The 120,767-nt window shown below is 32.8% G+C and overlaps 1 protein-coding gene across 5 annotated transcripts; it reads right to left on the reverse strand.

Annotated features, from left to right (window-relative positions):
- Positions 1-35,285: 35,285 nt before the first annotated feature.
- LOC127708082 (perlucin-like protein) lies at positions 35,286-100,282 on the reverse strand. Of its 5 annotated transcripts, none has more exons than XM_052212892.1 (6): positions 100,201-100,282; positions 99,031-99,177; positions 39,011-39,084; positions 38,009-38,093; positions 36,941-37,153; positions 35,286-35,371 (listed from the first exon to the last, which is right to left on the reverse strand). In XM_052212892.1, the coding sequence occupies exons 2-6, from the start codon at positions 99,167-99,169 to the stop codon at positions 35,364-35,366; spliced, it is 519 nt and encodes a 172-aa protein (XP_052068852.1). In that variant the 5' UTR covers positions 99,170-99,177; positions 100,201-100,282; the 3' UTR covers positions 35,286-35,363. The 5 variants fall into 5 exon arrangements, with proteins under 5 accessions (XP_052068852.1, XP_052068853.1, XP_052068851.1 ...); XM_052212893.1 differs by lacking the exons at positions 36,941-37,153; positions 38,009-38,093; positions 39,011-39,084 and adding exons at positions 93,598-93,810; positions 95,901-95,985; positions 96,646-96,719; XM_052212891.1 differs by lacking the exon at positions 99,031-99,177 and adding an exon at positions 40,671-40,817 and having other exon boundaries at positions 100,201-100,270.
- Positions 100,283-120,767: the final 20,485 nt, after the last annotated feature.

Genomic DNA, 120,767 nt, shown 5'->3' on the forward strand with positions numbered 1-120,767 from the left:
TTATTAACATTTCTGATTAAGAAAAGAAAAATGAAAAGATTTCTGATTAAATAAAAAAAAAAAATGAAAAGTTTCTGAACAAATAAAAATGAAAAAAAAACCTATCACAGAAGAAATTCTTTCCTGAAACTTTATACTGTTCCTAGACTGAATTTGCAAATCACCAATTACAGAAAAACAATGAAAATCTTTCCCTGCTTTAAGGACTGAATTAACAGTGTATTCAATTATATGTAAAGCACACTCCGTTTAACGTGAGACGTGGTGTGTAATTGATATAATATAGAATCGTCACTCTGCTATTACCTGATTACAATCAATTTACAACACGATAAATCAGAGCAATCGAAATTCTTGAATGGTATTATATTTAGACCATTGTACTTATGTTACATTTTCTAATTTTCATCCTTTTCTTGTAACACTTAACAAAAAACAAGTATTGAATGTAGTCTTCTCATATCTGAGTGGCGTCAGCCACGAAGATATGAAACGACTACATCTGATTTACACAGAAGTAATAAATAATTATTTTATCTTTCCTCTTGTTCTAAAAAGAGCTATTGGTTTTGATAAAACAGGAATAGTGTTATTATCTACAAATTTCCAGACGCAGTAATACTTTCAGAAGATGTTTTATATTATGGATTTGGAATGAAATATTAGTTGTGTCTATTTTTCTGTCATCAAATTTATACCTTATCATTGCTTTTGTATTTCAATATGAATCGGTGTACTATCTTGTCTATTTCTGGTTTAATTTTCAAAATCTAAACATTTTGCTGGTAAAAAACTATGTTAATTCTTCCAACTGTATTAAGCACGAGAACACCTACATTTTGTAAATCCTATACTTTAAAAGTTAAAATTGATCTCGTAGTTGCACTATCTTAGCTACGGCTGTTAAATTAAAGAAATCAATTTGCAGAACCCTTATGCCTCCAGGGTAAGGAAAGGGAACGCTTCACTTTGTAATGAGTGGTACGGATAAGTATCTGAAACTGAATTAGACGTTAGTATTTTTAAAAACTCAATTAAAACCAGTCATTTAAGCATCAGATAGTTGCGAACTCTAGTATTATTTTCCATGACATAGCGTTAATATGGGGCTGTTGTTTGTCAAAAAATATATGAAAGGGCATGTATTTTTAAATATTCAAAATATACGAAAAGGTGGACCTTTGCTTTAAAACCTTTTGGAATTTCGGGTTCTCAATGCTCACCAACTTTGTACTTTATTTGGCAATTCTGTTTTATTCGAGCGTCGCCGATGAGCCTTTAATAGACGAAACGCACTTCTAACGTACAAAATGTTAAGCCTGGTATCTATGATGAGTTTACTTACTGGATGTATCAGCTGCTTACTTTTACCACAAAAATGTCGAAGTGGACTCCGGAACCTGATGCAATTTCATTGTTCTTTACCTTCTTGACGGGTAAATTTAGAGCCGGCCAGTCGGTGTGAAGGCCGAAAAATGAAATTTTGTTAGACGTCTGTCTATCTTGGTTAATTTTGCTTTATCAGTCTTCCAGACCAGTAATAGACACCTTTTAGAATCTTTGAAGCCCTATAGCTTGTTCTTGGTTAATCTGTATTTGATCTCTCCAATGTTTGCCTCATAATATCATTAAGACGAAAATCATAATATTTTATACCTTAATAAAAGGGCATTTAAAAAAGTCAGAATGTGAATATATATGTTCACACTCCTTTAGGTCATTTTTTAGATTACTTTTCAATTCCTATTGTTAATTATCCTATTTTAGATGTTTATTGAAAACTGCTCAAAGTTAATCCACTTTGGTTATGAAATTTTACTAATGGGTGACTTTAACGGAAAATATATTGAAAAGTGTAACGTTACAAACTTTAATACCATGTGTGAATTAGCATGCTGTAATGTAAAAAGGCTTCGTCAGTTTATAGATGCGAGTGATTTACTTGGCGAATGCTGTAAATTGCCTCCCCGTTTGTGATGGTTTTTATACACGTATTCTTAATAACCGAAGGTCAGTAATCGACTACGCTCTTCTTTCTGAAGCCCTTTGCCGCAACGTTACACCTGTTATAATAAATGAAAATGGCTTTTTTGATCTACATAGTGATCATGTCATAATACGAACCGAAATAAACACAAACACGCGGAAAATAATAAACGAACCCAAAGAACCAGCTTTTATTTGGAAAATAAACGATAATACTGATTGGAATATTTTTCAAACAACATTACAAGATAACTATAAGGCATCTGAGCACACTATTAAAATGTCTTCAGGTATCAATTCAATTTGGGATTACTGGAAAAAGTCCGTCCTTGATGCTGCTGAATTTTCTATCGGAAAAGTTAATAAATCAAATCGGTATCGTAAATTTTGGGACAACGATTAAAAACAGAAGAGAAAGTAATTGCTTGAATATAATTCATGACAAAACCCACGACTGTAATAGCGAGACTGGTAAGATTTTATCCAATATTTATCAGGTGCGTAAAGCTAAGGTCCAAGAAGCTATCAAAAGAAAAGCAAGCACTCTGAAATTGAAACAATTTCATGATAAATGTGTTAACCATGTTAACTCTTCCAATAAGGTTAGAGGATTCTGGGATATTTTAAAAGGGAAACATAATAAATCAGGATCCTTTTTTGATATTGATAATTATAGAGGTATCACGCTTACTTCTAATGTATATTCACACATTTTGGAGGAATCTGTAATGTCCTACTGAGAAGAAAATAATATTTTAGGCGAGATCCAGGGAGCATTTAGAAAAAAATAGAAGAACCGAGGACCATATTTTTACACTACAATGCATTTGTTCTATACGTAAATATAAAAAACATAAAACGTTTCTCGCTTTCCTAGACCTGTCTAAAGCTTTTGATAGAGTCTGGCGAGATGTTCTTTTCTATCTATTTTGGAAAAACGGCATTCAAGGTAAGTGCTGGAAATTGCTCAAATCCTTTTATAGTAATGTATTAAATAAAGTATTGTTTGTGGCTAGTGAAACAGGTTTCTTCGATCAAGAATTTGGAATGAAGCAAGGCTGTGTTTTGTCAACGACACTTTTCTATGTTTTTATGAATGACCTCGAACATGTAGGGATGCTTGAAGCCAGTAATTTGGGCGTTGAACTCTCCTCACACATGTTGAACTTTTTAATGTTTGCTAATGATGTAGTCCTTATCAAGAACTCCGAGGAGGAACTACAGTGTCTGCTAGATAGAACAGCAAAATTTACTTCTAAGTGGAATTTAAAATTTAACCCAAACAAATCCAAGATTATGATAGTAGGTAAGCGCTTAGATAAAACTAAGAAAGAACACCTAGGAAATGAGCAAAAGACAAAAGAATATTAATATTTTGGAGTTTATTTTACCCGCTCTTTGACTTTTACTTACCATATCAATCCTTTCTTAAAAGATATTATCGAGCGCAAACTGAATTATATGACTAGGCTGCTAAATGAAGACGGATCTTTTAATCGCATATATTTTAAGGATGCTCTCTGGAACTCGGTTATCCGATCATCTCTAGTACACGGATGCGCCGTATGGCTACCGTCATCCGCTTCAAGTCACCAAATACTTGAAACATGGCAATATAAAACGGCTAAATTAATTTTTAATACTAAGATGAATATCCCAACATCTGCTCTTTTCCTTGACATGGAATGGGAGCCAATAAAAGATTTTCTCGATAGACAAAGGGTGTCTTATTTTGCTAGGATTCAAGGCTTAGATAAAAGTAAACTATGTCGAATTGTTTTTGAAGAGCTTAAGTCCTTAACGCTTCAAAGGGGATGTAATTAATATCCACATTATATGATCAATTTGTTTAATATGGTTGGTATGGACCACTTTTACAACTCGAATGTTAATCTGAATATATTTAAACAGTTTCTTGGAAGGTTTGTCCGTGGAAGGGAATATCAAGTAATAAATAATAAAAGCAGTCTAGATGTTTTCTCTAAATTTTTGCACACGAAAAGCAGCCGTATCTGTCGAACCTGCTGGACTGTAAGTCTGCAAGACTAAAATTGTTAACACGAACAAACTGATTATTTGTGACCCAAGCCTTATATAGGATGAATCTTAGCAAGAGTCCCAATTGCCAATTGTGTTCATGTAGCACTTCCTACTTGAATGTTATGGATATTCTTCTATCCGTAATAAATACTTTACTGATATGAATGATTACCTACGTTCTACCTTCCCAGGCCTCTGTTTCACAGAGTTATCGTCCTACGATAAAATACAAATACTGATTGGTGATTATTTTTATCAGGTTGATCCCTATATTAGTAAAAATATGGACAGTTTAGTAAAAAATGTTGAGCGAAATGTACTCTCACAGATCATTGGTATTGGAACCTAAAGTGTAAATGTGATTTGTCTGTGCAATATGATTTATGTAACTTATGTAGTTTAATTTCTGTTTTTATGTTGTACATAATGTTGTTATTTCTTTTATGTAACCTGTCTTATTTTATAATGTACCAATTTTTAACTCTGATAATGACATATGAATATCTTTTACTTGTTTGTATTTATTCATTATATATGATGTTAGACGCATTTGTGGATACCCCGTCCGCATGTGCCCCACTTGTAAATTGGTAGTTTCTAAAAAAATATATATATATATATAATTACTCTAAATATCAGCACAACAATATAAATATGTATAATTGATTTCAACGAAAGAAATCTCTGTATTACTGAAAAATTATTACAGCAGCTAAATTTTATTATCGGTTCAAGGACATCATTCGTAAATATAAATCAACGTGAAGACATCTTATTCGTTCAAGTATTTTATATTCCATCTTTTATGGTAATATTCTATACAAGATACAGTTATGAAATTGATGTCAAATCATTAAAGATGGCATTTTTTGGAATTAACATTGATTCACTCATATGGTCTTTGTAACGGAAATAAAGACATTTATTTTAAAACCAGTTATTGGCATGACACGGGTTATGTTCTTCTCGTACATTTTATGATGGTATGATAATTAACCCTTAACGGGAGGGATTGTGGTTCATTTTTAAATGATGAAGACACAATCTTTCGATCAGTTTAATGGAGGTCTCGAGCTGGTACCTTGTATGCCAGTAGCTGCGAGTAGTCCTCTGTTAATTTAATTTGATCTTTTTCGTTTTCAGTTTCTTCTGTTACCTATTCTAACATCGGACTCGGACTTCTATTAAACTGAGTTTTACTGTGCATATTGATGTGTGTCGACATTGGCTAGAGGTATTAAGAGGGGGGGGGGCAAAATTTTTGCACCGGTCCCAAGTCAGGAACCACTAGCCTTTTATAGTCTTGTGTGTGTTTTTAAATTTTGGTTCATTCGTATGTTTTGGAGTTAAGTGTGGCGTCTATTTCGCTGAACTAGTATACATTATTGTTTAGGGGTCAGCTGAAGCCCGCCTTCGGTGTGGGATTTTCTCGCTGCATTGAAGACCCATTGGTGGCCTTGGGCTGTTTTCTGCTCTTTGCTGGGATGTTGTCTCTTTGCCACACTCCCCGTTTCCATTCTCTATTCTATGAGAATGCTCGAAAAGGAGACAATATCCACCGAATGTTAAAATTATGACAAAACTTTAGACACTTTTTAGCTATAATCGCCCATAAGAATACCATTGGTGATTATAATTGAAGGACAGTTCATGAATAGCACAAGCACAGTAAAGAGATCCTCTGTCTGGTTTTTTTCTACATGTTTTGATATTATTACAGTAGATCACAATTTATTGTTTACTTAGAACAAAATTGTTTATTCTAAAAATGACCAGGGATGACAAGAGCTCTTTTTGGCTTCAGTTTTCAAAATTGTGAAGCGGGTGATTTAGTATATATTTATTGAACGTCCGTTCGTTCGTTCGATCATTTGAGCAATTATTCGGCGTTTCGCACTCCCTTAAGTAATAAAAGTTCACTTGATACGGATTTGGCTATTATTTTAGGTCCTTTTTATCATATAGCTCTTCGGCTGTTTAAGTTCTTATACATCTTTGGCTTTTAAATATTCGGCTTGATCGTTCCTGATGAAGGTAAATCTAGAAAAGTGCTTGGGACGCTTGAAAATTTATAAAGAGATGTTTTCATTTTTTGTATCCACATCTCCTCGTAATCTGTTACGTTGTTTCATATTTGAAACTGAACCTAGCTTTAGTTTAGACGTGTGCATTCGGCACACCTCAGCAGATATGACAATCTAACTAGATGTCGGGTAGCGGAATCTGCCGAGGTTTGCTGATTGAGACGTGTGCATATGATTGTTTTTGGTTTTTGTAAGGAACTGAAACTAGTAAAGAATATTGGACAACCGGATCAACAAGAGATGTGCATACGATAGGTTTAAACTCTATGTGTGTATTTGTGTTGACTCTGGAGTAGGAGGGTAAGAATTCTGTTTACTTTGATGGCCTAGTATTATTATTTATACGTGGTCTTCAGTTCAGACCATGGCTTATAGTAACATCTAAAATATTTACAGTGTATGTCAGATTCCAAAATACTATTATGTAGAAGATGATAAAAAGAACAAGGATTTAACTTTTTTGGAACGTGTATAACATAACAATTTCGGAATAACAACAGCATGCACTCACTTTTTTCTGATGTTAAATCTACTAAATTTACTGTTGAATAATAAAAGAATGCATGACAAGAAAGTAATCTTTTAAAACAGAGGTTAGCAATCACTTATCAAAGCAATTTAAAATATAAATAGCTTGTTTTTAATAAACAGGGCCTTTTCCCATAAAATCTAGTGAAATTGATAAAAATGACTGAAAGTCATTACATATGCTTGTGATTCAATTTTCTCTAACTTGCATGCTATTTTCACTAAATAAAAGAAGAGCTTATAAACCAAAATGGACAAAAAAGTATAGCCAAAGTCGGGCAAGGAATCAGAGCTTTGCATGAGGGAAATATATTACTTTATTTGATATAATTTCTTAAATTTTGTAACAGAAAATTTTAATAATGCAAAATCTGGTGATAAAACAACGTTCACGTTTATAGCTAATTTAACAGCCAAAATACCACCATCTGCAAAAAGACAGCTTTTAGCTCTTGTCTTGTGGAGGGATAAATCCTACTTTGTAAAGAATCACTCTGATTCAAACAAAAAATTCTCTGAAACTGACATTATCAAGATGCTTGATTTCTTGATTGACAACATATTTGTTACGTTTGGAGGACGTGTTTTTTAAACAGACTGTCGGAATTCCAATGGGAACCAATTGTGACCCTCTTCTTGCCGACTTGTTTCTTTATTATTATGAGGCTCACTTCATACAGGAACTTCTTAGGAAAAAAGATAAGAAGTTAGCAATATCCTTTAACTCTACGTTCCGCTATATAGATGATGTTCTCTCACTAAATAATACAAAATTTGGTGACTATGTTGAACGAATCTATCCCATCGAACTAGAGATAAAGGATACTACAGATACAGTTAAGTCTGCCCCATATCTTGGCTTGCATCTAGAAATTGACAATGAGGGTCGGTTGAAAACAAAACTTTACGACAAAAGAGATGATTTCAGCTTCCCAATTGTGAACTTTCCATTTCTATGTAGCAACATTCCAGCAGCGCCTGCATACGGAGTATATATCTCCCAATTGATACGATACTCCCGGGCTTGTGTTTCCTATCATGATTTCCTTGATAGAGGATTGCTGCTCACAAGGAAGCTATTAAACCAAGAGTTCCAAATGGTGAAGTTGAAATCATCCCTTCGTAAATTTTACGGACGCTATCACGAGTTGGTTAACCGTTATGGAATAACCGTTTCACAGATGATATCGGATATGTTCCTTATGTCGTAACTACAATACCCTTCCCTTTTCACGAATGTGACTTACCGAATTAGACTATTTACCGGATTTGTAATAACATAAGCAACACGACGGGTGCCACATGTGGAGCAGGATCTGCTTACCCTTCCGGAGCACCTGAGATCACCCCCAGTTTTTGGTGGGGTTCGTGTTGCTTAGTCTTTAGTTTTCTATGTTATGTCATCTGTACTATTTTTTGTCTGTTTGTCTTTTTATTTTTGGCCATGGCGTTGTCAGTTTGTTTTCTATCTATGAGTTTGACTGTCCCTGTGGTATCTTTCGTCCCTCTTTTAGCTCTTCTACTTTATAGAAAAAAAAATGTATTTAGTCAATATTAGCTTAGATAAGACAACAAAAAAGACAGTACAGATAATAAGCTTTCTATAATGATATATGATATATCCGTATGTAAGTTGGTGCATTAATGTCTCTTTAAGGATAATGTCAGTCGCCTTATATGTTACAGCTTATACATGAAAACATTAAACATCCTTGAGATATGTGGCCAAATAAGGGACTTATCATACTCGATGTCACTGCAAGGTTACACACGGAAAGATATTAAACAAACGGCTGAAGGAATCTTAGTTTTTTTTCCAATAGAATAACCGTATTTTGAAAATTTAGTGTTGTTCGAGCGGTAACTGCAGCAGACAAAAATTTATTTAAATTCTATTACATGAAGTAGAAGGAAAAATCGAACAGATTATATATACTGGCAAATTATCGTTTTCAGTTAAAAAATAACTTTTTTGTACAATTTTGAGTATTTGGGTATTGCACAAAATTACAAATGCCTACATTGTTTTTGACAATGCTGTACTTTTCATTTTTATCAGTTGATCTGAGTTTTGTTGGTCTTTTTACGAATTTGGTGTCCTGTTTTAATTAAGAATTTCTCGCTGCATTGAAGACCTGTTGGTGGCCTTCTGCTGTTGTCTGTTCTGTGGTCGGGTTGTTGTCTCTTTGACACATTCCCCATTTCCATTCTCAATTTTATTTACCCTACTTACATTTTAGACTCGGCACAACATAGTGCTTGGCATATGGTATAATGGAAACAGTATGCTGACCTCTAGTCTTTTGTAACTGTGTAGTTGGGTTGCTGTTTGTTTTTTGCATAATGTATGCCACATATTTTTTTTTTAAATTATGTTTAAACAACTTAGAAAAAAAGAATGGCTCCAATGGAGCATGATTCAACTTCATGAAAAATGTAACTATCAAAATATAAATGTAGCAGCAGATAGAAAAAAAGGAAAATTGACAAGAAATACTTTGTAAGAAAATACACATGCATTGTGAACCTATTATCCATACTTATATTATTTATTTACAGCTTTGCTTGCAAGAGAAAGTATTGACCCTCATAATAAAGATTATAGTTGTTTGGTACAAATAATAAAACACACGTTGAAGTCAATGTGAGAGAATAGACAATTGTGATTAGAAAGGAATTAGTGGTGTTATTGTGATAATAGTATCAGTAATTTTATAGATTATAAACAGAGGTGTTTATATGTAATATTATACTTAAAGGTTAAACTATCTGCTGTACAAAAAATTCCGTTAAAATCTAGAAAATTCTGTAAAATGAAAAATAATTACCACACAGGATAGTAAACCATATAAACAAGCAGTTTGAGAAGTGAACAAGTACACGCTATGTATTAAACAAATCAGCATTTGAATAGGATAATATAAAAATAAGAAGATGTGGTATGATTGCCATTTAGACAACTGTCCACCAGAGACCAAATGACGTAGACGTTAGCAGCAATTATAGGTCACCGTATGGCCTTCATCACAAGAAAGAGGAAAATCCTTACCGCATAGCAAGCTTCAAAAGGCCCCTTCATGACAAATGTAAAACAATTCCAATGAGAAAAAATAACGACCTGATTTACATACAAAACAATAAATGAAAAACAACAATGATATTCAGCAACAAAAGACAAACCTTTGAATTACAGGCGTCTGACTTGGGACAGGCACATACAAAATGTGACGGGGTTAAACATGTTAGCGGGTAACCAACCCGCCCATAACCTGGGACAGGAGTATTTAACAGCACAAAATACGAATAAACTATAAAACGTACATTTTATAAGCAATCACTTTTGGTATTAAGATAAGTCGGCGACAGATAAATTTTACTAAAATCAAAACTATTGCACCAAATTTATCATCATTCGGGTATCTAGTTTGGAAAATGTGTCCGATGACCCCGGCTGCCAAATAACATGGCCGACATGGCTAAAAATAGAACAGAGGGGTAAAATGCGCCATGCAAGTTTGGTCTATAATCTTGAAAACCGCTATCAATAGAGAAAATCTAACTAAATAGAAATGTTCAAAATGTTGAGATCTACCTATTGTCTAGTATTTAAATCAAAACTGTCAGACTTTTTTTGATGATTTGTACCATGGTTTTGCCAATTATCTTCTTGAAAACTGTAATAGATAGATAGAAAGTTTAAAAAGTATAAATGATCAGCATGACAAAATCTACAAATATGAGAACATGACTCAAAATTGTAAGTTAGCTCTTTATGGAATTATTGACCCTTTGATAATGAATTGTACCCAAAATGGCCATTGTTGAAGATGCAGGTGAGCGACACAGGCGATTTGGAGCCTCTAGTTAATAAATTATGCCGTTAGTTTTCTCAAATGAATTGTTTCATATTTTCATGCTGGGGCCTTTTATAGCGTACTTTACTGTATGGAATTTTCTCATTGTTGCATAAAGGCCGTACGGTTGCTAATAATCTCGTCTCACTATTTTTAATATGTACCACCTTTGATAAGTATTTAGTATGACGATAAATTTTCACTTCTGTTCTCGTACAAATTTATTTATTTTGTAAAATATATTTCAGTACTCCTAACTACAAAATTATTACATGTATATTCAAATTTACCTGTGTACGTTATTTAATTTAACGTCATTTTGTCCAAAGTTATAGTTGTCTTTTTGACATTATTTTACATCTCCCCCCTTTTTATTAATATTGTATTTATATTGTGTCATATATCAAATTTATTCGTTCAGTGTATGTTTATTTGTTTTTGTAAATATGTCTTTTTGATTGAGTTAAGCCATTTCAATTGATATTTTATAGTGTGTCTTTCTATGTTGTAATGTTACCCTACTGTACCAGGCTAGGGTGAAGGTTGGCGTGTGAAAAGTTAAGATTGTCTTATCTGATTTCTATTAATTTTTTTGCACAGTCATATCTATGAAACGAAGACCCTTGATGATTTTTGTAAATATTGGAGAGAGAAAAACATTGTCTAAAAAAACCGCAGGAAAACAACGATCATATTCCTGACTTGGCACATGCATTGTCCTAAGAAAATGGTGGGTTAAACCTGGTTTTTCTAGCTAGCTAAAACGCCCACTTGTATGACAGTTTTTTATGTTCCGTAATATTATCAAATTAGGTGAGCAATCCAAACAGACATAATTAGTTAACGCAGCCATAATTCGGATCCAGCAGCCAAAACTGTGTAAACATACATCACAGTCATTCAACACAACTGAATTAAACGTTTAAACACACTTAGAATTAAATCCAAGTTTTGTAGTTGATAAGGCAGCCAGTATAGCAAAGCATAATGAAATATACACTTTCCCGATAAAATAAAAATAGAGTAAAATATAAATACACCCCTTATTGTAAACAAAATGAAAACAATAAAAACCTCATGTGTCAGAATTGCATCTCTGGACCCACCCTCATATGGAACGAGAAAAACCAAAAAAAAAAACTTAAAAGCTGGATGCACATATACCAAACCACGTCAAGAGTCATACGACAAAATGGAACATATCAGTACAAAGACTAATAAATGTAAAACTGTAAAGTAGATAAAATTCTACACAGAGTCAGAACCTAGAATCTATAACTCAAGACCATGAATATTTATTTATTAGGTCTTGGTACTTTCAGATGAATTTTTTGAGAAAAGGAACAAGACGTTCTTTCACAAAATCCTGAATGATTATTTATTTGCTCAGACACTGATGACTTTTTACAAATTCTGAGTAGCAGCTGCAAGCTCCTGAATATCGTATGAGTTGAGAAATGTATAATCCATACGCGGATGAAGTTGGTCAATTGCTACTAAGGTGAGGAAAATTCATAATTTCAAAATTGAAATCATTTCGTTTGTCATAGACTTAGGTATTGAGATTACCGCTGTAGTCAAATTCGGGGTATACATGTCTACAAATGAGGCCGAGGAAGCTGTATATGTGATGTCTGTAATCTCTAGTTCGGGACTATCACTAGGACCCAAACTGAAAAGTTTGTAGTGTTAATGGAAAGAACATCTTCAATATACCTATATGTAAAATTAAATAATATAGCTCCTTTGAGCTTACCCTTACGAAAACAAAAACGTACACATTAAGATGTTTCCAGAGGAAGACCACCAGACCCCTTCTCGCTTAACTCATTCGTGGATGCATTTAGTATTATTAATATAAAGATATTTACTCTTCGACATTTAACGCTCTTGAAATTCTTATTATCTTGGGTGCCTAGCTAGCATTGCCTCTTAAATGAAAACAGGTCTAAATATGGGTCTGTATGTATATATATATATATATGTCACCAAATAAAAAAGAACGCCTAAAATTCTTTGTAAGTTTTCTGATCATTAAGCCTGGTCACGCCTTTTCTTTTACAGTCAAAATAATCTTTCACGATCAATTTTGATTAAAAATGAACAAAATTATACTTTTTTAAAAAAAATAATCACGAACCTTATTCAAGTAATAACATACTTTAATTTTTCTGGACTATCTGACAAACTAAAGATTAAGTTTCAAATATATCATGATATATTGGAATGAGACCATTATAGATACAAACATGGTTTTTTTGTAATGATTCTCATAGGATCGTGTGTCGCCTTTTGTGTTTTCTTAAAAAAGTACTGCATTTGTTCTTTAACGTAGTGCAAAGTATAATTAAGTAAGTTGAATCATTTTGACAGACATCTTTCTTTTTTCTGATTTGTTCCGTCTTTCGAAAATACAGCAGCTTTTTCACAGATTTTGAAGTAGAATAACACTTAGTGCATTCACGATCTGATCAAAATGCTTGATCACCGTTAGCTATTCTTTCACGATAATTTTTTTCGATATACCGAATGACACCTGTGAATATGATCATTAAATTAAAATACTTTGTGTTTAAGTATGAAAAATAACGCCGAAAAATCTTTTGCGATTCAGTAATTACCTTATTGGTAGAAGAACATCAATGTTTGTCATTTTTATGTCCTCCGTGATACTACTTTAAAATTTTAGCTTGAAATTGAACCTTTACAAAACCAGCGGAAGTGTCTTATGAATCGAATATTACTGGTAGTTATATTTGTATTCGCTATAATTAGTATACTGCAAATTAAAAACATGCGTTCAATTCAATGTGACTTGTGTTTATATTATAAATAATGACGATAGATTATTGGCTATTATTCATTAATTATATTATAAGGACTCAACATTTTATAAATTATGTGCAGATCGATTTTCAAGCTCTGGTTTATATTACTATACACATTTGGATGCATTACAATTAAATTATTCTATAAAAGCATCAAATTACCGAAAAGTGGTACAAGTGCTGCACGAGCAATATATCATCTTTGTTAAAGGTGTTTGATTCCATCATGTTTTTATTTCAATATATACTGTTCATAAACAAAAATTGTGAATGGAAAATAACTTTACGATTTCCCATTTTAATATAAATAATTCTTGTTAATTTGGAAAAAAAAAAGGGGGAGGGTACATAACTTTTATACACATTTATTAAAAGAGAATAAAATGAAGTTAAAAACTGAAAACTGAAAAAAAAATCTATACGGCACCTTAAGGTGATAGTCTTCTAGTTGGAATGTAGACTTTAAACCTATGACTTATTAATCTTATCTATTACATTTTCCTTATTTAGAACAACAAAATATGATTTTTTGCTTTAAATATATCATTGGTGATTTTATTCATAAAAAGATGATACAAATAATCTTCCTATTCTATTAACCCAAAAGTTTTTTTTTAACAGGGGACAGGTCCCATGTATGATAGATATAAGAAGATGTGGTATGAGTGCCAATGAGACAACTCTCCATCCAAGTCAAATTTATAAAAGTAAACCATTATAGGTCACATTACGGTCTTCAACACGGAGCCTTGGCTCACACAGAACAGTAAGCTATAAAGGGCCCCAAAAAATTACTAGTGTAAAACCATTCAAACGGTCTAATCTATATAAAAAACGAGAAACGAGAAACACTTATGAACCACATCAACAAACGACAACTACTGAACATCAGATTCCTGACTTAGGACAGGTGCAAACAAATGCAGCGGGTTTAAACGTTTTACTGGTACCAAACCTTCACCCTTTTTCTGAAACAATAGTGTAACATCACAACATAGATGAACCCATTTTCAAGCTAAGAATTAAAAGTACCTTTCCAAAATAATGACACTTTGAAGTCGCGAAAAATTACATTTTACGTTAGCGACGATTTCACATCCCCTGTAAATGTATCGTATGCACTTTTTTTTTGGGGGGGGGGGGGGGGGGGGGTCTTAATTAAAATACATAGAATTTTTCAATGATTTGCCAAAATGTAGTTTATATCATTCTTTTTTAAAAAAAGTAATAAAAAGTATGGGTCACGAGGCTTTTTTTCACGCTACCGATTGTGCAATATTGTCAGATTTTGAATAGATTATGCATGGACAACCCAATTTTGTGTGATAAAAAGAAAACTTAACCATTGAATTTTTAGATAAAATATGAGAAAATAGCTCTAATAACATGCTTTCAGAAAAGAAAAAGAAAAATTAGGGTGCTGCATGAAAAAAATAGGTAAATTCATAACTTTATCTGAGTTATCTCCCCTTATATAGTAAAATTGAAAAAAAAATTGAATCAAACAAAAAATATTCTGTTTTGGTAAATCTACAATCGAAAAATTTGATAATTTTCTGTACTAATATGAAAAGTCTTACAAATGAATTATATTCTACTCTCGAAATTAGCACATTTCATTAAAGATCTAGACCGATTGTGTTCTGCAAGATGGAGGAAAACACCCGAGCTACCTTAAAGAACAAATCGACGAACGAACGTTAAAAGAGTGTACCTTTTTTACTATTTGAGTAGAAATAATGTATTATGCATTCCAAAATGCGTCTATTACAAATTAGTGTTGACACATTTAAGAGATTTGTAAAATTGCATCAAATTGAAACGGAATTGCATGCAGTCTATTGAAATGATCAATTTTTTAAATTCTTAAATGGACTGAAATATACTGAAATAAATTTGAGTCAAATTCCCATTTTATACAACCCAAAATGATATTGTATGTGTAATGAGTAATTTAAATTGTTTTGAAAAATAAAAAAAGTAAAATAACAAAAATTCAAATCGGAAAGTCCCTTATCAAATGGCAAAGCGCAAACACATCAAACGAATAGAAAACTACTGTCATATTCCTGACTTGGAACAGACATTTCCTTATGTAGAAAATGGTGGAATAAACCTCTCACTTGTATGACAGTCGCATAAAATTCCATTACAAAATGTATATTGACAATTGATATTGATACTGAGAATTTGAACAAAACAAACAGACATAATAGGTAAAAATGTCAAAAATAGGGGTACAGCAGTCAACATTGTGTTATAATCTTAATCACTATGAAAACAAACAAATATGTCAACAAAGAAAGTAATTGCATATAGACAAAGCACATAAGGAAAAATGAAAGACAAGAATACAAAATTGAACATAGCACAATTACACAATGGCATAAGTACCGAGCCACGCTAAAAGGATATTACCAAAAATGGACTAAACAGTAAAGGTTAGTGATTTACAAAGAGAATTATAAGAACACTATAACACGTAATTAAGATGATAAACAACGACAGTACCTCCTATAATCTTTACTTCAAGACCATCATGTATTATTTGTGAAGTTAATACGCAATATTTATCAACAAGGTCTTGGTATCTTCCGATGAACTATTTTAGAAAAAGGACGAGACGTTCTTTGACATAACCCTGGTTCATCAACTTTCGGCTCACTGGTGACGTTTTATAAAGTCAAAGTAGCAGCATCAAGCTCTTGAATACCGAATAAGTTGGGAAATGTATGTATGGTATATTGCTACTTAGGTGGAAGAAGTTGATAATTTCAAAATTAAAATAAGAGATGTTGATTACATGTATTTACTTTAAATACTATAGTTTCAGACATGAACAACTTCTTCTTCTTCTTCATCTTTAGATATGCAGTTTCAGCTTCATATGATTGCAGATTACGAACTGTTTAATGCACGGAGTATGCGATTATAAAAATATTCAAATAATAATTACACAACAATTTTTTTCTTCAACTTTGTAGATTTACTTGATGTAGTAATATTTACATGAAAATAGACCACACGTGATTAAAACTATGTACATTGATATTTGTTCAGTTAATTTGTGTTGTGGAGAACAGTTCGTGTCAACTGTTCTCTAAAGGTTTCAATTGTTTGACATGCTACAACAACTTGTGGTAACATGTTTCATTGTATTATTGTTTGTGGAAAAAATGACCGTTTGTAACTTTCTTTTGAGGTAGATATTTGCCGAAATGTTTTGTTATGTGCTTTTCTTGGTCTAGTATCTGTTGGTATTAGGACTAGCGATGGAATTGCTATCAATCCATTGATGCCTTTATAGAACATTATCAGCCTGATTTTGAGACGGCGCTCAGCAAGTGATAGTAATGACAGATTGTTTATCATGGATGTAACACTACTGGTGTTATGATAGTTGTTATATACCTAGTGGACCTCTGTACCATTACTTTCTAGGTTTTTTTAATTATATTGTATGTGGATCCCACAAACTACATCTGTATTCAAGTTTTGGTCTCACTATGGATCATTGTTATGCACGGGATTTGATGTTAGTGTTTGATATTTTTAGGTTTCTCTTCAGGAAGCCAAGAGATTTGTTTGCACTTGATATGCAATTGTCGTAGGGAGTGTTCCATTTGAAATTTAACTGTAAGGTTACACCAAGATATTTTGCTGATGTTACTGGTTCTAAAGTATGGTTATGCAGGATGTAAAAGTGTTTGAAAAGTTTCTTTTTCTGTGTGATGATTAGAACAGTGAATTTGTCAGAATGGAAGGCCATGAGCTAATCAGCCTCCCATTTAGCAGCCGCAGTCAGTTCTGCTTGTAGTTTTGTGCTATCTTGTTGACATGTTATTTTACGGTATATAATGCTATCGTCAGCAAAGAGTCTCAACTTGCTGTAATTGAGATATTCTGGAAAATCATTAATGTATATTAAAAAGACTATAGGCACAAGGAGGTTAGTGGGGTACTTTATCAAATGCGTTTTAAATCAAAAGACCATAATAACGAGGTCTCTTGGAATGTTTTTGTTATTGTTGTTATGCAGTTCTTGCATACATTGAATAAGTTGTTATTCGCATGATCTTGATGTTCGAAAACCATGTTAGAGGTCGTAAAGGATGTTATTTGCCCCCAGGTAGTCCATGATGTTACTTGTCATAATGTGCTCCATTAATTTACAATAAATACACGTTAGCGAGATTGTTCTATCATTTTCAGCCTTGTATCGTTCGTCCTTTTGAAATGCTGCTGTGACGTTTCCATGTTTCTAGTCTTTTGTGGTGTTTTGTCTGTTACTTGTGATTTAGTTAACATGATGGTTAAGATTGGTGCAATCTGTACTTTAGTTCTTTTAATATTCGTCCACTGATGTTATCTGGACAACTAGATGTGTGGGGATTTAGTTTGTGTAGTAATTTTTCGACACCGAGTGATGTGATTTTCATTTCTCGCACTTTTGTGTATGGGTTTTGATCTTTATCAGGAATATTTGTCGATGGTTTTTTAGTAAATATTGACGAAAATTTTTGATTTAGGATGTCTGCTTTTCCAGTAGTAATACTGATATGTCATCTTTCAATTCCTGTATTATCATTTCTAGTGGTTTTAATGTATTGAAATAGCTTTTTTTTTGTTTTGTGTTTGTGGAATGGTGTTGGTTTGGTTCATTGATTAGGAAATCACAAATAATTTGTTCGATATAGCCCCATTATGCTTTCCTTTGCTTTTTTGTATTTTGATGGGTTGCTATTTCTATTTTCAAAACACTAAGTCTTGTTAATCTTGTTTATTAATTTCCTTAGATTTATGTTTACCCATTGAAGTCTGTGCTTGTGTGTGAGCATTTTGTGTGATATATTTGACTCTATTGATTTTAAAAGATCAATTTTGAAGGTTAATCTGCATCACTTGTGTCAGACATTGTATTGATGGTTTTAAGTGTTGTATTAACAAACAATAGTTATTAAGGTAGCGATAACGATTTTTTACACAAGGAAAGTAATTATAATATTTAATTAAACATTTTGTTTTTAAGTTTTAGTCAGAAGCGATGAAGATTTCAAACGCCAATTTGATTAATATATTTGATATTTGATAAATCACGTTTAAGGGGAGATAATTCTTTTTTTCTCAACCAAACAGTGCTTGAGTATTGTAAATTAAATTATGTATTTATAATATGAGACGCCAATGAAACAGCAACTTAACGACATAAATAAGTAAACTACATTGTCTAATCAAGAGATCATTATAATTCACTCTATAACAGTATACAGGTATCTATACAAGGTTAATATACTTATCATTGACTTAACATTTGCACAACATGGGATGTAGTTTTGATGTTTCATGTTTTTTTTCCTGTTGCTGTACTGAAAGTGTGAAGTGCTCATTGTGTAAATGATATGAATAGGCAGTGGTTGTTTTTTTGCACTGGTAGTTATTTGATGATATTTTCTTTTATAAAACTGTTTGTGTTTATTATTACAAGTGCAGCGAAGTATTCGAACGTAGAATAAATAAAGGCAACAGTAGCATACCGCTGTTCAATAGTCATTAATCGATTTATCTGAAACAAATCAAGGTCACAAACCAGAACCGAGGGAAACACATCAACTATAAGAGGAAAACAACGGAACAACATAAACACTGAACTGCTACAAAAACAAACGCCAACATACATAGAAACGGACTATTTGATAACAACTGCCATATTCCTGACTTGGGACATTTTAAGAAAAAATGGTGAGTTGAACCTGGTTTTATGGCTAGCCAAACCTCCCGCTTATATGACTATGTTAAAAATACCGCTAAAATGACAACATTACGTGACAGGAATACATTATAACTAAACGCAAAAACACTCAGGACAGAGACATACATAAATAAATAATATAATAGTACATTACAACATGTAAACCAAAGAATAACAACGGACACCTCCCATTTACACCACAATAGAATTATGAACTGTGCGTCACACGAATGTATCAACGCCACAAAAAGTGACGTCACAGGTAAGCGAATAAGTCTTTTGGTTCAAAATGTTGTAACCATGCAATACAGACAACTGGTATCGGATAGGCCTACATTACTTTGAAATGATATAATATTGTTTCATATGTCTTAAACAAAAATTCCCTTTAAAGTGCATAAGAAATTCCACCAACTTTTTTGTATGAGTGTAGACTTTTTAAAAGTAGTATTGTTATACTAATAACCATACCATGTAATAATTCGTTCCGTATCAAATTAAAGTGACAATGTGTATTAATTTTGTATTTCCGGTGAAAACATATTTGAACTAATATTCAACAAGGATAGTAATGTACAATGGTCATCATTGATTAAACTAGCCCTCTGCAAGGAAGCTGAGTTACCTGCTGCGTCTACAAGTAGAAACATTCACTAAGCTTCGACAATCTCCATTACAGGATTGAAGTTTATTACATCATGATGTTTATATGACAGTTTTAAAGGTCGTTGTTGTCTTTATGTGACTGAATCTAAAACATCAGTACTAGTAAGTTATAGGCTCTGGTTGAAGGAAAAACAACACAATATCAAATGTGTCGGAAAAAATCCGATTATTCAGTTACTATAAACATGATAAAAATTTTTGGATTGTAATCACCACTCTCGACAAAAGAGATGATCCAGCGTCCTAATTGTGAATTTTTTTTTCTATGTAGCACTATTCCTAAAGCGCTGCATATGGAGTATATATCTACCAGTTGATACGCTATTCAAGAGCTTGCATTTTTTATCATGATTTCCTTGGTGGAGGCTTGCTCCTTACACTAAAGCTATTAAAACAAGAGTTCCAAGTGGTGAAGTTGAAATCATCAATTAGAAAAATTAGAACGAATTGGTTGACCGTTATGGAATATCTGTTTCACAGATGAAGACGATATGTTCCCATTAATTGTCGTGTCCACAATTCTGTTTTGTTTTCAAGGAAAGTAACAACATCGAATTAGACTTATCATCGAGTTTGAACAAATATGATCAACATGATGGGTGCCACATGTGAAGTAGGATGTACTTTCCCTTACGGAGCACATGAGGTCAACTCCGGTTTTTAGTAGGGTCCGTGTTGCTGAGTCTATGTTGACAATGTGTTCTGTTTACTGTTGTTTGCTTTTTGTTGTTTTGTTGTTTTTCTTTTTGCAATGACGTTGTCAGCTAGTCTTCGGCTTATAATTTTAAATATCCTTTTTTTTATCTTCCACCACTCTTTTTAAGCAATTATTTACATTTAAAAATAATCATCCAAAATTAATTTTTTTAGTGAAAATAAACAGCTAAGCATTTACTTTATATCTGAACTCTCATTGCTACAATAACACACAATTTGTTAATTTGGTTGCAGAGATCCTGATACTTTGACTGGTACCAGCTAACTGTCAAGAGAATGATTCAACAAACGAATTAAGTAAAACATGAAATCATGAACATGCATGATCATCATTTCAAGGCTTAATTCAGGTTCTCACTACAGTTGATAATTTCACAGGAACTATCATTATAATTAATTCGAAAGAGAAAATATTATATTGGAAAAACGTGAATAAACAAACATCATAAAATACATGGGTGTTGAAGAAGATGTTCAATATGGCACATGAAGCGTTATATAACAGACTTAGAGTTCATGCTATTCACTTAGTTTTTTTTTTTGTTACTTTGATTTGTCTTCCAAGTCGATTTATGAGATTCGAACATCAGTAAACTACTGCTACCAAAATAGAGAAATGGAGGATGGCAATGTGCAAATGAAAACAGATGTAAAACTATAATATCGAGTAAACTTATGGTTATGCATTGAATAATATGCTTTTAAAAACATAATTTACAATTTGATGAAAAGGATTTACCATTTAACGAAGAACCGAGACTTATTTATTGTTTGTTTCTCAATCGAAAAAGCGGTTAACAGCACACACACAAAATCAGTAAATGAAGCAGTACTTTCTCTTGTTGACTTAGAAATTGAGAAGCTGACACGATTTCTTTCACCCAGTACCAAGAACAATTAAGTACACATTAAACCCTGTTGATGCACAAAGATACAACTAAAGATTGGACATAAGAAATATGCAGTTGAATACGGCAACGATCAAGGTCATACATAAAAAGCATGTTTACGCGAAGTCTGTGATGGTAAGGCTAAAACTTATTCAAGGAGTACGAACTAAATTTAAGGAGACATAACTCAAGACCCTATCTGTTTAGATACAGTCTTAAATAACATTTAACAACAAAATAGCGCGGAATAAAAATAGAAATAAACTGATTTATCGAAAAGTTAAAAACAGATCCTACACAATCTGAAACAAACATCTTTAAATGTGCAGTTTTTCTACTGAAAAAATATGAAAACCAAACTAAATAAGTCTGATCCAAAAAAATTTTACATTAGTGAATCCATCTCAATTTTTTTGTAACGATGGTTCCGGCTATCCTCTATAGGCATGAACCTTTCTGCTTGGACGAGGAATATCACCAGTTCCAATTATCAATATCAGAGACACCGGATATAATTTGCTTTTTCATAATGTAGCAGGTACATATTTTTGTATCCTTTTTAGATGGATTACATTATTAATAAAAGATCAATCAAAATGTTACACTCAATCATTAGTATATTTTTGACGCCTTTCGGAATGACCGTGTCCTGGAATATGGAAAGCGTTGGACATAATCAGTAAAATTCATTGAAGAACATACCATAACAGATTAGCAGATGAAACCACAACAACATTTTATGGGAAATTTATCATATTACAAAATAAATGATCATCACACATGAATAATATATTTTGTTTTGATCCGTTTCTTCAATTTCCCCAGTTTCGCAGTTTTTATTCAGACCGTGTCATTTAGATATACGTGGAAAACACATCATATTCAGCTTTAGTTTGTTCATCATTAAAATCAAAATTGAAAGCTTGTTTAAAGAGTTTTTAGATAGTTGAAGTACCATTAACCATCAGCTGCCTTGATCAAAATAACAAAATTATGCCTACTGAGTCATATCACTTTTGAGTGTGTAATGGTAAAAGTAGACAGTAAACTAAACCGATAGCACAAATAGCTAACTTGACTTCAGTTAAAAGTTGTGTGATGTTCCGAAATAACAAAACATCGGGTTGGTTGGAATACAATTTAAAACAAATGTGAAAAGAACTCAATTGAAGTAGCCTCTTGAAAGCAAAATATCAGAGTAAAGATGTCAAGAATTTATTTTGAAAGACCAACAAAACAGTATACAAAAGAGAGAATGCTATAAAAACTTGAAAGAAATGACAAGAAAAAGGATGACTCAGGAAAACTATAGCAAAAATTGATATTTGGGAGGATAAAGACGTCAAACCAAAATTAGATAATGTAAAATGGATATTGTTCTTAATTTGTAATTTATCACAAAAGTGTATACTATATATATACTGTTAGTTTTCTCGTTTGAATGGTTTTACACTAGTAATTTTTGGGGCCTACTATAGCTTACTGTTCGGTGTGAGCCAAGGCTCCGTGTTAAAGACCGTACTGTGACCTATAATGGTTTACTTTTATAAATTTTGACTTGGATGGAGAGTTGTCTCATTGGCACTCATACCACATCTTCTTATATCTATTATCTGAAAAAAATTAAAGTCGTGAAAAAGATTATAATATGAATAAGGAAATTCTAAAAATTGGTAATGATTATAAATATTTGATAACATTTTGATCAAAAGGGAAAACAATATTTACTGTACGAATTAGTACAAAATTCACGAAAAATTCACAATATTAAACATGAAAAGTTATACCAGGCAGCGACTATTTCTTAAAGCAGCTGTAAAGTAACCTATCGTCACAAGTGGGCAAATGCATTGAGCATACATATGGGAGATGAAACTAATGGTGAAATTCGGAATGGTTAATTAATGTCCTACAAATCCGGTGTTTTCACGTTATTATGATACCTTTGTACTGACTGTTCAGAACCTGGCTACTAACTAATTGGAATCGTATACACCACAACCACCTATGAGCTGGTACGGAATACTTTATTAACAGTATAATTGATACATTTTGGTTGACATAATGTAAAAAAAAGTATTTAGCAAAAATAACGAACTCCAAGGTAAATTAAAAAGATTAGAAGTCATAAAAACTAACAAAATCAAACGTTGGACTTTATCAAACAATGAGACAACTCTCTACAAGAGACCAAATGACAGAAATTAACAACTATAGGTCACCGACAGCTTTCAACAATGAGTAAAACCCATACTGCATAGTCAGCTATAAAAGGCCCCGAAATGACAAATGTAAAACAATTCAAACGAGAAAACTAACAGTATATATATAGCATACACTTTTGTGATAAAGTACAAATTAAGAACAATATAAATACAAGGGTAAACAAAATAAAAACAACACTGTAAAAACATCTTGCGCCCGAATCGTACCTCTGGGCCCACCTGCACCGGAAACTCCCAAGCCAAAAAACCGATAGCTTGGATGCATAAATACCGAGTCACATCAAAGGTGAAACGAACAAAATAGATTACCTTTAAAGTTAGCTTTTGTTTGGCAAAATCTTTCGCAATTTGGGTCTTCAATTATCTTTAACTACGTACTTCATTTGACTTTTTTGAACTTTTTTGATTCGAACGTCACTGATGAGTCTTTTGTAATCGAAACGCGCATCTTGCGTTCAAAATTTCAATCCTGGAGCCTGTTTATCGACGCGCTCTTAGGACTAGGACATGTCCTAAGATCATCTTAGGACGTATCTTTGTCCTAAGTGCGTTTATCAAACATGTCATAACTTAGGAAAGGTCATAGGAATCGTCCTAACTTTAGGACACCTAAGTAGGTGTCTTAAGATGGTCCTAAATCTAGGATATATTTTATGATGGTTAATTTGTAAATAAATACGACCTCCACCTATTTATGGACCCCCTTTTTCTAAATATTTTTCTATTTTCACTAATCTAATGTGTTCTTGCTTTTATCCAAAAGATATTAAACAAAACAGTAGTATATATAGGAAAACACCTATTCATATTTTCCACGTGGAAAATAAGAATATAGGGGCATCGTATATATATAAAACACATAAAATAAATGGACATAGGTTAAAATATTAAACAATATCTATTTTGAAAAAAAGTTCAGAAAAAAGGGGGGTACATTACCCAAGCGCATGTGATCCGTAAGGAGATAATTTATGTATTCCGTATTTTTATGAAAGATGCCTTTGAACTCTGTAAAGTATAAAACCGTGACACTTCGAATTAAATTCACTCAAAAATATATAATGATTGTTACCAATTTTCTTTTATTAGTTTTCACTGTTATTGCTGTTTACAAATAATTTGTTCAAATATTATATAAAACTTTGTCACATTTTTTGTGTTTTTGTTTTATAAAATTTGAATGTACCATTATAAGATAAATATTATTTATTTTCTTTATGATAATACTTATAATATTTCTAATTTTCAATCTTGTAATTATTTACTACTGGTGAAATTTAATGCATTCTTAAACATTTAAAATTCTTAAATTCCTATTTTTCTTTACGCTTACACTTAGGACAGCGGTTAGGACATCCTAGCTAAGATAGTCCTAAGATAGCTTCGATGTTCATGCTGAGACATGTCGTAAGTCGGTCCTAATATTATCCTAATTTATTCCTAAGAGAGGTCTTAGGACAAATCCTAGGACAGCTTCAATAAACAGTCCCCGGGTATCTATGATGAGGTTATTCATATATTATTTGTCAATTAACATGGTTATTTTTTTACTGCATCCCATTTTCATAATTTATATTTATTTGTTGTTTTGTAATATTTTACTGCTTTTCAAACATGAATTATTTGTAAGTAAGTTAACCATTGGGACTGAAGGGTCCCTTAATTGCTGTCTGTTTTCTCGCACCCTTTCAAAGAGGGCGCCTCTATGTTGCCTAATGTAATTCTTCTTGCACGCTGGCCATGCTGCGCTAAAAATTTGATTACGCGTTTTACAATTCGTTCTGGAATTTACTTTCAATGTCGCACAAGATTTAAATATTATCAAGTCCCGTGTTAATATATTTGTTTGTTCCACAGTGGCGATCTCCGCATCTTCGTATCACCTCACTTCCTCACTTAAATGAGAATCTATTTGTGGAATGCAGGCTTTTCGAATCCTTTTTTGACCATGGGGTGTTGCCTGTTTTTGTTCGAATTGTAAAGTTTGACCCTTGATATGATCTCTTTTTATAGTAATTGATATATGGCTATATATAATCCAGTTTAAGCTTATCTACAGAAATTCATTTTGAAAAAGTTCATTAATTTTCTTTATTTTATCCTTAATTTTTCGTTGCCTTATTTTCAAGAGGATTGACCGGATATTGAAGTGATATCTTTCCAATCAGAGACCAAAGCCATTTTGTGATTGTTAAAAAAATGTTGTCATAAGAGAACAACATCCTTATTATCCAGGCCAAACTAAATAATTGCTGAAATTCAAGTTATTTGAACTCTGGTGGATAGTTGTCTCATTGGCAACCATACCACATCTCCTTTTGTTCATAAGATGCTTGTGTCGACAGAAGTGAGAATGGATGAAGTTGATCAGAAAGTTCAGAAACAACATGATAATGGCCGATTACATGAAATTCAATTCAATTCTCTAGTAGCATTAAATTCAGAAATTTTTATAAAGATACGACCGGAGATAGTAAACTTTAGCTACAATTGAAGGTGATATACACTTTCAAATCTATGATGACCAGAACATTTCTCTTGCACCAAAAAGGAAACAACAAACAGAAGACCTGTTTTTTCCTACTGGTTTGAATTGGCTTTGAACTAGCTTTTACTATATGCGAGTTTTCATCCGACTTTTTGTTCGTTTTAATGTTGTGGTACTTCACCGCTTTCCCATGAAAGGCAAGGGCTGAGCACTCACAAACATGTTGAATCCCATTTTGTTGTGTGCATGTCCCAAGTGAGGAGATTGTTATTTAGTGGTTGTCGTTGGTTAATGCATGTCAGTTTTTTTTTCGGTTGTTGCTTTGCCATAAACCGGGATGTTGGTTTTTGTCGTTTGAATTGATTCACATTTTGTCATTTCGGTCCCTTTTATAGCTGACTTTACGTTATTGGTTTTGCTCATTGTTGAAGACCGTACAGTGTCCCTTAGCTTTCATATTCCTAGATTTGGTCTCTGTTGTATGACTGTCTCTATGAAAATCAAACAACATCTCCTTATTTATAATAAGAGATACGAATGATAGAGACAGGCATGTTGTCTGATAATAATTAACCTCTTAAATGCAGTATTAAAAAATTGAACGTTGCATTTATTAATGTATTTCTGTTTTCTTAATTGGAGTTGGACATTATAATGACAATGTCTAAAAATGGATAAGTGTAATGAACCCACGCATGTGACCTGTTAAGTTCTAATTTTCATCGTATATGCCTGAATTTTGTCACTTGGTCAAACCCAATTTGTGTCGTTAACATGTGGTTTGTGCACATGTTTTCTTATTGATTCCCGTTTTCGGTTTCACCAATAACAACGATCGTTTAGTATCTTTCACCTGTTAACGATTAAACAGAAACATATGTAGGTGGATTTTCTTGTTTAAAACATTCTGGTTATGGAATACTATTCATTAGGTACTCCATAAACACTAGGACAATGTTTAAAAGAATATAACCAGCAGGCACGTGGAGGACACACGTGTCCAAATCTGCTAACATTGAAGGGGATAATTTTTTTATACATTTATATTTTTTATCATTGATTTTCGGTAAGATTTATCGTGAACAGAAATCATATATGTTTTTTCCAAACAACCAACAAGAACAAACAAAAGATTGAAAGCACGATAGACTGAGAGGAATTTCTATATGAAGAAGAATTATATCATAGAAATTGAGAAAACAATCATAGTTAGGGATGGGAAACACAATGTTGAATACGCACACGACTAGCAAAACACAAACCGAAGTACGCTTTATTATGTGTGATAGGATTGTGAATAAATGGAATTGATGACTGTTTTCATATCTGATTTTGATGTGCTCGTCACAATTCGGTAATTTGATAATATCGTCATTTTTTTTTCTTTGGTGACACCTTTTTGTAATTTGATGTAGTTAGTAGATCTATGAAAGCTTGATTCTAATTTGTTGACTTTTTGAAGATTTAGAACTTATTGCGACCACTAGATATTTTTTATTACTTTAACAGTAAACTTTTATACTCCTAATTTCAGTATCATATGACAGGGGTATCGTGCGCTCCTGTCGCAGCTGTTTATCAAATATTTTCATAACCGTTTTAGTTTTTTTAATCTAAATATATTTATGTATCATTTATAATTAACTTATAACATTGTGTCGTGTACCCCGGCAAACATTTTTAAGTTCGATAGTATCTAATATCCGATACGGTAACGGACCACCTACATACAGAAAAATGTAAGACTTCCTTTTATTTATTTGTTATTTGTTTGAATTTGTAGAGTAATGAATTTATAAAATGTTTTTTTTGCATTTTTATAAATTAAACTATGACACATATCCATGTTGTTTACGTATTCAAATTAACTTTTATTCAAAAAGAATTCGAAAAATATTGAGATCATCATTACATGATTTAAGAAAGGCTGATGATATTATGTTAACTTGTTGTTTTCCATTAAACTTTAATTATGATCTTTCTTTATTTTACAGGCTTTCGCTTCAAATACATATTAGCTGGGTACAGAGAACTAATTAAAGATGCAACATTTTTGAAGAAACTTTAAAAAATAAAGAAATGTGACAATTTTAAAGAATCTGGAGTAATATAATTTATTGACAAAAGTCAGTTTTGATTAATCATAGTGACAAAAGACTGTTCTATTTTGTTTTTTTTAGAAGATAATTTATTCATTTATTTTTTTTTTAAATTAACTTTCTTATGTGTACTTGTGTCACCAGACAACTACCTTTTTGGTGGAAAAAAAATAATTGTACCCCCACTATAGGAGCAGGGGCCTTATACGATCTTCTTGTTTGTCTGTCTGTCCGTCCAACAGATGATTATCTCTCAGAACCTACAGAAAACAATGAACTCCTATTTGGATTGCAGCTCAACGTGTGATTGCTTTTAAGATCTGTTGGACACATATTTCCGACTTGCCCTTATTTTCAATTACGAGCTGATGGTATACTTAGCCCCAACAACTTGTGTTGTTTGACTTTGCCTCTGTTTTTTGTCATAGCTTTTAAAGTTTTGGTTTAGATGGTGTCACTGTCTTGTCTCGATAAACCAACAGGGTTGAGTACAGGTGCCTTGGAGAGTCCAAAATTAGTCTTTATAGTTTAGACCGTTGGTTTTCCCGTTTGAATGGTTTTACACTAGTAATTTTCGGGGCCCTTTAAAGCTTGCTGTTCGATGTGAGCCAAGGCTCCGTGTTGAAGACCGTACTTTGACCTATAATGGTTTACTTTTATAAATTTTGACTTGGATGGAGAGTTGTCTCATTGGCACTCATACCACATCTTCTTATATCTATTTAACACAGAGAAAAAACACCGCACCTGGAGGCGGGCTTCAGCTGGCCCCTAAACAATAATGTATACTAGTTCAGTGAAATGGACATTACACTAAACTCCGAAACATACAAATGAACCTAAATAAAAAAAAAAAAAAAACACACACAAGATTAACAAAGTCTAGAGGTTCCTGACTTAACATGATTTTTGAGATCTCAACCCTCCCCTTATACCTTAAGCAAATGAGGAATAAACAAACACACAGCAAAACACACGGGTAAAACTCAAATTAAAAGAAGTTCGAGCCCAATGTTCAAATAGGTAACAGAAGAAACTACGCACATGACAATGATAAACATCAACGAATAAAGGACTACTAGCAGTAACTGACATACAAGCTCCAGGCTTGGAGTACTATTATCGGGAATTTTGTATTATTGGTAGTTAAATTTGCATTTCTTGAACAATGAAATCTGAGGATATTTGGTCAAATAAAATAATACTTTTACTAAGTAACAGAACATATGAAAAGTATTGTCTTTTCTTACTAGGTATTGTTCTCAAATAGGATTTCTTTCTCCCATAGGATATTTCTTTCTCCCATAGGATTTTTTTCTCCCGTATGATCTTTTTCTCCCTTATGATTTGCTTTAATCTCCCAAAGGATTTTTATTCTTCCTTAGGATTTTTTTTATCCCACATGCTATTTTTCTGTACTGAAATCCATTGGGATTTTTATTTATCCTATCGGATATTTTTTATCCTACAGGATTATTTTATTAGAAAAATATCCTGTAGGATAGAAAATATCCTGAAAGAAATGCTTTTATTTCTTCTAAGGGAATTTTTAGTCCTAAGGGAGAAAATATATCCTGTAGGATATTTTATTCTCCAAATGGATTATAAATCCGATAGGATTTTAATATCCTGTGGGATATTAAAAATATCTTACGGGATTATGACTATCCTACAGGATTTCTTAAAATCCTATGGGAGAAAATAATATCCCACAGGATTTTGTCACTGTTTTCACTCCAGTTGCCGAACCAGGCGAGCTATACCAAAAACCTTTTTGGATTGTTTTACCCATCCCCAGAGGTACATTGTTGCCAAGTTTAATGATTCTACCGTTAAAAAAAATGTGGTTCACCCATGAGAAGTGCAAACTAATCCAAAAATCTGCGACTTGTATGTGTGATAGGATTGTGAATAAATGGAATTGGTGACTGTTTTCATATCTGATTTTGATGTGCTCGCAATTCGGTAATATCGTCAGTGGTTGTCTTTTGTGTCACTTTTTTGTAATTTGATGTAGTTAGTAGATCTCTGAAAGCTTCAATTTAATTTGTTGACTTTTTGAAGATTTAGAACTTATTGCGAACACTAGATATTTTTAGTACATTAACAGTAAACTTTTATTCTCCTAATTTCAGTATCATATAACAGGGGTATCGTGCGCTCCTGTCGCAGCTGTTTATCAAATATTTTCATAACCGTTTCAGCTTTTTTATTTAAATATATTTATGTATCATTTATCATTAACTTATAACACTGTGTCGTGTACCCCGGCATATATTTTTAAGTTCGATAGTATCTAATATCCGATACGGTGACGGACCACCTACATACAGAAACATGTAGGATTTCCTTTTATTTGTTTGTTATTTGTTTGAATTTGTAGAATAAAGAATATATAAAGTGTTGTTTTCATTTTTTTAAATTAAACTATGACACATATCCTTGTTTTATGCGTAGTAAAAGTGAAGTTGCAAAATATTTGTTTTTAATTTCTTTAACAAGGTGGTTAGACTGTTTTAGTTGTTAAAAACGTAGTTTATAAAATATATTGGAATGAAGTAAAACATAACAAAAGTTTATATTTCAATCCAGTTTCTGTTATTTTATAATACAGTTTGTTTATAGTCATACAAGGGAATACGTTTATTCCTAAAATGTACTTATTTCATGTTGTTCTAATACCAATTGTGTTCTCGGAGGAACAATGGTTGATCATCCACCCTCAGTTGCTATAGCCAAAGGTGGCTTATAAGTTTACTGATTATTTAAGAATTTCAAGAAAGTGGATCTACCAGAGCTTCGAACATCAAATGTAATTATGTTATGGAGAACAACAGCTTGCAGTTCTGTATTCTCGTATTATATTACCGTACATCATATAGCTCTTATAATCTGTCTTGTTATTGGTACTAACATTTCGAAATTGTTTATGTAAAATTTTCGTTTACGATTAGTATTCTTTTTTTGTAAGTTGATTAAATATGGTTGTTTATCAATATAATAATCGAGTAAAGGTTCTTCGTTGTTTTCTTTCTTCTTTAAATTTAATGTACCACTCTTTTTTTTTGTGTATTTTTAATGAAAAGTGTATTATATGTATTGTTTTCTTTCTATTCCCTGTAAATTTAACCAATTTCATAAACTGTTTCCGATTAATTGTGTTTTATTTTTTGAAAATTGAATGAGTGTTTACATGAAATATCTTGATATGTTCATTTTCTGTATATTTACTGTATATATAATGATGAATAATTCGAAACACTATTTTTTTTCTAGGTATAGATTGTCAACTTTTTGGAATTTCCTTCAAATTCGCGTTTGATGTGGCCTTCGAACTATTCTAATTTGAGCTCCACTGATGAGTCTCATGTAGAATAAACGCGCGTCTGGCGTAGCAATTTATAAGCCTGGTAACTTTGGTGAGTTCTTACAAACACTGGTTCGATACAACTGCCGGTTGATTATTCGGCAAAGGTGGTATCACCAGATCAGTAGTCAATGCTTTTGTATAGCTGAATTTGGAACAACTTTAGGAAATTTCGGATTATAATGCTCTTCAAATGAAAATAACACTTTATATACTGCGTGTGTCTTGTGTACCAAATGATAAGCCTTGTTGTGTATAAGTAGAAGATATTTTTTTTCAAATGACATATTTCCGTTTGCATAATAGTGATGTCGCCAATGTAAGAACTATGTGCAAATTTGTAATTTTGTATGCGAAAAATCAGCAAAAGGAAACGACGTATCAATTTATAACATAATCAATACCATCAAATTATAATAAAGCAAAAGCAAAACAGAGCTTCTACTGCTGTTCTTTATCTCAAAACATTATAAGGTATCAATAAACAGCCAGATGAAAATATTTTAATGGACCCTCATTAATTTTGCCATCCCCTTTTCCTTGCTATTTTACACTTTAGCTTACTGTTTGTGTCATATGAGTGCATATGTACGTAATAGTATCTTCCATAGATTTGATTTCCCGTAGTAAAAATGATGAAATATATATTTTTTTTATGTATCCGTAGCAACAATCTACATGTCACAAAATTCCCCAAAATATTTTACCAAAAGAAGAATTTCAAAAATAGTATGAGTTTGAATGTCCCTTTGGTATCTTTAGCCTCTCTTTTTCAATCCTTTGGAGTGATACCTTTTCTGAAACTATTTACATGTATGTATCAAGTAATAGAGATCAAATAAAAATCATGTCTTTCGTCTTATTTTTCGTAAAATTGTATCAAAAACTTTGAGTGAAAAAAAGCTTATAATTTGGTACGCTAGTAAAATAAATACGCTAATCGTTTCGAATACATCAATACGCTAATCGTTTCGAATACATCAACATTTTCGTCCCCCGCGCGAAGTGTTGCGGAGGATATAGAAAAACCAGGCGTTCGTTTGTTGGTCTCTCCGTCTGTCCGTCCGGTCTTGTTAGCGATCTCACGTGTACAGTTCATAGGTTTGTATCAGCAATAACTCGGACAAGTTCGAAAATCAGTGCCGATCAATATTTTTTAAAAGAGTTGTACCCCTTTGAAATATTAATCATATGGAAAATTTCATTGTTAGCGATCTCATGTGTACTATTCTTGCCAGATTTTTATGAAACTTATATCATAGGTTTATATCAGCAATGTCTCGGAGAAGTTCGAAAATCAATGCCGATCAATTATTTTTAAAAGAGTTTTGCCCTTTAAAATATCAATTATATGGAAAATTGCTTTGCAAGCGCTCTAATGTGTACAATTCTTGCCAGATTTTTATGAAACTTATACCAAAGGTTTATATAAGCTATGTCTCGGACAAGTTCGAAATTCAGTTCCGATCAAGTATTTTTAAAAGAGTTATGCCCCTTGAAAATATTAATTATATTGGAAATTGTATTGTATTTGCTCTCAAGCCTCCATTTCTCTTAAGATATTTATAAAATGTTTTTAAGAACAATTTTTTTTTCAGTTATTGCCCTTGTATAAATAAGTTATGTGCAACGCGGGGGACATTGGAACTCTGTTCTTTTATATAAAAAGTAAGTTTAAATAACATTAACATATCAATGATATTTCATGTAATGGTTAAAATGAAAAAAAAGAATAGTTTGTAGAAGGAAATTCTTAACCTGGTCCTTTAACACATGATAATTTCCTAGCCATTTTTGGTTTTCAGTCTGCTTGGTTAACGTCGTAGTAGAATTGCGTATTTCTGTGATTTGTAAAAGAAGTTTACAAGTCCGGCGATGTTGTCCAGTTTGCTGATTTGAGATATCTTAGGTGCTGAATGTTATTTGATGTAACATTTTTATCATTGATTTAAAAAGTCAAAAGAAACGATTTTGCATTGCAAATTTTATATTTAATGACAAATTAGAACCAATATTCATAAAAGTATAGTGTTTTTGATTTTTTTCCCTGTATTTTGATATAGTTCCTATGTCGAAAAAAAAGTTAAAATGGTACCAATAAATATAAAAGGAAAGCGATGAAAAGTTTTAACACAACTGATAACGTAAAATCAAAAAAAAGAAAGAAAGATCAAAGAAAAGAAGCACCGTGGAAAAGAAAAAAATGTGAAAGAAAACACTATAAATATACCACGAGAACTAACAATAAATCAGGTACAAATTACACGCAAATGCAGATAAAATACAGAGTGATGTCGTTTATATCCAAAATATAACATATAATTTCAAAAACAGAAAGGCAAAACGTAGGGCTATCAGTTCTTTAATAGAGAATCTACCGAAAAATTCTGAAAAACCACTGTCTGTATTAGAGGCATCCTACCTTTGCCACAGTTCATCGACCTCTAATAATATAAATGCATAAAAAGCAATAATGTCTCGCCTGCAGAAGCTCGGTCCCTTGATATTGTCTAACCATGTTCTTTGCAAAAAATTAGACACTATTATGGCGATCCAATGATTATAGAATCACTATGAACGTCATAACAGCCGCAGCCAGTGTTGAAACTGTAGTCAAAAAACAAAAAGGGTAAATTAGCCAGGTCATTAGGTACTTCCCCAAGGCGTAGCCTGTTTATAAGCATTTTAACGATGTTCAATAAACATTTTGCCCATGTGAAGTAGTCTACTGCGTCTTAAGTGCCAGTCTTTGTAAGAATCAGGCAATTTAGAAAAATTTCAAAACATGACCGAAAAAAACCCACCGACCTAACCATCCTATTTTGAAGTTACCCTCATCCTTAGTTATAAATGGTAGGTCTTTCGTTTCTGCTTGTTTGGTATTTCGAGATTTCTAGCTCTAGATAACTTTTGGTTAAAATGATAGCAAATTACGGAGTTAGCTCCCCTTTACTGTTAATTTCTAGGGCATTTCAACCAAATTATATCTTGAATTACCAGAACAGGAAAAGGAAACGAATGTTATATTCGTGCACCACTATACAGTGTGAACATAAATTAATGTCAACTTGGGTGGGTTTTTGTTTGTCATGTTTCCACCATTGCCTGATTCTTAGGCAGATTGGCACTTAACAGAACTTGTTTGAAATGCTGAATAATCCTATTTAATCTTCTTCATGGTCTATTGGCTGGGTCGGATGAAGCTCTGAGGGCTTCAAGGTCGAGGTACTTATATATTTCAGATTTTTTTTTTTTGATTTTTTTTTTAACTAATAAGAAATTCAGACCATGCATTTTGAGAAAACGAAGTGTCATCATATATCAATGTTCTATACAGAAATGCAGTATGATGGGATTGACATCACAATTAAAAATCCAAATATTATCATTTCCAATGAATAATTTTGTGTTACTAGTCCTGATCTAAACCATGACCACAACCTTACCCAAAACGTATAATTATTAATTTCACAGAACTAACGGAAAATTGGTCGTCACGTGTATGAATTAATAGATGGCTGCCAATGCCATTACAAAAGCGGACACTGTGCGGGTGGAATTTCCAAAACACCTCAGCATTTGGGCTACCTGATGGTCACGAGATTCTACGCATTGGTTGTATTAATCAACAAGCATATCTAGCTATAATGAAGGAACCCATGCTTTAGCAAAGGGACCGGAAATATAATTCGCCACAATTCTTTCAGTGGTTAGCTTTTCATGTGACAAACTGAATTCTTTTTGTTTGAATATCTAACAAGGTATCAATTAATAAAATAAATGCATTTTATTCAAGTGTTAATATCAATTTTAATCAAGCTCCAACGCCTGTAGTCGTCGACTTAGTTGCCTGTAAAAAAGAAAATATAGGAAATTTTACTCTTTTAAGTTTATCACATTATAATATCTTCAATCCTAATAAAATAAGTAATTTTAGTTATAGAGCATAACTAATACCATTGACTAACTCAGTCTAATTTAAAATGCATCCGATATTTTGTTTTATTGGTTTATTTTCATTGAGTGTTAATACAAGTATTAAATAGTAATAAAAAAATGAAGAGATTTGTACCATTTCATTCATCAAATATGTTCCTGGTTCCCGAAAATACTTTAAATATTCCTTGATAGAAGACATGGTTGTCAATTCCTTGTCTTACCCTTTTTATGCTAAGTATCGATTTGATGAGTCAACGATTAAAACTGTTACCCATTGAAAATGATTTTCACATTACTTTCCTTGTTGATACGATATTCTAGAACTTATGTTTCCCATCATGATTTCCTTAATAGAGAGTTGCTGCTTACAAAGATACCATCAAACCAAATCCTTTAAAAATTTTACGCCATCACAAATGGTTGAACTTTATAGAATATCTGTTTCACAAATGACGATGTGTATGTTCCAATTATCGTAACCACAACTCCGTCCTCTTTTGCACGATTGTGACATCACAGAGTGAGACTGATCAACGAATGTGTACTTACGTGAGCATTATGAAGGATGTCATTCTAGAGCAGTATCTGTTTTCTCTTCGAAGCACCTGAGACCACCCCGGTATTATGAAGGATGTCATTCTAGAGCAGTATCTGTTTACTCTTCGAAGCACATGAGACCACCCCGGGATTTTGGTGTGGTTCGTGTTGCTTAATTTTTAGCTTTCTATGTTAGTAGATTTTGTCGTATTTCGTGTTTTTGTCATGTCGTAGTTCAGTTTGAATTCGACGTATTCGTTTAAGTGTCTCTTGTTATGGGGCTGTAGGGGACTCAGAAACATGTTTACACCAGCTTGTTTGGTGAAGTGTCTTTCAAAAGCCATGGTCCTTTAATCTATTGTTATTCGATTGTTGCGGCTGCCATCCATAATTGAAGTATACAGCATGCCGTTGATTTTCCCTTTAAATTGTTTTCCCATTTGTTATAAATTCCTAATTTTATAGAGTTTTATTAGGTATCAGTTTTGCTTTTTTCTGAAAGCCATACGATTCTATTAGGTATCAGTTTTGCACATTTCTGAAAGCCATACGGTGACCTATAGTTAATTATGCACTTTAATCTGAATAGTTGTCTCATAGGCAATGAAACCTTATTTGTTATAATGGTTGTCAAATTCTATACCTGCGTGTTTTAGTCTTTGAAGTCTTTTTGTAACCGATCAAGGTTTAAATATATCTGTCCCAATTGTATAGAAACTTGATATTATGATTAAAATGTAAATAAAGCATCATAGCGACTCTCTCTTTCTTTTTCGAGGTTTGAAATTAGTACTTGTATGTTATATCATATCAATTCCAAATTTTCCGCTCAGCTCAGTGTGTGTGAGATTAATGAAATATCAACATACGCGACCCTCTTTTCGTTGCTCTGTATATTACAATGTACTATGTGTGTGGTAAACTAGAATTAAACAGTATTTACAGAAGTTTCTTTCACATATCCAGTTGTAGTTTTTATGACATGGTGCGTCAAACCAAGTATCTAAGTGATAGTGATGCCCTGCACAATCTTCGTTACCACCAGCATTGCCTGGTTCTCCGCTGTGCCATGCTGTAAATTTTGCCTTTTCTTGGTCATACGACCACCTGAAGTGTCCCTCCTGAAGATCGGTCAGCCCAATCCAGTAGTGGGTTCCTTGAAAGTTTAAATTCAAAGGTCAAGCTATGATTTATCATGAATTCTATCGTATGCAGTTTGAATAATAATTGAAAAAAAACAAATTCCATTGAATCGAGAGTTAAAATCGAACCGAACACAAATATCAATCGTTGCGAATATGTGAATAATTATTCGAACTTCTCTTATTTATGCGTGAAGAAAGGTAAGCTAGAAAATCGAAGATAAATCGTCACAAAGCCCGCTAGAGAATCACAGGCACTTGTTTCTATCCATGGGAAGGTCGACTAGCCAAACTAGTGCCTGTGAAGAGAATGCTATACTCGAAAAAATCCACACAAATAAATTATTTTACCGTATAAAGAAACTAAATCAGATTAAAATTCAAAAATGAAAATACACTGACATTTGACCGTAAATGTGTTTTACTAAGTTTTGTAAAACATAGAGTGCAGTTAATGGACAAGAGGATGAGTTGATACAACATGTATAAGTCAATGATACTCCAACGACACAAAAACAGACAGATCTTATGTAATGCTACCAAAACAGGACTATTTTTACATAACATAACCAGAACATTATGAAGTATGCTACTAGAGAAACAGAAGCTGCTTACCTTTACGGAGCACTCGAATCCGGCCCGGTTTTATTCTGATTCCTCTTACTCAACCTCTAGTATTCTGTGAAGTTTTTGTGACAAGTTTTTGAATTATGGCCATGGAATTTTTCTATAACTTATACTTGTATTGCCCCTTGATATTTTCTTCTTTAAATGTTAGTGCGCATTGGTTTGTTATACTTCTTATAACATGTTGCTTTACTATAGAACTTGCAATATTACTATCTAATTGTATTGATATGAAGACTCACCCTTACTAAACTGTGTTTTTAACCATACATTTTCTGATGAGTCGTCAATTTTGACAAGATACCCACCTATTTGACGACATTTTTTCTGCAATGTAAACAAAGAAGGTTAGCAAAAAATTAAGTCAACGCAGCATCGCGATCTCTGATTTATTGAAGAAGATAAAACACAAAATAAAACTAAATTATTCAAATATGAATGATAAATTTAATAAAAAAAAGAAGTAGAAATTTCAAATAGAATGTGTTTCTTACCGAGTAATGCTTAAAAATGACTAAAATGTATATGTAGTGTGAGTCTTCATTAAAAGTTCAGTGTATACGACCACAGATCAGCAAATTCGTACGTGCATGCAACAGATCAACATGTTTGGTTGAATTCGTACGCTCTTTACTACGTGCAGACAACAGATCAGCATGTTTGGTTGAATTCCTACGATCTTTACTACGCGCAGACAACAGATCAGCGTGTTTGGTTGAATTCTTACACTCTTTCCAACGTGCAGACAACAGATCTGCATTGTTGGTTGAATTCGTACGCTTTTTACTACGTGCAGACAACATATCAGCATATTTGGTTGAATTTTTACACTCTCTCCTTCATGCAGACAACAGATCAGTATGTTTGGTTGAATAATGCCTTTTGTTTCAACGAACAGATAACACATCACCACGTTCGGTTGCATTATTTTACTCTTTCCCACTTGAGATTACAGACCTAGCTGCAGCACGTTCGGTTGAATTCTGTCTCATTCGTTCACACGTGCACGCACGTAAAGATTAAATTTGCTTCCTTGTCCGTTAGTGATGGTCTGTTACGATGCAATTATCAAATCAAACACGATATATATGATAAACTAGCTTCCTCTTGCATTAAAGTCTAGCCTTCTTAAATGCAGGACACTACCGAGTAATTCAACGTTACCCTTTCCGATTACAGAATGAAAATGAAATGTTAGTGTACAACACTTATAAGTTATTACATGAGCTAAACAATTATCTTACCTCTGCGGTGAACCAAGTTTCAGGATCTCCTCCAAGATAATAACAATGATTTTTGTACGTTTTCCATTCTTTCTCTGTCAATTAATAAACTAAACAATATACTTATACTTTTTCTTGTTCTTGTACATCGACATGTCTGATTTGCAAGTCAAACGATATACTATTATCATAATACTTGAATTTAGTTAAAACTGGAAATAACCAGTTATATATAATCCCATTAGCATTTTTTTAATTTCTATCATCATTTAATGCGCTAAAAAAATAAAATATGACAGGGAAAAATAAACATCGATTGAGGGTAAAAAAAGAATGCATTTGGTTTTTCTTTGTTGACATAGTTGTTTGTTTTTATAGTGATTAAGATTTTAACACAATGTTGACTGCTGTACCCCTATTTTTGATATTTTTCCCTATTATTTCTGTTTGTTTTGTTCACACATTGTTGTCAATATAATGGAACTGTATGCGACTGTCATACAAGTGAGAGGTTAAGCTAGCGAAACCAGGCTTAACAACTATTTTCTACATAAGAAATGCCCTTACCAAGTCAGGAATATAACAGTTGTTTTTCATTCATTTGAAGAGCTCTTGATTTTGCCATTTGATAAGGAACTTTCCGTTTTGAATTTTCCTTGAGTTCGGTATTCATGTTATTCTATTCTTATTTTGTATCACATTCTCTTCATGTATCCAATTGTCACGAATTCATTTTAAAAATTCAAAGCAGCATAGACCAGCGAATGCAGTAAAAATTACAAAAAGATAAGAATTCACGGCCAATTCAAATTTGTTTATGAACATTTTAATGTTCTACATGCAACATGTACAACTGATTATAATTCGTGTAAAAAGTATAACAAAAATACCGAACTCCAAGGTAAATTAGATAAAGTTGAACTCCATAAAAACTGACAAAATCAAGCGTAATCAATTTGGCACAAACCATCTTTTTGGAGGCATGGGTTTGAAAGAAAAAATAATTGTTTGATTGTTAATATTAAAAATATGTTTCGTGGAGGAATTGAAAACATTAATTGTTTCTATTAAAAAACGATTTGCAAAAGTTGATAAAAGCAACAGAAAGATGAAAATATATATTTCGTTCTTGTTTGCTATTGAAAAAAAAAATTTGTCATTAAAGTCACAAAAGAGTAAACAAAAACCCATCTTCCACCATCCCTACCCCAAACAATATTTTAAAAGCGTATGTGAATTATATATTATGCAGAATTTAACATTTAACAAAAGTTAGCAAAACTACGAAAAAAAATTGATTCGGAATTTACATTGTTTAGCAAATAATTTCCACTCGCAATTCGAAGATTCAGAGGAGTAATGCCTGTAAAAGAAGTCTCTAAACTCAGACGACTTATAAGATTCCTGGTTTTAGACACCAACCATTCATCTCTGTGGGGAAGAGGTGGGACATGGACTTTTTTCTAGGTCCAAACATTTTTTGTTCAACTTTAATATAAAACAAACGTTTTTTTTCAATAGCATACACGAACACAAGTTTTAAAAATCATTTTGTTCTGAAACAAACCAGAAAGACTAATGATCCGTGTTTAATGCATTTATAATAGTATTTCTATCGGAAGGAAAATATATTTGATGAAAGACATGTTTTGAATTGTTCTAAATTTTTAGATGAACTTACTCTCTAGTTCCTTTTCCAGACCATCCAATGTCTTTTTTGTTTTCTCAAATATCTTCTTAGATTTGTCCGACAGACACGGCAAACAACAAACCTGAACTACCGTTAAGGTAAGTATTAACAACAAAGTAATTGCAGCCATTTTCTTTCCTTCAAAATAGAAATTAAAACTTCTACAGTTTCCAATGTTAATATCACCTGTCACAAATTTCTATTAAAATATTGCTTAGATAAGCTTAATAAACATAGATATTAAACCATGTTTTTTCCCAGTTGGTCAAGTAATTTTTAATTAAAGCCTAGGTTTTGAAAATGATTTACTCATTTGTATTCAAATAACCTAACTAAGCATTCATCTGACGATTTTACCTGATGTAAGCAATTTTGGTCCCATCATCAAGTATTTCAAAATCGCTCGTAATAACATTATATAAGCATGTACATCTACCAAGAAAATTACTGAAGAAATATCTTGTAACAAAACTTTTCACGCTTAAGTAGATACAATTGTAAATATTCACTTCGATTAACTAGAAATTTGACAAACCTTGGCAGATCCTCGTACCCTACATTGTATTATCGGCCGAAGTATGCCGAATGTTATAGAAGACATTTAGCGTAGACTTTTACATCCAAAACCATACACACATACACAAGCAAAACCATGTACTCTTTATAGTTAATATATTTTTCTCAATTACACGGAATAAAATATTTTATATAACAAAGGAATATATCTCTTGAAATATATACATTAACATACGGAAATCATATTAACATGTAAAAAAAAAAGAAGTAAAAACTATGGATGGCCAAAATTGGTTTTGATTACTATTGAAAATCGACGGGACCGGGCCTTGGAAATACCTCCTTCTTGGTCTTTCAGTCTTCATTATATTTGTCGTGGAGTTAGATAAAACATAGATACAAATGACATGATGCGGATTTTATAGAAAATTTTGTTTTCGACGTTCGACCATTAACACGAAATTAGTAACAAAATCTAAAAATCTATATAACTTAAGAATAGAAAGCTTTTTTAAACGCGATGTATTGTACCGTGAACTGTAGTTTCCAAATTTATAAAAACACGATTTACATTTTTAATACACAACTTACCTTTTAGTTTTACAATGTGCAATTACACTGTAAAACTGAATGAAAAAGTATTATAGTGAATTCTGGGCCCTGCAATGTCATTATAATGAAATAGAAAACAAAATCAATGTGACACAGTGTCACGTTTAGACAATTTCCACGAAATTCATAGACGTGAACAGAATTTGTTGTTAAAACATCTTTCTTGTTTTCATAGAAATTGCTATAAATTACCTAACATAAATATCCATGCCAAATGAAATATACTTATAAATATATAATATGCTATAGAATACCGCCAAACTGAATACGACATATTTCAATTTGTATTTTATTGTCGAAATGCGCATCTGGTGCAGAAGAATTGGTACCGTTAATGTCATTAATTATCATGATTATAACAGATCTATTCAATTACAAATTTTTAAATTTTATATTAATATATTATATTTTTTTTAAATTCATGTTCTTTTTAATTATAATAAAGAGGGCGACTTTAAATCTGAAATCAGAAAAAGGAAAATAAAGAAAGAATTCGAAAGTCTCACACGTTCGATATTGAATCTAAACAGAGTTACTTCGCTTTATGCATATAGAAATGAAAAATTAACTTTTTGTGTTTATCATTTTCAAAAAGGGAAAAATACACCATGAAGTATGTGTAAAAGGTGAATTTATTTGAAATTTGAATTCCTTATCTGAACCAATAATGGTCTGCATCAACAACAGACAGAAAAGTTGTGTGAAAATTTCTTCAAAAACAAAATTCTAAATTTATAGTTGAGGTCGTCAAAACAAATTTGATATTAAGAGATGTTTTTCTTTTTATCTGTGTATTTGAAACTGCCATTCGTTCTGATCAACTTATCTTTTATAACAAACACCAGCTTTAAAACAGAAGGCATTTAAAAAGTTCGCATATTTTACGTGAGTTTGCAAAATTTTTATTCGCTCTAGTTACCCCAAGGTTTGAGTTGCCTTTGATTGAGAGAAAACAAATCTGGTTTACAAACTAAAACCGAGGGAAACACATCAACTATAAGAGGAAAACAAAGGAACAACAGGAACACTGAAGTGCAACAAAAACAAACGCCAACATACATAGAAACGAACTATTTGATAACAACTGCCATATTCTTGACTTGGAACAGGACATTTTAAGAAAAAATGGTGGGTTGAGAACTTGGTTTTATGGCTAGCCAAACCTCCCGCTTGACAATGTTAAAAACTATCGCTAAAATGACAACACTACGTGACAGAAATATATCACAAACACACGCAAGAACACTCATCACAGAGAAACGTACAAACATATAATATAATAGTCGACAGAACATGCAAACCGCAGATCAACAACGAACATATTCCATCAACGACAAACACCACAGGACATCACAAACAGTGACGCACTTACGTAACGAACATGCAATCTCGAACTTTATACAATTATTTTCACAATACCGGTCCAAACAATTTTCATGACAATGATGGTATTGAAAGGCAATTTTATAATTATTTGGACTACAAACGATAAGACATAACACATTATCCAACCGAAACTATACCAGAAACATCAAAAATAAATACATGAATGTTGGCTATACGAAATACCGAGACACGTCGTATAGCAATGCAAATTCACACTCTGTATAACAGTCATATTAGGGAATAGGTCACGATCGGTACTTAGCAGACAGACGATATAGATTTCAAAACACATTCAACATTGGTGTCGGTGTCGGATTGTTGAATTAATGAACATTGGTATCGATGTCCGACTGTGAAAATTATACACAATAATCTAGTTTCAGGGTGAAAGCGAAATAGCCTGTTAAGTAAAGGTTTTCTCCTTTTCGTTTACATATATTCTTACAATGCTTGATTAAGATTGATGCCAATAGAAGAAGGTATATGTTTTTTTTATTAATACTTCAATGATGCATGTACAGAAATTAAAAGACACTTACGAATTCCAAAAAAGATCTACAAGTCAACTTAGGACCTTGGTACAATTATCAACAATTATAGATAAATGTCTTTACTATGAAACTGTCCTTAAAATCTAGTTCCAGAGTATACAAGTCATGAATACATATATCAAAGACTACTCAAATCTACCAACAACTGTGAAGAAGCCTATATAAGGTGAAACTATATTTGAATTCATATTGCTAAATACAATTATCTCTTTTTTTTTTATGACGATAGAGTACGAAATGTGTATTTTTTTAACGATTTGTTGTGATCTGACTCCGTTAGTTTAGTCGATTAGTGTCCGATAGAATGTAATTATTAAGATAATGATGTAATTATTAACTTCATAATTCATCTACATTTCATTGTTTCGCCACTGAATTCAAGTGGTAAATCTTGGAAACTACAGTCGAAAAATAAGCAGCGGTTTTCTATATGATAATGAATAGTTTCTATGTATGTTGGCGTTTGCTTTTGTTGTACTTCAGTGTTTTTGTTGTACTTCAGTGTTTTTGTTGTTTCGTTGTTTTCCTCTTATAGTTGATGTGTTTTCCTCGGTTTTAGTTTATTACCCGCATTTGTTTTTGCTCAATCGAATTATGACTGTTGAACAGGGTTTACTACTGTTGCCTTTATTAACCACTGCTCCACGCCTTGTGGGGGTGCGTGGGAAATTTCAGTACTTAAGAAGGGTGATTTTTACCCTCCTACATCCATCTTTGGTACCCAGATTTGAGTTTGAACTAGAATGGGTTCTTTTGGGCCTCGGTTGGTAAAAGTGCACCCGGCTTTGACATAGGTCTCATATGTTTGTCTGTTTCCACCGAGGAACACGGTGGTTCTACCCGAGTACCACAGTACTATTTTAGTCCTCAAAGGGTGCTTCACAAAACTGAGGAATTTACGTAAACTCATACATAGGCATACCATGATGCAAAATATTGAACTTATATATTTTTTATGTTACCAACAAATACATTTTTTCATGAACATATATTTTATTTTATGAACACATATTTTTCTTTTTTAAATACATATTTTATTTTTATGAATTCATATTATTTAGTTTGTATGTAAGTTAATGACACATCCCCATTTATCCTTATATGATAATAATTCAAAGAAGCGAAACTAAACAAATAATAATTTAAGTAAGGAAAAGTTTCAAACAATTTGCTTCTACAAATTAGAAAACATCTCTTCTTTGTTGCTTCAAAAAATGAAAACAACACGTTAAATAATTTCATGAGTCTGAAGCGATTTTCTGCATTTTTCATCAGGAACGCTCAGTAACTAAACCGCCAGTTCCTGCGTCAAATCCAAATCATTATCTTCCTTGAATAAGAAATTGTATTTTCAAATTTTATGATATCTATATATGTGATACATTTCATGAAAGGTTAAAACATGTGTATTTTTGTCAGACAATATGGGTGTAGATGAACGGAATGAGTAATATTTTTCATTTACTTACCAGGACAGAAATTGGCAAACATTTTATGATAAATTGTATTGGATATTATTGGAAGTATTTCCCTAATCATGAGTTTTATAATGTATTCTATAGAATATATATCTAACCTAGTACATGTAGTAAGGTTCCAAATGTACATGAATTTCAACATCCTTTTATATCCTAAGTAAAATATATAGAATTCATGTAGGAATTTAATAAGGCTTTCCACACATAAATCATATTTTGCATGATTCTTATACGGACTGGTAATTACATAAAACAAAATCCTAATACTACACTTTTACTATGAATGATGCAACAGTAGGACTTTTAGATTAGATAACTATAAGCAAGTTTCAATACCGGGTTTTTTTCTGTTGAAATCTTATTCGTTTAATTAAGAGTAATTCAAATAATGTAAGATTTACTACCAATAGATTAAGCTATTAAAACATAACAGGTAAAAGTTCGAAGTTAATATGAAAACAAGAAGATGTGGTATGATTGCCACTTAGACAACTCTCCACAAGAGACCAAATAACAGAAGTTACGACTATAGGTCACCGAACGGCCTTCAACAATGGGCAAATTCCATACCGCATTAAGTAGGCTATAAAAGGCCCAAAAATGACAAATGTAAAACAATTCAAACGAGAAAACTAACGGCCTGATTTTGGACAAATAACAAAAAACAAATATGATAGACAGCAACAAACGACAACCACCGAAATACAGGCTTCAGACTTGGGACAGTCACATACAGAATGTGACGGGGTTTAACTAGTGTGTTGGTGCCAAACCCTCCCCCTAACCGGGTATTTAAACATCCCCACAACAAAAAGACACCAAGTACAGATCTGAGAGTACTTGCAGATACCCACAGCTAGTTCAAAGCCAATAACAACTAATAAAAAAATCACGCATCTACGACTAAAATATGAATCAGTACACTTCCAACATCCAATAGATTTAGAAAAATATGAACTTGTGCAATGCCAAGATAAAGGTATCGACAGATTGTAGAGTCATGAATGTACATATGTATCTTAAAATTATATTTATTTTGCTTTTAATTTAATGATAACAAAAGCAATATTTATACCAATAAAAACAATATTCAAAGATCTAATTACAGTGTTAAGTTCGGATGCGGAGAAAGATTTAACTCGCAGTGTTCTAACCGTATCTGCCAAGCCATCATCAACACACGAACACCATACTAATCAAAGTGGCGGCTTTCCACATTCACCAATCTGAAAAAAAATTATGAACTCCACGACATGAAAACACACTATAAAGATGAACTTAACCAAATACCAACTATAACTGAATACGAATTTTTGAAACTCCGTGTCTTTAGATAAAATGATGATATATACCCCTGCTCAGTTGCTCCGTAATTATCGTATCGAGCAGGGATTATCCGCAACGTCACAATGTCTGTAAAGTAATATGCGACGTTACAACGTTTGAGGAGACGTTATCAAGCTTGCTTTCATCAAACGTAAAACTGTCTAATTGAGGGAGAAAAGACCAGAGTTAGAACAAGAAACAGATTATCCTGGTTTCTGTATATAGATATCGTAAAATATCAGCTGCTCGCTGCTCGCGGTTGATACGGTGCTTTTTGTCCGATAAATTTGCCTTTTGTCCGACACTTTTGCTTTTTGTCCGTTGCTTTTTGTCCGTTGCTTTTTGTCCGATTATTTTGCTTTTCGTCCGACACTTTTTGTTTTTTGTCCGATTATTTTGCTTTTCGTCCGACACGTTTGATTTTTGTCTGTCGCTTTCGGTCCGTTTTGCTTGCTTTTTTTTCCCGATGATTTTGCTTTATGTCCGATTAAAAAATGTGTATATGTGATATAGTGATAGAACCAACGACCTTCTGCAGCACAACTGGCAACTCTAGTAAACTAGAATTACAGTCGAGCACATCAGCATGAATTAACAACCTTAGTATTGACTCGCTAGTGATTACTAAAGGTGAAGTACTTCGATCACTCGGCCACCATGGCCCAAAAGTTTTAAACCAAATTAGTGAAGCGTTACACCAATGTTCCAGGTAAGGGGGAGGGTTTGGTGCCAGAAAACACGTTTAACCCTGACACATATTATATATGCCTGCCCAAAGTTAGGACCCTGCAATTCAATAGCTGTCGTTTGTCTATTTATCAAATTCGTTTTGAATTGTTTACACATATCATTTTTGGCCAATTATACACATGTAGTTTGATATGCAATGTGGGCGTTTGCTCCGTGTTAAAGGCCGTACAACACACTAGCCATGGTTGCTTCCGTCAACGCCATTTGGTCTGTTGTGGAAAGTTGTCTCATTGGCAATAATGCAACATCTTATTTTTATGGTTCATTCCTTCATTTTTGTCAACATAATTTTATAATACCTGGTTTGGGATATTTTTGATTTTCATTAAATGGTGTATTCATTTAGAGCTCGTTGAATCCTATACGTCCAAATTTCGAAAAAAAAACATGTACATGTACATAAATCATCTTATATATTGCCGTAAAACAAAAAGTTTCTGTTATCTCTCAAAGGTTAGTGTTATTTCGCAAACACAGAAAGAAATATATATAAAAAACTGATAGCTCTGAGGTGGAAGAAGATGCATAAAAGGATAACTTAAATTACCATGAAAGCAGACCACACCAACCCAGCCTGCTCTGTGCCATTATTGCTTTGGACGTATTTTTTTCTTCTAAAAATAATATACTTTAATCAATACTTATGACTCCACCAAAACAGACTAAACTAAACATAAAAATCTACAAAACTGTTGATTCAAATTAAATTATCTATAATTCCATACATTCGTCGCAGCGTGGTCAACTAGATGCAAGCAATTATACCAGGAATTGATTAGGATTCACTTGAAAGATTTTCTGTCAAAGGTAGAAAGTTCACTTTGGTTTTTCGCCTTCCTTCGTATAAAAAACTGGCCAACATGATTTTAGTCACGTGTGCTTAAAGTGGGGTTTATCACCAACATCAATCAGTCAATCATGAATTGTAATAGTTGTTTACAGTTACTTGTTTATTTTTCTTCATCATAAACATATTTTGAAAAATGCTAAATATACCCAATGCAGATTTTGAAAGTTGGCAGGTGTTAATAATAAAGTCTTCTTTGAAAACTCAAATTTGAGCAACACTAACCCAACAATCAATCTGGAAATGTTATTGTTGTTATCAGCTAAGTTCATTACATTGACATATTTGAAACTTTTCAAGTGGATCAAATCCCTCATTACCTGATTTTATTCTGATTATTTTAACGCTGTGCTGTTATTCAACTGTCCCTGGTCAGGGATTGGGTTTTGAGCACTTGTTATCATTTTAAACCTGGTCATTTTCTGTATGTTCTTAACCCAAATCGGGAACCACTAGTTTGCTGATGTTAATCATATTTGTTTTTCATCTAATATTTTTACACAAAAATGTATGCTTGACCCAAGTACGGAATCAGTAATTCGTTGCTGTCAATCATATAGGTTTTTCATCTTTTATTTTTCATGACACAAAAAAATTTAAATACCATTTTAAAAATCATTATAAATGTGTTGTCTCCGAAGTGTTTTCTTAATTTACCTTACAAAATTCAGTCCAATCCTATTATTCTTTTAAAAAGTTCATTCCCTTGATGATAATGATGGATGGATTGGTGCTTAACGTCCAGCGGCAAATTAATATGCATATTCAGGACGAGAACATCTCAATGTAATATAAGTATTAACCCCGCTTTGTACTAGACCAACTGGCTGAGCCGGATTTTTAAAGTGCTAGTTCACAAGGTAACAGTCCGCACACAATAATACCCTTCCCTTTTCACGAATGTGACTTACCGAATGAGACTATTTACCGGATTTGTAATAACATAAGCAACTCGACGGGTGCCACATGTGGAGCAGTATCTGCTTACCCTTCCGGAGCACCTGAGATCACCCCCAGTTTTTGGTGGGGTTCGTGTTGCTTAGTCTTTAGTTTTCTATGGTGTGTCATCTGTACTATTATTTGTCTGTTTGTCTTTTTATTTTTGGCCATGACGTTGTCAGTTTGTTTTCGATCTATGAGTTTGACTGTCCCTCTGGTATCTTTCGTCCCTCTTTTATTCCGACTCCGAGCCGACCAGTCTTTAGTTAGACAATGTCTTGTACTATGATATGCAGGTCAAATTTTGTTTTGACTTTTACCGTTCAAGAGTTATGCCCTTATTTTTCTAAAAAAATGTATTTCTTTGGTTTAAGGATGACATTTACATGTATATACATTTTGACTAAATGTGTTCATGTTTGAAAGCAATGTCTTGGCCTATAAAACATGATTGGTCCATTTCAATTTTTACTTTTACCGTTCAAGATAAACTTGAGAATGTTAATGGGGAATGTGTCAAAGAGACAACAACCCGACCAAAGACATACAAGACTAAAAAAGGCCAGAGGCTCCTGACTTGTGACAGGCGCAAAAATGCGTCGGGGTTAAACATGTTTTGTGAGATCTCAACCCTCCCCCTATACATGTAGAATAAACAAACACACAGAAATACGCACAGTAAAACTCAGTTTAAAAGAAGTCCGAGTCCGATGTCAGAATAGGTAACAAAAGAAACTAAGCAAAATGACAATGATACATAAATGAACAAAGGACTACTAGCAATTACTGACATGCCAGCTCCAGACCTCAATTAAACTGATTGAAAGATTATGTCTTCATCATATGAAAATCAAGCACAATCCCTCCCGTTAGGGGTTTAGTATTATACCATCATAAAATATATGAGAAGAATATAACCCGTATCATGCAAACAACTGGTTTTAGAATAAATGTGTTTATTTCCGATGCAAAGACCCTATGACTGAATCAATATTAATACCAAAATATGCCATCTTTAATGATCTGACAACAGTATCGTAACTATATCTCTTCTGAATAAGTCTGTTTAAAGGTTTGGTTAGCTTTTGAGGTGAATGTCGACATTTTTGTGCTTTGTATAGAATATTACCACGAAATATTGGATGTGAAATACCTGAACGTATAAGATAGATGTGGTATGAGTGCCAATGAGACAACTCTCCATCCAAGTCAAAATTTATAAAAGTAAACCATTATAGGTCAAGGTACGGTCTTCAACACGGAGCATTGGCTCACACCGAACAGCAAGCTATAAAGGGCCCAAAAAATTACTAGTGTAAAACCATTCAAACGGGAAAACCAACGGTCTAATCTATATAAAAAACGAGAAACGAGAAACGCTTATGAACCACATCAACAAACGACAACTACTGAACATCAGATTCCTGACTTAGGACAGGTGCAAACAATTGCAGCGGGTTTAAACGTTTTAATGGTACCAAACCTTCACCCTTATCTAAAACAGTAGTGTAACATCACAACATAGAAAGATGTCTGTTTTCTTAAACATTAAATACAGTTTACTGCAAGCGTGGGTATATGCTATCATTATATCATCTCATTCAAATACCCAGTCATGCAAATGGTCATTATAATTCCGTGATCACTCTGTCGACCAATCTGATGGTTTTTTTTGCAAGGTAGGTCAAAATACCTTGACTTTGGTAACCCGACTAGTCCAGTCGTTATATTCCTACTCACTATCGATCGCTACATTAACAATATTGGCAATATCATGCCCTGTATAATAAGCTATGGACTGACTCTGGCGACCATCTCTTCCTGCACGTCCACACTCCTGAGCAAACTGTTCAAGGCCACGTGGGGCTCCCCAGTGAACCACATAGTCTATATCTGGGATGTCAACTCCCATACCAAACGCCACAGTTGCAAAATACTGTTGTTTTTGGGAAATTCCTCTAAAACATGGTCTTTGTTCAATTTAGCAGTTGATCTGTGGTACATCGCAACAAGTCTTTCAGTTATATTATCACACTGATTAAGGTTCATGCTGAAATGTTCGTACACATTTGCACATGTGGCAATATTTCAGCAATACACAACGGTCTTCTTTGCATTAAACTTGTTCTTTACAATATCATCCAATAACCATTGTAGTTCAATGAAACTGTTCCTAGATTTCTTTACTGTGTACGTGATGTTTTGTCTATCTGGTAACTGATATACTGTGGTTACTTCTTTTTCAATCATGTCCAACTTTTTTAATATCTGTGTTCTGATGCTTTTGGTGGCTGTTGCTGTTAATGCACCAAATGTCGTATCATCTGGACAAATAGAGCGAAGTTCTCCTAATCTGCTGTACTCCTGACGAAATTCATCACGCCTACAAAATAAAGCATACATTAGCATACAGTTTAGTTTAGTATACTGCATGGTATACACGTAGAATAACAACAGCAATGACTAAGCTATTTGATTAACAATTATTCTTTTTCTTTAGAAAACTTAATCTTGGCATATTAAGTTTAAAAACACTTGTCTAATGTTAAGAGTTGTTGTTGTAATAATTAGTAGGGTGCCCAGTCAACGAATTTGATCGATTTGGGTTAACGGAATAACACACGGCTGTATTTGATATCATTGGAAAGACGAGAACAAGCCTCATAGAAATATTGATGTCGTCGTTATCTACAGTGGTCAAGATTTTCTTAAATTTCGGTCAAAGGTCAAAACTAAAATTTCAAGGAAAACGCAGAGTCACGTTTAGATTGCTGGCCGCCCCTACATATATGCCTTTATAAAAAAATAAATTAGAATAATTCAAAGGATTATAACTATTATTTCTATATTTTGGATTAATTTGATATTTAAGTTGCCAAATATGGTTCGAGATTGACATTTGTACTTTTAGGGTGCACATTTACAATTTTCATTCAGCTGTTAAATAACAGTGACCTTGACCTATTAAAATTTCCAAATTCGGAATTTTTACATAAGATTCGATACAAGTGATCTCTAGAGATGTTTTTTTTAGATATTAACATTTTAAAGTTACCCTCCCAAAATGTTATTTTTACGTCTTTTGATAGGTGTTCGTAATGATTTTCTCGGTAAATATCCAATTTTATTTTGGTGAGTGTGGAAGCACATAAAATTGTACTTAGTTCCAAAACTGGTGTAATATTAACGCAAAATGGATTGAATTAGCAGGTCTAAGTATATCTTTGCTTTATAGAAATAAGAAAGACTACAAACGGTGTAAAAGGGGGAGGGTTTCTGTTAAAGTATATATGAAAACAAAATGACAATTAGAAACAGGTTAATCACTACATCTTACACACTTATATGCCTTAATGAGCATAAATTAGCATACAAATGACATAAAGTAAAAGATTATCTACAAAAAGAGGGTTGTAAACAACATCAATCTAATTAAAATATAGATCTCTGATTTCGATATCCTCATATGAGCTTATATATACGAGCACGCGAGTTAACATGGAGCTGAATTTTAATCAGATTGAAACGACATAGAAAAATTTCCGAAGCTAGCAGTAGCTATTACGTTTCATTATCTACTGTTTAGTAGAAAGCATACAATCTGATGGTGGCGGCAGCAACACCGTAAACTATTTGTATATCTTTATATTTCGGAGGGTAGATGGATCGGATGATTCATACTTTGTATATAGATTCATTGTGATACAAAGTTTCCGTCTGTCATAAAATCATTGTCCTTGACCTCATTTTCATGGTTAAGTAACAGCTTAAAAACTGTATAGCTTTTTATCGTCATGTGAATGTCTCACTTGTGAATTTGAATGTCCCTTTGGTATCCTTTGCATCTAGGATAACTATATTTGGTTACTAATATATGGTATCCTCTCAAGGTCTCCATGTCGGTCATACATGGTTTACCTGACCTCGACCTCATTTCATGGATCAGTGAACAAAGTAAAGTTTCAGTGGTCAAGTCCTTATCTCAGATACTATAAGTAGTGGGTCAAATCTATTTAGTGTATTGAATGGTAGCAAAGTGTACATGTCTTTGTGGCAGAGTTCATCTGAACTTACCTCATTTACATGGAACATTGATAAATAAAGGTAAATTTTATGTAATACTTGTATAATATAAAAATAGGCAGATGTGGAAATAAGCAGTTATAGGCATTCGTACGGCCTTCAACAATGAAAAAAAAAAACACATACCGTATGGTCGGTTATAAAAGGCCCGGATATAAAAAATTAAAACAATTCATTTGAGAAAACCAACGGCCTAATTTATAACGAAACAATTTACCATAAAAAAAACCAGACATGAACCAACGACAACCACTCAAATACCGGCTCGATCGTGACTTGGGACAGGCATATAAAGAATGTATAATCCTTTTCTCTAAGAATTTCGACATAATTCAGTCAATAAGTAAAACATGCTGTACCAGTAGAATCCTAGTTATTACGGTAATTATGTTTATGATCATACTTTTCTCAGACTATTAATTGATGACGTCCTTTCATTAGCTTCCAGTAAGGGGACGACCATTTGATTTCGAAAGGAGGGAAGGGAGGATGATTTTGAAAATGAAAATCAATAATTTGGCCTGCTATGAACTGCAAACAAATGATTTTGCACAAGACCGGATGAAAATGAATACTCTGCAACATGAAATACAGGAAAGTTGAGGATATAAATGTGTACAAAAGTGAAAATAAATTTTCGTACAGCAAAGCCGCGGACAAAATAAGCATGCGTAGTAATAAATGAAAAAAAAACATATCGTTGTGAAGTCCCTGTCACACAAGCATTTGAAATTGGATATTTTGGTAGTATATAAAAACTCACATTACTTTCTTGATTATTTATTCCACCAGTAACATCGATACATATACAATAACATTATTTATTTTTTATTAAGCTCTTCTGGCTTTATATAGCAAATATAAAACAGTGAAAGGAGAGCATTTAACAATGACAGGATCATATTAAACAAAGGAAGGAGTTAAGTTAAACAATTAACGGATCTTTAAATACATTATAATACACCTTATCGCTATTTGTCCGCCATTACTGGACATCACACAGGTTCCCGTAAAATTTTGACGTCATAATACCAAATGTCTGACGCCACAATGGAAAAGTGATTGTTGTATGACGTCAAAAGTTCGAGCGGGACAGATTCTCGGGTCAAGCGGGATTAGCGATAAGGTGTATAAAAGGAGTAATCAGCGGAGTGCATTTTAAATACATGTTCACGCTTCGCGACACTCCCCACTCAAAGTTAAACAGTTATAAGTGTCACTAAATTAAGTGTTCATAAATGTCCTGTTCCATATTAAAGTCTGACACATATGTTTGTCCATCAATAGTTGTAAGAGTTCTTTGAAAAGTAAGAATCAATGTTTGCTGAATAGTTGAGTTGCCGATGGTCATCAGGGATCTCTCATCATTTATATCAGCGTCGTCATCATCACTGACTATAATTATATCATTTGTATTATTGTTAATGTCACTATTAGGCTGATCATCCGACTTGCAGCAATCAGAAATGTTATCATAAGAACTGTGTCGGCTCTCCGCATCACTCGTACCACGCGAATCAACATCTTTGCTTGTATTTTCACATTCTTCTTCATGCTTATCTGTAGCTGTACAGTCATTTATTTCATCATCACTGATATTATTCAAACTGTCTAGAAATTCTTCAACACTCATTGATGTTACTATTTTTTGTTTTTCCGTTTCTATAGCATCGTTAATCAGGTCTAGAATGATCATCCTCGCTAACATCATCATAATATTGTTCATTGTTGCTACTTGACCTTCTTTCTGCAGATAACGATTTACATCTAGCCAACTCTTCTTCGATGCCATGAAAGGTAGTTAAATGATTAAACTAGTAACCTCTTCTGATAAATGTTGAACTGCAGTTATCTTCTGTGCAGTCATACGACTCTAGGCCAGCATGGTTTTCTTTGATATGGCGTATAAGATTCTTCTCGTATTTATATTCCTTGTAGCAAATTAAGCAAGTACACATCGTGGCTACGGTAATTATGCGAATGAAGATTTAATTCAATAGATTAGTTTTTATACAACCACATAGACACTGAATGAGAAACTTGTGCAAAATCAAGCTCTGTTTAAATTGAATGAGAAAATCGTGCAAAATCAAGCTCCGTTTAAATTTCAGCTCCGTTTAAATTGAATGAGAAAATCATGCAAAATCAAGCTCCATTTAAATTTCAGCTCCGTTTAAATTTCAGAGATTGAAAGCTTCATTAAACACAATATAACATTTGGGCACACTCTATTCATTTGAATTATTTCTAAATATAACTTTATACAAATATTATTAACACAACAACACATATATATCGATCATAAGTTTAACTCTTGAATTTTCTTTTTGGCAATTTCTGCCGACGTCAGGATAGGTCTTTTTGGCATTTCTCTTTCTTTGGAAATAATTGCCAAGTCTTGTGATTTTGGATCATCGTTTGAAACTTCATCTATTTCTAATGGACAGAACTAAGGGGACGACCAATTATATTTCCATTGGCTAATCTCACTTTAATCGACCTCAACTGGCCATCATTACTTTGAATCAACTTTACAATCCTCCCCAATTTCCACATTCCTCTTGGTAAATCTTCTTTTATTATTACTACACTCCCAATACTTGGAGATATTGTAGACTTTATTTTACCCCATTTTAAGTCAATTTGTTTTCTTTCTCTTAAACTTAGAAGATATTCTTCTCTCTAAGTTTTCCAAAACGAGTTTAATATATTTTGTCCTTTTCGCCATAGCTTCTTCAGTTTTTCAGATGATGTTTTACACGTTTTGTAAGAAGGACCTTTCAGATCATAATCGACATCAGGAATTCCGTTTTGTGAATTAATCGTAAGGAAATGATTTGGGGTTAACGTTGTTCTCGATTTCAGTTCTTCATCGACATACACTAATGGTCTCGAATTTATCACAGCTTCTATTTCTTTCAACAGGGTCAATAACTGAACATCTGAAACGGAACATTTTCTCAATGTTTTCCTTAGACAACGCTTTACGAGCCCAACTAAACGCTCATAGAATCCACCCATCCAAGTTGCAAGTTCTGTTATAAATTTCCATTTAATTCTATAGCTGGACATGTAATTTTGTACTATTTCATTTTTGATAATTGTACTTTCCGACTTATAATACCAAAGAGAACTGCCACCAGTTCTAACTTAGGAATGGTCATACCCTTAATAGGGGCTAGCCTCGATTTTGAGAAATTCAAATCACATTTTGTTGCTTTCCGCTTGATTGATGAAGGTAAATCGCAGTTGAAAAGGCTCTTTTCGATGCATCACAGAAACATAATAACTTACATTTCACATTATTTTGGTTAGCTTCTAATCCTATGAATCTTGGAATAGAGACTTCTGAGATTTTCCTTAATTCGGCACTTATACTAATCCATTTCAATTTATCATATCCACATATCTCATCATCCCATTTAAAGTTTCTTTTCCATAAATCTTGAAGAAAGATTTTACCACTGACTATGACAGGCGAGATGAAACCAATTGGATCAAACACTTCTGCTAATTCACTCAATGTTTTTCTCTTTGTTGAAATTCCAGAACACATTGTATTTTTTTGCTGATTTCACATATATAACATCAATGTCAGTATTCCAGAGATTCCATGTATTCCATGTCAAGTACACATGTTTCAAACACATTCGTCCTGTCTTTGGTCGGCAATAATTCATTGAACATTTTACTACTGGAAATCTATTCTCTTAAATTCATTGAAGCATTTTGAAATATATATTTAGCTTCTGAATAAAACTCCAATGATTCAGCTACCGATGTACAAACAGAGATCAAATTATCAACATAAATGTTATCTTTTATTTTCCTGGCTATAGGCGACTGATATGTGTCTAAATGACTTTCGACTGTAGCTGCTAATAGAAATGGACTTGAGATTATTCCGAAGGGAACTCTGCAAAATCTATACTCCTGAAGGTTAGCATCGGAAGCATACCCATCTTTGTAATTCTTTAGCCAAAGAAATCGTGTAACATAACGATCACTTTTCTGTAATCCGACCTGGAGAAATGATTTTTCTATGTCAGCAACAGTTGCAACTTGATTCAAACGAAATCTCATAAATATTCCACACAGATTCTTTAAAAGGTCTGGTCCGCGATATAAGCACTCGTTTAGACTATTGGCTTCATTATTCGGTTTTGCCGACGCATCATAGACTATCCCTAACTTCGTCGTCGTTTTATTTGGTGTTATAATAGCATGATGTGGAATATAATGTTTCAATCCATCTGTACTATGTTCTTCCACTTTTTCAATTATACCTTTATCTAATTGATCTTGAATAACAGAATTATATTTTTTCAGTAATTCTGGTTTCTTTTTAATCTTTGCTAAACACGATTTTAGTCGAGACAAAGCTAAAACTCTATTCACTGGCAAGTAAACATTGTCATTCTTCCATGGCAATGTCACGTAGTACCTCCCATTTGAATATTCTAACGTTTCCTTGAACATTTCTAAGGCTCTAGAGTCTTCCGTCGAGTTGTCCAAATTCCACAGATCTGTAACGTAAGGGACAGACGTAGTACATGTATCAGTCTTCGGTACATTTGATCCTGTGTATGACATTATCAGAAAACTACTCTCAATATCCTCTCGTAAATAATCATTTTCTTTAGTTCTTCCGGTGATTATCCATTCCAACTTAGAAGCTAGTAGATACATGCCAGGTTGAATTTCAATCCTTTGTCAAAGAATGAAACCAAAATATTGGCTTCAGCAAGTTCAGTGGTTTGCTCAAGACAAACCTATTGTCAATTCAGCTTTGAAATTATTGCAGTTGTGTCTGCTGGTGTATAATTTAAAGCACGAACGGTGATACAGTTTTGTTGTCGTTCACACCGAGGGGGATTTAGGTCGAAAACATCATGCAGTTAATAGGTTTGGTGTGCCATATTCCGGATGTGAAACGAAACTGGCCGATTTGATTCTTATACTACAATGATAACAAATATATTTATTCAGTAAGTAGTTTAAAGTATTGAAAAACACTACTTAATCCACTAGAAGAATTATCATATTCCTCACTCAAATGGACATTTGGGGCATAAGCTCCGGTGATGACTGTTCAAAACACCACAATGTATACACAATTTTCCTTTCTTACAATCAGCTGATTTATGTGTCTTACGTAAACACTTGTAGCAACTACCTTTCAACTGAGCTTTCCTTTCATCAATGGTTTTGTATTTAGGACATTCATCACTCCAATGCTTTCCTTAACAAAATCTACACTTATCAAAATAAGATGAGTTCTGCGAAGTATCATTTCCGTTCACTACAAGTGCTTCGGCTGTACTTCTGTTTTGAAACTGACGTGATCCGTTTTGGAATTAAGAAATATTTCCTTGAAACTGATTTCGTTTTGACAAAGAATTTGCTCCGTTATTGTTTTGACTATTTTGACGATCCTTTTGAACATCACTTTTATCTGACCTTTCCTTTGCCACTACATAATCCATTAATCTATCACATAAAGATCGCACACACCATTTTTCTTTAGTTCCTATTTGAATTTCAAGTTGCTGCATCACTTCCTCTGGTAATTTTGAACGCACCATTGACACAAATATATCTTGGTCTACAATTTCTTTCAATACTTCAATATTTCTTAAATGACGGTTCACTTTATCTATGAATAACCTCAATGAATATGTTTTATTCGAAGGGCATTGTAAATTTATCATCTCACAGTAGTGCAAATCAATCACATCTTGGGCATTCCCAAACCTTTCTTTACGAATATTCACTGCCACAATATAGTTTTCATGCGACACATTTAATCCAGAAATCGCATATTTTGCGTCACCTACTAGTTTACTTTTCAGGTAATTAAATTTATCGATGTTTGAACATGTTGAAAGCCTTTTGTTTTGATCAATAGTACATTCAAAAGAATCCAAGAACTCATTCCATTTTGTCTTGTCTCCAGTAAAGGAAATTGTATCAATTTTTGGCAATTTCACATTTGTTTCTGTACTTTCACCCTTTTGTTGGCTCTTTATGAATTCTTCTTGTTATTTCAATTATGTTTGTATTATATCTTTCATTTCTTGCTGAAGTTGAATTAAATCTGACGGATTGATTTTCTCTACATTTTCTGTAGTTTCTAATTTAATAGTATCGACTAACCTTTCTTTGAAGTTCTCTGGTTCCAAATAACAGTCTGTTGCGTCTGAACATAACTTGCAATCTTCATCTGCCATATTATCTGCTGTTCCAGATTGATCTTCTTCTAATGAACTAGCAACTTTGATACTTTGAATTTCCAATTTGTTAATATAAACTTTAAATTTTTCAATACACTTGGCGGATTTGTGCACCATTTCCTGACGAATTAGAAATTTCCGCATGTAGAATTGAATTCCCTTCTTGAATTTCCGTGTATAACGTATTCCTATATCTGGTTCTAACACCTTTCATAAGTCGTCATCTTGTATTTGTTTGAAGTTAACAGAATTGTTCACTATTCCCGGGTTCCGGCACCATAAAATGTTGTGAAGTCCTTGTCACACAAGCATTTGAAATTGGATATTTTGGTAGTATAAAAAACTCACATTACTTTCTTGATTATTTATTCAATCAGTAACATCGATACAAATAGTATAACATTATTTATTTTTTATTAAGCTCTCCTGGCTTTATATAGCAAATATGAAACAATGAAAGGAGCGCATTTAACAATGACAGGATCATATTAAACAAAGGAAGGAGTTAAGTTAAACAATTAACGGATCTTTAAATACATTATAATAAAAGGAGTAATAAGCGGAGTGCAATTTTAAATACATGTTCACGCTTCGCGACAAATATGGTCAATCCGGAAAAAAAATTTCCTGCTGCCAGCTTCGCACATATAGGTCATTGGCTTCAGCATGTTCAGTGGTTTGCTCAAGACAAACCTATTGTCAATTCCGCTTTGAAATAATTGCAGTTGTGTCTGCTGGTGTATAATTTAAAGCACGAACGGTGATACATTTTTGTTGTCGTTCACACCGAGGGGGATTTAGGTCGAAAACATCATGCAGTTAATAGGTTTGGTGTGCCATACTCCGGATGTGAAACGAAACTGGCCGATTTGATTCTTATACTACAATTATAACAAATACATTTATTCAATAAAAAGTTTAAAGTATTGAAAAACAGACACAAAACATATTCCCCAGAAGAAAATAACAATTCACAAAGTTAGCTGGCTATTCAAAACAAATAAATCAAACACACAACAAGCAAAAATGAGAAATGTATTGAGTGACTACTGTCCTTGTTAATGACCTAATAGTGTAAGCAACAAAATGATGAATGTCACGGGATAATCCGTGTTTAATCAATGTCAAAATGTTGACTTAATTTGTGTTTTTAATTGCTAATTTCTTTAAAACTACTTTCATTTCACACATGAAATTTGGCACACACATGCACCGTGACTTGTTGCTTTAATCAGAGTAAAAAATATCGTGTTGATACACGTCATAATTTTGCTTTCGATGAAAATGTGGTAGATTTCGGGTAAAATTTTAGTCTTACTAAAATGCTGAAATAGTTATACTAAAATCACTTAAAATACTTTCCGCATTTGTTATATGATATTTTTAATGTATAAACTATATTATAAGTATTATTTAAACGACCAACAAAGAGCGTAATAATTTTATTTTTCATGTTAAAGATTACATGTACAATACGGTATCTGGGGGTACCCTGTAAAAACACGAAATTTAGAAAATCGTGACCGTGGGAACTTACGACGACAATCATGATTGTAAAATATAATAATTTTCTAATAATTTGCAAAAAAAATAGCCGTGTGTTATCCGTTAACTTAAACTCGTTTACTAGAGGACTTTTTAGACATTGGGCACCCTACTAAATTAATTATGTCAATCAATTGTAACTGATTTGGGAAATAAAAATATTCTATTCTTTATTCTATTCTGTTGTTTGGTTTTTCTGTGTTTATGTCTCACTGACTTGTACCCGAATGTCTCCTTTTATTCTAAATATGAATATAATTGACACATTTATTCCATTTTTTATATGTGAATGTCAAGTTAAATTTGTATGTTCCTAATAAAAAATCAATTACAAAAATACTCAAACCAACACACACAATCCATTTTGATATAAAGAGTAAAGTGGATGGAATAATATTAATAAAGTAAACAAGGTCAGGTCCAACTTTCAAATGATACCATTAATAAGTTAGTTTTTAAAAAGATGTAATAATTACTTATTTTTTAAACTGATATCATAACATACAAAACAATACATACCATTCAGAAATACAATGGGCTTCATCAATAACTACAGCTTTCAAGTTGTCACGGAATACACCACTTGTAAAGCACTTTCTCCACATACCAGGGGTCAGTGCAGCTTCAGGTGAGGAAAAAACAATTCAGAAGTCACCCTTCAGAATCTGGTCTGCAACACTTTTATCAGTCTGACACTCTCCGACAATCGTCGCATCAATTCCGATTGCTGACATCTTTGCAACCTGGTCTAACATCAAGGATTGCAATGGTGAATTCACTAAAATCGTTCCCATCATGTTGTTTAGAAGTCCGTATATCTCTGGCAAGTGAGTGTATATTTTGGTCTTTCCGTAGCCTGTCGGAAGAACAATAAAGGTGTCCTTTCCATTTACAATTGAATTTATAGCTTCAATCTGCTTTTCTTTGAATTCAAATGAGTATTTTGTCTCGATAACCTGAAGTGCGTTGTTTACATTCATCTTGTTTAAATCCAATTCCGGTAACCCAATTGCGCAGACTCAAATTGAAGCCTCCTGATTGGTCACCTGATTTACAGGGCAGATGAAGGATTTTTAGCGTATAGTGCGTTCAAGCCCTCGAGAGGACACTGACCGATAGAGGGCGCTGAATCATTCGAGTTATGACTTTGGATACTTTTTACTAGGTATTAAAAGTTTAAATGTTGTTATACAAAGAAGAGTTGAATATATATCGATACATTTAAGGAATGACTGTAATATTTTTTCTGTCTATTCGAAATAACATAAAAAAATGTTGTTCACACTGAATAACCCGCGTAGCGGGTTATTTTAAAGTGTGCACCACATTTTTTAGGTTATTTCAAATAGTCAGAAAAAATATAACAGTCATTTCTTATAATTTTAATTCTGAATTCCATTTTTAAGGAGTAAATTTTGAAAAAAACGTTGGTGACGTCACGGTCACATGACAAAATTATGTCTATGAGCTGAAAGACAAAACACTTTCAGCCAATCAGAAGACGTGTTACATCCAAAATTAAATTATTGTAAATTACTGTTTCAAGATAATGATAAAAAGAACTGTTTCAAAATGTTATTTGCATTTCACCCATCAGGATGTAGAATATGTTAATTGTAACCTATTAGTATATACCAAGTTATTGAAGGTTTCTTTTGAGGCAATTATCTTACATCTGTACGTTTGTGTTGAAAATAGAGTTTTAATTCATTATTTTTATTTAATTGATATCCAAAATAGTAATGAACAATGCCATTCATAAGTTATTGTCCCTTAGTTGAGGCAGCAAACCAGTTGGTAAACCCTAGTCATTTTTCCTTTTGCCAGAGTTGTTTTCGTATATAAATTTTAACATTTTTTTTATTTCAAAAAGTTATGTTTTTAAGTTGATATTGAAATTGTTTAATATGATGTCTACAAATAATTATTTTGTAGTACGAACTTTTATTTTTAAAGAGATTTTTGTAGAGATTATCAAAATTTTTGAAACCCCTTATTATACGAAAATAAGAGAAGGAAGCTCTCAATTGTACTTACTTGTAGACTACACCTACCGGTATGCAAAAAGGACTTTAATACTTGTAAAGACTTTGAATCTTGCACAAGGTAAAACATATAACCTTACCAAATTAATGATTTTATGTGCAGCTTTACGCGAAAGATTAGGTTTAAGTGAATAACTTTGTAACTAAAACATTAATCTGGTCATTAAAAAAGATCAAATTGTTTCTCCTTGTTAAAGAGGGTAGTCGTGAAAGTGCTGATTACTTGTATAATTTATTCAAAATTTTATAACATTTAAAACAATAAGAGGAATCTGCATGTTAAGTACACATGTTGATGTCATATAATGTTCACTATTCTTTTCTTACCAATTTGACTACACGTTTTGACTCTAAATGTAATAAACCTCTGAAAGTGGTACACGAGACACTTTTCTAAATGTATTTATTGTGTTTTTACACATCAGGAAGATATATTTTTCTTTTGTTAACATTTTTTCAGATCTTTCGATTTCTTATTATGTTTCGTATTTCAATGTTTAAATGCAAATATCGTATAGTTGAGAGTTTGACTTCTTAATTGACTAAGAAAATCAGAAGACATCACAAATTTTCCGCCAAGCCAACGAATTGATTAAAATGATGTGGTATATTTGCGTATGAGATTACTATCCAGCAAAGGCAAATATGTACTGATTGATATTTTAGTCTTAGAAGCATTATTTTTTTTATTAGTTGTTATTGGCTTTGAACTAGCTGTCAGTAACTGCGAGTACTCTCAGATCTGTACTTAGTGTCTTTTTGTTGTGTGGATGTATAAGTACCCTGTCACGTCCACTCTGTGTTTTTCTTATATGTATTTCTGTTTGTATCCATCTGATGAGTTCAGCCTTTTTCAGCTGATTTTTATAATTTGTTCTTATGTTGAACTGTTCCGCCAATGTCCCAGGGTAGGGGAGGGTTGAACGCCCGCTAACATGTTTGACCCCGCCACATTCTGTATGTGCCTGTCCCAAGTCATGCAGGAGCCTGTAGTTCAGTGGTTGTCGTTTGTTTCTGTGTATCATATTTGTTTTTCGTTCATGATTTTGTGCGTACATTAGGCCGTTAGTTTTCACGTTTGAATTGTTTTACATTTGTCATCTCGGTGCCTTTTATAGCTGACTATGCGGTATTGGTTTTACTCATTGTTGAAGCCCGTACGGTTACCTATAGTTGTAATTTCTATGTCATTTGGTCTCTTGTGGAGAGTTGTCTCGTTGGCAATTACACCACATCTTCTTATTTTTATAAATGATCATTATAAACCTTTATCGCTCGGCTTTTAACAGTGAGCAAATCCATACCGTGTCATGTAGTTGCTATCATCAACGACATTTGGTCTCTTGTAGAGAGTTGTCTCATTGGCAATCTTACCAATCAGTCTTAGTTTTATATTTAAACTATTTTGAATCGAGCGTCATTGGTGAGTCTTTTGTAGGGAAATCGCCTGTTTGGAGAATACACTGATAAGTCTGTATGGTATCTTTAATAAATGTTTTGATTATCTGAGAAACAGACTTACGACCAAATCTTAAAACTGACCAATGAACTATAAAACTGAGGTCAAGGTCGGATAGACACTTCTTGTCGGATATGTTAATTAAATCTATCCTATGCCTTATAGTTTCTGAGAAACAAACCTTAATGAAAACTCAAGATTGATCGATGAATGATAGAAGTAAGGGCAATGTCAGTTTAGACTGCCGATACGACATCTGCATACAACAGTCATCCACTACAACATTGTCCACCCATTGTATTTAGTATCTGGTCTGAAATAGGAACCACCAAACTTATTAAGACAAACCAATAAACCATAAAAAATGAAGTACATTAAGCATGTAAACCTTGCAATCATTTCGCAAAATGTACTTGATTTACTTTGAGCTATGAGATTTCTAAAAAAAAAAAAAAACTCATGAAAAATAAGTATTGACCAATGAAACATGAAAATGAGGTTATGGTTAAAGGAACCCTGTTCAATATTCGAGTAGAAATAACAAAAAAAATTATGAAAAATAAGTATTGACCAATGAAACATGAAAATGAGGTTATGGTTAAAGTAACCCCGTTCAATATTCGAGTAGAAATAACAAGCATTGCATACGCTAATATTATTTGACCCATTGCTGAAAAGTATCAGACAGAAATGCGAACCATGAAAACATAACATTGACCAATGAATCACAGTCAGTTGAAACCTACCGGTCGTATATGTACACCGTACACCCTACAATCAGCCTATACACGAAGGAAACCACGAAAATGAAATCAAGGACAATGGAAAATGATGTCATTCAAACATAAGGCATTAGTATACACAATTTGTATCATTCAGATCTTCTTCAAAAGCAACGGACAAAAAGCAAAAGTGTCGGACAAAAGGCAAAACGGACCGAAAGCAACGGACAAAAAGCAAAAGTGTCGAACGAAAAGCAAAATTATCGGACAAAAAGCAAAACGGACAAAAAGCAACGGACAAAAAGCAAAAGTGTCGGACAAAAAACAAAATTATCGGACAAAAAGCAAATCCCGGACAGAAAACACCGTATCACGCGGTTGATATTTTACGATATCAATGTGTAGAAATCCGGATCATCTACATGTATTATACATACTTGTACCTTCAACAGCAGCAGCCAATATTTCAATAAATTAGGAGTTGTAAGTGATTGACAGGTCGATCGATTTTTTCGTAAACGCCAAGCGGCAATTACTCCTCATATTAGATTCAAGGCGAGCATTAAAGACGTCGTCAACGAAACTTAATTCATGTCTAAAACAGTAAACCTAGTTTGAGTTACGCGACATTTACAGTATACTCCTTTAGACATGAATAAGATTAGGTTGACGACGTCTTTGATGAATGTCTTTAATATTCTATTATACATGATATATTTGCTACTAGGCGTTTATACAAAACTCAATCGACCAATCCTCCAATGTACATTTGTACAATTTTCCATTGTTTTTCTCAAGCAAGTCTACAACAGCAATTTTAATCATTGAAATTTTAATGTTATGGATAAATGGGAAAATAATTGCTTAAATCCGTAATAAAAATTCAACTAGGTTTCAACAACTTTCGGGTTTTAATCCAATCACTGCGAGTAATAAAATCAGGGGAAATAGTCATGCACTATTTAATAATAAAACTATTTGTCAAAATCTAGAATCGCCATCATGAAAAAATTCAGCTTTTCGCAGGTTTTGTTTACGTAACAAACGGATATCGGTCGGCACAAGCTATATCTGCTTCATAGATTGAGAACAGTTCGAACAATATTGTACAAAATGGATTACTGATGTTTATTTTGATATTGATGATTTATCCCAGATTGCTGTAGTTTAGCAGTCTCTTTGATAAAAGATGTAATTATGATAAGTGATAATCCTAATCTGCCCCGCCACCCCGCCAATCTGTTTTTTAATAGAAAATGCATGTTTTCAAATGGATGTATATATGATTGATATTATTCAATTTTGAATTTTGTTTGAAGGTGACGTTGTTCAGAACAGATTTAATCGAAATAATGTGTACATATTGCATGTTTCTTCGTCTTTTTCAATAAGGAGCACTTTTGGGGGAATAATTACAAAATTAAGACTTAAATATGTCCCAAATTACTATATTGTAAACCCTTCAGAATATAAAATGAAAGGTCTGCTGTCTTTATGTAATGTAAAAGTCTTGAATAACTTGTCAATTTTCACCAAAAAACTTATTAAATACCTATGATTATGAATATATTTTCATCACTTACATTTATTCGACTGGCGATCTTAAATCCAGACACACCTATCCCTCAGTGTATAACTATTACGTAACTGACATCATTATGTATATAATTCATTCTATCTTGTTCACCAAAATATTATTTGTATCATTTGTCTGCCTCTTGTTACAGTGTGAACTGTCTAGAGTGTTAATAAAAGTTGAATAACTTGTGATATAGTCATTTCTGAGAAATGGAAGTTATTGTACGGTATGACTTCACAGAATGGAAGTTAAAGCACAGGTTGGCTCGTCCCTTTAACATCTTTACGATGTGTGGCACATATATTTTCATAAGCAAACATGTGAAACCATAGAACAAATATAACTTGACAAATTAGTCAAATTTTGTTACAACATAAACCAATATATTCCGCTGTGCAAATAACTCCAACATGAGGTTTTGTTTTTTGAATGAAATCTGAAATGTTAGAAAGGCAATAAACATTTATTACCTTTCTAATATAAAAACCAATCGATCTGTTCTCTCTAAAAAAAAAAACGGCCCTTATAAGGATAGCCAAATTCATATAAGGTTAATTTTGCTTGGGGGAATCGGAACCTTGGTGTTTTGTGTGCCAATTTGGAATAGTTGTCAAACATTTTATTTTCTTAGGTCAAAAACGGTCCTCAATGCACCTTCTCCAAAAACTAAGAATCTCAGCTTAATAATCGAGTTTAATTACAAGAATGTCGAAAGGTATACTACCATTAATAAGTTTTATATTCATATATCATAAATAAATCAACAGGAATTAAAAAAACCACTTATCGTTCACACTTTATTAAGTTTTATTGACGGAAATGAGTTTGTGTAAAGGGATACAATCGAACATTTCCATAGTAACTAATGAATTAACTTCGGATCTAAATGTTGACATGAACAACAGATGTGGATGAACACCCATGCTTTATGTAAAACCAAAACTGTTATCCGAAACACTATGCGAATTATGAAAAGAGAAACATTTACTTCATAATAGAGACAGAATACATGTATAATAACATGTTCATGTACGGAATACATTTATGAACTCACATAACTATTTGTGTTACTAGTTTCATAGTATAAGATTATACAGCAGCACTCTGTGGAAATTATATATCTTAAACTCAACCGACTGGCGTCTTCTGAAAATAAGAGAGGTGTACTAGATGTAATTAGTGTTTACTTGAATTCGATTAGACCCGTGTACTTTTTGGTTTATTATTTTATAATGTCTCATATATCTTTCTATGTTTAAATCTAATATATATTAAAATGATTTTGAAATGTTCTGTCAACGCTATCTTACGGATATAAGGGGGTTTATCCCTTTTCTGAGAAACGACCATATTTAGGACATGAACGTAAGAAAATTTTGAGGTGGCATTTTCTTTTGGATGTGCACTTTAAGATGGTTTGACTAATCAATTAAGGTTTTAAGATTCTTTTGGAAAAAATGTATTACTGTGGATTCATTTATTTTCGGGGTACCAATTTTCGTGGATTGAGGAAAACTAGCATTTTCGTGGATATTTGATTTCGTGGTTTTTCAAAAATCTTCATAAATTCCTATACAAAATTTGTTGTTCGTTGGAAATTTAAATTCGTTGATCCCGGGTTACAACGAAATCCACGAAAATTGGTATCCAACGAATAACAATAAATCCACAGTAAATATACAAAATTTAAAACTCCCTCAGGCAAAAATGATAGATTAATTTGTTTTATATGTTTAGGTCAGCTGCTAACGTTGTACCTTATTTATGCATTCCGTAACTTAGTGATAAATATGTTTAGTTTAAGCTTTTCTGATGAAGATTAATCAAGAAAAGTGCTTCGGACGCAGAAAATTTACATAACAACAACAACAACAATACTTTATTTTAAGAGGGTTACACAGTTATCTTCCCTGAGGCCCTCATAAAAAAAATCATAAACAAAATGCAAACATATACATTGCATACATTAGTTTAAAAAGTCAAGTATGATAATAATGCTAGTAGTGTGAAAAGGCCGATTCTACACAACCCCCCAATTTCAAGGACAAAACCTGCTTAGGACCCCCAACCCCGAGGCTAAGATGCAATCAGACAGAGTCCCTTCTTAGCGTATAATAAATCATGACTTTTGTGCACAATGGATTCGTCGACACAGATGACTTCATCAGCGAAGACACCTTAGAGGGAAGGGTGGCCCAAATTGAAATAAATAAAAGAATGGCATCGGGTAAGAATATCATGGATCAGTACGCAAATTTCTTCTTGGAGAATCAGGAAGATTTGGAGGATAGCACCCCAACCCCAGCCCCAACCCCAACCCCTCAGCAGTGCTACCAATTTTCGTGGATATCGTTGTAACCCGGGATCAACGAATTCAAATTTCCAACGAATAACAAATTTTGTATAGGAATTTATGAAGATTTTTGAAAAACCACGAAATCAAATATCCACGAAAATGCTAGTTTTCCTCAATCCACGAAAATTGGTACCCCGAAAATAAATGAATCCACAGTAATACATTTTTTCCAAAAGAATCTTTAAACCTTAATTGATTAGTCAAACCATTTTAAAGTGCACATCCAAAAGAAAATGCCACCTCAAAATTTTCTTACGTTCGTGTCCTAAATATGGTCGTTTCTCAGAAAAGGGATAAACCCCCTTATATCCGTAAGATAGCGTTGACAGAACATTTCAAAATCATTTAAATATATATTAGATTTAAACATAGAAAGATATATGGGACACTATAAAATAATAAACCAAAAAGTACACGGGTCTAATCGAATTCAAGTAAACACTAATTATATCTAGTACACCTCTCTTATTTTCAGAAGACGCCAGTCGGTTGAGTTTAAGATATATAATTTCCACAGAGTGCTGCTGTATAATCTTATACTATGAAACTAGTAACACAAATAGTTATGTGAGTTCATAAATGTATTCCGTACATGAACATGTTATTATACATGTATTCTGTCTCTATTATGAAGTAAATGTTTCTCTTTTCATAATTCGCATAGTGTTTCGGATAACAGTTTTGGTTTTACATAAAGCATGGGTGTTCATCCACATCTGTTGTTCATGTCAACATTTAGATCCGAAGTTAATTCATTAGTTACTATGGAAATGTTCGATTGTATCCCTTTACACAAACTCATTTCCGTCAATAAAACTTAATAAAGTGTGAACGATAAGTGGTTTTTTTAATTCCTGTTGAATTATTTATGATAAATGAATATAAAACTTATTAATGGTAGTATACCTTTCGACATTCTTGTAATTAAACTCGATTATTAAGCTAAGAATCTTAGTTTTTGGAGAAGGTGCATTAAGGACCGTTTTTGACCCAAGAAAATAAAATGTTTGACAACTATTCCTAATTGGCACATAATGTTTGGAAATAGAGTTAAGAAATATAAATGAAAAACATAAGATTTCATATCTGATGACGTCACAGTTACGTCATAATATGTACCGTTTTCATGAAAACGATGAAAAATACAGAATTTATGCAGTTTTCCATCGTTGTTTTCATTGTGGAAACACCGTGCGCAGCCAAGAAGCAACAAAATAATTTCAGAGAAGAATTATTATAACTATTGACATAATCTCGCTAAATATAAAGTTGTTTCTTGGATGCGCTCATACTTTGCCAATCTAAAATATACTTAAAATTTGACGAAAAACAAGGAAAATCAAGAAGTTTTACAAAATATACAAATTTCGTCATGGTTTGTTGCCATGGTAACTCGTTAAATGTAAAATTTGTTTATATTTTTTGAATACCTTTTTCCTTAGTCTAGTAAGGAGAAATTTAAAAATATGTAAGATAACTTTTTAATTTGCAGTAATATTTGGGCCAAATAAGGGCCTTATTGCCCCTACTCTATTTTTTTAGCTTCATTTTATTTTTCTGCTTGCTGAATACATACGTTTCAAAATACACCAATTCTTTGTGTATACAGTTAGGATGTTCAAGATAAATATCGACAAAAGTTATAGAGATAGAAACATGTGTTAGCATCAGATGTCAGATGGGTTTTCAAAGATTATAAAGAAGAGAACTATGCGCTTTTGGCTCTTTTCACAGATGGTGTAAATTCAAATTAGAATCAAACTGCTTTGTTTAGAAATCTATATGGCCTCTTTGAAATAGCTCCTTGCATTTTTATGTCTTATACATTCTTGGCTTCAAATCTTTAAGTTTTGAGCGTTCTTGGTAAGTATATATCCAGAAAAAGCTCATCGAACGGACGAAAATATAATAGGTGTTATTTTTATTCACTTGCACTAGATCCATGCCACTGCTGTTAGCCTGTTAGTCCCCGATGATATCATCGGCTCGGTAGTCCGTGCTTTGGTACTGATATGATTTATAAAGTGTTTTTTGTCTGAAATTTCCCGTTGATAAATTAATATATTATTTAAAACCTAAGGTACAAATTCCACTAGAAATTTGAATATTTAGACGAATTTGGCTATTCTTTTTAGTCATATTGTTTGCTATAAGGTCCTCAAGTGTTTCTGTCTTATATGTCGTCGGGTTTAAATGTTTTGGGTTATATCGTTCCTTATGAGGTTAAATCCAGGAAAGCACTTCGGAAGTACGACATTATGTAAATTTATTTTCATTTTCTAGCATTAGACTTATATAACTGCTGGTGGCCTGTTATTCCCAAATGATACCATCCGAACGGTATACAGTTCTTTGGTACTGATTTCTAAAATATTTTTTCTTCTAAGTTTCCCCGTTGATAAATTAATACTTTATCTAAACACCAAGGTTCCAATTCCCCCAGGCAAAATTAACCTTATATGAATTTGGCTATCCTTATAAGGGCCGTTTGTTTTTTTAGAGAGAACAGATCGATTGGTTTTAATATTAGAAAGGTAATAAATGTTTATTGCCTTTCTAACATTTCAGTTTTCATTCAAAAAACAAAACCTCATGTTGGAGTTATTTGCACAGCGGAATATATTGGTTTATGTTGTAACAAAATTTGACTAATTTGTCAAGTTATATTTGTTCTATGGTTTCACATGTTTGCTTATGAAAATATATGTGCCACACATCGTAAAGATGTTAAAGGGACGAGCCAACCTGTGCTTTAACTTCCATTCTGTGAAGTCATACCGTAAAATAACTTCCATTTTTCAGAAATGACTATATCACAAGTTATTCAACTTTTATTAACACTCTAGACAGTTCACACTGTAACAAGAGGCAGACAAATGATACAAATAATATTTTGGTGAACAAGATAGAATGAATTATATACATAATGATGTCAGTTACGTGATAGTTATACACTGAGGGACAGATGTATCTGGATAAGAAACCCCGACGGCCGGAGGCCGGAGGGGTTTCTTATCCAGACACGCCGTATCCCGAAGTGTATAACTAACTTACACCCGATACTAAATAATTTAATGTGTTTACATTGCATATCAAATGAAAAAGAACGGATAGCATTTTGATTGACAATATCAAACCATAACTAATAAGAAAAGGCATATTTTTTTAGATGAAACCCCACTAGTAACCTTACTTTGACGATCTTCATTCAAACTTTGATAAGATAGTAGATTTTACAAATGTCAAAGTTGCCGTTTTGCATATTCCCGTTAAATGCATGTGCTTATATGTACCTACAGGTCAAAGTTGGCAATATCGTGCATTCTTATTACAAAAAAAAACACCATGCTCCTAGTATGCAGTTGTCAATATGGACGGGGTATAAGACGGACGACATTTTGATTCAAGCGTTGGATTTGGCAGTAGATATTAAAGACAACGCAATATTTATAACCCAAAGAACTTGCATTTATCAGTTTTATGAAGGTAATCATAAATGTATTTTTCATGCTACGGTTTTATCAAAAAAGCCCCTCCTCTTCTCAATATTAAACAAACATTCATATTCGAACATACTGAGGGATAGGTGTGTCTGGATTAGAAATCCGACGACCGGACACATACAAAAATATAGATTGCATATGTAAGACCCCCCCCCTTCTAAGGGCCATTCAGGGGAGGGAGGTTCCGGGGGTTGGAACCTTCATTTTTTTGACGATCAATGTTTTTGAATGAGGACATATGGGTGGAACACCCCCCTTTTTAACCTGGGTTGCAACCCTTTTTTTTAAAAATAGCTGGATCCGCACCTGGACAAAAGTTTTTTGCATGTATGTTCTTTTAAGAAATTGCCATATGGGATCAAAATTTTAGCTTCAAGCAAAGGAGTAATTAAATGAATTTTAATTTGATTCAAAATAGATGCTAAAAAACATTTTCGCTATTGGAATTTCCTGAACTATGTTTTTTTTTTAATATGTCTTGAAACAACTTGTAGTGAACACTATTAGTATTATCTTCTGTTCATGCTATTAAATAACAATTTCTATTGTTATGAATAACAATGGAATGTGTTTTCGGGATGTAGAAGCAGGGGTTTCCAGAAACCCCGCTCGTCACACCCTGTGGACAAAATCCATTGTTATTCGTAACAATAGATCTATTCAATTTACACCTGTTTCAGAAATAGAAACTATGAAGTATAACAATAGAACTAGGGTGTAATTCCTAAAGTAATAGTACATTATACCTTACTCTCTATACACAAGTATACACATTAATTACACTGAAAATCATTCAGAACTATAATAATGGGATTTAAGATCGCCAGTCGAATAAATGTAAGTGATGAAAATATATTCATAATCATAGGTATTTAATAATTTTTTTGGTGAAAATTGACAAGTTATTCAAGACTTTTACATTACATAAAGACAGCAGACCTTTCATTTTATATTCTGAAGGGTTTACAATATAGTAATTTGGGATATATTTAAGTCTTAATTTTGTAATTAGTTCCCCCAAAAGTGCTCCTTATTGAAAAAGACGAAGAAACATGCAATATGTACAAATTATTTCGATTAAATCTGTTCTGAACAACGTCACCTTCAAACAAAATTCAAAATTGAATAATATCAATCATATATACATCCATTTGAAAACATGCATTTTCTATTAAAAAACAGATTGGCGGGGTGGCGGGGCAAATTAGGATTATCACTTATCATAAATACATCTTTTATCAAAGAGACTGCTGAACTACAGCAATCCGGGATAAATCATCAATATCAAAATAAACATCAGTAATCCATTTTGTACAATATTGTTCGAACTGTTCTCAATCTATGAAGCAGATATAGCTTGTGCCGACCGATATCCGTTCTCCGCTGTTCTACCCTGAATTGATTAGCGTATTTACATATACTAAACAAAACCTGCGAAAAGTTGAATTTTTTCATGATGGCGATTCTAGATTTTGACAAATAGTTTTATTATTAAATAGTGCATGACTATTTCCCCTGATTGTATTACTCGCAGTGATTGGATTAAAACCCGAAAGTTGTTGAAACCTAGTTGAATTTTATTAAGGATTTAAGCAATTATTTTCCCATTAATCCATAACATTAAAATTTCAATGATTAAAATTGCTGTTGTAGACTTGCTTGAGAAAAACAATGGAAAATTGTACAAATGTACATTGAAGGATTGGTCGATTGAGTTTTGTATAAACGCCTAGTAGCAAATATATCATATATTAAAGACATACATTAAAGACGTCGTCAACCTAATTTTATTCATGTCTAAAGGAGTATACTGTAAATGTCGCGTAACTCAAACTAGGTTTACTGTTTTAGACATGAATTAAGTTTCGTTGACGACGTCTTTAATGTTCGTCTTGAATCTAATATGAGGAGTAGTTGCCGCTTGGCGTTTACGAAAAAATCGATCGACCTGTCAATCACTTACAACTCCTAATTTATTGAAATATTGGCTGCTGCTGTTGAAGGTACAAGTATGTATAATACATGTAGATGATCCGGATTTCTACACATTGATATCGTAAATTATCAACCGCGTGATACGGTGTTTTCTGTCCGGGATTTGCTTTTTGTCCGATAATTTTGTTTTTTGTCCGACACTTTTGCTTTTTGTCCGTTGCTTTTTGTCCGTTTTGCTTTTGTCCAATAATTTTGCTTTTCGTTCGACACTTTTGCTTTTTGTCCGTTGCTTTTGAAGAAGATCTGAATGATACAAATTGTGTATACTAATGCCTTATGTTTGAATGACATCATTTTCCATTGTCCTTGATTTCATGTTCGTGGTTTCCTTCGTGTATAGGCTGATTGTAGGGTGTACGGTGTACATATACGACCGGTAGGTTTCAACTGACCGTGATTCATTGGTCAATGTTATGTTTTCATGGTTCGCATTTTTGTCTGATACTTTTCAGCAATGGGTCAAATACAATTAGCGTATGCAATGCTTGTTATTTCTACTCGAATATTGAACGGGGTTCCTTTAACTATAACCTCATTTTCATGTTTCATTGGTCAATACTTATTTTTCATGATTTTTTTTTTTTTAGAAATCTCATAGCTCAAAGTAAATCAAGTACATTTTGCGAAATGATTGCAAGGTTTAAATGCTTTAATGTACTTCATTTTTTATGGTTTATTGGTTTGTCTTAATAAGTTTGGTGGTTCGTATTTCAGACCAGATACTAATTACAATGGGTAGACAATGTTGAAGTGGATGACTGTTGTATGCAGATGTCGGATCGGCAGTCTTAACTGACATTGCTCTTACTTCTATCATTCATCGATCAATCTTGAGTTCTCATTAAGGTTTGTTTCTCAGAAACTATAAGGCATAGGATAGATTTAATTAACATATCCGACAAGAAGTGTCTATCCGACCTTGACCTTAGTTTTATAGTTCATTGGTCAGTTTTAAGATTTGGTGGTAAGTCTGTTTCTCAGATAATAAAATAATTTATTAAAGATACCATACAGACTTATCAGTGTATTCTCCAAACAGGCGTTTTCCCTACAAAAGACTCTGAAATACAAGAGACTAGTTTTCAAAAGTTGAAAGAAATTGCAACAAATGCACCACTGCTTCAATACTACGATCCGAACAAACCGCTTACACTCAGTGTTGATGCAAGTTCAAAAGGACTTGGAGCTGTACTGATACAAATTCAGAAACTAGTTGCATATGCCTCGCGTGCTCTTACTCAAACACAACAACGATATCCGCAGATCGAGAAAGAAACTCTTGCAATTGTTTATGGATGTAATAAATTCCATGAGTATGTATATGGCCGCCGAGTTCAAATAGAGACAGACCATAAACCGCTCCAATCAATATTCCTGAAACCGCTACACCAAACACCGCCTAGATTACAGAGACTATTAATTGCATTAGAAAAGTATGATCTTAAAGTGGATTACAAACCGGGTAAAGAGATGTATCTAGCAGATCATCTCAGAAGTTCGTTCCTAAAAGAAACAAAGGAAGTATTAATACCTGACTTACACGTGAATGACATTCATTTGATATCACACATGCCAATTGCACAAGAAATGTATGCTAAATTTCAAAAGGAAACTGCAAATAATGAACACCTTCATGTATTACAAAATGTCATATTTGATGGATGACCAAATGAAAAATCTGAACTTTTACACTCTTTGAGGCCATATTGGACTTTCCGTGATGAATTATCAGTCATCGATAGACTATTGTACAAGTCAAACAAAGCAAATGCACCAAAAGCGCTACAAAATGAAATGTTGGACAAAATACACGAATCACATCTTGGGATCGTATAGTGCAAAAGCCGTGCACGTGATGTACTTTTCTGGATCGGCATGGGACAGGACATTGAGGATAAAGTTAAATCATGTGGACTTGCGCTCAACATCAGTCTCTTAATGCAAAGGAACCAATGTTAATGCCTGAAATACCAGAACGACCCTGGTCAAAACTTGCTGCCGACTTATTTGAATATCAAAAACAACACTATCTACTAGTAGTTGACTACTACTCAAAATAGCCGGAAGTTATGAAACTGGACAATGAAACTAGCAAAAACACTATTGATTATTTAAAAGGACTAATGTCAAGATTTGGATATAATGACGAATTAGTTTCTGACAATGGTCCTCAGTTTTCTTCATTAGAATTCAAAAGATTTGCAATCGAATATGGATTTAAACATACAACGAGCAGCCCACACTTTGCTAAATTAAATAGACAAGCAGAAAGAAGTGTTCAAACCGTCAAGAAGCTAATTATGAAATCGAAGGATCCGCACAAAGCTCTTTTAGACTATCGAAACACACCGTTGGACATTGATCTTTCGCCAGGACAATTGTTCCTAAATCGGAGATTAAAAACATCACTACCTACTTCATTACCGCTTTTGATGCCGCAAAACATCAACAACCGTGAAATTCTCAAAACACTCGAAATTCGCCAAAGGAAAACTAAAACCAACTATGATAAACATTGTGGACCTGAATTGAAACAGCTAAAACAAGGAGACTCTGTTGCTATGTACACAGATGGAAAATGGATAGCAGGAAAAATTATGCAAAAATACCACACTCCTTGCTCCTATGTAGTACACACGTCAGATGGCAGGCGTTACAGAAGAAACCGTAGGCATATAAGACCAACAGCTTACAGTGAAAACACAGTTGAAAACGAACATTACAAGAACAATCACAATACAACCGTCCGTAAAACTTCAACTGTCTGTAACACTTCACAAACATTAGACCACAGTGAAACCGTTGCGTCCGAGGAAAATGAAAATATTGAACCAACTCAGTCACCCGTGACAAGATCTGGAAGAACAGTAAAGTGACAACCAAATAAAATGACTATGTAAAATAATTTTGTTGAACTGTCAAGTAGTTGCTAGGAAGCATTTAGTTAGTTTTAGTTAATTTTCAGAAAAGACAATATATAGACTTTAAGTTAAATTGGAAAAGAGACTTTAATCTAGTCAGTATTAATTTCTAGTCAAAAAACTATTTAAGTATTAAATCAACTGGGTAATACTTAAATTCATTTATTCATTAAATCATTTCATTTCATCTTGTAGAAAAAGGGGGATGTCACATACCGTTATATTGACATATCTTAACCGGATACGATCCGGACTTTATTGTTATGTATTATGATACTGTACTGTATAGAAGGTGAATAAATATAGTTTGTTATTGTCAACATATCTTCGTACTTATTGAACAACACCAACTAATTAACTATCGAGATGACCTGCGAAGACTGCCGATGGTCTTAACGAACTGATATAACATAAATATACAGATAAATAGACAGACAAGCATGTGCTAATCGTGTAATGACGATTTGTCTAGGTCTTTTTAGTTTCATGTTATAGATTAAAAATATATATATCATCGTTTTATCTGTGTATGATTGATTTTTTGTATGACAAATCAGTGAACAAAATAATTTTCATGGTAGTTCTCTAGTTTCATTTTTCTTTTTGATACATGAACACGTTAACCATATTCGTAACCCGGGGTCAAAAGGAAGGTTGCATGAATACGGATTCAAGCACTTGCAAGCCAATAATACATTATCGATGTTTTGATAAAATTGAATTTAAATGACAGATAATAAGGAAATATCATTTCAATATAATAATTTTAAAATGTTTGAAAACAAAAACTATCCTATTTTATGTTTGTGTGTAAATCGTAGATAATGCCCTTTTTTGGCGGATTTTGCTACTTATTCATTTTGATATCGCTCCTCAAGTTTTCAAGTATTTATACATTCTTGGCTTTATAAATTTGGGTGTGATTGTTCTAAGTGAAAGTAAATCCAGAAAAGCACTTCGGACGCACCTCATTTATAAAGTTGTATTTTTATTTACAGGTGTCAAGATTTTAATAATACCAGCCCTATTCATATGAACAAGCTGACGTTACACATGATGATTTTGTGTTGAACGATGTGATGTTTGTTTACACAGTTTTGGCTGCTGGTCCCAATTATTGTTACATTTACCTATTACATATAAAAATAAGAAGATGTGGCATAATTGCCAACGAGACAACTCTCCACAAGAGACAAAGTGACACAGAAATTAACTACTATAGGTCACCGTACGGCCTTCAACAATAATAAAAACCCACACCGCATAGTCAGCTGTAAATGGCACCGCAAAGACAAATGTAAAACAATTCAAACGAGATAACTAAGACCTAATTTATGTACAAAAAAAATGAACGAAAAGTGTAACAAACTCCATTTATTTATTTATATATATCTATTTCACTTAGGACTATATTTTATGTTAGGGCTTATTTTCGCTAACACCGGACTATATAGTCAAGCAAACCTTTCATGTGTATCACGTGATTAGGCACCTATTGAAATTTCAAAGGTAAGTTTCAAATCAGTCGACACATGGCCATTGAGTTAAGCACACGCTTGTGCTGAGTCTAGAGTTGGTAAACATAGCAGTTGGGTATTATAATTGTCAGTTTAGGACATGGATATCCAATGGCTTATTATTACAACACTCAGGGGTTTTTAGGCCCGGTTTTGGTGTGCGTACAGCACGTTGTAAATACCGTCGACTGGTCGGTGATATATGGTGTCGGAGTTACAAATGGTATTAAAAGTAATATGGTTACAACTCGATGTTTGCTGATATCAATTACAACGCCTGGATTCGGTGAAAGTATCTGTTATAAATATACAAAGAATTCCGTTTAAATATATGTTAAACGAATCGAGCAGTCCGTGCAGTATTATTACAGTTTCAAGTCGTCATTGCTCATTGAAGTTATCATTGCAGTAAAAGTATAAAATCTAGTGTTCTTTTCCTCAATTTAGAATCAACCAAAACTGTGTGAAAATAGTTATTTTCTGTCCGTTTTATATTAAAAGAAATTCAAGGGGAACAACCCAAAGTTATTCTACAGAACGTGCAACGTTCAACCTTTACCGGGAAGTGTGCAGATCTTGATGGAGGTGTGCGGACTGAAATTGTTTAGTTTAAATTTGTTTATTTCATAACATTATATTTAGTTCTGTTTTGTGTGTGTTTATTTAGTTACATTTGCATGTATTCATTTCATTATTTCATTTATGGTGAATTTACTTTACTTTTGTTTTGTTTATTAAATTTATATTTTAATTTAGTTTTGTATAACATTGGCCACTTGACAATCCAAAGAACTTAATTCTTTACAATGATGGCAGCGGTGGGATTGTCACTGTGTCAATTGTTATATTAGGAACATTGTCAAACATACAAGAGGGAACATTTTTGTTGAACATTTTATTTGAATTTGGTGATTATTATTTTTGTTATCATTTACATTTACTTTGATTTATTATTATTTGTATTGTGCAGCATGACAAATGGATTACCCGCTTGGGTTGCAGATTTACTAGAGAAGGGAGAGAAGGTGGAGACATGTTTGGAACTGTTAAGAAACATGCAGGCTACAGAGAGGGAAGAGCGAGCGGCAGAGAGAGATGAGAAAGGTAGAGATGAAAAGAGAGGTACGATTAAAAGAGTTAGAGGTTAGGGACAAAGAGCTGACACAGGGGGTAGTGTAACCCCAGGGCAAGTCAAATTTGAAGTCAAAACTTCCCAAGTTTAAGGAAGGTGACGACCCGGATGTTTTTTAATGTCATTTGAGAAGTTAGTGGGTTTACATAAAATACCCAAGCCAGAGTGGGCCCTCAGATTAGTCCCTTTACTTTGTGGGAAAGCTTTAGAGGCATTTTCTAGGTCAGAATAGGACAGTAGAGATTATGATAAAATTAAAACTGCTATCTTATCTAGATATGAGCTTACTGCCGAGGCATACAGAGAAAAATTCAGAAGTGCTGGTCAATTTTCTGATGAGTCATTTAAGGAATTTGCAGTAAGACTGGAAGGGTTTCTTAGGCAATGGATAGAGCGTGAAGAGATAGGCACTGATTTTGATAAATTTGTTGATTTAGTTACTAGAGAACAGTTGATGGTAAGTTGTAGTAAGAGCTGATACTTTGGATCAAGGAACAAAAACCAAAAACGGTCGACGAATTGGTAGATATGGCAGAGGCGTTTCAACAAGCCCACAAGAGTGAACAGGTAAGTTCCAAACAACATTCAGATTATACAGAGCAGTCTAAACATCAAGGTAAGAATTCCCAACAGAAACCAAACACAGAGACTAGGACTTATTTTATTTGTAAAAACATAGGCCATATAGCAACAAATTGTCCTGCAAGGACAAACCGATCAACAGGGGACACGTTTAAGACAGGTAAGTTTGGTTTGTGCATACAGGCTCAGAAGGACCATAAAGTGGATGATTATATTAGTGGCGTGACTGTTATATTGCCTGGAGTTTCATGCAATGGCAACAAGGTACAGGTACATGGACTTGATATAGTTGAAGGTGAGATTAACAGTGACAAAGTCTCTGTTTTGAGAGATACAGGTTGTTCTACTGTGTTTGTTCATAGCAGGTTTACTAATCCAGATTTCTTAACAGGTCAGACTAGAAATATTTGCTTAGCAGACGGTACGGTGAAGCAGTGTCAAGAGGTGTGCATTAATGTTTCGACTCCTTATATTTCAGGGGATATTATTGCATTGATTTTAAATACACCGTTCGCAGATCTTATAGTTGGAAACTATGTGAACACATCAGTACCACATAGTATGGATGAAGTGCATGTGACACGAGGTGAAGATATTTTTGTTTCAGATGATGCTGTCCCTTGTCATGCAATTGAGACTAGATCTCAAAGGAAGAAGCAAGATGTAGAAGATAGGATGATAGACAGGACAGCAGTTCAGCGTAGTTGCGATACACCTATATCTCATTCTATAGATTTTTCAGAGATTACTAGTGAATTTAAGATTTGTGACAGGAAGCAGCTTATAGAGTTACAGAAGACAGATGAGGCCTTGAATAAGGTACGATCATATGTAGGTGAAGACCATCAAAATCATGAATCGTATTTTATGTATTATTCAGATTTACTTTATAGAGTGTATACGAAGCCAAGCGGAGAAGTTATCCATCAGATTGTATTACCACGACAGCTGAGAGAGACTGTTCTTTCATTGGGACACGACATACCATTAGCAGGTCATCTGGGGAACATTTTTTCTGGCCAGGTATTTTAATGATATTGCAGAGTACTGCAGGTCTTGTCCTGATTGTCAGATAGGTACATCTAAAGGTAGAGTACCAAGAGCTCCATTGATAAGCATACCACCTATTGATGAGCCATTCCAGCGCATTGCTCTTGATTTTATTGGCCCTTTACCTATGACTGATAGCAAGAACCGTTATGCTAAATATCAAGAGGCGATTCCTTTGAAAGACCAGGAAGCTGGTACAGTTGCAAATGCTCTTATAAGTTTATTTTCTAGGGTTGGCATACCAAAGGAGCTGTTAACAGACCAAGGCAGTAACTTTATGTCAGAACTGATGGTTGAGGTATGTAGACTATTACAAATAAGTAAGTTACGTACTAGTCCTTATCATGCAATGTGTAATGGACTTTGTGAAAAGTTCAATGGCGTTTTGAAGAAAATGCTGAAAGCATATGCACGATTAAAGCCACACACATGGGATGAATATATCCCCTACTTATTATTTGCATACAGAGAGGTGCCACATGAGAGCACTGGTTTTTCACCATTTGAATTGTTATACGGTCGACACATAAGAGGTCATCTTGCAGTACTTAAAGAGGAATGGGAAGAGCCAAGTACATGTAAAAACTCTGTATTGAGTTATGTGTTAGAAACAAGGGAAAAGATGAGAACAATGGCTGAGTATGCAAATGAAAATGAAAAGAAAGCAAAACAGAGACAAAAATTGTACTATGACCGAAAATCTAGAGACAGAAAGTTAGAAGTTGGTCAGAAGGTGCTAATATTACTAAAACACATACATCAAAACTGATAGCAAGTTGGAAAGGACCATTTGTAGTAACTGACAAAGTTAGTCCTGTTGACTATAAAATTAGGGTCAGAGGAAAGGACAAAGTATTTCATGTGAATATGTTGAAGTTATGGCATGAAAGGGTAGATAATAATATTGATAATAGTGTTACAACAGATATTGCTGCGTGCTTAAATTTAATTTCAGGTCTTAGCACAGATGACAGTACAGATGATAATGAGATGTCTACAGCTATAACTCCTGTGTTGAAAAGAAAAGAAAGTGCAGATGACGTCAAAATATCACCAGAGTTAACAGACGAAGAAAACCAACAGTTAAAAGAACTACTGAATGAATATGATGACATCTTTAGTGACGTACCTAAGGTAACAAATATTATAGAACATAGAGTAGTTACATAGACAGATGAACCGATATACAAGCGTTCATATCCGTTACCATACGCACTCAGAGATAAAGTCAAACAAGAGATTGATGATATGTTAGATGCCGGTATAGTGGAGCCGTCTGATAGTCCATATGCATTTCCGATAGTACTTATTAAGAAAAAAGACAACACACTTCGTTTTTGTGTCGATTATCGAGATTTAAACAAACAGACAATTTTCGACCCGATTTTAATGCCAAGAATGGACGAAGTATTGAATAAAGTCAGCAGAGCAAAGTATATAAGTAAAATTGATTTGACCAAGGGCTACTGGCAAGTACCGCTCGACAAAGATAGCCGACAGAAGAGTGCATTCATTACACCGTTCGGACATTACCAATTTACCGTCACTCCGTTTGGAATGATGAATTCAGGTGCTACTTTCGTCCGTATGATGGACAAAGTCCTTGCAGGATACGAAGATTTCCCTGATTCGTTCATTGACGATATTGGTATATTTAGCGATACTTGGGAGTATCATATTGAGCATTTGAGAGCAGTATTTGATTCGTTGAGACAGGCAAGGCTCGATGCCAAACCGAGCAAGTGTTCATTCGGCTATGGTGAGCTAGAATTTTTAGGTCATATTGCAGGAAGTGGCAATATCAAACCTGTCCAAGACAAGGTTTCTGCTATACGGAAGTTTCCAGAACCTGCAACTAAGAAACAGGTTAGATCATTTCTCGGACTGATAGGTTTTTACCGAAAATTCATATCACAGTTTTCAGACATATCCGTCCCGTTAACTGACCTAACAAAGAAAAATGCACCAAATAAAGTTAAGTCGTCAGATACAACACAACAATCTTTTGATAAACTTAAAGATTGTATTTGTAGTGACTCTGTTTTACGGAGTCCAGATTTTTCTAAAAAGTTTATTTTGCAGACTGATGCTTCAGGGAAGGGTCTAGGTACTGTATTAGAACAGGAGTTTGACGACGGAAGGCGCCCAATCATGTTTATCAGCAAGAAACTTTCTGGAGCTGAGTGTAACTATGCAGTGATAGAAAAAGAGTGTTTGCCATAGTATGGGCGGTAAAGATGTTAAGGAATTATCTTGAGGGTAAAGAGTTTACTATTTGTACTGATCATGCTCCTTACAGTGGTTACAGAGGATGAAAACCAGTAACCAACGGTTACTCCGTTGGAGTTTGATACTTCAGGAATTTAATTTTACTATTTGTTACATTGCAGGCAGGACGAACATTGTTGCAGATGTATTATCTAGATGTGATGATATTAGATGACCCCTGAGTGTTACTAGAATGCTACTAAAGTTTTACGTTTTTCTTATTTTATATAGGTTGATATATATACTGTCATATATACCTGATATAGTTTATTTCAGATTTGTTTTGGAGTTTGTTAGTCTGGTTGGACTAAAATGTGCTTTAGTCTTCAGGAAAGGGACGTTTGTAACAAACTCCATTTATTTATTTATATATATCTATTTCACTAAGACTATATTTTATGTTCGGGCTTATTTTCGCTAACACCGGACTATATAGTCAAGCAGACCTTTCATGTGTATCACGTGATTAGGCACCTATTGAAATTTCAAAGGTAAGTTCCAAATCAGTCGACACATGGCCATTGAGTAAAGCACACGCTTGTGCTGAGTCTAGAGTTGGTAAAAATAGCAGTTGGTATTATAATTGTCAGTTAAGAACATAGATATCCAATGGCTTATTATTACAACACTCAGGGGTTTTTAGGCCCGGTTTTGGTGTGCTTACAGGACGTAGTAAATACCGTCGACTGGTCGGTGATATATGGTGTCGGAGATACAAATGGTATTATTAATAATATGGTTACAACTCGATATTTGCTGATATCAATTACAACGCCTGGAGTCGGTGAAAGTATCCGTTATAAATATACAAAGAAGTCCGTTTAAATATATGTAAAACGAATCGAGCAGTCCGTGCAATATTATGCAGTTTCAAGTCGTCATTGCTCATTGAAGTTATCATTGCAGTAAAAGTATAAAATCTAGTGTTCTTTTCATCAATTTAGAATCAACCAAAACTGTGTGAAAATAGTTATTTTCTGTCCGTTTTATATTAAAAGAAATTCAAGGGGAACAACCCAAAGTTATTCTACAGAACGTGCAACGTTCAACCTTTACCGGGAAGTGTGCAGAGTTGATGGAGGTGTGCGGACTGAAATTGTTTAGTTTCATTTTGTTTATTTCATAACATTATATTTAGTTCTGTTTTGTGTGTGTTTATTTAGTTACATTTGCATGTATTCATTTCATTATTTCATTTATGGTGAATTTACTTTACTTTTGTTTTGTTTATTAAATTTATATTTAAATTTAGTTTTGTATAACATTGGCCACTTGACAATCCAAAGAACTTAATTCTTTACAAAAAGCAAATATGATACACAGAAACAAACGACAATCACTAAATTACACGCTCCAAACTTGGGACAGACACATACAGAATGTGACGGGGTAAAACATGTTTGGCGGGCGCCCAACCCACCTCCCAACCTGGGACAGTGGTGTAACAGTACAATATAAGAACAAACTATAAAAATCAGTTAAAAAAGGCTTAACTCATTAGATGGATACAAAAAGAAATACATATTATTATGTCTGTTTGGTTTGCTCAACCAATTTTGTCAATATAACGAATCTATAAACAACTGTCATACAAGTGGGAGGTTTAGCTAGCTATACAACCAGTTTTATCTCACCATTTTCTTCTAAAAAAAAATGCCTGTATCAAGATTTTATTGACCTCCTCTATTTGTATTTTTCAAATACTATTTTTTTAAGGAAAGTAAGAAAATAGACGGTGTATGCAGTGTTAGTGACATTTCTAAATACTAAATTAATTGTACTTAAAACATATTACCAAAACATTGATGCTTAATATTCCAAATTATGTTTCACTTACATCAAGGTTGGATCATTTGGTATTTAAATCATCGTTTTAGTTGTCTATTTAAAATCTGTTACGCACATGTTGCGAAAACGTCTGTTAAACTCTTCAAATATACCAGGCTTATAATTTGGAACTCTAGGCGCACTTTCTTCTACATAAGAATCACCAGTGACACAAAAGTTAAAGAGTATTAAAAACCAAAACGTCGAAAAAGTGTGCCTTCGGGTAGAAAAACCTTATTGGTTCGAATACTTCAACATTTTGTTATAAACAGTAAATTTAGATAAAATTAACTTATACATGATATTTCATGTAACAGTTAAAATGAAGAAAAGAATAGTTTGAAGGAGGAAAATCTTAAACCTCGTCCTTGCCATTTTTGGTTTTCAGTCTGCTTAACTAACGTCGTTAGTAATTGCGTATTTCTGTAGTTTAAAATAACTATCTTTACAAGTACGGCGATGTTGTCCAGTTTGCTGATTAAGATTTCTTAGGTGCTGAATGCATATGTTATTTAACATAACTTTTTTTTATTATTGATTCGAAAAGTTAGAAGAAATTTTTTTGTTTTGCAAAATTTCATTTTTAGAACCAGTTTTATCAAGATTTTAAATTTTTTTTAGTTTTTTTATATAGTTCCTATGTTGAAAAATGTTAAACAAATGGTACCAAAAAATTAAAAAAAAGAAAGCAATGACAAAGTCAAATAGTTTTAACAAACCTGATAACGTAAAACTAAAACAAAACAACTAAGATCAAAGAAAAAGAGCACATTGGAAGAGAATTATATGTGAATGAAAATATCATAAATATAACACGAGAACTATCTCTATCAAATAATAGTACAGATAACACAACATAGAAAACTGAAGACTTAGCAACACGAACCCCACCTCTTCTTCCTGAAGAAATGGAAACATCAGACGAAGCTCTGCGGGGTTTAATATCAAGGTGCTTATATATTAATATTAATATGAACTAGAGGCTCTATTGCTGATCATTTAGTCTGTTTTAGTTTCTCTCCATCTTCTTTAGTTTTTACTCAAAACACAAAAAGGTAAAAAAAAATCATCAATTAAGGGCAATCACTCCTATTAAGAGTGACAGTATACGAACTATATCAGTAAAATTTGAATTGTTTGTAGATCTTGCCTTGCTGATCATTTTTTGCTAATTTAATTTTCTATCTTTCTATTTAAATTTTTAATATATATAACATGTATAAGGCAAAACCCAATAAAATTTGTAAAAATCGTAATTAAAGGATAATAACTCCAATAAAGATTCGTCGGACGATTTTCTCTATATGCCTTAATTGTAGATCTTGTTTTGCTGATATCTTTTGCTAATTTAACTTTCTATCTATCTATTATAATTTTTAAAATATAAGGCATAAATGCAAAAAATAGGTAAAAATAGCCATCAATGGGCAATAACTCTCAAAAAGGAGCCGACTGACGATTTCGAACATGTTGACTTATTTGAAGTTCGTGTCTTGCTGATCATTTTGCATTTAAATTAACCCCTTATCTATTATAGTTTTCAAAATAATAGTCAAAAATAAAATAAAAAATAGTAAATTTTGTCATTTAAGGGCAATAACTTCTATAAAAAGTTGCCTGACAGTTTAGACGTAAATAGACAATTGGTAGAGCTCAACATTCTGAACATGTTTATCCCTGTCAGATTTTCTTTATTTATAACGGTTTTTAATATAATAGACAAAACTTGTATTTTACCTCTATGCTCTACTTTGAGCCATGTCGGCCATCTTGGTTGTCAGGTTGGATCATCGGACACATTGTTTAACTTGATACCCCAATAATGATTGTGGCCTAGTTTGGTTAAATATGGCCCAGTAGTTTCAGAGGAGAAGATTTTTGTAAAAGTTAACGACGACGACGACGGACGCCAAGTGATAGGAAAAAAAGCTCATTTGGCCTTTCGGGCAGGTGAGCTAATAAGGGTAAACTCTGTGAAAAATATCTCGTGACGAGCAGTAACTTCAATGAGTAAAATGTTCAGATGTTTTCTCGATATATTAAGTACTGTAAGCTGATAATCAGTGTCTGGCTAGATAGCATGGTCATGTCAGTTGATATATCCAAAATATAGAACTATTACCAATTGAATACTGGCTTTGTATATGTTAGCGGCAATAAGTAAAATTATACATAAAGCTTAAATCCTAGGCAATAAACTAATGCCTGGATATCAATAATAAATCAACTTATTGCCAAACATCATTTCAGGCAATAAGTGAATTTTGAGATTTTAGTTTTATCTTCCAAGTACATGTACATGATATGATTTGTACATTCTTGATGTAAATTATATTCAAAATATTAATATACATTAATTTAACAGGCCTTCAAATTTTAGTATTTTTACATATTCATAACAATTAATTTGAATTTCTTTATGGTATTACAAAAATTAATATGTTTCAAACAAGTGATTGTATCTTATGAAAGGAGAGGTTATTGAAAATTCTATCTGAAAATTATTTAGAGAAAATTAATACTTCACTGGTCGAGCTGGTTTGGTCTGGTCAAAAGTAAACAAATGTAGATATGAATTTTTGCTCACATCATCTTTCCATTGAGTTTTATTGGATATGTTAATAATTACTTATAAACATTTTGTTAAATATCTCTGGCCTTCTTGTCGTTTTTACTTCTAAATCTGGATTATTGTCATTTACGTGACATGCTACTGAATACAAAATTCTTGAATCTTTGCGATCTAAATTTGAAAACATAAGGAACACATACCCAAGACAGTACAATGGTCTTTTAAACTTTTAACTTTTAGAGTCCCCAGAAAAGACGGTCACTATAGACTACTACAATTAAAAAAAGGTTTTAAAAAGTTGATACGTAAAGTAAAGGAGAAAAATGACGAAAATAAAAAAAAAAAAATGTTTTTTTTCTAGAGGAACTGTATGGTACTTTGGAAAAGGCACATAAAAAGGTCATGTCGACAGAGACCGTAAGATTTAAACAACTTAATAATGCCTATGCAAATACTTCTCGTGATTCCATCGAACCATTTCTTTCACTTTGTGAAAATTGTAACATGAGGAAAAAGTATTTAGGGAAGGGAGTAGTAGTAAAACCCATTTTATCCAAAGAGTTCAACAGTAGAAGACAGGTTGATTTAATGGATTTCCAATCAAACCCAAATGGAAACTATAAATTTTTTATGGTGTAGCAAAATCACATAACAAAAGTTTGCAACATTATGTTTCTTATGTCAAAATGTTCCTCAGAGGTGAGTTTTAATTTAATTAATGTATTCACAATTTTTGGTGCGCCCCATAAACTGCAAAGTGACAATGATCTTGAATTGGTTATATTCGAGTTAAAATTAAAGAGCTAGAGACTTTATTTTTGGTAGTTGACATTTTAAACTTCAAGTTTGATCATGTAATTATGTACCAAATGTATTTTAACTTTGAATAAAAGTAGTATTTTCATTTACTCGCATATCCATTTTAGGCATTAAGATTAATTCCTGGACACATTTACGCTTAAATCATAGGTTTTCAGAATAATTCCTAATATCATTTAAACAATAGACGTACTGTCTATGCGTTATCTTATTGCCTTGGATTTACGCTTAATGCCTAATTTCACTTATTGTCGCTAACATAGACATGATTTTTCAAACAAAAAAATATTGTTTTGACATACAAGAAATTCAGACCATGTTTTTTCAAAGAATGAAAGGTCTTCATATATAAATGTTATATTCAGAAATGCAGTATTGGATTATAATGGGATTGACAGCACTTATTATCATTGCCAAAGCATAATTTTGTGTTAATATCAGTCCTGATTTAAATCATTACCACAACCTTACTCAAAACGTACAATTATTAATTTTCGAAGTCTAACGGAAAATTGGTTGTCATGTGCATGATTTAATAGATTGCTGCCAATGTCAATACAAAAGCAGACACTGTACGGGTGGAATTTCCAAAGCACTACAACATTTAGGCTACTTGAGGTCACGAGATTTTGACTATTGGTAAGTGTTACAGGACGTGGCCAGTGGCTGTATTAAACAACAAGCAGATCTTAAACAAAGGCGAAAGATGGCATAGAGACATTCAAACTCACATGTCGAAACTATCAAGAGAGACCCCATGGTCTAGCAATGGGACGGGAAAAGTAATTCGCTCCAATCCTTTCTTTCCGGTGGTTAGTTTTTTATCAGACACACTGAATTCTTCTTGTTCAAATGTCTAACAAGGTTTATCATATAATTAATACATTTTTTTCAAGTTTTAATATCAATTTTCATCAACTCTTATGCATGTAGTCTTCGACTTAGTTGCCTGTAAAAAGAAGAAAAAGGAAAAAAATTCAAATTTAATCACATTATGATATCTTTAATCCTAATAAAATAAGTAATATAAGTAATAGATATAAAAATAAGAAGATGTGGTATTATTGCCAATGAGACAACTCTCGACAAGAGACCGAATGACACAGAAATTAAGTACTATAGGTCACCGCACGGCCTTCAACAATGAACAAAGCCCATACCACATACTCAGCTATAAAAGGCCCCGAAATGACAAATGTAAAACTATTCAAACGAGAAAACTAACGGCCCGATTTATGTACAAAATATTGAACGAAAAACAAATATGATATACAGCAACAAGCGAAAACCACTGAATTACAGGCTTCTGACTTCGTACAGGCACATACAAAATCGAATGTGGCGGGGTTAAACACGTTTGGCGGGCGTCCAATTCTCCCCTTAACCTTTGACAGTGATGAAACAGCACAAGAACAAACTATAAAAAACAATAAAAGAACAACAAATGCTATACAGAAACAAAACAAAAAAACTTACTTACAGGCTCCTGACTTGTGACAGGAACACACAGAATGTGGCGGTGTTAAACATGTTAGCGGGCGTCCAACCCTCCCCCTTACCAGGGTCAGTGGTGTTACAGTACAATCGAGGCAAAATAAATCAGAGTGACATTCAAACTCATGAGTCGAAAATAAACTGACAGCGCCATGGCTAATTAAGAAAAGACCAACAGACAAACAATAGTACACAAAACACAACATAGAAAACTAAAGACTGTGCAACAGGAACCCAAACTGGGGGTGATTTCAGGTGCTCCGGAAAGGTAAGCAGATCCTGCTCCACATGTGGCACCCGCCGTGTTGCTAATGTTAGTACAAACCCGGTAATAAGTCTAATTCGGTAGGTCACATTCTGGAAAAGGGATTGTAGTTACGACATTAGGAACATATCCGCTATTATCTGTGAAACGGATATTACATAACGGTCAACCAACTCGTGATGGCGTCCGTAAAACTTACGAAGGGATGAACGTATGAACAAACTATAAAAATCAGTTGAAAAGGGCTTAACTCATCAGATAGATACAAAGCAATAACAAGTAACAAAAACACAGAGTGGACGTGGCAGGGTACTTATACATCCCCACAACAAAAAGTCAGATCTGAGAGTACTCGCAGTAACTGACAGATAGTTCAAAGCCAATAACAACTAATAAAAAAATCATGCAACTAAGACAAAAATATCAATCAGTACACATCCAACATCCAATGGATTTAGTGTAAAGACGTCATAAACAGTCAGAGTTAAGTTAATACCATTGTATAGCTTAGTATAGAGTTTAGTTAATATCATTGTATAACTTTTTTAATACATGCAGTCGAAATTTGTTAATTTCAATTTAGTGTTACTTTAGTAGTAAATGATGAATTAAATGGTAAAAACCAAATTAAGTCTTTTAAGCTTAATACCGATTTCACGAGTCAACCCTTTAAAATAATGTTGTTGTCACTGTCTATGTTTCTCATCATGATTTTCTTGATAGAGAGTTCCTGCTTACAAGGAAAAAAGTAAAATGACAAAAATACCAAACTCCAATGAAAATTCAAATCGGAAAGTCCCTTATCAAATGGAAAAATCAAAAGCTCAAACACATCAAACGAATGGAAAACAACTGTCATATTCCTGACTTGATACAGGCATTACCTTATGTAGAAAATGGTGGATTAAACCTAGTTTTATAGCTAGCTAAACCTCTCACTTGTATGACAGTCGCATAAAATTCCATTATATTGACAACAATGTGTGAACAAAACAAACAGACATAGGTAAAAATGGCAAAAATAGGGGTACAGCAGTCAACATTGTGCTATAATCTTAATCACTATAATAACCAACAAATATGTCAACAAAGAAAAACAAAATGACATATAGACAAAGCACATAAGCAAAAATGAAAGACAAGAATACAAAAAATGACCATAGCACAACAACACAATGGCGGGATGCATAAGTACCGAGCCACGCCAAAAGGAATGGAAGCCATCAAACCAAGTGTTCCAAGCGGTAAAGTTGAAGTCATCCATTCTAATGCCCTAATATTAGTACAAATTAAAAAGTTACCATACACATTCTTAACTTTGTCCAAACTACACTAGGGTACAAGGTGTTCGGAAAATAAAAACAAATTTCGCATCTAAAGAGTTACCATGGCAACAAACTATGACAAAATATGTATATTTTGTAAAAGTTCTTAATTTTCCTTGTTTTACGTCAACCTTTAGGTATATATTAGATCGGAAAAGTATGTGCGCACCCAAAAAACAACTTTATATTTGGTTAGAATATGTCAATTACTATAATAAAGCTTCTCTAAAGTTATTTTGTTGTTTCTTGCCTGCGCACGAAATAATGACGGAAAATTGCATTAACTTCGCTGTTTTCTTTGTTTTCATGAAATTGGTGCATTTTATGACGCAATTGTGACGTCATAACATAAAAAATCTTACGTAATTAATGTTTATTTCTTGAGTTTATGCATTTCCAAACATTATGTGCTAATGTGAAATAGTTCTCAATAACTTTATATTCTTGGGTCAAAACCGGGTCTTAATGCCCCTACTCCTTTTACACCATCACTAGTCTGTTGACCTTTATGGAAAATCTATTTCACAGATGAAGATGGATATGTTCCAATTGTCGTAAACACAATTCCGTCCTCCTTTACATAATTGTGACATCACAGAGTGAGTCTTATCATTGAGTTTGTACTTACATGAGTATCATGAAGGGTGTCACTTCAGGAGCAGGATCTGTTTACACTTCAGAAGCACTTGAGACCATCCTAGTTTTTTGCCGTGGTTCGTGTTGCTCAATCTTTAGTTTTCTACGTTTGTATATTTTGTTGTATGGTATTCGATTGTTGCAGATGCGATGATTGAAGTTAACAAGTTTACATCATGCCGTTGCATTTCTCTTTGAATTTTTTAGAGTGGCATATATACCTAGGACTTTTATAGTGTCCTATAAGGTAATTGTTTTGGTTATTGTCGAAAGCCACAAGTTGACCTACAGGTAATTTAGTCCTTTAGTCTGAATAGTTGTCTCATAGGCAATGAAATCATATATCTTACTTGTTATAATGGTTGTCAATTTCTATACCTGCATTTTTCAGTCTTTGTAGTCTTTTTGAAGTTTAAATATATTATCTTTCCCAATTTTACAAACATGATTCTGTTATTATATTAAATAAAGAATTAGAGCAACTCTATTTTCCGAATTTTGAAATTAGTACTTGTATGTTCTTCTTTTTATTGTTCTGTGTGTCACAGTGTACTTTGTGTGAAACTAGAATCAAACAATATTTACAGAAGTTTCTTTCACATATCCAGTTGTAGGTGCTATGGCATGGTGCGTCAAACCAAGTATCTAAGTAGTTATAATGCCCTGCACAATCCTCGTTACCACCGTGGTTGTTGGGTTCTCCGCGGTTCCAAGAGGTGAATTTTGCCTTTTCTTGATCATAAGACCACCTGAATTGTCCCTCGCGAAGATCGGTAAGACCAATCCAGTAGTGGGCATCTTAAATGTCCAAATTCAAAATTCAAGTTATAATTTATCTTGAATACTATTGAATGCAGTTTGAATTAAATTAAATTCCATTGAATCGCAAGTAGAAAACTAATGCGAATATCAATCATTCCGAATATGTTAATATTCATTTGAACTTCCCTTATATATGCGTAATAAAAGTTAGCAAAAAATTGGGAAGAGAAATCGCCACCGAGTAGGTTAGAGATGGCTATATTTGAGAAAAAAATATCCACAAAATAAATTGTTTTACAGTATAAAGAAAGTAAATTATATCAATAATCCAAAATGCAATTATACTGGTTTTGTACTAAGTTTTGTAAAACATAGAGTGCAGTTAATGGATAAAAGAATGAGTTGGTATACGTCAATGTATATCCAACGACACAAAAAGACCCGATCTTATGTAATGCTACTAAACCCAGAATGGTTTTAAGATAGTCAGAACATTTTGAAGGGTGCTACTAATGATTAGAAGCTTCTTACCTCTTCGGAGAACTCGAATGCGACTCGGTTTTCTCTTACTCAACCTTTAGTAATCTGTGAAGTGTTTTTCCGTCATTTGAACTATGGTGGATAGTTGTCTCCTAGGTCATTATACCACATCTCCTTATTTCTATACTTATATCATTTCCTATTGTTAATTATCCATTTTTAGATGGTGACGTTCCCTTGTCACCATCTTATGGTGTTTATATATCTCAACTTGTTCGATTCGCTCGTGAATGTAACAACGTATTTGATTTTAACGAAATAAATCTCTGTATTACTGAAAAATTATTACACTAGGGTTTTCGATATCACAAACTATTCAAAACATTTACTAAATTTTACCTTCGGTTCAAGGACATCATTCGTAAATATAAATCAACATGCAGACATCTTATACGTTCAGGTATTTCACATACTATCTTTTATGGTAATATTCTTTACAAAGCAAAAAAATGTCGGCATTCACCTCAAACGCTAACCAAATCTTTAAACAGACTTAATCAGAAGGGATATAGTTACGATACTGTTGTCAGGTCATTAAAGATGGCATATTTTGGTATTAATATTGATTCACTCATAGGGTCTTTGCATCGGAAATAAACACATTTATTCTAAAACCAGTTGTTGGCATGATACCGGTTATGTTCTTCTCATATATTTTATGATGGTATGATACTAAACCCCTAACGGGACGGATTGTTCTTGATTTTCATATGATGAAGACAAAATCTATCAATCAGTTAAATTGAGGTCTTGAGCTGGCATGTCAGTAACTGCTAGCAGTCCTTTGTTAATTTATGTTTTGTTAATTTATGATCATTTTCATTTTGCTTAGTTTCTTTTGTTACCTATTCTGACATCGGACTCTGACTTCTTTTAAACTGAGTTTTACTGTACCTATTGCTGTGTGTTTGTTTAATCTACATTGGCTAGAGGTATAGGGGGAGGGTTGAGATCTCACTAAACATGTTTAACACCGCCGCATTGTTGCGCCTGTCCCAAGTCAGGAGCCTCTGGCCTTTGTTAGTCTTGTATGTTTTTTTGATTTTAGTTCATTTATATGTTTAGGAGTTTATTATGACGTCCATTTTCACAGAACTAGTACACATTTTTGTTTAGGGGCCAGCTGAAGTCCGCCTCCGGGTGCGGGATTTTCTCGCTGTGTTGAAGACCCATTGGTGGCCTTCAGCTATGTTTTTTACTCTTTGGTCGGGTTGTTCCCCATTTCCATTCTCTATTTTATATGATGCTTCTAAAGCAGGACTGGTTCTAACTTAACCAGAACACTATAAAGGCCACTACAAGTCAAATAGAAGCTTCTTATCTTTTCGACACACTCGAATTCGACCCGGTTTTGGTCGGATTTCTCTTATTCAACCTCGAGTATTCGGTAAAGGGTTTTGTGAAAAGTTTTTGAATAATGGCCATGGATTTGTCTGTTTTTCTATATCTTATCTTTTTGTTGCCCCTTGATATTTTCTTCTTTAAATGTTAGTGCAAATTGTTATTTTTACTTGTTATAACATATTGCTTGACTATAGAACTTTCAATATTACTATCTATTTTTTTTTTTTGGTATGAAGACTCACCCTTGCTAAACTGTGTTTTTAACCATACATTTTCTGATGAGTCGTCAATTTTGACAAGATATCCACCTATTTGACGACATTTTTTCTGCAATAAAACAAAGATGGTTACTAGGCAAAAGATTATTTCAACGCAGCTTCTCTGATTTCATTGAAGAAGATAAAACACAAAATAAAAATAAATTAGACAAATATAAAACATAACTTTAAAAAATGAAAAAGTAGATATTTCCAATAGAATGTGTTGCTTACAGAGTCATGCGTAAAAATTACTAAAATGTATATATATAGTGTGAGACTCTATTGAAAATTCATTATACGACCACAGATCAACACGTTAAGTTGAATTATGCCAATCGTTTCAACTGCAAACTCCACATAAGCAAATTTCAGATAAGCATGTTTGGTTGAATTCTTTACACTCTTTCCTACGTGCAGACAACAGATCAGGACGTTTTGTTGAATTATGCCACTTGTTCCGACGAACAGATGACACATTACCATGTTTGGTTGCATTATGTCACTTTTTCCCATCCGCAGACTACAGACGATGCTGCAGCACGTTCGGTTAAATTCTGAAACACGATACATGTAATGAACTAGCTTACTCTTGCATTATAGTTTAGCCTCCTCAAATGCAGGACACTTCCAAATAATTTAACTTTACCCTTTTCCGACTACAGAATAAAAATGAATTGTGAGTGTACTACACTTATAAGTTATTATGTGAGCAAAACATTTATCTTACCTCTGCGGTGAACCAAGTTTCGGGGTCTCCCCCAAGATAATAACAATGATCTTTGTACGTCTTCCATTCTTTCTCTGTCAATTTATAAACACAACAATATACTTATACATTTTTCTTGTTCTTGAACATCGATATGTCTGATTTGCATGTCAAACGATATACTAGTATTGTAATTCTTGAAGATAATTAAAACTGGATATAACCATTTATATATATTCCCAGTAATAGGAATTATCGAAATTATTTAATTTCTTTTAAAATATCCAATGTGCAAGTGAAAAATAAATAATCGATTGATGGTACAAACAGATTGCATAAGTGTGACATTCTTTTATATACAGCATGCATTCCATCTAACGAAATTCATTTTGAAAATTCAAAGCAGCACAGGGTAGCGAATGCAGTAAAAAAATCAAAATGATGAGAAATTACTACCAATTCAAATCTTTTTATGAAAATTATAATAATCTACAGGCAACTGATCACATTCGTGTAATTTTGAATAAACCATCTTTTTGAGGTATGGATTTGAAAGAAAAATAAATGTTTGATTGTAAATCTTTAAAATGAATTATTTCATAAGGGAATTAAAAATATGATTTGTTTCTAATGAAAAAAGATTTTTAAAAAGTAGATAAATGCAACACTGATAAGGATAAAATTATATAGTTCTTGTTTGCTTTGACAAAAATGTTTGTCATTAAAGTTAATAGGGAAAAAATATCCCCACCACCCCTTACCCACACACATACAAGATCACACCAGTGGATGATTGTTTAACGTCCATGGCAAGTTAAATGCATATTGCTGACGAGAACATGTTAATGTGATCTAAATAAGAACCCTGCTTTGTACTAGACCGACACGCTGAGCCGGCTAGTTCACTAGGTAACAGTCCGTAGAAGGACATATCGCCCTACCAGGACACGTTATTCTCACTACGGGCCGACCAGTCTTTGTTCTTACTCCTAAATGTCGCATGCTTAGCGAAGAAGCAGCAAATACCAACTTTCAAGTTTTGGTTTGACCTGGCTAGCGTTAAAACTAACGACCTCCCACACTCGAGGCGAAAACACTATTACGAGACCACCGATCTCAACATCACAACACGTATGGTCAGTGCCTTCTTTTACATGATACTACATGGTTAAATTGCAAATGCTTCAGTCTGCTGTTCTTGATTGCCTCCCTATCAACTAAGGTTTACAACTTTTTCGGTAAACAAATCTTGTTGATCAAGTCTTTGATCGTAAGAGAAAAGAACATTTAACTATTTCATATATGATGCCTCTCTATTGTTATTTTCCAGGAAAATAAGAATAGAGGGGCACCATATATAAACTACTGTTATTGAAATATCGTATGGATAAGAGCACATTAAATAAGTGAAAATAGGTTAAATATTTATTAAAATAAATTTAAAAAAAAAAAAAAAAAAAAAAAAAATATTTGAGAGGGTGGGGGTTCATTCCCCAAGCGCCTGTGAATTAATATGCAATCCAGGTTTTAACATTTTTAAAGTAAGCAGAACTGTACAAAAAAGAATTGATTCGAAATGTACATTGTACATAGGTAGCAATCATTTCAGGTCGAATTTCGAAATTTCAGAGCAATTATGTCTGTAAACTCAGAAGAATAGATTCCTGATTTTAGGCACCGACCATCTTAAATCTAGGGGGAAGAGAAGGGACAATATTTATGTATTTATAAAGTATTTTATTGGAAGAAACATAAATATGCGTTTAGACATGTTTTAGATACACTCACCAGAGATACAAGGCTTAAACATTTAGTACGCCAGGAGCGTGTTTTGTCTACATCTTTGACGCTCGAATTAAAAAAGTTAAAAAAAAAGGCCTAATAAAGTACGAAGTTGATGAGCATTGACGACCCAAAGTTCCGAAAGGTTTTGCTATAAGAAGTTAGTTCGATAACGTCCTATTTCTAGCTTAAATTCAAAATGAGGAGTTATTAACAAATATCACAATGAATCATAATGATTAATATAAACCCAAAACTAGAAAGGAAATAAGTCTTTTTGTGCAAAAATAACGTATTAGGCGTCACAAATAGCATACATATTGATTTTCCACGAAAAGTCAATGACTAATTTCCACTGATTTTTTTAACTACATTTGATTGAAATCAAGACGATTTTGTCAAATTTCACCAAAATCTCTACTTTTGGCCTTTTTGAGATAAACATATTACATCATATAACGCTTTGTACGAAAAACTTGACAAAAAAAGTTCTATTTTCCTTTCTTACGTGTCTATTTATCAATATGAAACCTTAATTATATTGAAATAATGCACTCAATATTCGAGACAAAATATAACTTACTTCTTTTTTCTAAATTTGTTTGAATTTTTAAAAGAACTTACTCTCTAGTTCCTTTTCCAGACCATCCAATGTCTTCTTTGTTTTCTCAAATATCTTCTTAGATTTGTCTGACAGACACGGCAAACAACAAACTTCAACTATCATTAAGGCAAGTATTACCAACACAGTATATGCAGCCATTTTATATCCTTAAAAATAAAAATTGAAACTTATACAGTTTCCAATGTTTACATATTCATCAGATGAAAAATTCAATTAAAATGTTAATTAAATAAGTTAACTAAATAGAGCATTAACCACAGATATATTAAATCATGTTTATTTTTTCAGGCTGAAGTAGCTGCATTGTAACTATTCACTTCGATTTACTAATACATTTGACAACCATCTTCAGAGTATGGTACCCTACGTTGTATATTCAGACGAGGTATACCGAATGATACTAGAAGTCATTTAACGTAGACCTTTTCAACCAAAACCATACACAAGTAAACACATCCTTTTCTTGCAGTTAGTCCGTTCAATTCGATGTTTATTTTAAGTTTATTTCTGTCATTTGTATTTTATCAGAATTGTCGAAGTGAAACAGCAAATTGCTTTTTGTAACTTTACCTTTGATTTTCAGCAAAATTACCCAAACAAGTGTGCTTTAAACACTTAAAAATATAAAAAAGTACTTGCTTACATTAGAATTTACTTTGTACAATGCAACTGTTGAAATGTATGGTTTCGGTTGAAAATGCTTAGGTAAATTCGACCAAAATTCATATATGTTAAGTTACCGGCAGGATTTTTCATTATTCGATACTAAGTATCCAATATCAAACAGGCTGCTAGCAGTCAAAAGTAAAAATAAACGTTTTAATATTTAATGAGATAAAAAAATAATAACAGTGCTAACCGTTAATATGAGCGAAAAGGGAGGCGGGGAACCATTTTGTGATCTCTGCACACAGTTATCGTAAATATACACTCTTACCGAAATCATAATGTTCTTTTTATAGTAAATATATTTCTTTTCAATAACATGGATTCGGAATTTATAGGAAAATGTCTACAAAGTTTGACCATTAACACCGGAACATTTACAAGATCTATATAAATTATCTTGACAACCACAGAAAGCATTTTTCAACTCGGTGTATTTTGTCCGTAAATTCTGGTATCCAAATTTATAGAAACACGAATAACAATTTCAATACACAGCTTACCTTTAGTTTAAATTACAATGTGCAATTACAATGAAAAGCTCGATGAAAAAGTATTATAGTGAATTTTGGGTCCTACAATGTCATTATAATGAGTTAGAAAACGAAATCAATGATCGACACACTGTCATGTTTAGATCATTTCCACGAAATTCAAGAACGGGAACAGATTTTGTTGTTATAGAATCTCTGTCTTGTTTTTATGGCATTTTCTATAATTTGCCATACATAAATATCCATGCTAAATGAAATATAATTGTATATATTTAACCAACAATACGACTGATTTCAATTCGTATTACCGATTTAAATATCATTGTGAGGGGGGATCTATTTAATTACGATTTTTTAATTTTATATTGAATTTTTTCATTTTTTTCTTTTTTTTATTCTTGTTTTTTTTTTTGCAATAATAATTAAAAAGGTCGATATTAAATCTGAAATTTGGCAAAGACATAGAAAAACGCAACAAAACCCTATGCGCTCAATATTCTAGCTACACAGAGTTACTTCGCTTTGTGCATATAAAAAGTGTATAACTAACTTTTTTGTTTATCACTGATATGTGTAAAAAGGTGAAAGTATTTGAAATTTGAATTCCTTGCCCGAACCATAAATGGTCAGCATCAACAACGTACAAAACATTTGGGTGAGAATTTCTATAAATTCTAATTTTATAGTTGAGATTGTCAAAACAAAATTGGTATTAAGAGACTTTTACTGTTTAAGTATTTGCTAGAAACAAAGTTCATTTGATCTGATCAAAGTTACTTTTTAATTGACACTCGCTTCTGAATCAGAAGGCATTGGACAAATTCGCATAAAAGTGTTTTTTTTCTTTTTTTTCCTAAATTATTATTCCCACTTGTTAACTCCAGTTTTGCTATCATAACGTTGAGCATGCTCTTTACATATGTTACAGACATGCATGGTGACTCAAATATTAAGAACAGAATGATGTCCTTTTTGTATCTATTCTTGGGTTGCTGTTTCATTGACGTATACCCTACACAACTCCAGTTTCGTAATTAAACACATGTAATAAAGAATTGTAAACAACTAGGCGACGTATTGATGGGCTGGTCCAAAGTCGAGAGTTCGATAACTGCACGTTGATGCTATTTCATTTTGTTAGTTTATTGAGAATTTGGTGTCGATGTCCGACTTTTGAAGTCATGCACCACTAGTCTAGAGTCTCCAAGCAGAAGAGAAGTAGCCTGTTAAGTTAAAGCTTTGAGATTTTCTTTTTCGTTTACATATATTCCCTAATTACGATTGATATGAATAGAAGAAGGTTTGTGTAATATATTTATATTTCAATGATACATGTACAGCAATAAAAAGACACCAACGAAATCCAAACGAGATTTACTAGTCAACTTCGGACCTTGGTACAACCTTCAACAATTAAAGATAAGTGTTTTAACTCTGGATGTCACCAAAATCTAGATCTAGAGTATGTAAGTAGTGAATTATTCTAACAGAGACTATACCTAAAGTCTGCAAACAACTGTGTCGAAGCCGCTTCAAGGTTAAACTATATATTTGATATCATATTTCTCAATTGACCTATCATTTTTCTTGTTATATGACGAAAAAGTACGAAATGAGTACTTCTTTTACGTTTTATTATGTTCCGAGTCCGTTACTTCTGCCGATTAGTGTCCGTTAGTATGTAATTATTAAGATAATAAAATAATTAATAACTTTATAATTCATCGGCATCTAATTGAATTAAAATATGCAAATGGTAAATCTTGGAAGTTACAGTCAGAATAAGCAGAAGTTTTCTATATCATATGTATGTTTCTGGAAAATTCAGTTTGCATAGTCATATTGACTTATCTCTTGTTCATATTCATAGATCCGACGTGGTTGTTCTATGGAAGAGTGTTCACATCGGATGCAAGTACCATAGGTAAGTAGTGGTGGTCAAACAAAAGTCTTTAGTATTGTATGGTGCTCCTTTGTTATGTAGGCACCATTCAGGGGTATCAAAAGATAATTAGTATTGGGAAAGAATGGAATTTCCGGGTAAGAAAATATATCTTCCTATGGACTGATACCTTGGAAGCTAGCACATTTAAGAACCGAATCAGCGTATCAGTCTAGATTTAAGACCGGTATACTCAAATAATGTTGATATGTGAACGTCTGTAATATGCTGTAACATTTGCCGATGAAAGTTTATGATAATGGATCTATTAATCAACCAATCTTGTTTTGAGAAAATATCGTTGTATACTTATGTTCAATATTGCGTCTCCACAGAAAAAAATATATAGAACTGTTCGAATTTAATCAAACAGACGGTGTCGTATGCACCATAGATGTATGCACCAATAATGCAATAATCAAAAGATACAGTGAAGCATCTCTATATCTGTGTTCTAAAAACTACTAAAGAATTCCTGAATGTTAAAATTCCAGAAACAACAAGAATACTAACTAAGCTTTTGGCTAAAAACAAGAATATTAATATGCGGCGAGATTAAAATAAACATTTTCCTTTAAAATTAGTTTGGTGATTATATGCTTTCTCCTTTTATCTTGATCTCTGATTTACAAAAGGTACAAGACAAAAAACAAATAAGAACTCTGTCTGAAAGAACACTTTATTCATTAATGTTGGTATTACACATAAAATGAAAGAAAGTTAAATGTATTTCATTAACTTTATATGAGTGATACGAAATTTGCAACAATATAAAAAAAGAAACAAATGTTTTTTGGTACTTCCGGGTTTTTTTTTTTGTCGTAGGACTGCTGTCCATTGACGCTAAAACACCTATAATTATATTCAAATAATGTTAAGGTTAAAATACTAAACTTAAGTGAAGAGTATACGAACACTTTAAAATCATGTTATTCTTTTCTACATTACCAGATATTCATTTAAATGAGATAGTATTCCATAACTGCTGTTGCAGAAGCAAGCTACTTAAATTTTATTCTAATCCATTGTTATATAGGATTGACATAAACGAATTATCAGTTAGTCGTTTCTGTAGGTTTTTACAGCGATATAACGGATATTTATAGATTTGTAAACCAACCATGATGACAAAATATATCTGCTTTCAAAAAACGACCCATACAATAATTGAAATGTTTTCGTTTGAAAGTATTGTATAACCCTATGGGATATGAAAGTATAAGTGAATGAAGTGATTTCACGACCAGCAATTTCTATGTCTCCCCTGCGTCGACAACTACTAGAATTTCCATTTACAATGCAGAATGCTTAAATATGGAGAAATTATTTTAAACGGTATATTTATTTGTAAAGTCACGCATCTCTGAGGTTTTTGTGGTAAATCTGAATGAAAAATGGAGATTTCAATTAAAATTATGAAATTTGTTTATAAACCTATTTTCAGATCACGGTACTAAATGCGCATTTCTACAATTACCGTTATTTTAGTGATGCCCGAGGCCACAATTTAATTAAATCCAAAATATAATACAAAATTGTAATAGCTGATATATCCGAAAAGGATAAAAAGAAGTATAGCATAACCCAGACAATGAACTGAAGCTATTCATGACGGAGATACATGTAGTCCATAATATAAAATGATTTTTAAGACTTATAACATAAAATTTCAATAAAATGGCTGAATATTCGTATGGCAGTACAGAAGTTACTGTATTTGAACAACTGGGCTAGTAATACACTTGGCAACAAACAGACCACTATCAGATGTTTAGACCTAGTAGTAGTAATAACATTAACGTTACCCAATTCATTTCGGCAATGTATGTCTCTTGTAAGTTTGTAGGTATAGACATACCAATAATAGATTATCTACGTAAGATATTGTTTTACTATATATACACGCCTCTCTCTTTTTGACTGAATGTCGTGGTCTCATTTTATCGTCCTTACCTGGAATGCATGAACTCCAAGTTCTAAGTTCGATCCTCAACCAAGTCAACCTAAAACTTTGATATTGGGGTTGTGTAGCTGCCCATCAACCAAATGCCTTTCTAGAGTAGAGTAAATACATGCCGACTTGGATGCAGAATTAATAATGTGTTCAGGTTCAAGTGAGCTAGATATTTATTTCAAGTGCTACTATCTAGAGAGCTAGCACATTTAAAGTCAGATTAAGTTTCCCAGCTTTGTACCAGGTTCCAGTAATAATACTAAATGCTGAAAGTTTAATAGATGAATTGTCTTACCTTCTTTGTTACCATTACCATACGTGCTTTTTAATTTAGTGGTTTTCTAGAATTGTTAAATTCGTAGATGGAATCAAAAGGAAACGAACATTTATGACAATTGGTTTAATATAAAAAAAAAAAAGAACATGTGGTATGATCGCCAATGGGACAACTCTCCACAAGAGACCAAATGACACAGAAATTAACAACTATAGGTCACCGTACGGCCTTCAACAGTGAGTGGAACCCATACCGTATAAAAGACCCCGAAATGACAAATGTTAAACAATTCAAACAAAAACTAACGGCCTGATTTATGTACAAATGTCCATTTCTAAGAATGTTTTTTACTAGAATGTCGATATTTTCTTGCAAATATCGTTTCTTTGGACTTAAAAAAATGTATGTTGATACTTTTTTTTTATTATGAACAATCAAAATGGAACTTAATGTTAATATTTCTATAAGTTTATATTAAATATGTTATTTATCATATTTCGGAAGTTCAATGACGTCAATGTATGGACGAAAACGGATAAAAAAGTTGTTAAAAAATCACATTAACTAGCACAGCCAAGTTGTGAAAGACGGTCATATACCTGACTCGATATACACTTGACCTAAAATAGTTGGAGGCGGATGTTTGGTAGTTTGGTGGTTTTCTCAGGGCGATTTAGAGCTTGATATATTGTGTGGATACTTGTCTATCATGGAGTATGTTGGGTTTACTACGCCAATGAAACAGCAACGCAGCGAACTAAATAACCAGGAGACAGAGATAATGACTGTATGTTGACATAGAGATACATTGTAATGAATGTATGTTGACATAGAGATACATTGTATGACTGTATGTTGACATAGAGATAATGACTGTATGTTGACATAGAGATAATGACTGTATGTTGACGTAGAGATAATGACTGTATGTTGACATAGAGATAATGACTGTATGTTGACATAGAGATAATGACTGTATGTTGAGCTCTAGATGTTTTTTGCATTTTGGTTTTCTTTTTCAGGAGGTTGCTGTGATTTAGGTGGCACTCTCATTGGCGTTTACTCCCCATTTAATTTCATTCCAGTTTGAGACATACTTTGAAAATTGCAGTTAACATTCTATACAGCAACCTTAGCAAGATGGGTCATTCTCCTCTACTATACAAATGATTTGTCCATCATCAATATTTTCCTAGCCGTCTTCGTGTAAATGGAGCATTAAATGATAAAAAGATAATGATGTTTTAAAAGCAGGATGCTATCCCAATATTCTGCTTAAGAATGGACAGAGGTATGATAAGCCTCTAGAAGTTCTGACGACTGAATGCGGTTATTTACAAACAATACCAACGCACCCCCACAGAGCAATACACCTACTTAATATACTATTCTAAGTAATTAAATAATTGGTTTTTCAAGTGTCCTGAAAGCCGTTAACAGCTGTATTTATCGTTACTGGTGCAGTACCAAGGCACAATATAAATGAAGGGTGAAACAGTTTTCTCCTTTAATGATTTTTTTTGTTGATTTTCTTTTTATTATTGTTTAGCAGATTTTTTGTTGATATAATGGTGAACATTATTGAAAATAAATATCTGTGGAATAGTATAGTTAAGAGAGCTTAATATAAACTTATACCAGAGATGAAGGCACGTTAAGATGTGTTTTTCCATTATAGTGCAGTGACATTAACCATTGCATTTCATTTTTAATGCACCCATGCAGCTTACACACAGATAAATCATATTCCACTCAAATCTTTAGTTTGCGGTGTAGTGTTTTATGAATTTTTGTTTGAAAGGTTCAACTTTATGTTTTCCGTTGCGATTTCAGTTGAGAAAAACATTATACTTCTGAATTGAACTTATAATGTTTAGTATGTTTCATGGATTTTTATTCCTGATCTTCTTTGATAATTTCTAATAAGTAGAATAAGAACAGTCATGTTGTATTTATTAAATAAAACCTGAATCAAAGTATACGTATGCTACTTCAAATGTATTGGTCTCGACAGATCCTACTGACGCTTCATATATTCAGTATTCAGTGTTAACTAGATCTAAATTAGAAAAACCCACATAAAAACTAAATAGTACATTTGTTAAATATTATAGAATTATGTATCAAGTCTGTGAACGTGTGTGTGGTCATTTAATATTATAATACATGTACATGATAAATTGTTTATTGCTTTTATTTCTGTCCTTTTCTGGCTTGATGTAAGAATTTGCAAAGGAAATTGTCATACTTCAATTTAATACACGTCAATTGACTAATTTCTTTCCTATTAATTTTTTCCGTTCCTTTTGTGAAAGTAATTTTTTTTTTTAAATATTATGCATCAAGGATTTTGATATCAATTTGTTTGTATTTTGTTACCTTATTATATCACAATAGATTCGATCGCAGACCTCTTTAGCAGATTTTTGCATGCATCAGTTCTTAATTTTACAATATAGCTAATAATAACAATGCTTTTTTATACGCGAGAGGCCATTAACTTTCACCAGAACAGGTCCTTAGTTACAAATTAAAAGTTTTGAAGTATACCTCTGAGGAATTTTAATGTATACTAAATGGTTTGTTAAAAAAAGATATGAAGTCTACATGTCTATACGGCATATAATAACATAATTGCTTTTAATTTCATATAATAGTTTTCTTATTACAAATGACATGAATTAGAAAGTCACGTGTCTATGGCAGCAAAATCTGTTATCAGAGGGACTGATTCCTTGCGTTTTGTGTGAAAGGGAAAGATTTTTATTAGGAGAAAGTGGGTTTGTTGAATATATATTTTATATGCATGAGAAAAAAGAAATATGTAGCAGCTATTGATTTACAAGGCGACTCATTTAGCCAAAATGTAGATACACGGTTTTACTGTGAATAAAATATCCGTCAATCTTTCCTCTGAGTACTTATAAATCTTGTGTGTTTCAAAACCGTAAATGGTAAACATTGCATCATTTGCATTTCGTCTTTATTTTTTTTTCTTCATTTATTGATGTTTGTCTTTCTTCGACTAATTGTTTTTTTTTTTGTACCCTTTGTATTTTCCGACATTTATAATTATTCACAATTAGGTATATTTTTTTGTTTGGTTGCTTTCTCCTTGACGTATATTTTACATTGTACTTATATTCATAACAGTTAATAATATACAACTAACGTAAAGACCATAAACAGGTTACTAAGTTAGATCGAGAGGTTAAACAACTTCATACCATCTGGTTGCATTTAATGCACACAATCATTTTTTTTTAAGATGGAAAACGATGTAGAACAGGCATTCCTTTCAAATAAATTCTGTTTTAGTTTTAATTTTTGGGTATCGTTTGGTTTATGGTCAAACGCTTGACGTGTATGCTAATCTTCTTCCCTTAAATTGTTATTGTTTAATTTAGTGCATTTGCAACTGTCTTCTTTGAAAATAAGGTCTTGTCTTGTCGAAAAGGTGAATTTGTAGGTAAAACCCTTCTATTTGAAAAATGCAAAACTTTGTTTACTGAACAATTATGACCACCAGTGTCTTTGTAGAAAAATGAGGCATCGAAAGCTGCCCGACTAAAACAACGCAAAGGCTTTGCAAATGTAGAGATGTCACATGTAACTACTGGAGTAAAGCTGTATTCACATTCATTGGTGCATCGGTGAATGCATCATACATAGCACATTCTAAGTTTGTTGAGTTAACTCGTGCATCCACATAACCTTCAAAGGATTTTGGATCTTTCCTACGAGTACATTTGTCAAATTCATATATAGTTAACATTAAATGATCAGTGTGTATCTTTTTATAATCGGTGTGCAATTTTTTATTCTCGTTGTGTAATATTTAAATTCTGTATTTTTCAACTTTCATAATCTTAGTGCGTTTTTAATATATTAATGTGTATTTTTTTCAATGTAGTGTGTTTTATGTACTAGTATTTTAATCTCAGCGTGTAATTATTTTTTCGGAAAATGGCTTCCGTCGATACTTTTATTTTTGGCATTGCACAAGTCATGTCTTCTTTGACTGTCCATGACGTTAAAATACTAAATCCCTGGGATGTGTTTTAGTTGATTTTAGTCTCTGATGCATGATTTTTTATTATTAATTGTTTTGGCTTTTAACTAGCTGTCAGTAACTGCGAGTACTCTCAAGTCGTACTTTCTTGTTTATTTGACCTGTTGATACTAATTGTAATGCTTTTTTTGTTATTCAATGTTATTCAGGGTTATATCTAGTCTATATACCAGCTTTGATAAGTGTTTGGTATTACTATAAATTTGCACTTCGTACTATGAACATCAAAATTATTTATTTTGTAAAAATAATTCCTTTCTCTATTGAAACTGTACACGTATACCTAACACCAAAATTATTTTCATTTACCTGTGTTTAAAGTTATTGGAAATGGCTGATATTTTTGTTCGAACATATTGTTTTTCTTAATTTGTTTAACATTTCATACCGATATAACATGTTACTTTTATTATTCTTCCCTTAGTTTATTTATTTTGTATTTACATTGTAGCATAGGTCAAATTTATTTGTTCAATGTATATTCACTGGTGTAATATGTCCTTTGATTGAGTTAAGCTATTTCAGTTGATATTTTATAGTGTGTCTTTCTATGTTGTGATGTTACACTATTGTTTTAGAAAAAGGGTGAAGGTTTGGTACCATTAAAACGTTTAAACCCGCTGCATTTGTTTGCACCTATCCTAAGTCAGGAATCTGATGTTCAGTAGTTGTCGTTTGTTGATGTGGTTCATAAGTGTTTCTCTTTCTCGTTTTTTGTATAGATTAGACCGTTGGTTTTCCCGTTTGAATGGTTTTACACTAGTAACTTTTGGGGCCCTTTATAGCTTACTGTTCGGTGTGAGCCAAGGCTCCATATTGAAGACCGTACTTTGACCTATAATGGTTTCCTTTTTTTTTACTTGGATGGAGAGTTGTCTCATTGGCACTCATACCACATCTTCTTATATCTAATCAATATAGTTTTGACGAGAACGGCTTGTTTATCAAGATAAACGCTTTCGCCTACAAACACATACAACGTTAAGATGTCTTTTTAGTATTTTTGTCGTGGGGTTGCTTCTCGTTTGACGTAAACATCCTCAACGACGACTAGTTTTTAGCTGTCGAGAAAACTTCTTGAAAATTAATTAAGAAGCATTGACATCTTTTCGAAGACTAATTCCCGTTTTATGTGTATAAAAAAAATCGGTGAGCTGAATCAGAATTTGACAAAATATCGAATACTAGGAGTATTTTGTTAGGATACACATGATTGGTTTTGGACTCTTCTTACATCATACATGCGCATTCAGTGTCCCAAGTAAGGTTTTGTCAGAGGTCAGATGAAGATAGAAGTCAATGATATTACTGAAGAGAAACAATACGCTTATTTCCACCAAATTTGAATAAAGATCGGATTATTTCGACTTCTAGCTTTATTTTTATAAGTTTAGAAATTGAATATATATATATAAATATATGAAACCTTTGAAGACTTTGAATTATTATTCCCAAAATCGCAGCTATTGTCCCATTAACCTTACATTCGAATGCTCTTTTATTCTTGAAAACATCAAAAGGAAATTCTGAAATTAAGGTGTGATCGATCTGTGTCGTCTGTTGTTGATAATTTTGTTTTCTGTTGGAATTTCATTATTTCATTTTTGGCATTGGTCTAGACTGTTCCATTAATATATGTGTTTGTTTTGTCTTTTTACATTAATTTTGTAAATTGGAACTTAATGGATAGGAAAACTGCTTAACTCAGACTCTATAATACATGTGTAGTGATCACTATTTAAAAGAAATTTCAGTATAATTACAAAGAAATCTAAACATACAAATAAATAAAAATAGTTGTCTAGTTTCCTAAATTGATAATACAACTTTAACAATTATATGATTATTAAATTGAATGGTTTACCTGACAGAAACATCATTCGGAAATTGAATAGGTTGAAAATAGAAGATAGTGAACGGAAGTTGGCACACAGTGCATTGATTATAATAGAAAAATAAATAGAGATGGAAGTTTGTATGAAGACATGGCGTCATTTTAAATGATATTTGAGATATGATTAATTACATCAATACACCGAAAATATTAGAGAAGTTTCGATGGTTGAATTGTATGAAAGCAGAAATATACATTTCTGTGCACATATTCTTCCAAACAAACTTTGAAACAGTTATGAGAATATACCAAAATGGCATCAATAAAACAGCCAAATTGGTTATTTTTTTCTTAATTCATTACAAAAAATAATTTGAGAACCATATACTATAGGTTGTACAGACCGATAATGCAAAATCTTAAGAAAAATATATCAAACAGTTCATCAAAATAAAAAAATAAAAAGTTAAGGCAATTTAAATACACAAAGCTGTACTTCATGAGGTATCGGATTTGGATGACCCTTGTCGCAACTTAATTTGTCCGTGTATGTGCAATGTTTTATTCCGGGTGTTAGGCCTGTATAACCCTATGTTAAACGTCTGCGTTAAGGTGGCTCGGGTGTCTTCCTCCATCTTGGATTTTGAAGTAGCAGATAACGTTGGTCTAGATCTTTGATGAAATGTGCAAATTTTGAGAGTAGTATGTAATTTATGTGTAAGACTTTTGATGTAAATATAGAAAATTGTGGGTTTTATAATAAATACGGCTTTAATTCCTCAAAAACACCTTATTTGTGTTTGATAAAAAAAAATTCAACTTTGACAAATAAGGGGAGATAACTCAGATAAAGTAATTTTTATAATAGAAAGTGTTGTGAATTTACCTATTTTAATCTGTAGCAAGAAAACAAGTTCGGTGACCCCATTTTTTCTTTTTCTTATCTGAAAGCATGTTATAAGAGCTATCTTCTCACATTTTATCTTAAAATTCTATCATGTAATTTTTTTTTATCACACAAAATTTGATTTTCCATGCATAATCTATACAAAATTTGACAATTTTGCACAAACTGTAGCTTAAAAAAAAGTCCGGTGACCCCTACTTTTTATTATATTTTTTAAAAAAGCATAATAAAAACTTCATTTTGACAAATTATTAAAACATTCTATCAGTTTTAATTAAGACGCCCCAGCCACCTTAAAATGTTTTAAAAGTTGTCCCGTATACGTAAATTGGTATTGATTTGACTGAATGGTAAGTATTGTCATCCATTAAGACAAATAAAAACAGCTGATCTGCAAGGCATGCCATATACATACCACAATGTTGAAGGCCGTACTTTGACCTATAATTATTTACTTTTTACACATTGTGACTTGGATGGATAGTTGTCTCATTGGCACTCATACCACATCTTCTTATTTATATGTGTTATAAAATTAGAAAAAAATCGACGAGGATAGCATTACTCGGTTAACCAAACTTTATATCTTTATAACATATTTTCCTGATTGGTCAAGGGTGCTTGACAGGGTGGAGGGGTATTGCTATGCTGTAACAGAAGAATTGGTTCTAATCCTGCTGAGGGAAGAACAAACAGTTTCTACCGAAAATTCGCAAATCGGACATCGTTGAAATTCCTTTCGGATGATATATATGTAATTCAGAAATTATTGCGAGGTTTTTATTAAAGCGAATAACGCGACTCCATGAGTATCGCAATAATAAGAACTCGCATTTTGAAATCTGACACACATATCTGTATGCAGATGTTTCTGAAATCGCAATAATTAATCTCGCAGTTTTGTCCATTCCTCAAAAATCGCAATAATAAATGCACGCAATAATTTCTGAATTTACAGTATAGGTAATATTGGTCTTGAACAATCAAATATTATCCGATAGGGAATGTACGTCGTAAAATTACCATATATTAAAACGTATATGATAAAATGATATTGATGGGACTGCATTGTAAGCATTATCAACCTTTAGGATTGAAAAGACGTCCATAGGCGGATCAAGGGGGGGGGGGGGAGCCTTCTTGGGAAAAATTTGGTTGATTATATAGGGAATAAACGAAGCATGACCTTAGGTCAGTCATATTGGTTATTTTTTTGTGTGTGTGTGTTTTTTTGTTTTTTTTTTGGGGGGGGGGGGGATTCAAGTCTTTTTAAATAAAAATATAATCGTTTTTTTAATAACTAAATAACCGAGGAGTAGCCATACCAACAATGTACCGGAATCTGCAATCAAAATAATTATGACTTAAGCATTTTTCAAACAGCATGATCAATAATATTAGGGCATTTAGGTTAAAGGGATGTAAGAAAACTTTCAACAACACATACATCTTGATTATGTAGTTCTAATACGGTCAAAGATATAATTCAAACCGTTTTTTATTATTGAAAACATATTAATGATTCAGGACAAAGTGATTTACGCATTTAGAACGCGATTCTAAACGGGATTTTAACCTAAAGTATTAATTTTACGTAAAAAATCTACTTGTTTGTATATCTTAATGTGTGTAAAATTCAAATTTCCTCAAGTCAAGAAAAAATTAAACTTCTTAGCGCATGATATATTTGGACATTCAAAGACAGGTGCCCCGATTACGTTACGTGACTTTAGATCAACGTTTTCTCATTATGACGTTTACCGCCATAAGCCTGGAAATGTCATGGCGGGTCACATATAACAAAAAAATGTATATAACAGTATTTGTAAAACATCTACTTATAAAAAGTTAAAAAGTTTGTTCTTACGAAAATAGAACAAATAAACTGTGGCGTGTTTGTCGTTTTTCATGTAAATCAATATGAAAACATATTTTGTTTTACAGTTTACAGTTTAACATTTAACCTCCCGCCCCACCCACCCACCACCACCACCACCACCACCACCCACACACACACAAAGAGAGAAAGGTTAAATTAATGAATATAATATCCCATTTTAATCGGCAATAAAGATGCAGTACAGATTGGCAATAGACATCCCGCCTAAACTCTAAATCTGAATATGACGAATTCATGAAAGGTTGGTTGTGTCTTAGAAACCATCTGTTTTAGAATAGTAGGTTATAATCTTAGTGGGTGCGTTTTCGTTTTGCACTCTTGTTGTACCTGATATATGCAAGACGAGCGTTGAATCTAATAATTATATCATTATTTTGCTTACAAAATAATAGGATAAAATTAACAACTTAAACTTCCATTAAATTTGAACCGATCTGAAAAGATTGAACAATAAAGTTATCAGTCATGTTTAATTTTACAGCTTATTTTCAAACGTATATACTGCGGTTAATTGGTAACTGTTCATACGGTTAGCTTGCATTCAATTGATATAGCCTAGTTAAAGAAAACAGTATTCAAAAGATGTAGATTTACATACTGAAAACATTATTATTTGATAGTCTAAAACGTGACTCAACAGTACGGTACTTACTGCAACAAAATTTCTGCACAGAACTCGATTTACCTTTCAGGAATTAAATTCTAAACTTGACTCATTTTAAGTTCAGACACAAAAAAGTCACCTTTTCAGTTGATGGCAATACAAAAATTTCCGTTCCAGACTACAATTTATTTTCAAATATTAATACTCAATAATTAACTAATTGCCGTCCTTCACAGAAATAACTATAATTGTATGATTATCTGTGGTGTTCCTAAACAAAGTAACCTGGAATCACAAATCTATTGAACTCAAATCAATGCTATTTGCGGTTATCTTTTATGCGAAATGTTTGTTTAATATGAACATTTATCTTATTATCCTCTTTTAACATAATTACATCTCAAAAGACAAAATCAAGAATTCAAATATATTAATTTCTGAAATAACCAATGAAAATCAGTCTTTTTAACCACTGAATTCATGTGATCGACTAAACATAGTATTACATTGTATGTCATTAAAATGAAATTCAATTGTTCTTAAATCTTAAGGCTATAAAAAGCAATGTTTGCAAAATAGAATTTTCTGATTTACCTACATGTATGTAATCTAAAGTCACACTACGACTGTTCTGTTCAATGTTTGTCATTTAAAATTATTCATATTTTGCACCAAAAATATCCTTATATGTAACTTACTAACTGTTCTCGTGTTCCTCTTGGAAATATAACCTTGATAAACGATACTTCATAATTGTCCTTTAACCACGAAACATCAGATAAAGGTCTGGAATTTTAGCAAGGGTATTTTTTTTTATTTGAGCGTCACTGATGAGTCTTTTGTAGACGAAACGCGCATATACAAAATTTTAATCCTGGTATCTATGATGAGTTTATTCTCTCGTTAATTTCTTTTACCAATAGGTGAGGACACTATTTATATCATTTTTATTTCGCACTAGGCGGACGAGGAAAGACGTTACTTTTAAATTTCTGACGAAAGCTTTCTTTTATAAAATGTAGTCCAAATTTATAGATCTAAAATTTTGGGTTTACATTTCAAACAAATTAATGGTATATTCATATTGTAGTGTTGGGCCCGTAAACCCTAGATTATCCAATTTAGACCTTCTGCCGACCTCAAACAGCTGATCTGCAAGGTATAATATCTACATGCCACACTACATGATAAACTGTGTTGCAATTCTTATTAAGTCGATGGCGAAAGGCATCACTTGACAAACAAAAGCTATAATTTATATTGCCTAGGTGTTAAATAGCCGAGTGGTGCAGGTGATGTTGCCACTATGTCACAGAAGACGTGGTTCAAATTCGACGAGATACGAACAAAATTGTCCTACCGAGTTTCTGCAGATATTTGGTCATATTTCAGATGAATATATATATCTACAAGACGCTTCTGACAAATCGATTTTTTAATATTTCAACAACTTTTTTCCAAAGTTCTCGTTTTAAAGGGGTACAGAACACCTAAAGAATTCAACTCTTTAAAAATCAGCTGAACGTTTCAATCACATACATTGTACTATTAGTCAAGAGAACCCAACCATTTCAATGATCAAAATTAGTGTATGTCAAACTGCTATATATCCAATGAAATTATTCCTGAAAATTGTGTGGTTCAAATTTCTTGAAATTTTAATATTTTTGTCAACAGGTCAAGGTAAATATATTGTCAAAATTCTATGAAAATCAAACGAGCCAAATCTATTTTAGTCAAAGTGTTGGGTATCCAATTAAATGCTTGAATCTGAATTTAAATACAACACATATCTATCAATATTTGCCCCATAATTTTGAAATATTTTAAGTTTAAGGATGTTCGCTCCTCTTGTTTTTTTACTTTTTATCAGATATTCGGAATCCTTTGGTTTTATCCATGAAGTGCCATTAAAAATATTGCCCACTAACCCCTCTTTTTCTTTTCATAATTTTATAACATATAGTTTAAAAAGCCATATTTGAAAATCTTATAAAGTTCTTGTGATTTTTTCATAGTTTTTTTAATGAGAGAAGGTGCCAATGTTAAATGTATGAAAAATCTAGAGAGAATCATTTTTCGCCAACTTTTCAATGGCTATTATCTCGAAAACAAGGACACGGACCCTTCAGTTTTTTTCTGCTCTTTTAGTTCCATTAATTATATGCTATCAATTTATAACAGTCTTTTATAAAGCTTGTTATTTTGAAACAGAGTAGCGAACATCCTTAAAAGATGATAACCCTGATTTTGTATTTCATTAATCTGTTTACGAGATTTGAACATTGGTAGACTACTGTCGCTTCAATGTATATTCACTAAAGCAATAAACGGTGTTTATTTGAATTTCTGCAGAAGTGTATGCTACTTTTATACTTTTAGACAATGCTTATTTTTCATCTATCTTGAATGCTTCAGAATCAAAATCAATTGTGTGAATAAATTGTGAGGTAATGCAAATACAATAATGTTTAAACCGTATCACAAATAACGTGAATCCTACGAGTTAAACTTCAACATTCCGACCACTCTTTATAACCAATCACTGAACATGCTATCAAACAATTTTATGCGACAGCATAACGCTACACAGCCATACGTTAGAACAATGACTGACGCACTCTCTCATAGGGGATTTTCCAGCACTATAAGAACAATGCTTAATAAATAATTTACAATTGTATTACGAAACTATTTAAAGTTAATTTCTCGTTTTTGAATTTTAATGTGGGTGTTTTAGAACATGCATATCTGAATAAGTCACTGCACTTGAACGGTGATCCAGGGATTAAATTCTGTTAAATTAATGGATCAGATGACATTTAGATTATATGATAATTTGAATGTAAAATGATAAGTGCGAGCTGAAGTACTAAAATGATTCAATTTTGATAAGAACTCATCAGCTTACAAAATATTGAAAATTTGATTTGAACAATTAATCTAGTTTTTGATAAGAATTTCTTGAAAGTACTGTAAGCATCAGTTCACGATTAAATAGACAAGCCATTTAGTTTTCTGTTTAAGTGGGATCCTATAGTTTTATTTGTATATTTTTTAATGTAGATATATAATTTCATATGTACTTTCTGACCAAATATATTAGTCAGTGACCTTTCAAAACGCTAATATTTTGTAAATAGATTTACCATTCTAACGATCTACTCCATAAAGCTGTAATCATGGCGTTTACAATTTTGCATTTGATTTTCATACGCTCTACGTATATGTAAGAGAATGATAATCCCTTTCTTCATGATTAAGTACGAGCGTTAGCGAGTACTTATCATGAAGTAAGGGATTATCATTCTCTTACAAACTTAAAATATTGTAAAGTGCTCAAGGCTTAAATGATCTCTTGATTGGTTTTATTCAAGAATTAGTTTCTTTGTCGGTGCAATGTTTATAATTGTTGCATGACTTCCTTTTTCGGCATGTCATTTATGGATTAGTTGTAGTGATGTAAGGACTTTCTTATCATTTGGGAAATATTTTTAACAAAAATGCGTTATAGATATCAGGTGACACAACAGAACAAAGAAAATGTTGGATTTGTAAATGTTTACTGATTGTGAGTATGAATGTAAATCATGTAATATTTTAGTGAGGAATTATCCTTTTTTATTTACAGTTTAAATCAGTTAATACATTTGAGTTACAACTAAATTTTATTTCACAGCCAATATTTTGGTCCGGCTTTTTACATCAAATACTAATTCATTATGTCAGGGAATTTAAATGGTCAAATAAAATGCCTTTAAAAGTGTTTAATATGTTCAAAACTTAAATTTAATTCTTTTTTTAGCTCACCTGGCCCAAAGGGCCAAGTGAGCTTTTCTCATCACTTGGTGTCCGTCGTCCGTCGTCCGTTAACTTTTACAAAAATCTTCTCCTCTGAAACTACTTGGCCAAATTTAACCAAACTTGGCCACAATCATCATTGGGGTATCTAGTTTAAAAAATGTGTCCGGTGACATTGGGGGTAAAATTGTTTATCAGGTCAAGATCTATCTGCCCTGAAATTTTCAGATGAATCGGACAACCCGTTGTTGGGTTGCTGCCCCTGAATTGGTAATTTTAAGGAAATTTTGCCGTTTTTGGTTATTATCTTGAATATTATTATAGATAGAGATAAACTGTAAACAACAATAAAGTTCAGCAAAGTAAGATCTATAAATAAGTCAACTTGACCAAAATGGTCAGTTGACCCCTTAAGGAGTTATTGCCCTTTGTAGTCAACTTTTAACCATTTTTCGTAAATTTTTGTAATCTTTTACAAAAATCTTCTCCTCTGAAACTACGAAGACAAATTTAACCAAACTTGTCCACAATCATGATTAGGGTATCTAGTTTAAAAAATGTGTCCGATGACCCCGCCCGCGAACCAAGATGGCCGACATGGCTAAAAAATAGTACATAGGGTAAAATACAGTTTTTGGCTCATATCTCTGAAACCAAAGCATTTAGAGCAAATCGGACGCGAATAAAATTGTTCATTAGGTCAAGATCTATCTGCCCTGAAATTTTCAGATGAATCGGACAACCCGTTGTTGGGTTGCTGCCCCTGAATTGGTAATTTTAAGGAAATTTTGCCGTTTTTGGTTATTATCTTGAATATTATTATAGATAGAGATAAACTGTAAACAACAATAAAGTTCAGCAAAGTAAGATCTATAAATAAGTCAACTTGACCAAAATGGTCAGTTGACCCCTTAAGGAGTTATTGCCCTTTGTAGTCAACTTTTAACCATTTTTCGTAAATTTTTGTAATCTTTTACAAAAATCTTCTCCTCTGAAACTACGAAGACAAATTTAACCAAACTTGTCCATAATCATGATTAGGGTATCTAGTTTAAAAAATGTGTCCGATGACCCCGCCCGCGAACCAAGATGGCCGACATGGCTAGAAAATAGTACATAGGGTAAAATGCAGTTTTTGGCTCATATCTCTGAAACCAAAGCATTTAGAGCAAATCGGACGAGAATAAAATTGTTCATTAGGTCAAGATCTATCTGCCCTGAAATTTTCAGACCAATCAGGCAACACGTTGTTGGGTTGCTGCCCCTGAATTGGTAATTTTAAGAAAATTTTGCAGCTTTTGGTTATTATCTTGAATATTATAGATAGATATAAACTGTAAACAGCAATAATGTACAGCAAAGTAAGATCTACAAATAAGTCAACATGACCAAAATTGTCAATTGACCCCTAAGGAGTTATTGCCCTTTATAGTCAATTTTTTACAATTTTCATAAATTTTGTAAATTTTTGTAAATTTTTACAAAATATTTTCCACTGTAACTACTGGGCCAAGTTCATTATAGATAGAGATAATAGTAAGGAGCAAGAATGTTAAGTAAAGTAAGATCTACAAACACATCACCATCACCATCACCAATTAAAACACAATTTTGTCATGAATCCATCTGTGTCCTTTGTTTAATATTTACACAGACCAAGGTGAGCGACACAGGCTCTTTAGAGCCTCTAGTTTTTTATTTTATCGGACTATTGGAAATAACTATTCTTCCCAACCGCTGATCAAGTAATCAAAGTTTTTGGAAAGCTAATGATTTAGGTTATTTTTTATTTTAAAGCTTTTTTTTTTCTTTTTTTTTTTTTATTGCTTTGATATTGTTTAATTTCTTAGTAATTTGAGGTTATTAATATTTTCATTATTACATTCATTGTACCAATTTTACTGCACCAATAAACTTCAACTTATTTTAAGTTTGTTGTTTGTTTCACAATTCAACTTTTAGTCAGTTTCAATCACTGTGTGATAAATCCTTTCAATCTGATAAATGTGCTTCAGGGCAGTTATAAATCATTTATAGAAACTCTTTGTTTTGAACTGTTAATAGACCCAAATAATAGGATAATCCTTACTAAGAACATGATTTACATGCATTCTTCACAATTAAGAGGCATCAAATCCTACAATGTCATTGGTCGAGAGCACTTTGCTATATTCTAAACTACTATTCCCCATGATCAATTGAAAGATCAACTACATTGTCTCATAACAAAGAGCTTTTGTCCTCAAAGATTAGAATCGTATATACAAATTCCTTTTATAGGTCATGAACACTCGTACTTTTAGAAGAACCACATTTTTTCAAACATCAAATTCACCGACGATGATATTATAAAAACGGTGGACTTTTGATCGACAACATATTTGTTGAGTTTGGTGCATTGATATTGTATTTCAATTTTTTCAAAGTTTTGGAATTTCATTGTCAGATATATAAATGATGCTCTGTCCGTCAATTATCCACATTTAAGAAAGTGTGTGCATCGCATATACCCAAATGATATTGAGATTAAGAATTTGACCAAAACTAGAAGGTCTGCTTCATATCTTTATTGGTTTTTTTTTATCAACACAAATGAACAACTTTAACCTAACGTGATGATTCAACCTTTTAAAATTGTGTACTTCCTATTTGGCCACAGACCACAATTAATTCCCCTATTAGTTCTTTATAACGTTTTGTTGCATTAAAAAAAATTTACCTGCTTTTTTTGTCAAATCTTTTGTGTGTGTAATGTACAGTACAAGTCCAAAAATATCTCCAACTTTCAGAAAAATTGCATGTGTACATCTTACAAATTTAGCCAATACACATCCATACCCCTATAGACAAGTCAAGAGATGTTCCGAAAACTGTAAATATTACCTTTTTGCACCTGGCCTAATCACTCTTTCCATATCAAAATCAGTTAAAATAAAACATCCACAAATTTATTTCAGCTCTCTTCTTTCATTTCCACCCCATAAAAAGTAAGAAATGTATGAGAAAGGGAAAGAAAAAAAATAAAGAAAAAATACACTTTAATTAAAGGGAACTATTAATTGTGGTCTGGGGCCTATTAGGGGTCAAAAACTTGACCAATTCCAATATAAAACTTGGCATGATTTAAGCTTAGTGTATTATGAGACAGTTTACCCAGTTTCAAAGCCATATGATATCAATTATAGAAAATGTGGCCTTTTTTATATCTGAACTTTGGTTGCTGAATTGTGACGTTGAAATTCAACAATTTCAACTATCAAAGTTTGGCTTAAAAAAACAAACAAA

Source organism: Mytilus californianus, unplaced genomic scaffold, assembly GCF_021869535.1.
Source record: "Mytilus californianus isolate M0D057914Y unplaced genomic scaffold, xbMytCali1.0.p SCAF_7, whole genome shotgun sequence".
NCBI classification, from domain to species: Eukaryota; Metazoa; Mollusca; class Bivalvia; order Mytilida; family Mytilidae; genus Mytilus; species Mytilus californianus.

Excerpts from the sequence above, each read along its gene's own strand:
- LOC127708082 (XM_052212892.1), bottom strand. The coding sequence starts at position 99,169 with ATGGCTGCATATACTGTGTTGGTAATACTTGCCTTAATGATAGTTGAA. Across the intron at positions 38,094-39,010 it reads AAACTTGGTTCACCGCAGAG|AAAAAATGTCGTCAAATAGG; the intron begins GTAAGATAATTG and ends TTTACATTGCAG. Across the intron at positions 37,154-38,008 it reads AAAAACACAGTTTAGTAAGG|GAACCCACTACTGGATTGGG; the intron begins GTGAGTCTTCAT and ends TAAACTTTCAAG.